We start from the raw sequence: 144,179 nt of genomic DNA, 5'->3' as shown, positions 1-144,179 counted from the left end.
TCATCAGTGTCTTATAGTTTTCTGCATACAGGTCTTTTGTCTCCCTAGGTAGGTTTATTCCTAGGTATTTTATTCTTTTTGTTGCAATGGTAAATGGGAGTGTTTCCATAATTTCTCTTTCAGATTTTTCATCATTAGTGTATAGGAATGCAAGAGATTTCTGTGCATTAATTTTGTAACCTGCAACTTTACCATATTCATTAATCAGCTCTAGCAGTTTTCTGGTGGCAGTTTTAGGATTCTCTATGTATAGTATCATGTCATCCGCAAACAGTGACAGTTTTACTTCTTCTTTTCCAATTTGTATTCCTTTTATTTCTTTTTCTTCTCTGATTGCCGTGGCTAGGACTTCCAGAACTATGTTGAATAATAGTGGTGAGAGTGGACATCCTTGTCTCGTTCCTGATCTTAGAGGAAATGCTTTCAGTTTTTCACCATTGAGAATGATGTTTGCTGTGGGTTTGTCATATATGGCCTTTATTATGTTGAGGTAGGTTCCCTCTATGCCCACTTTCTGGAGAGTTTTTATCAGAAATGGGTGTTGAATTTTGTCAAAAGCTTTTTCTGCATCTATTGAGATGATCATATGGTTTTTCTTCTTCAATTTGTTAATATGGTGTATCACATTGATTGATTTGCGTATATTGAAGAATCCTTGCATCCCTGGGATAAATCCCACTTGATCGTGGTGTATGATCCTTTTAATGTGTTGTTGGATTCTGTTTGCTAGTATTTTGTTGAGGATTTTTGCATCTATATTCATCAGTGATATTGGTCTGTAATTTTCTTTTTTTGTAGTGTCTTTGTCTGGTTTTGGTATCAGGGTGATGGTGGCCTCATAGAATGAGTTTGGGAGAGTTCCTTCCTCTGCAATTTTTTGGAAGAGTTTGAGAAGGATGGGTGTTAGCTCTTCTCTAAATGTTTGATAGAATTCACCTGTGAAGCCATCTGGTCCTGGACTTTTGTTTGTTGGAAGATTTTTAATCACAGTTTCAATTTCATTACTTGTGATTGGTCTGTTGATATTTTCTGTTTCTTCCTGATTCAGTCTTGGAAGGTTATACCTTTCTAAGAATTTGTCCATTTCTTCCAGGTTGTCCAATTTATTGGCATAAAGTTGCTTGTAGTAGTCTCTTAGGATGTTTTGTATTTCTGCGGTGTCTGTTGTAACTTCTCCTTTTTCATTTCTGATTTTATTGATTTGAGTCCTCTCCCTCTTTTTCTTGATGAGTCTGGCTAATGGCTTATCAATTTTGTTTATCTTCTCAAAGAACCAACTTTTAGTTTTATTGATCTTTGCTATTGTTTTCTTTGTTTCTATTTCATTTATTTCTGCTCTGATCTTTATGATTTCTTTCCTTCTGCTAACTTTGGATTTTGTTTGTTCTTCTTTCTCTAGTTTCTTTAGGTGTAATGTTAGATTGTTTACTTGAGATTTTTCTTGTTTCTTTAGGTAGGCTTGTATAGCTATAAACTTCCCTCTTAGAACCGCTTTTGCTGCATCCCATAGGTTTTGGGTCGTCGTGTTTTCATTGTCATTTGTCTCTAGGTATTTTTTTATTTCCTGCTTGATTTCTTCAGTGATCTCTTGGTTATTTAATAACGTATTGTTTAGCCTCCATGTGTTTGTCTTTTTTACGTTTTTTTCCCTGTAATTCATTTCTAATCTCATAGCGTTGTGGTCAGAAAAGATGCTTGATATGATTTCAATTTTCTTAAAATTACTGAGGCTTGATTTGTGACCCAAGATGTGATCTATCCTGGAGAATGTTCCGTGCGCACTTGAGAAGAACGTGTAATCTGCCGTTTTTGGATGGAATGTCCTATATATATCAATTAAATCTATCTGGTCTATTGTGTCATTTAAAGCTTCTGTTTCCTTATTTATTTTCATTTTGGATGATCTGTCCATTGGTGTAAGTGAGGTGTTAAAGTCCCCCACTATTATTGTGTTACTGTCGATTTCCTCTTTTATAGCTGTTAGCAGTTGCCTTATGTATTGAGGTGCTCCTATGTTGGGTGCATAAATATTTATAATTGTTATATCTTCTTCTTGGATTGATCCCTGGATCATTATGTAGTGTCCTTCCTTGTCTCTTGTAACATTCTTTATTTTAAAGTCTATTTTATCTGATATGAGTATAGCTACTCCAGCTTTCTTTTGATTTCCATTTGCATGGAATATCTTTTTCCATCCCCTCACTTTCAGTCTGTATGTGTCCCTAGGTCTGAAGTGGGTCTCTTGTAGACAGCATATATATGGGTCTTGTTTTTGTATCCATTCAGCCAGTCTATGTCTTTTGGTTGGGGCATTTAATCCATTCACGTTTAAGGTAATTATCGATATGTATGTTCCTATGACCATTTTCTTAATTGTCTTGGGTTTGTTTTTGTAGGTCCTTTTCTTCTCTTGTGTTTCCCACTTAGAGAAGTTCCTTTAGCATTTGTTGTAGAGCTGGTTTGGTGGTGCTGAATTCTCTTAGCTTTTGCTTGTCTGTAAAGCTTTTGATTTCTCCATCAAATCTAAATGAGATCCTTGCTGGGTAAAGTAATCTTGGTTGTAGGTTCTTCCCTTTCATCACTTTAAGTATTTCATGCCACTCCCTTCTGGCTTGCAGAGTTTCTGCTGAGAAATCAGCTGTTAACCTTATGGGAGTTCCCTTGTATGTTATTTGTCGTTTTTCCCTTGCTGCTTTCAGTAATTTTTCTTTGTCTTTAATTTTTGCCACTTTGATTACTATGTGTCTCGGCGTGTTTCTCCTTGGGTTTATTCTGTATGGGACTCTCTGTGCTTACTGGACTTGGGTGGCTATTTCCTTTCCCATGTTAGGGAAGTTTTCGACTATAATCTCTTCAAATATTTTCTCTGGTCCTTTCTCTCTCTCTTCTCCTTCTGGGACCCCTATAATGCGAATGTTGTTGCGTTTAATGTTGTCCCAGAGGTCTCTTATGCTGTCTTCATTTCTTTTCATTCTTTTTTCTTTAGTCTGTTCTGCAGCAGTGAATTCCACCATTCTGTCTTCCAGGTCACTTATCCGTTCTTCTGCCTCAGTTATTCTGCTATTGATTCCTTCTAGTGTAGTTTTCATTTCAGTTATTGTATTGGTCATCTCTGTTTGTTCTTTAATTCTTCTAGGTCTTTGTTAATCATTTCTTGCATCTTCTCAATCTTTGCCTCCATTCTTATTCCGAGGTCCTGGATCATCTTCACTATCATTATTCTGAATTCTTTTTCTGGAAGGTTGCCTATCTCCACTTCATTTAGTTGTTTTTCTGGGGTTTTTTCTTGTTCCTTCATCTGGTACATAGCCCTCTGCCTTTTCATCTTCTCTTTCTTTCTGTAACTGTGGTTTTTGGTCCACTGGCTGCAGGATTGTAGTTTTTCTTGCTTCTGTTGTCTGCCCTCTGGTGGTTGAGGCTATCTAAGAGGCTTGATGGGAGGCTCTGGTGGTGGGTAGAGCTGACTGTTGCTGTGGCGGTCAGAGCTCAGTAAAACCTTAATCCACTTGACTGTTGATGGGTGGGGCTGGGTTCCCTCCCTGTTGCTGTGGCGATCAGAGCTCAGTAAAACCTTAATCCACTTGACTGTTGATGGGTGGGGCTGGGTTCCCTCCCTGTTGGTTGTTTTGCCTGAGGCAACCCAACACTGGAGCCTACCGGTGCTCTTTGGTGGGGTTAATGGCAGACTCTGGGAGGGCTCACGCCAAGGAGAACTTCCCAGGACCTCTGCTGCCAGTGTCCTTATCCCCACGGTGAAACAGAGCCACCACTCGCCTCTGCAGGAGACCCCCCAACACCAGCAAGTACGTCTGGTTCAGTCTCCCCCAGGGTCACTGCTCCTTCCCCTGGGTCCCGATGCACACATTACTTTGTGTGTGCCCTCCAAGAGTGGGGTCTCTGTTTCCCCCAGTCCTGTCACAGTCCTGCAATCAATTCCCACTAGACTTCAAAGTCTGATTCTCTAGGAATTCCTCCTCCCGTTGCCGGACCCCCAGGTGGGGAAGCCTGACGTAGGGCTCAGAACCTTCACTCCAGTGGGTGGACTTCTGTGGTATAAGTGTTCGCCAGTCTGTGAGTCACCCACCCAGCAGTTATGGGATTTGATTTTACTCTGATTGCGCCCCTCCTACCGTCTCACTGTGGCTTCTCCTCTGTCCTTGGACGTGGGGTATCCTCCTTGGTGAAGTCCAGGGTCTTCCTGTCAATGATTGTCCAGCAGCCAGTTGTGATTCTGGTGCTCTCGCAAGAGGGAGTGAGAGCACGTCCTTCTACTCCGCCATCTTGGTTAATCTCCTATGTGGTGATTATTAAAAGCCCTGTGGGACCAACTGCTCCAGTCTTTACTGTTTAGTGGCTGAATCAGCAGTTGCTGCAGTTTAGCGGTGCAGGAACAGTTCTTTAAACAAATGGAGCAACTGATTTATGGGAAAATCCAGCGTGAGTATTGATTCCAGGGGAGATAGTACAATAAAGCAATGGACACGGAGCTCCTAGGCTCGGGAGGCAAGCTCTCTCTTTATTCACATTCCCCCATTCATGGCAGTCAAATTTTCTGTGATTAGCAACTTCTTCACTGCTGAGGGAGAAAATGGTTGCCCCTCTTGCTGAGATATGGAAGATCTGTCTAAGATATTCAATATTTGACTAATAATAGTAAAAGAAGTGAAGAAAATGGAGGAGAAATGAGCAAGGAAGATAAGTACAAGTAAAATTTTCTGATATGAATAAAGACTTGATAGGGATGGAGGGAAATTAAAACAGGAAAAGAAACACTCATAGGAACATGTTTATGAAACCTCTGAGCAAAAGTAAAAAGAAAATCCTGTGAGTTAAGTGAGAGAAAAAGTTGCTTACAATAAGCAAGAATCAGACTAATAGCAGAATGCTCAGTTGCCACACAGGATGCTAAAAAATAACAAGACAGTGTGTACAAAGTTCTGGAGGAAAATGGTTTTGAACTGAGATGCTCCGTATCTGCCAGCTATCATTCAAGTACTAAGGCAAAAAGTAAGCCTTCATAGTTTATCACTCATGTCTTTCTTTTCTCCTCCCTCCCTCCCTTCCTTCCTTCTTTCCTGATTTTCTTCCTTTCTCCTTTGTTCCTTTCTTTCAACAGTCCTTGCTCTCTTCTTTCTCTCCCTCCCTCTTTCTTTCCCATCCATTCTTCCATCCATCCATCCCAAAGAAAATATCAAAAATGTGAAGCATTTTTCTCTGGATAGAAACATTACAGAATATTTAAATTTTTCTTTTACTTTTCTGTATTTTCTTTTTTCTCTCCCTCTTTTTTTCTAACAACTCATTACTATCACTGCTACTTATTTTACTAGCATAATCACCAATTATTAAATATATTTTATTTGCCAGGCTCTGGTCTACACTGTTGATGTAGATCTCAAATGATCCTTACAATGACCCTATAATGAAAATGAAACCCAAATATATTATTTGTAACATTAAAATAGTAATAATATATAATTTAACCTCCAACTCAACCCAAAGATCCTTTCTCCAATACTCTCCTTGCCGCCTCAGTCTCTTAAGGATGGGGAACACAGGGCTTCATCAGGCAACTCACTCCTTTGATGGGATTTTTAGGATACTCTGTCATACTGTGCTGTAGTTTGCAGTGCATTCTGTACACTGTCCTTCAGTAAATCACAAACCATCTCAACTCCTTGTTAACATGTTCTGTTTGAAGACGATAACAACCATGTTGATATTGATTTTCGGAGCTCAGGACGGTAAGTCATGACTAACTTTTTCATTGATTAAGTCCTAGAGGAACGTCACTGAATATTAAAAAATAAAGTTTAATTTGCTCATTGTCTTTAAAATTTTTTTTAACTATATATATCATAAGTATGTGTCCCCTGAAATAAAAAAGTTAGCTGAAATGAACTTATATATATATGGTCTGGAAAAAATCACAATGGCATATAATATTCTTTGGCATATATACTTTTAATTGGATTTTTATTTGCAAATAAGTGTTATGGTGTGAAGATGGATTGTAAGGGGCTAAGGAATCTGGCACAGGGAGAATCTCAAGGGATGTGAAGCTTTGGTTCAAAGCCAGGAGAAGTCTCTTGATTCTACTATCTGACTTTTTTGGACTGACTTTTCAGTCCAAAACAGCATTGCTTTTTTTGGACTGACTTTTCAGGACTGGGCAGTCCAAAAGTCAGGATTCCAAGAGTTTAAGAGGTTCTGGTCCAGGGAACCCCATGGTCAGATGCAGACTTGGTTTTCTCCCCTTAGCAGTGTTAGCTCGAGTTAGCAAAGAGAGCGTCAGACTCCATCACTTGGTGAGAATTTGGGAAGGCTTTTTTCTAGGGAAAGTCAATGAGATGTTGCTTTAAAAAGACAGTTTCCAGAGTTATTTGCAAAATACTTTTGCTTAATTTCTAATTTTTTATTTAAAAATACACATATAGGAAGTAACTAAATAGCAGTGGATTCTCTGTAAAGGTCATTATTTATCCTTCTTACCAAACTTTACTGGTTATACTCCTATTGATTTTTCAGGTCTCATGGTATTTGTCTCTTCTTCTAGGAAGCACTTCCTGTTTCTTCCACCTCTGGATTAATGCCCTTCCTCTGGGCTTCCATAATATCTTGTACTTCCCACATCAGAGCATATGCACTACAGCTGTCCTTTCCTGAGCTCTGTTCCCCAAGGGTGGATGTGAGTGGCTATGAGGGCAGGATGGAGTTGGCTTTGCTTCTTGCTGGATTCTTAGTGCTTTCCACACTAGCCAACAGAGCTGGTCATTCAAAACATGTAAGTAGAATATGTTAATGAATGAATGTCTTCCTAACTAGCTTAGCTCATCCAGACAATAGTTAGGAATGAGGAAAAGAGATCCTAAAATACTGGGCAACGAAACATTTAAAATTCTAAAGGTGATATTTAAAAAAAAAGAAATCCCTCTCTCTGTAACTAGAACTAGAGCAGTATTTATCCTTCCATCTCCTGGTCCCCAACACTCAGAACCAACCCCAAGAGGAATTTATTTTAAAAAGAAAATTTTGATATGTAAGCTACTGCGGTTTATCTTATTAGAAAGAAAATGGAATTAAAGTTATTTGTTTTGGTGTTCCTTAGTTATCACCACTGCCCACCGCTGATAAGCGATACATATCAGATACTGTTGAGAGCTTGATTTCACCTACAGATACCCTTTTCTGAGGGCATTTAAGTCATTCTCTTCTTTTCCCCTTTTAGCTTTGTGCTCTTAGTTTCCAGTGACTTAATTCCACTCTTATGCAAAAGCGGAAAAAAAGAGCAAGAATTCAAAGCAATGTGTCCCTGTGTGCGATTGATTCTAAGCGGTTTGTTATTAAATCTTTAAATAATTAAATAAAAGAGAAAACATTAAAGCAACATTAAAAAGCCAACCACATGTTGAAAATATAAATGGAGAGGAGGGGTGTGGAGACGGCCATAGAATTAAACTGCTCCTCATTAACCTTGCTCCATGGTGCCTGTGCTGGTCATTTCTATGCATGGCCCGCATGTAGGATCCTCTGCTGGGTGCGCTGAGTTGAAGGAGAAGGGGAGTGCTTTGTCCGGAGCAGTTTGCCAAGAAGAAAGGTCAGTGAGTAAGGAGACATGAGCAAAGACAATAGGAGGGTAGGAATGATGAGTGAGTCATCAAAGGGTCCTTCAAACAATTTGTTCTGTTTGTTCTTTATAATCTGGAGGGTTCCCAAGATAGCAAACTTCCTTCTGTTCAGAGCACAAGGCCTGAGTTGTAAGGTGGCAAGCCAGCGGTGGAAAGAATCCAGAGCATACCGAGTGCTGCTGCAGGTGACTCATGGGTGTGGGCTTATTAGACACTAGTTAGGAAACTGAACTGTATAAAATAAGGAAAAGGAAGGCAAGAGGAAGCCGACGTCCTGGATAAGGAGAGAGCGAAGGATGGCATGCAGCACCACTGTGTTATGGGTTTAATTGTGTTCCCCAGAATTCATATGTTGAAGTCCTAACCCTCCAGTATCTCAGAGTGTGTGCCCTTATTTGGAAATAGGGTCACTTCCCTATGTAATTAGTTAAGATGAGGTCATACTTGAGCAAGGACCCTTACTCCAGTATGACTGGTGTCCTTATAAAGATGGGCAATTTGGACACAGACACGTACAGGGAGAACACCATGTGAAGATGAAGACAGAGATTGGGGTGATGCTCACGAGGCAAAGAATGCCACCGATGGCCTGGAAACCACCCGAAATGAGGAGAGAGGCCTGGAACAGATGCTTCTTCACCACCCTCAGAAGGAATCAACCCTGCTGACAGTTTGGTCTTGAACGTCTAGTCTCCAGAGCTGAGACAATACATTTCTGTTGTTTAAGCCCCTCAGTTTGTGGTACTCTGTTGTGGAAGCCCTTCCAAACGAATAAACTGAGGAAGAGCAAAGTTGTGAGGTCCACGTAGTTTGTTAATTACCTGTACAATTTAGGGAGCATTCTCCCCCCTACCGCATGGCGGCGGGTCAGCACACACTCCCATATTGCCCTGCTGCATGCCAATTAGCAAATATTTTCATACAGCTTTGCTGCGTGTCAAACAGTAAACACATCTTCCTCTCCTCCTAGCACTCAGCACAGTGCCAGGCACTCCGGGAAAGTGAAGAGCATAAAAATGATTCTTGCCATTTGTGGCATAGACTGGCCATCTCTTTGAAAAGAATACACGGAATAGTAGGCACTCAAATGAGTGAGGCTGACTTGCAGATCATGTGGGAGGCCTTGCAGAGGAAGTAACAATGGTGGCAGCACCAACTAGTTATTGAGAGCTACGTGTCATATATAATATCATATCACATCATCATCTTCAATGACAGCCCTGTAAGCTGGCCAGTATTATCATTCAGAGTGTACAGAAGAGGGAACTAGGTTAGGAGCATGTAAGGAACTTGCCCAAGGTCACACTGCTATTAAATGATGGAACCATTGTTAGAACCCAGATCTATCAAACTAAATTGGATTAGGACCAGTAAATATTTGTATTATATTGTTGTGGCTACTGTGGCTAATTGGCTCCAAATTGCACAATTTACAGCAGCATTGAGATTTCAGTCTTGGCCTCAATGAGCCAGCCAGTAATAATTTCATTGGATGAGGCACTGCTTCATTTTTTTTCATTAAAAATAGTCACATATTTGGGACTTTCCCGGTGGCGCAGTGGTTAAGAATCCTCCTGCCAATGCAGGGGACACAGGTTCAAGCCCTGGTCCGGGAAGATCACACATGCTGCGGAGCAACTAAGCCCGTGCGCCGCAACTACTGAGCCTGCGTGCCACAACTACTGAAGCCCGTGCGCCTAGAGCCCGTGCTCCGCAACAAGAGAAACCACCGCAGTGAGAAGCCTGCGCACCGCAGCGAAGAGTAGCCCCCGCTCGCCGCAACTAGAGAAAGCCCGCGTGCAGCAACGAAGACCCAACGCAGCCAAAAATAAGTAAATAAAATAAGTAAATTTATTTTTAAAAATTCACATATTTTAAAACCTATGAGATTTGTAATTAATTCTCTGTTAAATATTGTTGTTTAACTTTTCCTATTCCTCATTTGGATCTTGCTTACCCAAATGGTTGTGAGTTCCTTTGAGGTCAGAAATCATGTCATATGTATTAGGAACTCAATAAATCATTTTTTAGGAAAATTAATGTTAAGTTTGATCTCTTTGATTGCTCCCCTCCCAACTCCCTATCCTCAGAAAGAAAACGTGCTTTTAAAGTGGAATCATTTCTTACTCATTTTATTTACATCTCACATCCAATACATCAGAAATCCTGTTGGCTCTATCTTAAAAATATATCCAGAATCACTATTTTCACCTAATTTTCGACTCCCTAATCCAAATCCTCATAAATTCTTGCTGCGTTACTGGAAAATGCTTCTAACTGGACTCTGTCTCCATCCCTGCTCTCACGATCGACCCTCCAGTCTGAGAGTTCCCCTTAAAAAGAAAGACAGGTGTTGTTTCTTTTCTCTCCAAAGCTTTCCAATACCTTTCATCAGACCCACGACAATAGCGAGTCATACCTTAACTGTGCTTCCTGGCACCTTGCCACCAGACCATTTCTGCGACCACTCTGATCCTGGCCCACTGGGCTCCGCCAATGTCCTTCCTGTTCTTGAGAGCATTGAGCATGCTTCCTTCTCAAGGCCTTTGCACTTTCTGTCCTTTCTGTGTGGAATACTGCTTCTCCAGGTATTCTCGTGGCTTTGTCCCTTGTTTCCTTCAGGGGTCTGCCCAAATGTCGTTGTATCAGAGGAGACTTTCCAGCCCACCCTATATGTAATGTCATATTCTCCTGCAAAAATCAGTTCTCCTCACAACACTGCTTCGTTTTGCCCCCCAGCACTTATCGTTTGTCTATCTCCACTAGCATGTAAGCTTCATGAGGGCAAAGGTTTTGCTTTGTTTACTTCTATATCCCCAACACCTAGAACACTGCCTGGCACATAGGCATTCAATACATATGTGTTGATGGATTGAATGAATCAATGAATGAAGAAAGAGTTCCAGTAGTTACAGGATGGTTGCCTCATCTCTGTACATATCAGAGTATAGACATTTCCTTACATGTGGGTAACATTTCACAGTATTTTTCTGCACATTAACTTCACCAAATCCTTAGAAGGTCTATGAGGGTTTGTAGGACACATGTTCACCCTGAAGAAAGAGAGTTATACACAGGTGAAGTGACTTGCCTTAGGTCATATAGTTAACAAGTGACTTGTCAGGTCTGAAAACAAGGACTGCTCTTTCCTTTAATCCAAGAGTCTTTTCACAAAGCCACGCTACCCTTGTCAGTCCTGACAAATCTGGTGAGTTACTTCACGCTCTTGATGCATGATGCTTGTAATATATCCTCTGGCTGGTGTCAGAGGTGAGGGACTGGGTGTGGGTTGAGGAAATAGCTCACTTTGAGGATGTGGCTTGGGACACCAGTTCCAAGTAGAGTGTCCTTCAGGCTTGATTGAAGGGTTTATATTCTTGCTGACAATTCCGGTAGAATGTACCTGGGACTGTTCTTATAGAGACACCTGTTCTCAGAAATGTTAATGCAACTTTGAATGCTTCTGAGTGCGCCAGCTCTGAAGGAATCATTTGAATCTCTTCAGATTTAGACTTCTCTTTGACAGGGACATGAGATCTTTGGGGGAAAAAAAAGAAAAATAAAAGCTTTCCCTGATAGATAGTCCAAAGAGTATAGGAGGGTAATAAAGTGGCGAAAGGTGGCCTCCTTTCAAGAAACTTCGATAGAGCCAGCCAAAAAGATAGACTCACCATGCAGGAAGGGGATCCAGCAGGTGGAAGAAAAGGTCAGCTTACTGTGAGGAGCGAGGGAAAGGATACTGATATGTATTTAGTTTGTATTTTTCATTAGACGCAGTTCCTGCACCCCAGCAGTGACGAAGTAGAAGAGAAGCTGGGACAGACAGGAGAGAATAGAAACTGTAGGAGCAGCTGTGTCTCAAAGCCCCACTGGGGACCCAAGTCATATTCTCTCTTGGGGCCTGTGGGTTTGGCATGTGTGCTGACACCAAAGGACCCTCTTGCCTGTTTGCTTCCCATTCTTAATTAGCTAATAAACATGCATCAAGCACGCTCTGAAGTTTGTGGGACCTATGGAGGATACACAAGATATATGAGTTGTATGCCCTGCACTTGAGAAACTTATCATTGTTAGCATAATAGGATATTTCTAAACAGATTGGAGAAGGGAAGTTGGCAATCTATGTTGAATTATGTTTCTCTGGACTTTTTCTGAAGCTCTGTCACTTGGATACCCCCATGGATAAGTTCCATAGGTTTATCAAGTGTTCTTTCAGCATCTGACCCAGCCTCTGTACATGCCAGTAGTGAGAAGCTAGAATTCATTCAACATTCGCCTGTGAGCAGATATGTATTGAGTGTCTACTGCTTGCCCTACACAATGCTGGTTACAGACGCGCAGTGTAGCCAGATCCGTTTTCTGAACAGAGACATTTCCCCAGGTTTTCCTCGCCCTTCACTGCCTGCTTGTCCCTGGGAACTCTGTTTTTTAGCCTTTTAGTAAACAGAGGAGACTCATCACCGGATACCCACAGAACAATGTTTCATGTTCCTCAGGGGTAGAACCACTTGACCACCAGCCCAGGAGCAGGGAAACAGACCTGTCCAGCAGCCCACACACAGCAGAGAAATTTATTACTATTTCCTATTTCCTCCACAGGAAAAAAAAGAGCTCTAGCCTGTATTTTGACATTTTAAGAAGACTTACAGGAGTTATGCCACGTTAAATGAGCTGACGTTATGACATGCTGACACTAATGTTCAACAAAGCACATTTATTGCAGAATTTAGAGGCTGGTCACATACCTCCAAGGCTTTTTTATTACTATTGTTTCTCCCTGGGCCTGCCTATCTTGAGGTTTTCAAGAAAGGAAACTCTTCAATTTTATTCCTGAGAATTAAGCTGACATGGGCACCTTGTGCATATTCTCTTATCTCAGTTCAACAATGAGGCTGATAAATCATACATGGGCTTATAATTATTTCAGTACTTTCCTCTGAAGGGTAATTCAAAGTATTCTAGCTTCAGATACTAATATTAAGGGCATTTTGAGGAAAACACATTTACCTTTAGAAACTGAGCAGTATTTTGCCTGATTTGCTGCTTTGGTATCCATAAACATATATTCTATTGCAGACAACAATCCCCAGTAGTTGAAGGGTCCCGTGTCAATCAGTGTTGAACATCTACTTTGTGCTCATCCTTGTGGAGGAATTCAGTTCAGTCCAATAGCACTTTGATGAGCACCAGCCATGTGTGCAAGCTCACGGCAGATGCTGCAGGGCACAATAGATGGATTTACAGTTTAAGAGAGGACATAGGGCAGCACACAAATAACTTAGACAAGGTCAGTGTCAGGAGAAAGGCATAAACCAGGTGGTGTAAGGGTTCAAAGGCATAACTCTACTAGACTGTAAGCTCCGTGAAGGCTCTGTTTCATGAGGCCCTGTGTCACCAGTGTTTTCCTCACTACCAGGCACATTGTTGCTTCTCAGTAAATATCTGCTGACTGAATGAAGATTCCATATGGGGGTGAAGGTGGTGGAGGAAGGTTACGCAAGGCTCTGATGTAGAGTTTGAGTTGACTCTTAAAAGATGGAGAGGGTTTTCAGTAGCTGATGGAGGTAGGAGGAGGACAAGGCATTTGTTAAGTCCTGGAGGATGGAATGCTTATGGCAGAATTTGGCTAGAGAAAATGATATGTACATGGGAGCAATGGAAAGAAGAGTAGATAACTGTTGGAGCCAAATTATGGTGATCTTATATATCAGGATAGGGATTTTGAATTTAATTTGTAGGCACTGGAGAAACATTAAGGTATTTTGAGCAGGAACTTGGCACCATCTGAACCATGATTTAAGAAAACTGATGTGGTAGTGATATGTGATATGTAAAAAGTAGCTCCTAAATTTAGATGTACTTCAGGATGAACTGGGAAGCTTTTTAATCAAACAGACCTATATACCAAGACCAAATGAATTGGGAAATCCATTATCTGTATTTATACCAATTTCTCCAGGTAATAGCCAACCAAGTAGTTCATAGAATTCCAGATTACATGTGTCTGGGGTCAATTCTTCTGGGAGCAGGGCATGGGAAGAGGCATGTGAAGAGAGATGGGGGACAAGATGGCAGACTTCCTGAGCCAACCTGCAGGAAAAGCTCGAAAGAAGGAGCGTCCTGAGATCATGGGAGAATAGAGCCCTGCAGCAGAAGGATGGAGGCCACGCTTGAGTCAGGAGTCAAGGAAATAATTCTTGAGAGGAGGATCAGAACTTAAGAGGATCTGCAGATGGGAGTCTAGCAACATGAGCAGGAGTCAGGACCAGCAAGCAGAGGCATGAGGCATGGCTGCCAGGGACACAGACACATCATCTTTCTCACCTCCACCTGCCAGGCAAGCCCCAGGGAAGAGATTCCCAGCAAGCAATCTAGTGTATCAATCATTATTTCCCCATATCAGAACTTTCATTAGTATCTGGCACCTGAGTCGAGTTTTTGTGTGATAACTCATGTGTACTCAGATATAATATCAATAAGAGGTGGTGGTAAGGGTCCTTAAATGCACTGATTTTTTTCTAACTTGAGAATCCTGCAATAATGGCAATGCGAAGGCTTGGCCTCATTTCAAGGACAATTCAGGACTGCAGAATGAACAGCAGCACTATTCTAAAGTCATAGCATGATTTTTCTACATGTAGTGAAATAAACTTGAAACACAACTAGAAAAAATAAAAGGCTTAAAGATTTTTTAAATCTTTGGAATGGTATTCTAAGCAGTGTGTTTAAAAATCTATTGTAGGGGAAGTTATAAAAATTGGGGAGGATTATATATAAAATTTTTTATTTATTGCATTTTGTTCCCTTTAAAAGAACAAAGATTTATTTAGGCACTGACAGCCAAATAGTTTAGTTTTGAAAAGAGGGACCTAAGTAATATAAAATAATGGAAAGAATAATGCACAGGGAATCAAAAGAACTGAATGCTATTATAAATAATAACAATAATAGCAACAAGGTTACACTTAATTTAGTGATCTCTATGTAACAGCTACTGCGATAAGTGCTTTACATGCATCATCTCATGTAATACTCATAATTACATAAGTTGGTATGAAACATCTTCATTTCACAGAGGGGAACTTGTGGTTCAGAGGTGGAAGGTAGTGGTGAGTGGTAGCACAGCTTGAATTTAAATGCATACCTAACACTTGCTGTCTCTAACAGTCCCCAGCTTTCTTATCTTACTCTACATGAATTGCTCACTGAATCAAAGAAACCCTAGGAGTCAAGAGCTATTATTATATTATCCCCATTTTATAGATTAGATCATTGAGGCACAGGAAACTTGATTAATTTCCCCAAAAGTCATGCAGTTAATAAGTAGAGAAGCTGCAGTTGGAACAAGAAACTGCCATTCAGAGTCTGCCTCTCAGTCTAGTGACATACAAGAGGAGGAGGAAGAAGAAGAAGGAGATGAAGAAGAAGAAGAAGGAGAAGGAGAAGGAGAAGGAGAAGAAGGAGGAGAAGGAGGAGAAGAAGAAGAAGGAGGAGAAGAAAGAGGAGGAGGAAGAAGAAGAGGAGGAGGAAGAAGAAGAGGAGTAGGAGGAATTGGAGGGGGAAGAAGAGGGGGAGGGGAAAGGGAAAAGGAAGAGAAAGAAGAAGCAGAAGAAGAGGAAGAAGAAAGAGAGAAAGAAAGAAAGGAAGGAGGGAAGAGAGAAAGGAAGGAAGAAAGAAAGAAAGAAAGAAAAAGAAAGAAAGAAAGGAAGGAAGGAAGGAAGGAAGAAAGAAAAGAAAGGAAGGAAGGAAGAAAGAAAGAAAAGAAAGGAAGAAAGAAAGGAAGGAAGGAAGAAAGAAAGAAAAGAAAGAAAGAAAAAGAAAGAAAAGAAAGCAAAAAGTTATTTTCTAGTAGTATACCACCAGTCTCTCTTCTCATTCCTGGCCTGTTCAATATTTTATTTACAATATTTTATTTATTTTACTAATGTTGTGTTAAAATGTTGAGGTCACAATTCTGTAGAATTGTAGCAATTGCATTGGATGATAGATTTGGGATTCAGGTGAAATTTAAGAGGCAGGACAGATTGACTAATGAAAAGATATGCGAGTGAGATAAATATCAGATTTGACTCATGGATCAAGAAGCACGGTGACCTGGTGAGATGGTGCCAAGAAAGAGAAGGGGATCCTTTTGTAGGTGTTAATAGGGGAGTTTTAGGTGACAACAAGCACCATAAAGATGAGTCAATAGAGGTTAATAGCGCCTTGCTCCCGACTTCTCAGCAACAACACAAACAAACCTGATACCAACTTAGGGCGGTAATAGGACCCCTCTGTCTGTGGCTGATCAGAAGAAATCGGGAGTGCTGCATTTTGTCCTAGGCACTGAAACTCAGTATGCTAGAAGGATGAAGAGGCTAAAACCATGTTATATGGGAGTGGTTGAAAAACTGGGAATATTTAGTCAAGAGGAGAAAAGACATGGGGGAGAGGTAATAGCTGCTTTCATGTATCTGAAGGACTTGCAAGGAGAAAATGTTCTTTGATTGTTCTGTCTACTCCTCAGGGCCAAAAAGAAAAATATGAGTAGAAATTAAATTTGACTTAATAAAAGGAAGATCTTTCTAGAAGCTGAAGCTTTGGAAAGATGAAACTTTCCAAAAGCTGGTTGACTAATGACATTTTCACATAACGCAGATGTGCAGTAAAATCACCTATGGGGCTTTCTTAATACTGCAGACTCCCAGGCCCAGCTCCAAGGAAGTGTGAGGAGGGAAAGCTGTATTTTTTTTGAAGGTTATGTAGGTGATGCTGATGTTTAGCCGGGACTGAGAAACAGTCATTCAATGGATAATGAGAATAATGACTATTATGGGTGCGAAATATGTACTGGGGATCCATCTACATGCTTTACGGAAGCAATCTCATTTACTATCTTATTTCATCCTTTTCAAAAATTTAATGTTGTTATTATATATAAGCTCATTTTATTGTTGGGTAAACTGAGTCAAATGTAAGGTTTCCTAGGGCAGTAGATGTAACAGGGTTGGTGCCTCCACTGGGTTACCAGGCTAGTGGAAGTTCTTGGTAGGTGGAGCTCCAGGCTCAAACCCAGGTTAGATGAGCAGGCCAGAGAGTCAGTCACCTCCATGCTGCTTTGTGGTTGCAATGATAAGTTGGAGTCAGTGAAATTTAAGAGGGATTCCAAAATGGAAATTTTGTGATTCTGTCACCAACTGAGGGTCCTAACATACAACAGATCTTCAGGTTAGAGTTTAGGAAGATAATGGAGTTTATAAAGATATTTCTAAGGCACCAGAAAGAAGCAGATCTTGGTAAGATTAAGGAGAACCAGGCCAGATTATGACAAGAATAGATGTAGGGAAAGGCAAATATTCCAGACGAATAAAATGAATATCACTGTGGAAAGAATCCCAGGAAAGGACAATCAAGATTTGAGAGATAAAGTTGAGGGGAAAAGTCCAGAAAAAAGTAGAGAAATCTCTGGAGTTTTCATTACTCAGGTAAAAGTGATCCTCTGAAGTGAAGTTCTAAGAAGACCTGCCGAAAAGAAGGAGAGCAGAGATGGTCTCTTTTCTGATATGATGGCTCAAGGAACAAATAATTACAGCTCTCTCTTTCCTCTACCTCTTATCTCTGTGGTGAGCTTCAATTTCTCTTATAGTATTTAATTTAAGGATTTGCCATATGGCATGAAACACGGTAGCGTGAAACATGGCTGCCAGCAACATCAGATTCACACACCTCTGGTGTTACTTGAAAGGCTAGAGAGACTTTCCACTGTAAGCACCAGTTGAAAAATTCTGGGGAAGGTTTTTTAATTGGCGGGGCTTGAGTTATGTGCTCATCTTTAAACGAATCACTGTGTCCAAGGGGAATGGATACTATGATTGACTCAGAGGGGACCACATTCCCAAAAACTTAGTTGGGGCCAGAGCCTTAATACCAAAAGGCTGGGAGAATATGGAAGGGCTGCTGGGCAGACAAAGACAATGGTCTTTTCAAACAGCAAACATCATACTTAACAGTAAGCCATTAGGGGCTGTCCAGTTAGAGTTGAGAAAAAGGCACGGATGTTCCCTGGCAGCACTATTAATTTAACATTATTATGGAAGTTCTATCTAATTGGCTAATAAGATGAACAAATAACACCAAAGGGAAATACAAGGTGTAAGTATTGGAAGGCTAAAAACAAATATATTTTTTAAAAGATTAATAAAGGAGGATATACCTTTAAAATATCAAATAATGACACCAAGGTACACTATTTAAAACAGTTCAGTAGTAGCATATGAATAGGGTCTAGAACAGGTTCCTTCATGTGATAAAAGTGATGTTTCAAGTTGGTGGAAAGATAGTGGTTTATTCAGTAAATGGTTTGGGACCAATTCTGTAAATTTTTTCCCTATTGTGGGGAGAAAAATATAATTTATTTCACTTCGTACACACAAAAAATTAAAATCTAGAATTTTCATTGAATAAAATACAGAATTTTTTTAAAAGAAATTTAGAGATGAGGATAAATTAAATAAGAAAATCTCAAACCTAAAAGCCATAAAGAGAAAAAAAAGACTGAAAACTCAAAACTTCTTTACAGTGAAAGATACTATAAGCAAAACATCAAGAAGAAACTGGGATAAAATATATATAAGTTAAATTCCTCCAAATAATATTCTTAACACATCACAAATCACTTTGAAAAACAAAAATGACCAGATTTTTAAAATGTATAATACAAAAAGGACAGGCTACTCATAGAGATAACACAAATGCCAATCATAGGGAAAAAAAACTCAAAAGATTAATATAATTTTGTGATGACAAGGGGTAAAGAGAAATCTCTCATTGTTGGGGGAAGTGGACTTTGGTATAATTCTTTGGGAATAATTTAGTGATATCTCATAACGTTTAAAATGCGCTTACCCTTTGATCCAGCAATACCATTTTAAGAATCTAAACTTGTATGTGTAGGTGTAAAAAGATGTTTGGAGCATTATTTGTTAGAGCAAACATCTAGAGATAATGTGAATATCCATTAACAGGGAATAGAGAAAAACAATTATGGTGCTTCTGAAACCAAGCAGGATCCTTCGGGGTCCTTCTGGGTACAAAATCCTCTCCATGTCTCCTGTTTCTTGTTTGTAGAAAAAAGGCTTCTGTCTCCTAGGCCTTCCCTGAGTTCCAAAGAGGAGGCTCAAGCAGTTAATAGGATAATCAAGTCACAGGACTCCTAGCTCCTCCAGAAGGGATACAGGTAACAATCTGATGCACATCTTTGAGTTGTTGTACACAAACAAAGATCCCTCACAGGGTGGAGGATGGTGACTACATGCTGATCACAAGCAGACTGGTTGGAACCAAAAGTTGAAATTCTGGAAATATCACCCTGTTACCTCACCACCAATCAATCAGAAAAGAGTCACACACCATGAAGCCCTCACCCCAAATTTTGCCTTTAAATCTCTTCCCCCAAAATCACTGGGGAGTTTGGGTCTTTTGAGCATGAGCTGCCCATTCTCCTTGCTTGGAGCCCTGCAATAAACTTTTCTCTGCTCTAAACTCTGATGTTTGGGTTTGTTTGGCCTCACTGCACATTGGGTACATGAACTTGGATTTGGCAACACTTCCACATTATGCACTACTATGAAGATTTTAAAAGGAATAAAGTGGATCTTATGGACTGGTATGGAAAGTTGTTGAGGATATATTGTTCAGTGATAAAACAATTTGTAAAGTATGTATAGTATGATCCAGTATTTGTTTAGAAATAGAAAACCTATAAATATCCATATATTTGTATACATGCGTTATAAAGTCTTGTTAAATGCACAGGAAACTTTAGTGGTGTTTCTTGCTGGGAAATGAGAGTGGGGTATGATTTCATTTTATTTTTGCAATGTGCATGTAAATATTTTAAAAACAAATTTTTCTCAAATTAAGAGGGTCACAAATACAATTAATTTCAAGTTTTATCTGGCTGTTTTCTTTGATATTTATAACAATAAATGCTTCAAATTGATTACTGAGAACTTTACCTGTAGATGTAGCATCTTCACATATATTAACAAATAGTGATATCAAGATATGTCCTTTGAGGATATAGCTGAAAGGAAAGATTTGAGGCACAGAATTTTATCAGAATGTAGAATTACTTCTTCTTCTTCTTCTTTTTAAATCTCAGTGAAGCTGGTAGAAATTTTAGCTCCAGGGGCAGAAAAGAGTTCATGGAATCATTATATTCTAACCTGCTCTATCCACTAGAGACTGTCATGTAAATGTCTGACAGAACTCCAAGTATGAGAAGTTACACAACATCAGTATTCATTAAGATGGGTCATTCAGTACAAAGTGAGCTCATTTTACCAATATAAATTTGTAGGGATTGAATGAAGGGAAATCAAAGATGAAGGCAAATCCAAAGTGTGACCTTGAGCCATTGCCTGTGGGTATTGTCTTGTTTCATCAATGTCAAGGAAAGCAGGGGTAACTTTTAAGTTATCTTGGAGCATCAGAGCATGCAAATTACCTTACAGTTCTCTCCCGTGATGAGAAATCAAACTAATACATACCTGCCTATTTCATACAGAAGCATAATTTCTCACCTCACAGTAATGACAGGGGGTCCCAATGTGGGTTAGAAAATTTTGAGCTTAGAAAGCATGCAAAAGAAAATGACAAGCAAGAATCAACCACAACACATGACAGGATTGTGCTAATCGACTTGGACAGAATTTCTTTAGAATATGTTACTTACAGACACTAAAGTGTCACAGAGGTATCCAGAGGGAGAATAGCGGGTAGAATCTGAATAAAGTGTAGTGATTTGCTCTCATCCCTGCCCCATCTAAGTACTTTGGCATCCCTGGATGTTAAGGTTAATAGGTTTAATAATGAAGTTTCCCCAAGTGGCAGGCAAGGCAGGTAAGGAAAATTAAAATAGGTATCAGATTATATATCTGGCATTTTCTTAGGTTCTTCTCAAGTGAGCCTGTATCAGTGCTCCATTTAGATCTTCTACATTCCTTCCCTTTTTACTGTTACTTTCTTTTCCCCTCTCTCTTTCCTCCCTTTATTCTTTTCTTCTCCTCCTCTTTTCCTTGCCTCCCTCCTTCCCTCCTCTTCTCCCTCTTCCTCTCCCTCCATTCCTTTTGCTTTTTGCTTTTCTCTCTCTTTTAAATACTCCTTCTTTTCCAATAGCCAGTGCCTTTTTTTTTTTTTTTTTTTTTTTGTAGCCTGCCCTCAGGCTACCACAGGATGCTTTTTCTGCATACTCTGAGAGACAAAATGTCTGGAAAGTTCCACATATCTACAGGTGGTCAAATTCTGTGGCTATTGGGGTATGAAAACCTGCCTTCCTTGTTTTTGTTCGGACAATTTTAGAGACATAGTTCATGCTCCATAGTTCTCCTGCAGAAACTCCGGTTGAGGTACCCTGAGATGACACATTCCTGCCTTCTTCCCTTCATTTTCATTTTCTATTCCCTTCCATGGTTTTCCTGGGCACTTCCTTAATAAGTCACTTGAGCACAAATTTTTATCTTGGGGCTGCTTCTCTCAGAACACAATTTCTTCTGTTACAAAAGTTAAATTGGCAAAGAGCTAATGAAATGAGACTTCAAAAATCTTTAAAAATTTTTTCATTGAAATTCATTTTTCAATCTTCAGAAATTCCTTTGCCAAATGATTTATCTAGGTTTTCAGTTGAGAAACATAGAGCCATCATAGCTACAGATAACACCTAAAAGAATTGCCGTGACAGATAATATAATTTGAATATAATGAAGATGGAGCTTAATGAAGGAAATGCCTATTTCACCCAATCCCCCACATTAAATTAGCAGAAATCCAATTTTCCATATTATATTTCCCCCCCATTCACTTGGTTTTTACACACACACACAAGAGGATTTTATTAGTGATTTCCTCATGAACTCTGTTTTGTTGTTACTGACCATTAATCCCAATCGCCTTTGCTGTATAGATTTTTGGTACTGTCCAGTAGTGAGCAAAATTACTAACGTGAGGTAAGATCTCTACCTATTAAAAAAGGTTTAGGAATATTTAGTATACTTCATTTCAAAAAAGAGGAAGTAAACTTAAACTTTCCAACTAAAAGTGATGAAACAAAGAACTTTCTACATGGAAAATCCAAGCATTTCTGCTTAACCAATTTATCTATTTATATAGAAGTGCATGCATCTTTACAAAAAGGGTTAATATCTAGTCCTGACATCTGTAGTATATGTTCTTCCAGAGGGCCAGATTTTATAATTCTGTGTCAACTAACATTAGATTTCTCAATTCATTTTTTCTATGCCCTCCGAATAAAGGTATTCTATCACAACAGGGTGAATGACTCAGTGGGGCATTTAATTACTCTTCTAGTTGGAGGATTAACATCTAGTTCCCTTGCAGGGCCCTTTCCAAACAGGGACTTGTGCGACCACGTTTCCATTCAAGTATGAACAGAGAAAGCCTTGGTGCTCAGAAGAATGTGGTTACTGGGAAATAAAGCATCTGGGCCAAGAGATGAAATATCAGTGGAAACGCATCCATTTTGAAAACTTCCATGCCATTTTATGACTTCCTAGTCTCTTTTGGTCTGGAATGATCTCTTTTTCACCTAGAAAACTATTAAGCATCCAATCCTGTAAGTCCCAGTCCCAATGTCTTTTCCTCTGCGATGCTTTCTTTGACTCCTCTTGACAGAGCTAGGTTTTCTAACCTCTGGTTCTCTTGTTATATTATATATAATACCCTTATTGTAAAGCAATTACTATTATGCAATTTAATATTCCCAGATTTTAGTACAGTGACTGACATATTGAATGTACTTAGGACACGTTTATTTATTTTTTTTATTTTTTAAATTAATTAATTAATTTATTTTTGGCTGTGTTGTGTCTTCGTTTCTGTGAGAGGGTTTTCTCTAGTTGTGGCGAGCGGGGGCCACTCTTCATCGCGGTGCGCGGGCCTCTCACTATCGCGGCCTCTCTTGTTGCGAAGCACAGGCTCCAGACGCGCAGGCTCAGCAATTGTGGCTCACGGGCCTAGTTGCTCCGCGGCATGTGGGATCTTCCCAGACCAGGGCTCGAACCCGTGTCCCCTGCATTGGCAGGCGAATTCTCAACCACTGCACCACCAGGGAAGCCCGGACACGTTTATTAAAGGATGAATGGACGAAAGAGTAGGTGAATAACTGTACAAATGAGCAGATAATTAAGTCATTAATGGTCATGGAAAATAAAAGATAATAAAAACAAGTGCACGGGTAGAAGATATGTACTCTAAGAGATTAGATGTCTTTTAGTCTGCGGTGATTAGAGACATCTCTGTGGAGATTAGATTTAAATTGGGCCTTAAAGGATGAGTGAGATTTTGCTAGTCTAGTGAGCAATACTATCATTCATAAAAATGCTTTCAGAAACATAGAAAGTGCCATAAGCTGCAAATACTGCAGTCATACTTATTATAGAACATTGAGTGTACTGAACTACTTGTAATTGATACTCCAGAGAATATTTATAATTTAAAAAAAAAAGAAAAAGAAAACCTTAAAACGCAGTAGAAGTAAATTAAAAATTTAGGTAGATGACAAATCTACCTAAAGCATCTTTTTAATATTAATAAACTTACATACTAATGAATATTTTCAGGAGTAAAAAAGAAGTCCTAACAGTTTTTCAATTTTAGTTTTTGACAAGGTAATTATTTGATTTTGCAAATTTTTTTTGTCTATAATAATATCTGCACTGTGGTCCACTCAGGACTGAAATTAATTTTAAGAGATATGGTTGGAATCTAAAAAACGTGACACCCTGAACCAGTTACTGAGCTTTTAAAGGCAAGTCTGTTGGAAACTCTTACCTCCAGTGGCGTGGAAAGTGTTCTTACCATTTTGAACACTTGAAGAGAAGCAAATAGAAAAGAGGTGCTGTTGTGCCTTTTTTTTTTTTTTTTAATTTTTATTTATTATTTATTTATTATGTTTATTTTTGGCTGTGTTGGGTCTTCGTTTCTGTGTGAGGGCTTTCTCTAGTTGCGGCGAGTGGGGGCCACTCTTCATCGCGGTGCGCGGGCCTCTCACTATCGCGGCCTCTCCCGTTGCGGAGCACAGGCTCCAGACGCTCAGGCTCAGCAGTTGTGGCTCACGGGCCCAGTTGCACTGCGGCATGTGGGATCCTCCCAGACCAGGGCTCGAACCCGTGTCCCCTGCATTGGCAGGCAGATTCTCAACCACTGCGCCACCAGGGAAGCCCCTGTTGTGCCTTTTTAAATGGGGGAAAGCCATGGTTTTCCCCAGTGTTTTATCCAGAATACTCTGATTTCAGATAACTTGGCACTTCATTGTTTATTGTACTTAAGTAATATTGTTAATTTTGCTTGTTAAAAACATTTGTTAAAATCACACGTACGTTCAGAAAAAAAGCCTTGCAAACCAAGATAAGTAAATAATTAAAAATGTGGCACCTTCAAATGCCGTGTGGTCCTCTTCCATCATCTCTTTGAGTTTCTTTATTTGCAAAATACCTTCATAATTCTTCATTTCTAAAACTCAGAATTATGCAATAGGTTCTGGAGAGGAAAGAAAGATACATCACTTGCATTAGCGCCTATGTATTCTAATTGTTATTTCTAAGCACATACTTAGAAAAAAGCCAGAAACAGACATAGAGTTAGACATAAAGGCTAGGTTCAGATTAGAGCAATTGTCCAGTTAATACCATATTTATTTGGAAGACTGGCTCCCAAATCTCAAAGCTGTCAGATTTAACTAACAGCCGTTTTATTAACATTTTCAAGAACATTCATCTGCATATGTGATGGAGCTGCTGTGTGTCTGGTTTTGGAATAAGATGACCCGAGCAAGTGACGCTGGTGTGGTGTAAATGGCCGTCTTCCTCCCCGGTCCGTCTTTAAATGTAATGCCTAAGTTTGCGGAACACCTGGCTTCAGCTGGGTAATTCATTCTTATGGTTTCCGTGACTGAAGCAAGTAGCCTGGAAGGACAGCTTCCAACATATTTAAATAATTTTACTACTGAGAATTTTGCAGTGAACCTTAGGCTGGAACTGACTACCCCATTAAGTGGGCAGAAACTGGATTGGCTTATCCAATCTCTAAGTTGGGGTTTCATGTTTGAAATGCCATTCAGAAAAGACACCGTGCATTTTACTATATCGTCTAAAATTAACTAGACATGTCAAGGGGAAAATGAGGGACATTTGAAAAACTGGAACTTTTACCATTGTATGTACTCTACCATAGATGTGAGTTTATTACTCAAAGCAAAGCAGCCAAAGCAGTCAATCCTTTTTATTGTTTTTGGCCGCTGCCCCGTGAGTGTACTGAACTACTTGTAATTACTACTGTAAGTAATTACTGTAATACTTGCAGAATCCTAGTTCCCCAATTAGGGATGGAACCCGCACCCTCGGCAGTGAAAGCACGGAGCCATAACCACTGGACCGCCAGGGAACTCCCAGCAGTCAATCATTTTGGCCTCAGTATGGTAGAAAGGGACAATACAGATATTGTTTTTGAACAGTGCCAATCAACTATTTGAGTCATGGTGTTTTTTGTTTTTTTTTTTTAAGATACTAATTGTTGCACATTAACTGTGTTCTAAGTGCTGTATCAAGTGCTTTACATAAATTATATCTCATTTAATCCTCTCTATAACCTTATGAGGCAGGTCCGAATAGAATCTCCATTTTATAGATGAGTAAACTCAGGCTTAAGTAACCTGTCCAAGGCCACACAGCTGGTAAGTGGGGATATTGAGATATGAGCCCAGGCAATTTGGTTCTAGAATTTGCATTCACTTGTACCTTGTATTTATTTACCCTGTAGGGACATTATCAAAGTTAACCACTATAATGATGTAGTTTAACTGCTAGATATATGGCTTAGTAGAAAGTTTGGTTGGGTGAGTTTTTCGGCACTTACCACATCGGGACACCTGGCATTCAAAGATCCATTCCTATCTATATAGGCTTAGCAACTGACTCATATCAACTCAAGAGAGCTGAGTTTATCAACCAGAAGTACCATTTAATAGTTTCCAGTGGGTGATTATTTCTTTCTGGTGGCAAGAATGATCAGAGGTTTATAGTGTGGGCATTAGGGTCAGTCAGTCTTGGATTTAAATTAAGGTCCACCACTTACTAGCTGTGTAACCTTGCATAATTCTATAAGCCTTGGTTTTCCCACCTATAAAATGAAGATAATAGTCCTGTTTCATGAAATTGTCATGACAATTCATACAAAGTGCTTTTTATGGGACTAGAGTCAGTCAATAAGCAGCAGTTATTATTAATGAAGATCATGTGAACATGATCTATTTCTGTTATCCTAATATCTGGAAAATCATATGACTAATCAGTAGGTAGTTTGATGAACACCAAATATTATAAAATGAAGTTGCTATTTATTTTTGCTTTTTCTATTAGTATAGAATATTTTATTCAAGCTTAGAAAAGTATTTGTCCATTGCTGTGTTTACTATGTCAGTTACTGTAACACTCATGTCTGCCAGAATCAGTTTCTCTTCTTTAAACAGTACTGGGTAAACACAAATACATTCCTAAGCTTTAACTCTACTTTTACAAAATTTCTGTTGAAACAAACTGCCTCATGAAAGGAATACTATATTTCTTCAATTCTTAGATGTCATGTGTAGTAAAATGTCACCATGGATTAAAGAATAGTTTTAAGAGAAAAAAAGGAATGATTTATTAAGTGCACACTATTTAAAAAAAACAAACAGAAACTAGCTTACATTAATCTATACTATTACATACTAATTTCTTCCTAAATCTCATAAAGTATGAATCTTGACCTTCACATTCATTCTAAAATTTCTTCTAAATCAATTTTGGCCATCAGCAGTTAGGCATAATCTTATGGCGACACACTGTTTTTGTTTTTTTATAACACTTGTTCATGATCTCTACCTTGTTAGCACTTCTGGGATTTACAGTATAAATTCAAGCCATATTTAAAGCATACAGGGGTTCATGCTACATTTTCCATTTGGTTTAACTCATGGTTCGCTTTTTTTTTCTTTATTTGAATTAACTGTCCCTAAAGTTAAATAGCTTCTGTTGAAAGTCAGCCAAAAGCTTTTGCCCAAAAGGTATTTGATCCTTTAAGTTGCATAAATTTGTTGCACAAAACTCTCCTAGATTTGGAAATCCTATGATCCAGTCCAGGGGTTGGCAAACTACAATTCACAGGTCAGACCTGACCCAACAAATGTTCTTATAAATAAAATTTTATTGGAACACAATCATGTCCATTGGTTTCTATATTGCCTTGGCTGCTTTCACACTACAATAGCAGAGTTGAGTAGTTAACACAGAGTCTACGTGGCCTGCAAAGCCAGATATTTACTATCTGGCTCTTTGTAGGAATGTTTGTGGACCCCTGACGTAGTCCGGGAGATTCAGTAACTTCTGAATGCCTCACACATACTCATTACCTCCTCCTCTTCATCATTATCATCATGAACAAAATAGCTAAGAGGTATTACTGTGCATCCATCACTATACTGAGCTCCCAACATGAATTGTTTTGTTTAATGCTCACTGAACACCCTTTATTTTCTAGATGAGGAAATTAAGGCTTAGGAGGTAAATTATCCAAGTACACATAGCTAGTAAGAGGTGAAACCAGAATATACAGCATTATAAACATGATGGGACAGAAGTAAATTAGCGAGGAAATATACAGTGACTTAAAGGACCTGGAACATGTGGCTGAACAAGGGTAGGAGTGGGTGGTCTAAGAAAATACTAAGCAACGTTTCAAGCAAAGTCAAGCTTACTAGAGTAACAAGAGAACATAAACCTGAAAATAAACTATTTTCCATTCGGGAAAGTCCCTAGTTTCTTTACACTCTCTGGTTACGTTGTTATACACCTCTATTAAAATGTAAGCTCCATGAGAACTGGGACTTTCTTTTTCCACTGTTTTATCCTCTGTGTCTGGAATAGTAGAACACTCAATAAACAATTGCTGAATAAATGAATGAGTATGTCATTGACTTTGGAAACTGTGAGAAAAGGGACAAGGAAAAGACATCATCTCTGACAGAACTCCCTTTGACTATTTGCATATATTGACAACTGAAATTTACCAAATAAATTGCAGAGTGAAGAGTTGAGGAAGTAACAATTTGAGGTTTCCACAGGGTCACCTTTTTATTGTAACCTTTGGTTTAAAAGCAAGTGCTTGTATTATTCAAGGACACTTGATTACAAATGAAAAGAGAAAACAAAGTGCAAAGAGGAATTTGGTAGTAGCATTTGGACAAGGATTCTCACTTCTGTTTCTTTGTGAATGTTGGTGTCATTACCTTCTACCATAGACTGGCCTCTTCTTAGTTTAGAGGACAAAGTTGTCAGCAGCCCCAGATTCACATCCTAATCCTCCATAGCGAGAGAATAAAAGCTTCTCTCAATTTCATCACAAGAGACTTTCATCTAATCCAGTCTCTCCTCATTGCCACTGGAACTGCCATTTCCTTTACTTCAGGCTTTATCATTCCCCATGTGGATTCTACCTACCGCCTTCCTCAGCCATTCTCTGCTCCCCCTTTAATTCATTTCCCCATTTCACTCTTTTGCTTAAAATTTGCAGGGACTCCTAATTCTCTTCATACCAACACCCAAACTATTTTCATAGCATATGCAACCCTATTTGATTTCATCCTACTTGATTTTCCAAGTTCATTCTTCAACATCTCCACCCCATTGCCCCCATTAAACTCTGAGCTCTAGCCATACTGAATTACTTACTTGAAATTCCACACTGATGGCTCTATCTGGAATGGCTTTCCCACCTTTATTTGATTCACTCTCCTAACCATCCTTAAAGATCAGCTCAGACATCACTCCTCCTAGGAAGTCTTCTTTTCCTTTCCAGTCTGCGAGGTATCTTTCTTATCTGTTCCCACAGAATTACGTTTTATTCTGTCATATCAATTAGAGTATTTTTATTATCTGGAATTGATTGTCTCACGACTGAGAGTGTAAACTTGAGGGCAAGAACAAAGTTTTCTATTTTTTATTACCAGTAACTAGCATATATTCTTACCAAATATTTACTGGGTGGGCAAATAATTGAGTTACATCAATTAATGAAAGAAACTTTTCCTTTATCTCATAGACTATAAGTATCAGAGTTTTTCATGATTAGACAGAATGTGGAAAGATATATTCATGTATCTTAGAAGTTCCATTTAAAAAAAAGTCTGAGAAACAGTTGGATGTAATGGTAAACCATATGGGCATTAAAACCTGACCACCTAGGTTAAGAACTCACCACTTCTGCTTACAACTTGCATGATTTGGGGCAAATTACTTACCTCTCTGTGTCTTAGTTTCTTCATCTATTTAAAATTTGTTAATAATACTTCCTAGTTTATAGAGTTGTGTGTGAATTAAACCAGAGAGATTGTGCAAAGAACTTAAAATGTTGCCTGGTACATAGTAAGTGCTGAATAAATGTGAACTTTAATAAATTTGTTTGTTGTTGTCTAACTAAATATTGTGCCATGACCAGAGTCTGTGTTAATGAGAAACTATCTTTTATAGATATAGACATGTTCAGGTCTGAATTTTAAAGTCAAACAGACAAACAAACAAACCTCACAGAGCTACCACCTCAAAGTTATGTAACATATATGCAGATGTGGCAGAAGAAAATTTCTTCTGAGATTGGCACAAAAGTAAATTAACCTAGCTGTCCTAGTTAATATGCTGATGGTCTCTAATTGGCAAAATATATTAATGCAGCAAATTTGAGTGGGGTTATTGCTATTTAATGATAGTTTTAAAATTAGTTTAAAATGTATCAAAATTTATATCAAAAGTTTGCAGAATATTGCAGAATCTTTGAATAAGTTGGATTTTAAAGATCACGGTTGAAACTATTGGTCTAGATGAGCATAATCTTTCAATCAAGTGCCTTTGTTTAACTTTAGCCCTTTAGTAGTGTGTGTGTATGTGTTGCATGTGTATTTTGTCATATTTATTCCTGGGTAACACTCTCTGGCTTTTAGTGCTCCTAGTGGCACCATATTCAAATTGCAGGGGCAGGTATTGAGGAAAAAACATTACCTTTAATGTACTGAAGACAGAATTAAAAAGTTTTGAGATTAGTGATTTAATCCATAGGTCTAGTGACAGTCCTTGCATTCCTGGTGATGGAGTTGGCAGTAGTAGGTGGCATTGGGATGGTACATCTTTTCTGCAGATTTATTTATTTGACATGCATCAAAGATAAAAGAATCCTATTAAGAATTTTGATTAGGTGGCCCAGGATCTCAACTAATTGTCTTGGTACTCAACAATCTTTGCAAGTTAAAGTGTAGAATAATCTTTGCCTAAAATCAAAATAGGGCTTTCCCTATTAATGAAACTGAATTTATAAAAATCAGTTAAAAATCTTGCCTATAAATTCATATTGTAAAGTCCCCTAACCCAAAGCTATTTGTTAAGAAAAGTGTAGATATTTGCTTCTGGGTGAGTTATTAGGAATCTACTTAATGCATTGTCAATAAAGAGTTAAATTTGAAGCTGTTTTGTTTTAAATGAATGAAGCGATTATTAAACTCAGAGCTTTGTCTTCATTTTGCAGTGCAGCACGTGCATTAGAAAACAAACATAACTCTAGGTGGTTAAGGCTATAGGTATTTCTATTTTCAAAGGAAAAGAAAATGGTTTTTACAATCAGATATACACACTCTCACATTGTATAAATAAAATGCTTACTATGTATGAAAAGATGGAGCACTTATTTAATAAGTCTGAAAATGTACAATGGGTGATATAAAATGCATATAAAATTAAACCAAGCAGGTACATTAATCACTGCCACCAGGACAAATGGATTCAAGCAACAAACATTTATTTAAATGACTTACGGCAGGATGGAGGAAAATGGCAGAAGATAAAAAGCACTGGGAAAAGTTTATAGGTTTTTCACTCACCAAATATCTCAGGAGTTAGGGGAGAAACAGTGGGAAATGAGCAGACCTATTTGGCCTTCTGTCTGACAGAGATGGAGAAAAGGGGTTAGAAGGGTGGCCATCTTCTTAATGACCTAATTGTAAATCCATTTGTTTTAGATGGCTAATCTGTTTTTATTGTGTCAGTATAGATGGCTTGTATAATTGCTGGCCCTGTGCCTCTGGAGTGATCAGATGGCACGTTATAAATTGGAAGGTAGCCAGGTCTTGCCCAGTATAGAGTTGGTTAAAACCCTTGATGACATAAGTGCCTGATAAATAAAATATACCTCGTCAGTTAAAGCTTAGCTTGATAATTAGATTGGAGAACAGGTTGTTTCACGTTTGAAATCCTCCAAGCTCTGAGATACTCAGAGTGGTATCAAACTCAAGAACAAATTCTAGTAAGTTTGGGGAAAGTCTGGTTTTTTCACTTTCAAAGAATTACCTTTTAAAGTGGCTTAATAAAGAGGCCCGTCGTCTGTCTGTTATCTGAGAATTATCTGAAAAATGTGGCTTTGATAAATTAAGTGTAAATGAGTCATAAACGCATCATAAATTGTGGGATTAGTTTTCTCATGAAAGATTGTCAGACTCCAGAACTGAAGATGAAAAAAATTTTTGGCAATTACTGCCCTTGCCTTGGGGTTTCTAAAATAGTTTTATGATAGTCTGTCTCCCACTTGCCCTTTCTTCTCATGGGACTTGTGTACCTAAGAAGTGTTAGGGGCCTCTAGTAGGGCTGTAAAATGACAGAGACCCTATTTAAATCAGCATTACCGCTTTCACCTTCTTTAAAATAGTATATAAAATTCTCATAAGTTAATCCCCCTCCCCACCCTAAAGCTCTTTACCCTGTCCCTGAATGGGGTGGTTAAGAGAGAAAAAAAAAAAAAAATCCTAAAAGTAAAATGCAAATTATGTTACTATGGATGGTGTCCTTCACAGCCAGAAGCATATAACCTCAGCAACCAATCATGTCTGTAGGGATTTCACCTCCATGCAGTTATCTTCAAGTCCCCTCCCCCCACCCTGAGTCACTACTTGACATCACAGGACCCTCACATAGTTGCTTCACCATTGTGTTTATTGGTGTCTGGGTGAAGCTGGAAACAGCAGTATGTACATTTCTGAAAATCGCTGTTCACCAATGCCCCTCATTTGTGTTACACTGATTCCACACCAAGGACTGTTTTTCCCACCAGGACCTCAGAAAGGAGACAAAAGAATCTCTAACAGATCCCTGCTCTGCCCTGCCAGTTGGTCCTCAGCGCTGCATAAAGATCACTTGTGCCCTACCAAATGCTCCACACCACTGTTACCCATCAAAAGTGCCACTTTGCTGATGTCTTAATCCACTTCCACAAACTTCATTCTCAACAGATGAATTCACTCCCTGTTCACTTATTCCTATCTTCTCACTTTGCCCTTTGCTTCCCTCATCTTCTTTCCCCCATCTCTCACATCATTTGCTCCGTCACTGTTATGCTCCATCCCTCCGTTTTTAGTGACACATATAACCTATTGATGGGAGGAGCTTTATGAATACGACTTAGGGAAGAGGTTTTTGGAGAAAAAGACCAAGTATATCTTCTTACCAAACTTGAAGGTTTCCCTTTACATTTCCCGTGTCCTTTCACTGGTCAGAAGGAGCCAAATGGGCACCTGTAGCTCTCTTATTGGGTCCTCAGGTCTCAGGAGATCCCATCAACCCAACCAAGTCTATCTCTTCTCTCAGGTGAAGGATTTTAGAAGTAAAATCTCTGTATTACCATGGAAACAGAGAGATTTGCTCCCCTGTACAAGAGTGACAGAATGAGGAGCAATAATGCCATGGAAACAAGAATTGATTGTCATTGGCAAGAAAATAAGTAGCAACAGAAGTGGTTTTAAGGGAGGACATAGTTGGACAAATCCAAGGGAGAAGCCCTGAGACATAGAAGGCCAGGTAAGGGGTCTGACATAAATTCAATTGCAGAAGCGATGACTGACTTCCATAACCCTGTTATATTTATCCTACTCATTAAGACAAAACCCTGAGGGAACTGCTCTGCAGTCCTGTTTACATGGTGGTTTCATGTTTAGGTGGATTTCTTGGATCCTGGTGTTTATTGTCTATCAACAGAGATTCCCAAACCGATAGGGGCTTCCTACAGGGAGAGAGCAAGATTGGTGGTCAATCTCGACTCCCCTTCTGATCTCTTCTACCTCCCATCAGTCAACAGATCTTTTAAATTCTAATTCTGCCAGCCCATCCTGCTCAGCCTAATGCAACATCCTTCTGCCTGGTCCCTATGACTCGAGTCCCTCCACTCTGTTGAATGCGCACCACTCCCAGATTGGCTTTCTTTAATTTGTGGGCCATAACTGTCTGCTATGTGCCTGACATTGGAGTCCTCAGGCAACTTGGTCTCATTTTATATTTTCTGCCTTGATTTCTACTTCTCCAGTATTTAGACACTCTGCTATGAAAAATTATAATTTTTCTATCTTTGAATGACCTTATATAACATGAGACTGTGGGATACTTGAAAGCACGAAATATATTTTACCCATTTTTTCAGCATTATCTTTACATCTCTTAACAGTAGTTCTTAGCAAATGCATTGTAATATTTATTTTTGATATATAGGAAACCTCTGTTTATTTGGTGAAGGAATTAGAGTTGTGGGAAATGGATTATCCCACTCTTCCCTAACCCACATAAACCAGTGGAATAAAGCATTCTTAATACCAGGCACTTAAATAAAGAGAAGAGGATGGGCAAAGGAGAAAAGAATGAACCTCCCAGGTAGTGGATATCTCCCACCTCTAGTCGCCAAACTAGATGCTTTCAAGATTAAGGTATTTAACTTTGGGAGTAAAATGGTTGGCATGGAAAAAAATTAATGACTCCTCCAGATAATGACTTGAATTCAACTGGGTCTAGTTCATTTGAAGAAGAAATTCAGAAGGACTACATTCAGTCTCAGGGCATTTACTGAAAAAATAAGACATATACCACAGCAATTCCATTTCTTGTCTTGAAACTGAGCAGGACCCTGTGGGGGTCTTCCTCGGGGCAGACCTCCCCATGTCCCCTGCCTCTTGTTTGCAAAAAAGCTTTAGCCTCCTGGGTCTTCCCCAAGTTCCAAAGAGAAAATTTAATCAGAGAAGTGAGAAAATGCAGAAACAAAGGAAAGCAGTCAAGAAAGACAAAATAATAATAGTTTAGTCATAAAACAAAGTCAGAGCCCTTTAGTTCCTCCTCAAGGACTATAAATAGTATCCTGAGCATATCCTTGAGTTGTTTTGCAGATACTAAAACCCTTACCAGGTGGAGGAAGTTAACTGCATGCTGACCACCAGCATGTAGACCCCAGACTAGTTGGAACCAGAACGTTGATGATTGAGATTCCTGAAACATCATGCTGTTACCACACCATCAACCAATCAGAGAATTGAGCACGAGCTGGTCATGCACCTCACAGCCCTCTCCCTTACACTGTCTTAAAAAACCCTTTCCTGAAAGCCATTGGAGAATTTGGGTCTTTTGAGCATGAGCTGCCTGTTCTCCTTGCTTGGACTTGCAATAAACACTGTACTTTGCTTCACCACAACCTGGTGTCAGTAGATTAGCTTTACTGTGCGTCAGGTGAGTGGACCTGAGTTTGGTTTGGTAACAGGATGGGAATTTGCCCTGTTGTTACTTTTTCTTCCTCACCCCTGCTTCTGACTAAACTACAGATCTCACTATTAGAACCTGGAGCTTAAGTCTCACTGACTTAGTTATAATCCAACTGACTGTTTTATCTGCTTACTACCATAGAGTATATAAATATTTGGTGCCCCTCCAGGCAATAGGATGATACATCCCATTCTGTTGAGCTTGGACAGCCATGTGACTTGTTTTGGCCTGTGAAAAGTGAGCAGCAGTGACATGTGTCACTTCCAGGTAGAAGCTTCGAGAGCCAGCATGTTTGTCCATTATATTCTCTTTTTCCTGTTCCTTCAATCAGGGAAGCCTGTGTCAAGATGAAGCCTTCATCACATCAGTCCCAATCCCTGAGTGACTACCATGAAGGGTCTTTTTGGTCAAATATGATTCATATAAAGCATGAACAAAAATAAACTTGTTGGTTTTAGACCACGGAGGTTTTGGGGTTGTTTGTTACTGCAGAATAACAGCCTATTCTGCTTGATATAATTATGCAGCAAAGATTAGTAATAATAAAAGCTGAAATATTTGTGTTCTAGTCTCAATGATAGGTATGGAATTTCACCTAATCTGATACATTTGAAATATAAAAACATATTCCATATGATACTTACTTCTACTAAGGTAAAATATTCATAAACCATAATCTTTAGGAGATTCCCACAAATAAGCTTCCTTCTATTCTTTCCTTTTTTGAAGTGAGACACTTCTAAGCCAAGCTCTAAGAAAACACCACAATGTTCCTTCATTGGTTTTCCTTGATGAATGAGTCCATATCATATTACACTGCTGTTCTCCCAGTGCAACCCCTGACACAAAATATAAAATTAATAAATGTACCTTCAGTTAATTAGTTATTCTAGCAATAACACAATATTTGTCCATTGCAGGTGCTCAATAAATATTTGTTGAATTTAGTTGAACTGCATTGGAATATAATTCTAACATATTTTGGAAATGTAAGCATTTTGTATTTTTGTGATCCATCCAACACATATCAGATTACACTTTTCTTCTTCATCAAAATGTATAAATGCATTATTCAATGTTTACACAAATTTGTATGTTATTTATTGAAATGTAACTGTAATTCCATAATTATTTAAACCTAACTCATTTCTAGGTAGTGTGGCAAAGGTTTTCAAATGTTAGATACTGTATGTCTCACCTAACAGGCTTTCTATAACTGCATATTCCTGGGTTTGATACTCAGAAATTATGGTTTTATAGGTCTTAGCTGGACCTGCATTTTTAACTAGTGCCCCCTGGTGATCCAATGCAGGTCATCTGTGGACTCCTTTGAAAAATATTCTACCAGATCAGTGCTTCAAAAACTTTACCGTGCATACAGATGACCCAGGGGCCGTGTTAAAAATGCAGATTCTGATTCAGTAGTTCCAGCACTAGGCCTGAGAATCTGCATTTTAAACAAGCTTCTAGTTGCTGGTGCAGTTGGTTCTCAGGCCACACTTGGAGCAGCAAGGAGGTAAAGAAAAATACACTTCATGTTTTCCTAAGTTTGTGGATAGAGATTTGTACCTGTTCCATAATTATTTTGATTTTTAAAATCAGTTTGTGCTTGTCAGTCAACTCTTTAACTAGATTCAACACTGCCTGAGGCCAGGAAAACAGACTAATTATACTTTTTCTCTCTTCCCCTCATAGCTCCCATCTCAGTGCTGAGCACTTCCCTAGCAGGCACTCAATGAGTGTGGCTGATTATTGATGAAAGTACCAGAGAATAGCTGTAGAGCAACATGAAGTACATAATTATATGCAGTAAAATACCATTTTTACAGAATGGATTTGGATCGATGTCAAAATGGATTTTCAGGGAAAATGAAAATTGACAACATACAGCAAAATTTTTGGAAAACATATTTGATTTGGATATTGTGTCAAACATGCCAATAAATCTCTGTTTTCCTGCTTTATGAATGAAATGGATTACACAGAAACTCAATTAAAAGTTATAATTAAAAGTACAGTAAGACTTTAATGTCACTTGAGGTTGGTATTTTTGTTACAATAGCATCACATAAAAACTAGAAACCCATTATTGTGTAAACAGTATATACTTGTTGAGGAGATGTAGTATTAGAAAGTGATCTTTGCTATAGATCCCAGCTTTAGACATAATTTAGTCAAGATGAAAAATAATCTTGGAGGAATGAAACAGAAGGGGGTTAATATTCTTGTAGCTACAAGATGCACTTAACAGTTCTGGGGTACACTCCTTGACTATACACTCCTTCATTTATTCCCTCACACATATTTATTGTGCACTTGCTGTGCTGGTGCTGTGTCAGTGACATATGCTGCCATCCTCAACCTAACAGCCTAGTGCAAAATACAAGAGGACAGGCAATTATAATACTGCCCTGTAATGGCTAAGATAAGAGAAATTCAAGTTAATGACCTGAAGACATCAGGGAAGTTTCCGGGAGGATGTGACTGTAAACTGAAGCATTGGGTGGGAGGCAGGAAGTAGGCAAAGGGGGAGGAGCTGGGGGAGGGGAAGGAGGGGACATTGGGGGAAATGCTTTTCCCGCCAAGGGAGCTGTATGTGTTAAGGAGGTGATGGAGAGCTCAGTGGGTTTGGCAAACTGGAACTGAATAGTAAGGGTGACCTGACTGCTGGGTGTGAGGTGAGAGAAGGTCAAGATGGTGCTAGGTGCTAATCAGGAGCCAGATTATGAAGTTCACTTAAACCATATTAAGGTTGTACATTAGCCTGAAGACCATGGTTTAGAAGGGAAGAACATGATTATGTTTTTATTTTAGGAAGTTCACTCTTGGAGGGCCTTTGTGTCTAGGTGATAACACTCATGCAGCCCTCGCAGTCTCGTTGTCTACGTGTGGGTCCAGCTCCCTAACTAGACTGTGACTTTCCATAAAGCACTGCTGTATCTTTGTCAACTTGGTGTCAATCTTAGGGCACGACACATACTAGTAACAAACTGAACAGAGAAGTTTGTTTAACAAAGTGAAGGTTTTCAGTCCCTCATTACATGTATTCAGTATGTGGGTACTTAATAAATTCTCGCTGACTATAAAATGGAGGATGGAGTCAAATAAAATCTGGGATTAGGAAAAAGTAATAGATCTTTTCCATAGTCACAGGATGGAAGAATGTCATTTAATTTAAAATCCTTCTTGTCTTCAAGGGAAAAATCACACTTGCAAGTTGCTGTAAACAATCTGAAGTCATCATGGTACAGGTGACTCAAAATAGTCATACCCATCCTACAGATCCAATTCGATTTCTCCTTTTGTCTGCCCTAGCAAGGAAATTAACCAGACAAGCCACTGGGGTTTGTTATAATAATACTTCTTAGCATTTATATGGTTCTTTCTGGTTTCAATGAACTTGACGCACATTAATTACTTAATCACAAAGGCCACTGTGAGGTGGAGGAGCTAATATAGTTATCCCCATTTTGCAGATAAGGAAATTGAAAATGCAAAGGGGTAGCTAGCTGCAGATTGGTCTGTCAGTCAGCAGTAAACGCCAGATTCACTCCCAGAAGGCCAGTACACAGTTCATTAGCCCAAGATGTCTCAAGCCGAAAACTATTCCTAGAGTCCAGGAAGAGAAAGGGCTCTGCATTACCTTAAGGGAAAACGAATTATAGTAGCCAGAATTGTTCCCTTGTTTCTCCTTTTCTCCTCTGAGCACAGAAACAATGTCATGGAGACTTGAGACAGCATATTAACCTTGGGCCCTGACCCTGTGCCTGAGTAACCTGTTCCCCAGATATAAATGAACTTCTTTTTGCAGATGCCTTCATTTCCTGAGGATACCAGAGTACAACTTAGCAGATTCTTGCTTCTGAGCACTAAATGGTACCCCTGTGGCTTGGAAACTTGGCCATTGATAGGATCTTGCCCCAGGGATCATTCCTCTAACCCAGCAGGACTCCTGGCATTAAAAATAAGAAGTCACCCACTCTCTCCTTTTATGTCATCTGTGGATTGAGAATAGTCTGCTGCATGATGTGGTAGTGTCTATTTCATAGTGGGCTTTGGGAGAAAAGCTCATCTGGGGCTTATTTGGAAAGCTTGGAGCAACTAGTTGGATAAATTGGTATATGTCACATATACAGCTACAGATTCCAAGCGTCTGGAAAATGAGCAGGAATTAAAAAGCAGTCCTAAGTGTTGCCTTGCAGTGTGCAGTCTACATACATGATAGGCAAGATGGGAATGTTAGCTGCATATTAGCTGCTTTAAACCCTGGATCGAGGTCTAATGAAGTGTAGAGAACCCTCAGAGTTGTAGCAGGCACTTCCCTGGGCATCCTTGGGCAATGCTAATTGAATACTTAACGTTTTCTATCCTGTGGGTGATTGCAAGTTACCAAGAAATCCCCAGAAATTCGTTTGACCTCTTTAATTAGTCTGAGTAGTCAACTATTAAAAGATTTCTCTTAGTATTTTCTTTCTTGTGATTTATTATGAGATTTCTCTTCATTTTGAACACCTTCTCAGACTCTCCCCTCCCAATGTCTCCATAGCTCTGCTACTTCCTTTTTTCAAGCCTCTCCTGCCTCTGATTTGCACTTTTAGTTTGGAGAGCACGACCAGCAAGGAGGTGAGCCCAAGTCCTGAAGGAAATAGCCTAGAAGAGTTTTGGGCAAAGGAATGAAAATATTCCTGCTTCCTTGGAAAAAATGAGACCATTAAGAGCTACCATCTACCGAGTATCAGGAATTTTTAGGTCTTCACACACATCTCACTTAACAATTACACCAATCATTCAAGAAGATAAACTATAAAATTTTGCATTTTTCAAAATAAATTTGTCTTCTCTAAAATAAAAATGTGCAACTTTCTATCTAGAACACATTGAATGTTAGTATTAGAAAAGACCTCAAAATCATCCACTCTAAGCCCCATCATTACAGGGATGGGGAAACTGAGGCCCAGAAATGTTGGTGGAAAGCTAAGACCGCGTTTTCTGACTCTCAGTTCAGGTCGTGGAGCAGAGAGAACAGACATGGATGTAGAACCTGAGGACCAGTTCTGCTGAGGGCTGTCACTCAGGGAAATTTTTCAACCTTGCAAGGCTGCTTCTGTGCACCAAGGAATTCAACTATGTGCTTTCCGAGGTCACTTGCAGCTCTGAAAATTTTGTCGTCTTTCTACTAGACTACCCTGCCTCTTATAAAAGCAATACTTATGTTTAAAAATATGCTTACCACTAGAAAAGCATTGGATTATGCACTTACCTGCACAAAGTTTTACTCTCTCCTCCCCCACCAATGCTTTCGGATTCTTATTAGAAATGAAAAGACTAAGAAAAAATCCTGCACAAAACATATTACCCCGGAAGCTGAAACTGCAGGATCGCATAAAATGAAAGCTACCTGTTCATGTACCTTTGATGTACAGCTCATGTAAAATAAAAAGTTTTAGAGTATGGGAGACTTCTGATTTTTTGGCTTTAAAAATAAATACCAGGAATTCCTGCTGAAACAGGAAACTCTGGTTTTGAAGTGTACAGAGCCTGAAACTGTAGTCCAAAGCAGTACAATCAGGTCTTTTTGAGAAACTCCCAGGGCTGTTTTGGAAAGAGGAGGGTCAGCAGGGGAAGCTTGGGCACAGACCAGCAAGGCTTGCTTGTTGCCGTCCCAGGCTGACTGCAGTTCCCTCCCTGTGTCTGTGCAGTTGCGGTGTAGCTGTAGGATGTCAGTCGGTCTGAAGACAGTGACGAAGCCTGAGCTTCAACAAACCGCTTGGCACTGCAGACAACAACATCTACAGAATTTTAGTAAATATACCTAGGTTGTTTGTCTTCATTGCTTCTTACATTTTTATACACCAATAAAGTATGCCTCTTCTATTTTGTTGCTAGTAATTGTTAACATCCAGTCTATGTAGTTGACACTACATTACATGAATGATTTACACACAAATGCCACACTGAATAGACCACATGATTAGTGGTTAAATTTCCCTGACATAAAAATTGCAGAATTTTTTTCAAAAGGTGTATTTGGTATTAAGAGACATGAGATAAATATTACCCCATCAGAGAAGATGGTTCATTGGTGAACATATATATATGCTTATTATCTTGGGAATGTTGTGCTCTTTGTTAATTTTCACTGTGAAGTATTTCAGGTGGTTTAAATGGTGGCACTAAGAATAAAGCAGTGGGCACTGAACAGATGGATTGAATTAAGAACCGGTTTAATGCCAAGTTCACTCACGTCTGAATGGTGAAAGGAGGTATTCATTTAAAAGTCTTGTTATTACCTTCTCTTGAAAAAAACCCTGTGATTTTTTTTTTCTCCTTCTTCTTTCCTTTTTGATACCAAAAATCCATTTCAATAACTGTGATATACATATTCTAAATGATTTGGAGAAAACGTAAAATAAAATCACTATCTGAATAGCACATAAAGAGTTGGAAAAGATTTTAAACGGAGAATAAGTTTGCCTTAGTAAAAATGAGCAATGTCTATTAAGTTTGGAATCTAATAAAATATTATGAAAACTAGTTTTGAGGCACACATAGTGATTTTTTAGGGGTAATTTATTTAATCTTAATGAACTATGATTTCTACTTTTAGGAGAAACTATTTTGAAGCCACAATGAAGTAACTAAGCATCAAATGACTATTGAAAAATAAAAGGTTAATTGTAAATAAATCAGAAACATATGTTCTAATTCTTCCTTAAAATGTATATACAGCTTTGTAAATTAAAGTAAAATGTTCTTCATAAATATGATTTATATCAAGCCAAACCTCAAATATGTGAAAAGTAGTTCAAGCTATTTGACAAACTTTGAATTGAACTGGACAAACTGAAAATTAAGTGTATATTAGAAAGAAAAGAATTGGCATATCTGTTTGCACAGGAAGAATGAGTGTAGTCTGTGCATTGCTCTTGGGTCAGAAGATTTTGGTTCTGATATTAATTGTCTAAGCAAGTTAGTCTCATGTCTGTTCATCTATACACTCGGTGGAGGAGGTGATCTCTGGGTCTCTTTCAGATGGAAATTTCTGAAATACTGGGGAACAAATGAGATAACATACATGGAAAGAATCCACAAAACATAAAGCATAAGACTACTGCTTAAAAGTATATATTGTGTGTTTCTTAGCAACATTTTAATTTCCTTAAGCACAGAAGTCATTTAGTTATGTACCTAGCAGTATTTAGGATAGGGAAATCAACAAATACCTAATTAATGAATGATTACTTAATGAATAAATATGTTCCCTTCAAAATAAAAATAATTGTATAACTATACAGTCATATATAAGTATTACATATATACACATATATATTAGCAGCTTTTGTATCTGAAATGACTTCTGAGGGTATTATTTATGTAGGTGTAGATGAAAAAGTTGAAACCAAGAAGGACCATGTAGGGCCCTTCCTGGAGACAGGCCCCTCTGTGTCCCTGGTTATTGTTGATTGAAAAAAGAGGTTATGGAAATACACTGTGCCCTCCTAAGCCCTCCATGTGGAACAAAGAACAGGGCCTAGCAGTTAATGTTTGGGGAAGTAAAGAATACAGAAACAAAGGGCAGTCAGGTAGGAGATTAGCCATAACTTAAACAATGAATCAGTCACAAGGACCCCCAGTTCTGTTTCAAAGGTAAAGCTAAGTCTGACATACATTCCTAAGTTGTTTTGTAGAGCCTAAAACCCCCAAAAGGTGGAGGAAGTTAACTGCATGCTCACTACCAGCATGGAGCCCCCAGATTGATTGAAACCAGAAAGTTGATAATGTTGACACCTGAAATACCACACTGTTACTTCACCACCACTCAGTTAGAATGATGTCCATAAGTTGATCACACACCCCGTGACCCCCTCCCCATCACATTGCCTTTAAAAACCCTTCTGCATCTTGGTGGTACCTCTCTGGCTGCCCAGAGTGAGTGTTGCCTTTATAATGGCCGTGTGGCAAAACAAATGCTGAATGCTATTTTTATTTTTCATCTTTTTTGTAAAAGTGAAAATCCTCTCCAGATTTCTTTCAGTTAGTGAAAACAGATACTAATGTAGGTCTTTCATAAAGGCAAAGTGACGTGAAATGAACTTTTGAAAAGCGGGGGATACCTATATAAGGTGATGTATATTGTTATGGACTGAATGTTTGTGTCCCCCCAAAATTCATATGTTGAAGTCCCAACACCCAATACAATGGTATTTGGAGGAAGGGTCTTTGGGAGATTATTAGGTTTAATGAAGTCATGAGGGTGGGACCCCCACAATGGGATTAGTGTCCTTATAAGAAGAGGAAGAGAGACCAGAGCCGGCTCTCTCTGCCATATGGGGACACAGTGAGAAGGCAGTCATCTTCAAGTCAGAAAGAGGGGGCTCACCAGGAACCAAATCAGCCAGCACCTTGATCTTGAACTTCACAGCCAACCAGAATTGTAAGAAATAAATATCTGTTGTTTAAGCCAAAAAAACCAAAAAACAAAAAGCCCCCAAAACAAAAAAAAAAACACCCTTCTCCCAAAACAACTGGGGAGCTCAGGTCTTTTGAGTACAAGCTTCCCATTCTCCTTGCTGGGCCCTACAGTAAATGCTGTACTTTCCTTCACCACAACCTGGTGTCAGTAGATTGGCTTTGCTGTGCCTCTAGTGAGCGGACCCAAGTTTGGTTTGGTAACAAAGCCAATGGATCGAGGACCACCAACATCCTAAAAAATAAATGTGCCTTCTTAATTTTCTTCCTTTTGTTGGACAGAATACCAAGCGTTGAGTCTGTGCTGCCCTGGAAATAACACTATGATTTGATCTTGATTCATTCATTCCCTGCTTCAGAATGGAAGTGAAGTTAATTTTCTTAAAGTTTCTCCTCATATCATCACACTAGACTCTCTCACCCCAGAGGGCACCATGTGCTCATAAGCCTAGAAAATCTCCTTAAAAACTTTACCAGACCAACAAACACTATTGCTAAGCATAATTAGTTGTTTAAAAAACTGCTCATCCACAAACTATTAGTGTCAGAGATGTTCTACTCTTCCTCTGCATCTTCATGCCATCAAAAACAGGACCCTTTACTAACCTATAATTCTGAGCTCAGATCTCTCCACTGTTTGAGAGTATGACATGCCTTTGGCAGGAAAAAGAGAAAGACTTCCCACTTTGAATGAAATTTGCCATATAATAAGCTACTTTCTTCCTTGCTGGTATCCTTCCCTGACATCAATTCCCATGAACTAGATTTCAATTCTTGTTGTCTTAGGCCTTTTTAAAATATTTATTTTATTATTAATTTATTTATTTAATTTATTTTTGGCTGCGTCGGGTCTTAGTTGTGGCCAGTGGGATCTTTATTGAGGCATGTGGGATCTTTCATTGCTGGGCGCTGGGCTCTTGGTTGCGGCACATGGGTTTCTCTCTAGTTGTGGCGTGTGGGATTTTTTTCTCTTTTCTGGTTGTGGTGCGCGGGTTCCAGAGCACGTGGGCTCTGTAGTTTGTGGCATGCAGGCTCTCTAGTTGAGGCCTGCAACCTCAGTAGCTGTGGTGTGTGGGCTTAGTTGCCCGGCGGCATGTGGGATCTTAGTTCCCCAACCAGGGATGGAACCCATGTTCCTTGCATTGTAAGGCGGATTCTTCACCACCGGACCACCAGGGAAGTCCCTGTCTTAGGCTTTTGATCCCTGATGCCTGACTTATTCTCCCATCCCATCTGTTTAGCCAGGACACTTTTGAGAACCAGTGCAAACTAACTCCAGCTTTTTCTTGGTCCCAAGTTCAAACCCTGCCTCAATTTGACTGACAATACTCCACATATACTCTCCAATTGTTACACTCTCTGCCAATAGATGCATCACTGAATAAAATATAGCAACATTTAAATCAAGAAACTAGCTCATACAGATATGATCTTTTCCAAATTTTGCAGAAATATGAATTCTTAGAACTAGAAAGGTTCTTAAGTACAGTCTGGTGCCCTAGTTTTCAATCTTCATTCCACAAAACCATAACGTTGCAGAGCTAGTTCAAGGACGCTAATTGTTTGATTCAAAACAAGTTTTTCGAACTATATGAATTTGTAAATTATTAAAAATAAAGCTCTCCCCAAATATGTCAGATACTTAAGTTTTAAACATATTGGGGACCACCAGTTTTCAATTTTCTCATGACGGACTTCACAATAAGTGTCAAAAGTTTGAATGTACTAAATCATATTTATGCTAATAAAATGCTGCTCTTATTTATACAGCGTTCACATAAGTTTGCAGGAAAGTTTCCATCTGAAAAACAAAAACCTCGAAAAAGTCTAAGCTAATCTATTTCCCATCCGAAATAAGAATCCCTTCTAAAATATCTGGGACAGATATCTTTCCAGCCTCTGTTTGAATCCTAGGAATGTGAACTCCTTACTCTACAGCTCTGCCTAGTCCATTGTTTCAAGTTTACACGTTGAGTGAACATCTGTTTCCCCATCATTTCTCACCATTGGTTCATGTTCTGTCCTAGAGAAAACATAGAACCATTATAAATCCTCTTCTATGTGGCAGCTCTTTGAATATTTCCTGTCATTTCTATATTGGGACATCAGTAAAGTTTCAGATAAAAAGGAAAACTAGATGCTTGGTGAGTAGGTGGGTACATGGTTAATTTAAAATGGAGGCAAGGGCAGAAGAATGCTGGGAAATGTTAAAAGTGGACCCAATTTCAAGGGCCATGCCTCTTCTTAATGTTTATTACAGCATTGCTTCTAGTAGCAAAACAGTTGGCCGTAACATAAATGTGTGAGGTTAAGTAAATTACAGTAGGGTTGTACTGGAATATCATGTACCATTAAAAATGAAACAGTGGAAAGATAATGTCATGGGAAGATGATAGTCATGTGTTGGTGAGGAAAAATAAAGCAGGTTGCGTATTTTTATACTTTATACTTTGTATGATATGTATTTTAAATTAATCATATACACATATATTAAAAAGAGACTAGAAGGATATTAACCAAACTACTTACAGCGTTTATCTGAGATGGTGAGGATGGCAGGTGGTTTTTATATCTTTCTTTTTACATTTTTGCATTTTTACTTTTTAACAAAAGTGTATCTCTTTGATAATAATAAAATGGAATAAAGGAACATTTTCTCTTCTCTTTTTCTGAGGGCGATAAGAAAGGCTTAATTCCCTTCATTGTCAGAAAATACTGGTTTTCACAGTTCTGCCATACTTGTTCAACTGCCAGTCAAATAAAGAAATATTTGGCTCAATACATAACTGTGAAAGTCTTGAGTTGGGTGCTAATTGAGGATACAAGCTTCATAGTGAGCTACTTTTGAGTGACACACAAGCTTCTGCTAGACGGATACAAATGAGCACTAAAATACCATACCATATAATCTATCCAATTCCTTAACAATCCCCTGCCTCCCAAACCCTGAGACACAAACAGGGCAAATGTGTCCAACCGACTGTGATGTCCAAGTCATTTAGTAAGCTGAAAGAAAACACAATGCAGCATCTCACAAGATGAATATAATATTACTATAAAAGCTCTGAAAGGGAAAATAATTATGAAAATTGCTGCAGCACAGAGTAGCTAAACCAGATATGCAGGGACCATAAATATTGCAGCGTGAACATTTTAACATTTAAATATGACTTAAATCTTGATGGGTCTGAAAAGGGTTATATGTGGCAAAGTATATTTGAGTGTGCCTTAGTTAAAAATCATTATATAAAAGTCAGGAACCCTAGAATCTTCAATCATTAAACCTTTAAGCCTATTGAATTAACAGGTTTTTGTTGTTGTTTTTTAAATCACTCAGTGGTTACCTATCAGAATTCCCAAACACTTTGGCTCACTGTGAAGTCTTTACAACAATTAATTTTGATCAAGGTGTAAAATATACTTTGGCTACAAGTGAGTATACACATCGCCACAGTGATGTTGTTGGTTGAATGTGGGATTGAGAGGTTTACGTATTCATCTGTAGAGGAGGGTACATATCAGTGGGGTTGAAAGTAGGAGGATCAGCATGGGGGCTCGCCAGGGCCAAATCTAGAGGACTTATTTATTGGAACACGCAAGAAGAGAACTCAGCCTCTCAAGTACATAAGGGTGAGGTCAAGGCAAGAAAGAGTTCTATTCATACAGGACCTCAGTGCAGTGCTGAAGGTCTACCAAGTGAGTGATGGGATGACTCACGGGTGCTTTCATAGACAATATGAGTCACTGTTAGACAATAGTAATTGTCCTGTCATTGTTGATAAATTTTTAAAGCCTGTCTTGAGTTTTTTTAACCTTTTTGAATGTTTCCAGAAATTCTGGCTTTGTAAGTGTGCTACAAAGCCCAACAAGACTGGAGCGAGTAGAAGTTGGGCAATGAAGTTTACCTGCCATGACCCCTGGGCTTAATGAGCGGGTTGTCCTTCAATCTTGGGCACTGCCATGCCCTTCAGGGGCTACTGGAGTGGTAGGTGCACTGCTTAAACACAGTTCTTCTACCCAGATAAAGATATGAGCAAGCCCTTCCTACTATTTGTCACCTCTTCTTTGCAAAATCCCCTCTACACACACATTCCAAACTAAGGAATCTCTATATCCTCTTTTGAAAAAAGTGTTATAAATCCAGTTGTAAGAAACCATGTACTGGACTCCATAAATTACGAAAACAAAAGACTAGTTTTTGAATCTGATTTCTCCCTTCTTCATTTTAAATGGGTTTGAACAGAAGTGATAAAACTCTTGAAACAGCACCTGAGAAATATAATCTTCAATATGTCACTGATCAAAGGGGCCCACGAACATGTCCTCAAAGACTTCTTTACAATATTTAGGGCCAAATACCTGTGCTTAGTATAGTCATTCTTTACTCAGGAATGGAATTTGAGGAATATCTCTCATAAACCAAAATTTAATAATTTTAATCCTGTTCTCTTGAAATAGGATTAAAAATAAAGACCTCTCATAATGTATAAAGCATAGTTTGAAATTTTTATTTTATGCTATTGAAATTAAAACATCTACACTTTCATATTATTTTCAATTCCCAAATCATCATGTCATTTTTCCCCCCTTGTTCACACAAACAGCCTTTAATCTTTGTTTCCAAATTTAGTCCTTGGATGTCTTTTTTTTTTCTTCCCCCTTTTATTGAAGCTATTGCTTTGAAAACATTGAATAAATCTGACATTTAAACTCCTCCAATATACTGTCATATATATTTCCTCTGCCAGAAGCCAAGAGGCTTATGCTAAAATATAGCTTGAGGTGTAGAAATTATTGCTAAGAAAAGTAAGTCATTTCTTTTTCTTTGCAAGACACAGTTGGCCTAGATCTAAAAGGACTATGCAAGCTCTTTTTATTTTCTTCTCTACAATTTTTGAACCTGTTTGATATGAAGGAACCTCAGAAAGGATGACCCATTAACCCCTCTTTCTAAGACAAAGGTCATTGTTTCAGTAGCCCAGAGAGTTGAGGATCGCAGGCTGAATTCTGCTTGAATGGACTCCATTTGGGCAAGTTTTAAGTGTCCCTTAATAGTCAGTTCGGGGTTATATGGCATCGTAAAAATCCTACAGCTATAGGGGCTTTAGAGATTATCTAGTGTGCCTGATTTTACAGGTGAGAAAAGGAAAATAGGGAGAAGTTAAAGGGATAGCTTAAGGTCATGAAGCCATTTGGGGTAGAGCCAGGGCTAAAATCTAGGCAATTCTACTCTCAGTTTGGAGTTTATTCCATTATGTAATGTTTTGCAAGGGACACAAACAGAAGTCCTTAGTATCCTCATCCAGAGATCTGAATGTGGACGTGGTATGTGGGCAATTAAGTAGCAGATCCGTCGCCAGCAGTAGGCAGCCTGGTAGAGGGAAGCTAGCCGTGCGGGCACTGTGGGACTCCCGGAAACTGCTTGGGGAGAAGAAAGTCGGATTTCCTTCCCCATCCAGCTTGGCTACAGTATCCACAAGTGACTATTTATTTATTTATTTTCATTATAAAGAAAACTTTACTAAAGAACAGCAAAGAAAACCAGAAAAAATAGAGAGACACGCCGTTATTATTGTAGCAGGCTCAATACTCTAAAAAGTCAATGCTTCTAGCAAATGAATCTCTGAACCGAAAGCTTCCCAAAAGCCTCCATATTTTGACAAGTGGTGTCTAGCTCATTAACGAACACAAGCGACTTTAGCTCCTAGGAGACGCTGCCCCTAAAAAAGGGCTGGAGATGGAAAGCTTCATGGGAGGCCCGAGTTTCTGCTGTTGTGTGGAAGGACAGCAGGGTCAGCCTGATTGGGGATCCATCCTGGCAGCAAACAGAGGGACGGCTAGTCCCTGAGATTCTTGTTTTAGTACAACAGAGATGAAGGCGGAGAGTGGCCAAAACAGCAACAGTAGAGCAGAAATGGGAGCGGTCGCCACAGGGACGACCTGGGCACAGAGGCGTTCAGCAGGTTCGCCAAGTTTACAGAGCAGATGAAATCTGAGCCTCAGCAGTCTGGGTCTGAAGTCTGCACCCTGCCCCTCCGGCTAACTGTCCAGAACAAAATGTCAGGACAACGGGGCACTGGAGAAACAAAAATGGAGCAGAATTTTCAGACTGCTGAAAAGGAAGAAGCAAGAGTTGCCGAATTCCTCTGCAGACTGCGCAGGTCATGGGTTGGCTAACTTTTGTCAGTTGCCAGGTAGAAGACACTTTTGGCTCTGTGGGCTGTCTGTTCTCTATCACAGCTACTTTTATCATGCAAAAGCAGCCGTAGACAGTACAGAAATGAATGGCTGTGGCTCTTTTCCAATAACTTTATTTATAGAAACAGGCAACAAATAGGAATCTGTCAACCCCAGAAATAGATCCTTGTGGCTTCAGTGGTGAGAAATGGAGAAAAGGAATCAAGAGACTTCAAAAGAAATCAAGTTGTGTTTATCTTGCAGGGCTGTTCTGAGATTTAAAGGAGTTCCTACATGGAAAATGCTCAGAAATGTCCCTGGTATCTAATAAGTGCTAAATAAAATGACCGCTGTTTGTTTTGTTGCTATTGTTGATCATATATATATATTGGGATGGTAGTAGCTGCACTCACGTAAGTGCCTACAGGACAATCTGATATTTTCCAGGATAAAGTAGGAAAGGTCAGAAGCTACCACAGCCCATATTTACTCTCTCCTTAGACCCATTACTAGAAGTATTTCACATTCAAAATTATCAAACCCCCTACCCAATTCTATTTAAGTTTGACATCAAGAAAAATTTTCCTGTTGGCAGAAGTAATAAATAGAGGGTTTCTGAGAGGAAGTAGGAACTAGTCAGTACACAGACCCAACTGACAATTTTGATAATTTGCTGTGTGTCTGAAATAGCTCCAAAGTTGACACGTTAGATGCTAAATTGAAATGCATTTGTTCAGAAGAGTTCATTCTGTCAGCAGACAGTTATTCTCTCTATTGCTAAGTTATTCAATATAAGAAATAGATTAATTACCTAACTGACTAGCTCTCCTTAGAGGAAAGCATAGCTTGAACGTTCATTCAACAAACATAATGGATGTCATCTATATGCCTGCTGTTGTTCTAGATGCTGGGAGAAAACAGTGAACAAAGTAAAGAAATAAACCTCTGACCTGACATATTTTACATTCTGACCATATCAAAAATAATGATATGCTCCATAAAATACCTTAGTGAGTATCTATTCAACGGAAAAAGATTAACGGAAGGAAAAGAATAAAGGTAAATGAGCAGCTCTTGCCTTTTAAATGTCTCTTTTATTCCGCCTTTTTTCTTTTCTCTTTTCGTCCTTACTTCCTGACCCTACCCATCTCCTTCATCTCCTTTTCCTCCTCTTCCCTTTCCTTATTCCCCCTCTTCATTTTTTTGTTCCTCTTTTCTTTCTTTTTTCTTGAACTGTTAATGTTTCTTTCAGAGTCAGCAGTTGCAGTAGCTTGAACGTCGTTTTTTAAGTTAACATTTTCCAATTCCTTATTGAGGAAATGATTTTTATTTTTATCAGAAGAGCTTCAAAACAGTTCCTGCCCTTTTTTACTCTGTTTTAAAGGCAAAATAGCAAGTTTACTCCAAGAACTTCTATCTTATTTTCTAATAGACTTTTCTTCCAAAAACGTCCTTTCTGAGTGAAATTGCTCAGATCGAAGTTCACTGTGTCTTTTAGCTCAGCTGAGTCCTCTTTCATTGTATGCGTGACCCTGCTTAAAACTGTCAGTCTCAGACTTTAAATTCCAAGTGTTACATTTTTTTTGGAGGGGGGGGCGCCTAAATGCAAATATAGCAGGAATTATCTAATGATTTCAGCCTCCTTAATGAGGAATGAGTAGTTTGATTAAGTGATCTTTAAATTAAGGCCACTGCAGGATAAAATACTTTATTAGTGGAATTTGTGACATCTGCTTTTTTTAGAGGACTGTCTACCGAGTCACACAACCTGGGTTCAAATCTCAGGTCTACCTTTTACAAGGTATATGTGTGTGACTTTGAGCAATTCATTACAATTCTTGGAATCTCAATTTCCTCATCTGTAAACAGTCATGACAATATCTATCCCATGGATTAGCTGGGAAATAGTGCATGTATGACACTTTGTTCTGTATAGGGTAGAAGTGCTCAACAAATGAAAACTTGTGATAACAGTGGTATTTATAGTTTGTTCCATTCACAATGCCTAAAACCATCTCACCATGTAAGTGACTCATAAGACCCAAACGGATATGCTCTAATGAACTGGTTCAAGAATACCAGCACTGTCTTTATGTCTTTTTCTTCTTTTTTCTGGTTTTTCTTTTGCAGTCTAATTAAAAAATCATTCCAGAGGTACTCTTCCATAGGACTAGGAGTAAGATGCCAACAAGAAAGTATATTTGCAAGAAGCAGGAGTTAAAAATCTCTTATTAGGTTCAACCTGGAGGCATTATCTGTTTATTTTGGTATTTATCTCAGAGACCAATTCCCAAATAAAAGGGTATATGGTAATCCAAATAGTAAGTAGTTGCATATTTTTACCAGAAACATCATGTCTCCCAAAACATACTTTGGTTGAATAGTCAAATTTCCAATTCACAATGACTTCTTCATCCAATCTTATTGTAAAGAACTTGCAGGATAGACATTGAGGATGAATTAAATTTTACAGTCTACCACATGGAAGAAATGTTTGAGCTGCCTCAGAATTTATATAAACACACCCCAGTAAACCTGAAAGGCTTTCCAGGTATTTCTGTAGATTTCTAAGACCTTAGTAACAATGGACTGATTTCATAGACAACTGAGAACTGAGTGACAATCTGGAAGAAAGACCAAGTAGTTCTACTTTCCTCCTCTCCTTTTCCAGATGCATAAGCTAAAATGCATAAGCCCAGTTTTAAGCAGGACTAAAGAAATCACACATATTTTAACAAAAGCAAAATACATTGTGGCCAAAAGGAATCTCCCTCTGGAAGTTTAATTACCATGTCTATATTGGCTGAGAAGAAAATGTTTGGGAAACTGGGTTAATATGGCAGCAGAAGCTGGTTAACCATGCCTCAAAATATTTCAACATCTACTATAATGTTGCTGTAATTACCAACACTGACCTAAACCACAGTTCAGTTTGAAAATCCCTATGACTATTTTGTATTTGGGGTGATGAGAGACAATTTAGAAATATTTTTATATCTGGCACAGAGTAGTATTGATCTGAAAGATAAAATAAATATAGGTTCCAAGTCCTATGCAACCCTCATTGACACATATTTTGTTTGGCATAGTGTCTCGGACCAACGCCTTTACTTATAGATGGGAACTGAAGCCAGAGAGGGAATGCAGACTGTCAGAGGTCATTATTTATAGTTAGTGACTCCAGGATGGAATTCTGAGCACTTCTTATTAACTATTTTATTTTTCAAAAAGCTTCTTTCGTAAGAAAAACTCAAAACAGATATATAACATTTTGATATTTTCTTCTCGGAAAAACATCTTCAATGCTCACCTTTTTAAAAAAAAATTGTGGTAAGAACACTTAACATGAGATCTAGCCTCTATACAAATTTTTGTGTACAGTACAGTATTGTCAATTGTAGGCATTTATGTTGTACAACAGATCTCTACAATGTATTCATCTTTCGTAACTGAGACTTCATACCCAGTGAACCACAACTTCCCATTTTCCCTGCCCCGAAGCCCCTGATAACCACCATTCTATTCTCTGCTCTTATGAGTCTGACTATTTGAGATTCTTCATGTAAGTAGCATCATGTAGTATTTGTCCTTCTGTGACTGGCCTGTTTCACTTAGCATAAAGTTCTCCAGGTTCATCCATGTTGTCACAGATGACAAGATTTCCTTTTTGTAAGGCTGGATAATATTTCTGTATACACACACACACACACACACACACACACACATCACATCACATCTTATTCATCCATTTATAGAAATGTAGGTTGTTTCCATATCTTAGCTGTTGTGACTAATGCATGGAGGTGCAGATATCTCTTCAAGTTACTGATTTCATTTTCTTCTGAAATACACATAGAAGTGAGATTGCTGGATCATATAGTAGTTCTATTTTTAATTTTTTGAGAAACCTCCATACTATTTTCTATAGCATCATTTTATAGTCCCACCACCAGTGCATTTCTCCCTTTTGTACACATCCTTGCCAATGCTTGTTACTTTTTTAAAAAAAATAATAGTCATCCTGACAGATGTGAGGTAATATCTCATGGTTTTGATTTGCACTTACCTGATGATTAGTCACGTTGAGCATCTTTTCATGTACCTGTTTGCCACTGGTATGTTTTCTTTGGAAAAATGTCTATTTAAGTCCTTTGCCCATTTAAAAACATCTAGTTATTTGTTGTTGTTGGTTTTAATTTTTGTTTTTTGCTATTGAATTGTATGAGTTACTCATATATTTTGGAAATTAACCTTATCAGATACAGGGGTTGCAAATATTTTCTCCCATTCTATAGATTGCCTTTTCATGTAGTTGATTGTTTCCTTTGCTGTCCGAAAACGTTTCCCTACTCAGTGGAGAATCCAATGAATAAAAAAGGAAATAGGGAAAAAGTCCTAAATTAGAATTTGCATAAAGCAATATGTTTCATTTTCTTTCTCTCTCTTTTTTTTTTTTTGTAAACTAGAATTACATTGAAAATAAAAGATGAAAAGCCTGAGATGCTCCTGCCAGGTGGTCAGTGCATGCTTTCCCTGGATGGCAAACCCACATGGGAAGATGACCCATTACCAAGAGGTTGTTTGGTAAACATGGATTCAGAGCAAGGAAGGTAAGCTGGGAGGCCTAAGGGCTGGTAGGTAAACAATGATAACCTGAAAAATCTCTTTGGATGGGCTATATATTAGCATTTTCCCTTCTGAACAACACAAGAGGAACCCCTGCAAGTAAGATAGCTTGTTTTAACCAAACCAACGGTTATCAAGTGCTCGTTCCTTTATTGGATATTACTACCATTGTTCACTATCGGTTGCAACAACTGCTGCTACTACTACACTTTTACTAGGTATCAGTTATTATAAGCAGATAATGCAGAAGACACTGCAATCTGGTACTACATCTGATCAGTACAATTGTGGGGAAGGGTATTATCTTCCTGGGGTTAAGTAAAATCATGGAAATTTGGAGGAATAGAATAGCATAGTCCTGGATTTACCATTGGGAGAGGAGACCAAATTGATTCAATTACAAAAAACACAAGGCTATTTTAACTCAAGAATCATGCACACAGTTTGCGTGCAAGGATTGAGGGAGGTGAAAAGCATAAAAACAATTACCTTGAAGCTGATTTTTAACAGTTTCATATTATCATTAGCAGTAAAGGAGCAATTATCACAGTTAATAAAATCACATTAAAACATATGACAGTTAAAGAAAGCACAATGGTGGAAGCTTAATGGACTATATTTGCTGCCAGATTTTATATTGGGTGTTAGATTATTTATAGGACATATGTTCTAGGAAAACAACTGTTTCAACTGGAAATGAGCAAAGCTGAAGACATTTTCCCCTTTGAAGCAATGTGGTCGTACATTATTCTGGTAATTTTTATGCCCTAGAAACTATGCTAAGTTTCTCTTATTAAAGCATATATGGCTTTCTAAATATATTTTTATACAGCATTATTTTATTTTGTAAATAGAAATTTCCATTTGAATTTAAAACAAACCAGTTTCATAATATTAGTGGTAAGTGTTAATCCACACAAGGCACCCTCTGTCTGCCCACCTCAGCCCCACTCTCTCGCCTTGTTTACTTTACCTCCCTCTTGCCACCAGTCCTCACTCTGGCCATGTCCCCTCCCCCTCTGGCCATGTCCCCTCCCCACGACACTCTGTTATCTGCTCCCCCATACCACTTTAGCTGTTGCTTTTGCTATTTTTCTGCTGTCATTGATTCACCTTTCCCCAACCCTTCGCTCCTACCATTCCATTCTTATACATTGTAGTGGGGAATCCAAGTGGTGCAGTGATTCAAAGTGAGTTTTGAAGTTGAGTTTAGCCAAATGAAAAACCCAGCTTGGAAACCCTGCTCGATTACTAATCAGGTATATGACATTGAGCAGTTAACTTCTCTAGACCTCGGTTCCTCATATATAAAATGAGGATAATAATAGCTGTTGTGCAGGACTATTGTGAGGATACACTTAGAGGAAGTCTGCAGTGTTCTCAGTGTCATGCCTCATACACAGCAGGTGCTCCGCAAAAGGCAAGTAATAAAACTGCTGAAGGAGAAGCCCTTCTATCTGGAAGGCAGGGAAGGTCCTGCCTCTCACCAGAAGCCCCTGGTGCTCCACACGTGTCTAGCTGGCAGCTTGCTCTGTACTCCTTCCTGGGTTATTCTTTGTCTGCATCACAAGTCTACAGCCCAGTGTTTCTCCAGCTTAACTGTGCATACCTCACCTGGGGAGCATGATGAGAAATATAGAATTCTGGGCCCTCCAAGCAGGGTTTCTGATTCCATTTGGTTCTGTGGTGGGGTCCAGAAGGCTGCATTTTTACCACAGCTATTTCTGGTTCCAAGGCAGGATTCAGGTCCACTGTGTTAGAGCACTGCCATGAGCACAGAGTCGCGGACTTTTCTGGTGACATGGTCCGGTCTTGCTGACTAACGTAGCACCACACTGGTCCTTCACACTGGTCTTGAGGTGAGAACACGTCTAGCCTTAAGACTGGTTTCTCTCCAGTCTGTCTTTTCTCTCTTGCTTCTGGACTTAGCACCCTCGAAGGGGTTGTATATATTGACATTTTTGTTCGGGACAGGAGGAAAGAGTTTCTGGGTAGGATGCCTCCTGTGGGCTTTTCCCTGGTAACAAAAATCCCTCTTTCTCTAGGATGGTAATTCTCAAAGTGTGGTCCTAACCAGCAGTACTGGCATCACCTGGGAAATTTTCAGAAATGCAGATTATCAGGCATTACCCTATACTTACTGAATCAAAAACTCTGCAATCTGCATTTTTTACACTTTTTATTTGGAGATAACTGTAGTTTCACATGTCCTTGTAAGAAACAATAAAGAGAGATCCCTTGTACCTTTTATTCAGTTTTCACCAATGGTAACATCTTGCAAAACTATAGTCCAATAATATCACAACCAGAACCTTGATAGTGATACAGACCATTTCTATCCCCACAAGGATCCTTCATGTTGCCCTTTTATTGCCACATTCACTTCCTTTCAGCCTTCACCCCCTCCTTAACCCCTGGCAACCACTAATCTGTCCTCCATTTCTATAATTTGTAATTTCAAGAATGTAATATAAATGGAATCATACAGTGTGTAACCTTTTGTGATTTTTTTTTTTTTCCACTCAGCATAATTCTCAGAAGATTCATCCAGGTTGTTGCATCGATAGTTCATTTCTTTTTATTGCTGAGTAAGAGTCTGGGTACAGATGGATCACAGTTTATTTAACCATTCACCCATTAAAGACATCTGGGTTTTCTTTTTTGACTATTACAAATATAGCTATTATAAACATTTGTGGACAGGTTTCTGTGTGAACATAAGTCTGCATTTCTCTGAGATAAATACCTAGGGGGACAATTACTGCCTTGCATAGTAGTTGCATATTACAGTTCTAAAGGAATTTCCAAACTATTTTCCAGAGTGACTGTATCATTTTATATTCCTATTATATATACATAACTTATCAAAGTTTATCGGCATCATTTTCACAGTTTAAGTGAAATATAGAAAAATTACCTCTCTTTATGTCCTTTTATCTTCCTTATTTATAATATAATTGCCTTAAGTACTTCTTCTACATGCATTTAGAATCACATCTATAACATAGTCTTATAAGTTTTGCTTCAATCATAAAACATAATTTAGAAAATTCCAGATGAGAAGAAAAACCTGTTGTGTTTGTCTATAATTTTGTTTCCTGTGTTCTTTCTCCCTTCCTGATGTTCCAAGGTTTCTTCTTTTATCAGTGTCTTTCTTTTTTAGGGAACTTTCTTCAGCCATTCTTTGTATGTCTACTGAAAACAAATTGTCTTAGTTTTCCTTCATCTGAAAATGTCTTGATTTCCCTTTCATTCCCGAAGAATATTTTCTCTGGACGTAGGATTTCTAGTTGAATTTCTTTCATTTTTTGTCAGCACCTGAAAAATATTGTGCTACTTTCTTCTGGCCCCCACGGTTTCTGGTGAGAAATCTGCAGTCATTTGGATTGGTTTACCGCCATAGGTATTGGTTTTCTCTAGCTGCTATAAAGATATCTTTGTCTTTTGTTTTCAGAAGTTGAATTATATGACTCAGCATGTATTTCTTTGGGTTTGTCTTGTTTGGGGTTCTTACCAAATTTGGGAATTTTTCAGCTATTATTTATTTGAGTGTTTTTTTTTTTTTTACATTCTTAATTTTATTTTTAATCAACTTTATAAAGGTATAATTTACATTCAATAAAATGCACCCATTTTAAGGGTACAGTTTAATGAGTTTGGACACATGTATACACTCATGTAACCAACACCACAATAAAGACAATAAACACTTCCATCATCCCCAAAAGTTCCCTTGCTCCCAAATATTTGCCCTTGCCTCAAAAATATTTTAGTTTTTTGTTTTTTTTTTAGCTCTTTCCTGTTTCTCCTCTCTTCTGGATCTCCAATGACAGAAGAGTTAGATCTTTTTTAATAGTTCTATGGTTGCTGAGACTCTATTTTTTGTTTTGTTTTGGGTTTTTTTTTTTAAGTTTCTTTCTGTTGTTCAGATTGAGTGATTTCCACCTCCCTATCTTCCAGTTCACTGATTCTTTCCTCTGTCTTCTCCGTTCCATTATTAATTCTATCCATTGAACTTCTAAATTTCAGTTATTATATTTTCCACTTCCAAAATTTCCATTTGGTTCTTCTTTATGTCTTCTATTATTTTGCTAAGACTTTCTATTTCTTTACTGAGGCTTTTGATTTTTTCATTTGTTGTCGTCTCAAGCACATTCTTTATTGCTCATTGAAGCATTATAATGGTTGCTCTAAAATCGTTGTCCAATAATTGTAACATGTCCATCATCTTGATGTTGGCATCTATTGATTGTCTTTTTTCATTCAGTTGGAGATGTTCCTGATTCTGGGTCTGCCGAGTAACTTTCAATTGAAATTTGAACTTTTTGTGTGTTAGGAGATTCTGGATCTTATTTAAACCTTTTGGTTTAGCTGGCTTCATCTGACACTGCTCTGGCAGGGGAACGAGGGGCGGTGTGTCACCTTGTTACTGCCAGGTGGGAGCAGATGTCCAGGTTCCCTGCTCAGCCTGCACTGACATTCAAGGAGGGAGCACCATAGTGCTGAGTTGGGGAGGGGGTTCGAGCTCCCCAGATAGGGTCCACTGACTTTCTGCTGAGGTTGGCCTCATCATTGCTGGATAATAGGTGGAAGTCTGGATACTCTACTCGGCCTTCTCTGATATCAGAGGCTAGGACACCTCATTACTGCAAGTGGCGATGGAGGTCCAGGAGCCTCAAGTGATCTCCACTGACACGGGGGGAGCTCATTACTGGCTGGAGGGGAAGAAAATCCTGGTTCCTTGCTTGGCTTCTTTAATAGCACCCAGAAGGGGGCTTGGGGCATTTCATTTCAACCTCACCAGGATGAAAGTCTAGGCCTTTGCTGGCCTTGGTGAAGGTGTGCTGTTTTTTTCTGTGCTGTTTTGCTGGAATGGAGCTGTTATTTTCAAAAAGTTTCTGTCTTGGTAGGCTGCCCCTTTCTGAGTCCTTTTGTTGAGACGTGTTTTGTCTGAGACCATTGGCATTTCCTGGTTAGTGGTTTCTTCTGCTCCAAGTCTGGGATACTTGAGGCAAAAAGAAAACTCAGGGAACTCACCACAGTGTCCTTCCTTGGTTCTCAAGGTCCTAGTCAGTCTGCCTTCTTCTCTCCACCTTTCAGAGCCTTCTTATGTTTGTTATACGTATAAAATGTTTAGTGGTTTTAGTTGTATTTAGTGGGAGGAGTAGGGGAAAATATGTCTCTCCCTCTTCTCGGAAGAAGAAGTCACCCAGTCTGCATTTTAAGAAGCCCTCGAGGTGATGGTGATGCATGCTAAGGTTCTCAAGAATCTGTGCCTATTTGTTTTCTTACCCCCTTTCCTTCTACCACAGCTGTGGGGCAAAGCACTGAGCATCTGTGTTTAACATGAGAAGTTTGGGGGTCACTGTTACTCTCTTCACAGAAAAGCCCTTCCCTCATCTGTAACTCCTTTTACAGTTTCCTGCCATGTGTGCACCTTACATCACTTTAAAGGGTTTGGGGTAGTTTCAGAAGGTGAGTAGAGGGACCAGGGTGGGCTTCAGGACCCCAGGTTAGACAGAGAACATGGTCCAGAGTGGTCTTTGAGTGCAGCGCCTTAGGCCAGAGTTTGTGGTTCATACTGAATACAAGAAAACAGACAGAAAATGTGGTTCTGATTTGGAAATTATTCAGAAATGTGGCTGAAACTTTTCAAAAACAAAGTGGGGATGAGCCACTCATTCCCATCATGGGCATGTTTGCTCCATGCTCCTTTCCTTTCCAGGGAGGGCAGATTGGGAATTAGTAGCAGCTGGGAGTCCCCTGGTGAAGCTGTCTAGTCGGAACAACATTACAGAAGATAAAAATGCATCTTTAAATTGGCCTTAATCATCCAGTCATTTCAAGAAGTTACTTACTGATATCATTAGATCAATAAGATTGCCCTAACAGCAACACTTGTTTTGCAAGCTACAATGCAATAGTTATTATTGGAATTTTCCAAAGTAATGCTGTGTATGAATATAATAGCTTTACTGTTTTTTTTAAAAAACGTCAAGATTAATCATCAAGGTATTCCTTTGCTGTTGACATACTGTCATCGTATCCCCCTTAACAGATGAAGAAACTGAGGAAGTGGGATAGAGATTTAGTACTCAACAATTGTTTGTTAAAGTTTATTAAAAATAATAGACAGCATCAATTAAACACTGTGCACAGAGTGATGGTCACAGGACTTTATATACATGTGCATGTTGGCTCTTTTTAATCCTTGTGGCAACCTATTATTACTGTCATTCTGAGTTTTCACCATTGTCTCATTTGTACCCAAGGGATTTTAATTCATGGAGGTGACTGAGGGATGACAATGCCATTGAAAGGAGAATTTATTACTTACATTTCCCAAGAGAAGGGGGAAGCCACTCCACATAGGCCACAGGGAAGCACCAGATTTGGTAGGAAGCAGAAGCAGAAGTGAGAGGAAAGCTTAGGACAGCGACTTTATTGGGGTTTCCATGGGAAAGGTAAGGCAGGGCAGAGTATACAGTTTAGGATTGACTAGTATGAGTAACTTAAGTGGACTTTGGGCTATAGAGGTGATCTCTAGTTGTCTGGCACCTGGCCCTGAGGCGCTTTAGGGTGGGGGAAATATTAGGTTGTGTGAGAAGTAGATAAAGAGGGCGGTTGGGGGTATAGACCCAGTATTGGCTGGTTTGCATATGAAAGGCATGCTCCCAAGTAGGGCATTTACTACCGTTAGGAACTAACTAGCTCTGGGAGAAGCAGTCTGTAAGGTCCCCCAAGATGTCAAAGCATAAGATCTAGAAAAGTTAAAAAAATGATTAATACAAATGTGGACACTGAGGCATAGAGAGTTGAAAGGACTAGCCTAAGGTCACACAGCTGGGAAGTGGCAGAGCCTGGACGTGAATGAGCTCCAGCTGCCTCTGAAGATCCCACAGAACTTCAGCTTGGGACCGTTCCCCAGTTCTTGTCACTATGCCACCCTGCCCTTAATGATCTTGAACACAAATGGCTGATGGAATATGAAAACAGAAGTGCCTTTCAAGAGTGCAAAGAAAAGAACAAAACCCTTGAAACTAGACATTGGGAGATAAAGCTAATAGAACTGGGATCATTGAGCCCAGTGAAGAGAAAGGTGAGGCGCCATCTTGGTTTGTGAAGGGCAACGGTAAACTAGACTATGAAGAGCTGGGTTTTATCCCCACCTCCACATGAAGGACTCAGAACAGAAATGCAAGGGTTCCTAGGAACACTGACTGTAAAACAGCGGTGGATTTCTGGTTGAGGACATGAATCTACCTCTCAGGAAACAATTCATCCCAACCTTTGTGCTTATCTAGTATTCATATTTCTCATAATTATTATAATAATTAAAATGCAGGGTGATCTGGAATCATAACCCTTCAAAACCCTTTCGTTTATATTATTCTACCTTAAATAATTATTTGTCTTCCCACATTTGTGAACGGTTTGAATTTTATTCTACTGTACTCCGATGCGAGAAATATCACACTATCATTCCAAATTATTTTTAAACAGATTCCAAATCTCCAATCATCGGGATGGTGAGAAACTCATTTCCAGTCATAAGGGTGTGGGATTAGGGGGGAGTGGTCCTGGTCCTGCACTTTCAAGGTCACACAGGAGAATCGGGGTCTAGACAGATTACGAAAGATTAGAGTTCTTTGTCTTCCATATGATGATTACAAAGATATTTATTAAGTTTTCATGATCATTACAAAAGCAAAAGACTCTGATTCTCTATGGTCTCTTTAAATCCGATAGCTCTGCTACACCAGCGCCAAGCCTAGGGGCAGAAGTGGTGGTCTTGGCGCCCCTTGCACAGCCTCTCATGGTGAACCACCCTATTGGTAAAGGAGTCAGGGTGGATCCTGCTACTCCATCAAGTACTACTTTCCTCTTTCCAGGCTTGCAGAAGGTCCCTTACCAAAGATATGGAAGCTGTTCTTCTCAACCCCAAAGATCTTCTTTCCCCTCTTCCCCCTCTCATTCATTTCCTTAGTCAATTCAGGCTTTCAAAAACAAGACAATAAGAAGGGTTTTCTTTGAGTGACTTCTGCCTTTAGTCTTGAACCTCAACTACAGTGAATCCCAAAGCCTTCCCCATTTTAATGAGGCAAGAAAAAATACAGTGAGAACAACAATGTAAATTAGTATCTCAATAAACCACCCTACCATCATTCTACAGACCAGGGAAAGATTGTATATCCCATGTCAACAAGGTGCTGCAAATCTATTCGGAGTGAGACTTGAACCTAAAATTGCCATCTGCCATCAGCCTTCCTGCCTCCAATAAAGGACTTTGTAACTGCTTAGACCAGCTAGTCATTTCTCTCATTATTCAGTGCAAATATGTTATACAAAGAGAGTATAACATGAAATAACATTTCAAAATATCATACCACATTAGAGAAAAATCCTAAATACCAACAGAATGCATTTTTTGGCTGTGGGACTAAAAACAGCTTGTTGGAACTCATTTTGTTTGTTAGAACTAAAAGCCACTCTGGAATGATTTCTTCTTTTCCAATGTGTAATGGTTCATTTCATGCATGGAACAACTGTAATGAAAACAGCTCTTTACTAAGTCTTTGCCTTTTGGCTTTAAATCACAATTAAAATAACATTACTCAGATCTCAGTTGTCCCCATCTTTACCTCTGGTGCTTAGGTTGTGGTACGTATCGAAAATTCTTTGCCTCAAACATAAATAGGTGAGAAGCTGAGAAAAATCAATTTTAATGAAAGCATGGATGGGAGAGAAACAGATAGTATTCCCAAAACTCAGAGATTGCAAAAAGCTTTTAAACGGAAGCAATAACCATCATGAAATGCATCAATAAAGGAATTAAAGACTTGGGAGGCAGCCAAAATATATAGTTGCAGGCAAGGGTCTAAAAGGTGTTAATAAATTTACATCTCATTATGAAGGACAGTCAAGTTTAGGCGTCATGACCAAACAGGAGATGTTTGAAAATGAAATAGACAACTGCCACACTGTAGAAAGTGGGGGGTAATGGGCAGTTCTGTTTTGTGGACTCTGGGATCACACAGGAATATTCAAGAGAAGGCAACAGCTAACTCTCCACTCCTCAAATCCACCTCCATCTGGGATTTTCTTCTCTGTCTTCATGAAAGCCAAACCACCAAAGCCATGACTTTTCAAAGTATTCAGAAATTCCAATCAGCAGCAGCAGGGCACAGAAGTGCACCTGTCCTGTGCCACAATTCTGATCAACCCCAGCTCCCACGTCTATTCTTTCCCATTTTCTTCTTCCCCCATGACCACTACCCTTATCTAGGTCACTGTTATCTCTCAACTCTATCGCTGTAACAGCTCTCATCTCCTCTCCTTAACTTCGATTTATTCCCACTAGTGCAAGAATCATCTGTAGATAGATAATGCACATGCTATTAATCAGTAGCTCTAACACATCCATCCCTTTTTTGACCCCTGGTTGCCTGCAGAATAAAATCAACGTTCTTTAGAATGTATTTTGGTTTATCCTCTCTTTTTTAGTCTCACTTATTTTGTATTTACATCTGATCCTCTATTTTAGAATAGAGGAAGCCCACCAGTGTGTGTTATGGGTGGAATGAAATACATTGTCTCTCTCTGATAGTTTTCCAGAAACTCTTTTCTTTTTATGTGACCCAGGGTCCATTTATACTGCTCATCAGCACAACTCTGATCTCTGGGACAGCAAGTCCCTTCTGGTCTGTTAATTGCTTTTTCTTGTCTTATTCCTTGTCATCCCCAACTCTCTCTCTTTCTCTGTGTAATCCTGTCCTCCCAATCAACTCGGAGCCACTGAATGCCTTATGCTCTCTCTCCTCCATTTGTACCTGCTATTCTGTCCTCCTGAACACTCTTCCCTGGATGTATTTTTATATATCCTTCAGCTTAGATGTCAGCCCCTTTGGGAAGCTTTTGCTGTGACTCAAACAATGTGATATCTTTTCTTATAGGATTGTATCTTTACTCCTCTAGTGACACACACAAATCTCCTGCTCACCTTGTTTGAGTTTCTGCTGACTGTAAGTTCCATTAGGATATGAACTTTTCACTTAAAAATATATATTCTTAATTAATTAACATTTTCACTATAATTTCTCCAGCACCAAGCTCCTCAAGGTGGAACATAGGAAAACCAGTCATTATCCCTCAACAAGTAAGTTGCCAAATTTTGTTGTAGGTGATCTAAAAGAGCATCACGACTGTAGGTAGTCTTCTGGGAATTTTTTTTTTTTGGCACTTGATACTGTAAGATTACTCCATATAGTTACACATAGTTCCAGCTAATTATTTTTTATTGCACAGATGTGCTCTCACATATGTGCGTGTGTGTGCACTCGTGTGTGTGTATGTATAATATAAAGCAAATTACTTATCAATTCTTCTGATTTAGGCATCTGAGTTGTTTCCAGTTTTTTGCTTCTACAACTACACTGCTGTTGTTGAGCAAACACAGGTGACTAACCTGAGAACAAGCCCAACAGGCTTTCCTAAGCAACACTGGGGAAACTTGTAGTGACAGGAACAGTAGTAATGTAAGGACCCACAAAGCTATCACTTCGTGTTGCTACTACCTATGACCATTAATATGAAGGAAATAGGAGCTTGTCACAATACGTAGCTCCTATATTAAGGAGGTCAACATAGTGAATACTTGGCTACCCTCAAAAAGAAAGAAAATGGATATGGCATTTTATTTCACAATCTTCACTATAAAAGTTAATTATTCAAAAGAAATAATAAGTTCTATATTCATTTGATTTTGGAGATAGTTTCTCTCCCGACAAAGAATGAAGAATGCTATTAATCAGTAGCTCTTACACTTGGCTGCGTATTAGAATCACTTGGGGGAGGTTTTAAAAATTCTGAGGCCCAGGTCATTCTATAAACCAATTAAATCAGCCTGTCTGGGGAGTGGACCCCAGGCATCAATATTATTTTTAATGCTCCCTGTGGATTCCAATACACAGCCAAGACTGACAACCACTGCTCTAAGCCACATGATCTAACCTGTGTGTTCATCCCTCTTACTTAAACTGAGCATATGTTTGCTGACTACTTTGAACTTTGGAGAAAGAAAAAGTTTTCAGAAAATAATAGCTAACAAACATAAAAAAGAAGCATAAAGCAAAAATTTTAAATCCACAAGCATTTAAAAAACAGAAGTCCACTAAAGAGAATTGTTTACCTGATACAAAAAAAAACCCCAAACCACCTTGATGCTCCAGAGTTACGAGTAACTGCTTCTACTGGAAATTTTTCTTGTGCTTCTCTTTCTTTTCTGTTTCTTTCTTTCTCTCTCTCTCTGTCTCTTCAAAGTACATTTTGAAGTTTTCTTTCTCACTCTACCCACCCCAACCTCGGCTGGCAAACTCTGGAAAGAATTAGAAAATGAATGACATCTCAAGTTAGGATTTTGCATATAAATCTGTTTTCTTATCTTCTCAGTTGCTTTCCTGCTGTTCCTCCATGCCCTTTTCACAAAATGTCACTCAGTTTCATCGCATCGAGAACTTTGTTGGGAAGGAAGGCAGAATGCTTGCCCTTCCTTCAAGAAAGTTTCAATTACAGCATTCTACTATTCAGTGTTTATTTAGTAAGCATTCGTTGAGCAGGTGCTATGTGCTATGTACTGGTCTAGGTAATGAGATGGGAAATGAACGAGGCATAGTCCATAATCTGGAGAGAAAACATATTTCTAAACAAATAATTTCTTCAAAAATTAATTGCATTTTGGAAATAGTGATACACTTACATATTTTTAAAATCAAAAAGTATTAAAGTAAAAACCTCCCTTCCACCACTGTCCAGTTCACAATAGGTAGGCAGTGTTATTAAGTTCCTGTGTATCCTTCCATAGATTTTAGCATATATGCAAATACAAAGATCTATATTTATTTATAACTCCCCCTTTTTTTCACAAATAGTAGATGATTGTTTTATATGTTAATGTTTTCCATTTTACAACATATCTTGGAGAACTCTCTGTATCAGTACATAAAGATCGTATTTATTATTTTATGTAGGTGCATAGTTTTCATTGCATGATATTCCATAATTCATTTTACCAACCTCATAGAGACAAAATTTAATTTTTTCCCAATCTTTTTCTATAAGAAATACAAATAATTTCATCATCTCATACATGTAAACTCTGAGATAAATTCCTAACAGTGGGATTGTTTAGTCAATGAACTTTTACTTTTGACAGATATATTGACCGATTGTCATGTACTGAACTTATGCAAGTTTCCATGCTCACCAGCAATATATGGAGGTGTCTGTGTCCTCACATCATTGTCTACACACAATATGTTCAATGGAATTTGAATTTTTGCTGATTTAATGGATGGAAAATGGTGTCATGTCAACTTGTATAACCTTTATTATGAATGAAATTAAATATCTTTTTATAGCATAAGTGTTACGTAAGAGGAGAGTAAAGGATGCACTTTAACTAAATATGATAGAGGACCCATGTGCCACCTGTCCACTGATCAGAGTGACCATCATTAAAAAGTCTACAAATAATAAATTCTGGGGAGAATGTGGAGAAAAGGAAACCCTCCTACACTGTTGGTGGGAATATAAATTGGTGCAACCACTATGGAAAACACTATGGAGTTTCCATAAAAAAACTAAAAATAGAATTACCATATGATCCAGCAATCACACTCCTGGGCATATATCCAGAAAAGACAAAAACTCTAATTCCAAAAGATATATGTACCACAATGTTCATAGCAGCACTATTTACAATAGCCAAGACATGGAAGCAACCTAAATGTCCATTGACAGATGAATGGATAGAGAAGATACAATGGAATAGTACTCAGCCATAAAAAAGAATGAAATAATGCTATTTGCAGCAACATGAATGGACCTAGAGAATATTATGCTTAGTGAAGTAAGTCAGACAGATAAAGACAAATATCATATGATATCACTTATATGTGGAACCTAAAAAGTGATATAAATGAATGTGTATGCAAAACAGAAACAGAATCACAGACATAGAAAACAAGCTTATGGTTACCAAAAGGGAGAGGGATGGGGAGAGGACAAACTAGGAATATGGGATTAGCAGACACAAACTACTATACATAAAATAGATAAGCAACAAGGATTTACTGTATAGAATAGGAAATTATACCCAATATCTCATAATAACCTTTAGAGGAGTATAATCTGCAAAACAAAAACAAAAACAAACCCGAATCACTATGCTGTACTCCTGAAACAAACAATATTTTGTCAACTATACTTCAATGAAAAAACCCATACTTATATATAAAAAGAAAAAAAAAACAATAGAAAAAGCAGGGAGGGAGAAATTTGTCATCTCTACATCTGAAAATAAAAGCACAATTTAAGCTCAGTCCTCAGCAGTTTGCATTGGATTCTTTCTCAAAATGCCTTTCAACTGAGTCATGGCGAAAGCATGGAGAAAAACATGATTTCCCATTTTTTTTCTTTTCTGTTCCATCTATTCTACTGGATCTTTTAAATGTAGCTTTTGAATTGCTACCAACATTTTCAATAAGTTTGGTTTTCATTCAGCTTACTTGAGTTCCTGTTTGTCCCCCATTCAGGTATTTTGGTGATATGTTTACCACTGCCTTTTTTCATGTGATTTTTTAAAGTTCTAACACAATATTACATGTTTTTTTTTGATATTTATCTACTTTTATTCTCAGCTTATATTCTATGTGTATCAATATGGATAAACAACATTGAACAAAAAGTATGCATGTAGAAAATATTACAAGTTTAAGTCTTGCAAATACAACTACAGAAATTTCTAATGTGCAGCACTTTAGAGTTTACAAAGTGCCTTAAGGTGTATTATCTCATTTAAGGCGCTCAACAGCTCTGTAATTTACTCTTGAGAAATTGCCTCCATTGTAAATAACACAGAGAAATTAAGTTACTTGCTGTCAGTCTCACAGCTAACCCAGGGCATATTGGAATCTATACCCAAGAATTCGAACTCCAAGTCCAGTACATTTTCTAACTAAACTCGAAGTAGTTGGCTGTGACAAAATATCTTTGGTTTTCCTTTGTCTCTGTCTGTGTGTCTGTCTCCTGCACCCAGAGAGAGGTCATTGGCAGCCTGGAGAGCAAAAGAAGTGCCCGCTCCCACCCACCTGACTTCTCTCCCCAGACCTCACTTGCATTGACTTTTCTCTGGGTCTTGCTGTCAGCACACACACTCTAGTCAGAGTGACTTAAGGCAGGGGTCCCCAACCCCCGGACCATGGATTAGTAGCGGTCCGTGTTCTGTTGGGGACGGGGCTGCACAGCAGGAGGTGAGTGGCAGGCGAGGGAAAGAAGCTTCATCAGCCGCTCCCCATCGCTCACATTACCACCTGAGCTCTGCTCCTGTCAGATCCGTGGCGGCGTTAGATTCTCATAGGAGTAGACTGGACATAAGCAACTCACTTCGGGTGTCACTGTCTCCCATCACCCCCAGATGGGACCATCTAGTTGCAGAAAAACAAGCTCAGGACTCCCACTGATTCTGCATTATGGTGAGTTGTATAAGTATTTCATTATGCATTACAATGTAATAATAATAGAAATAAAGAGCACAATAAATGTAATGTGCTTGAATCATCCCCAAACCATCCCCCGCCCCTGGTCCGTGGAAAAATTGTCTTCCACGAAACCGGTCCCTGGTGCCAAAAAGGTTTGGGACCCGCTGACTTAAGGGATTTACTTCATAGGCAGGTTGGTGTGCAATTGATTAGGAATTTCTTCTAGCCTCCTCCTGACCTGGTCTTTCTCTAAAGTTTGTCACTACAATCAGGCGGACTGAATCACTTACCTTGTCAATTGGGATATTTGTTCTCTGGTCTAAAATAAATTAACACAGCCCTGAAAGAAACCTTTCATCCCTTTGGTAACTCTCATCACCACCCTTTGAAGTGTTTTTGAAAGGAGCGTTGAATCAGAACCTTTCATGCAATTGTCAGTCCGATTCCTTGGAGGTCCAGACTTAAGGAGCATATTCGGAAGAGCCTGCACACATTATCCTCCTCTGCTTCTGAGCCTTTCATCTGCAGCACAGAAAGCTGTGTGTGGGTTCCTCCTTTGTACAAGGACACTATTTTATTTTGGTCTGAGCCTCCCCACCATCAACTGATAATTTCATAAAAGGTTCTGATTCAATTGAATGAAGAGATGTTGAACTACATCAGGTGCATGGGTTGTGACTTGCACATTATTATTATTATTATTATTATTATTATTATTATTATTATTATTGACTTTGTAACTGTTCCTATCTGGTAATATGGGTGATTTGCTAATGCCATTTGCAGCAACATGATGGACCTAGAGATTATCGTACTAAGTGAAGCAAGTCAGAAAGAGAGACAAATACCACGTGATATCACTTATATGTGGAATCTAAAATATGGCACAAATGAACCTATCTATGAAACAGAAACAGACTCCCAGACATAGAGAACAGACATGTGGTTGCCAAGGGGGAAGAAGGTGGGGAAGGGTATATTGGGAATTTGGGGTTAGCAGATGCAAACTATTATATATAGGATGGATAAACAACAAGGTCTTACTGTATAGCACAGGGAAACTATATTTAATATCCTGTGATTAAACCATAATGGAAAAGAATATATATATATATATTATAACTGAATCACTTTGCTGTACAGCAGAAATTAATACAACATTGTAGATCAACTATATTTCAATAAAATAAATTTTTAAAAATATTGGTGATTTGCAATGAGCTCTCTTGACCACATCTCCGCAGATGTTTAAGAAAAAAATCCTGCTGAGTGAAAAGTCCTGCCTTGTCATAAGTGAGGTGTTTTGTGTAAAGCTAGGAAGAGAACCCCTTGGGTTGATTAACTCCTTTACAGCTAACAAGCTAACCTCAGATTCAATAGACATGGAAGGTGATAAAGACATGATTTTGGAGGGAGCTTACAAAACACAATGAAGAAGATTAAGCTGGAAAATGCTATTAAATTCAATGCCTCCCAAGAGTTAACACTCTTTCATTTAATAACAAATTCCATTCTTACCGTGTTCACCTTCAGTTCTCTGTTTTTTACATTTTCCTCCACAAAACTTACTTTTTTTCCCACCTCTATCTCCTCTCACTTTTGTATCTCCAGACCTGAGGAAACATTCAATAAGTATTTGTTGAGTTAATGATTCAATGGATCTGAGGCCAAGGAATCATTATCTGGCTCTGGTTCCTCTCCTACCTCTTTGAGGTGAGTATCTTCTCTGTCCTATACTTTGCACATTTCTGTTTCTGCTGTTTTGGTTCTTCCCTTTTCAACATTTAAAATTATTCATGTCTCTCTCATGTTGAACAAAAAAAAGTAGGAAGAGGTTTTGTTAATCAAATGCCCCACCCCCAGCTATCATTCCATCAATTTACTTCCTTTACAGTCAAACTTTATGAACCATCTATCTGTACTCACTGGCTTCTTTTCCTCACATCTGCATTTTCCAGTTCATTGACATCTTGCTTCTGCCCCTTACAATGTCCCAATGAACCCAACGGACCACTTCCCAATACTTATTGAACTTGTTTCTTTAGTAGCATTTAACACATTTCTCTCTTGAAACACTCCTTTACGTTGGCTTTACAACCCAGTGTTTTCCCACTTGTTTTTTCTCTTGTCTGTTTCCTTTGAAAGCTTTGCTCCTTTACCTGTTTGCTGGACATTGGTGCCCTCAAATATTGATGTCCCTCATGGGCTCTCTCCATACTCTCTCCAGGTAGTTTCTTTTACTTTCCTGGCTTCCATGATCTCTCTCCTGGAGAGCTCCCCAGACCTACTTAGAGAACTAAATAAAGTAGGGCCTATTATCTTCACCCAGATGCTTTGCAGCACTTCACTCTCAAAATGCTCAAAACTTATGTCATCTCTTCCAGAACTAGCTTTCCCTTCCTTATTTCTCAGTTTCAGTGAATGGCCCTCTCATCCTTCCGGTTGTCCAATCCAAACCAGAAACACAAGTACCATCCATAACTTCTTCCTTGTCCTCACCCCTCTATCGAATCACAAGATTCTTTCATTTAAACAGTGAAAATATTTCTTCTTCCAGACCCCACTAGCTCTGCCCTAGTACACGCCACCATCATCCTTCGCCTTTGTTACAAAGACTTTCTCCCAAGTGTCCTGGCCAACCTTCACTCTCGTGGGCTTTCAGTCCATTTCCACATACAACCAGATTGATGATCTTTCTGTAATGCAAATTCCATCACGTTACTCTCTATCTAAAGTCCTTGCTTTTTCCTTCTCATTAAGCTAAAGCACCTTAGCATGTCAGGTAAAACCCTACGGAACTCTCAGGTGTTGTTGCTATACCACTTGCACCCTATGCCTCAGATATACTCATCTTCAGGTCCCTTAGCTGTTACTTCCTCCAGAAGGTCTTTCCTGACTACAAGAGGCTGAATTAAGTGTCCTTATTGTTATTTTCCATAGCACACTAATATCACATTTGCAGTGCATTGCAGTTGGTTTTTAATTCATAAATTCTTTGAAGTATAAGTTCCTTGAGGGCAGAGGTTGATCTTTCTTATCATTATGTCCCCAGGATGTTTCCTGGCATACACTATATACTCATTTAATACTTATAAGACAAAAAGATAAGTCTGCCTAAATTACTTGAAATAGGTCTAACTATTCACTAAAAGGTTCATATACAATAGTATATATAAAATGATCAAGGTGGTCTACCAATAAATATTATTTCTTTTCCCTTTCTTATTTGGTTCCTAGGAAATCTTTACTTAGAGCTGTGGCGTGGTTAACAGTCTTATAGTGATTCCAATTTTTATACTAAAACCTATTGCTATTTAGTGCCAACAGAAGTATAGAACTTTACGGCTGCAATTGTCTTACCTATAGTTCAATGCCCCGTGAAAGTACTGGAATCATATTTCTGGAATAAACTAGTCTATTGAGAATGAACAGAATGTACTAGTCATAGGGTAGCTGTTCCATAGAGTGACACTCAGATTGGTTCTCAAATTTCTCAGTTGGAAATTCAGTCAATTATCAGATGATTTCATAAAAGAAAATAATAAGGATTATTATTAGCAATGATAAAAATATCTCATGTATGGATGCATCTATGCTATTTACTAAACACATGAATGCACATGTAGATTCAATTCAATTAGTATTTACTGAGAACCAGAGACCCAGTGTCAGATAATATAGCTATATAAACTGTAGCAAAGCATATAGAAAGATGCTGTTCTAAATAATACTTTTGTTTTTTTCCTTACTTTAACATTTTTAAATTGATGATAAAAATGATGCATGTCTCACTGAAAAAGGATAACATTTATATAAACCTTTTTTGGTTGTCTCATTTGATTCTCACAACACAACTTGAACCATGAAAGGACTGAGCAGATATTATCATTTTCACTTTAGATATGAGGAAACTGAGGCAAAGTCTATTTGTCTGTCTGTTTATCCTAGATACCTTGACAGACACTGAGAGATGTGAAAACAAAAAAAGATTATTGCCTGCTCGATCACTCCCACTTCTAAGATGATTTACCTTCTTCTCTCACCCTCATGTATCTTCATCCCCCAGTCATTTAGTTTATGTTATAGAGATCTGTGTAAGCAGGGGTGGGGGGAGAGAGAAAGGGAGAGAGAGGGAGAGGGAGAGAGAAGAAGGGAAGAGCAAGAATGGGGATAAAAAGACACAGCTCTTCGGAAACAGTGAGTAATCCAAGGTCAGTCACTGATTTTCCCTTTCCAGTTCTCATCTGAATATGTCCAGCTACATCTTCATTTCCTGTCCTTAAATGCCACATAGTTCTGAATTGCCTTATAAACCACCCTCCTCCACACTCTTCTGCTCTTACCTCTTTTGATGTGTCTTTCTGAATTCATTTCAGAGGCTGGAAAAGCCAAATTCTGTATTTCTAGACTTTTGCAGCTAGTTCTGGATACCAGCTAGATATACTCATGCAAGATTTGGAAGCTGGTAGTGAGGGGAATGCTTTCACCTCGCTGCTGTTTCTGCTGGCAGTGTTGAGATGCAGTGTGGTCCTGGAAGTGGATGCCAGGCTCTGAGTTCCTGTCCGGTCACTGGCTTCATGGGTGCCAGGAGGCAGCTGAGATATTAGTGGGGTGTTTCTGATCCCTGGAACAAAGCTATGGCTTACAATTCTGGCACTCAATGGTTCCATTGTCAATCTCCTCATTACAGCTCCTCTAACCCTTCTAATGATTTTAGAGGCATTTAATTCCTGTACTAAATCCCTTTCTGTTTAAAATACCTATAGAGGTTTCTATTTTCTCTATAGAACTGTGAAAAATATGCAAAATTTTGCATAAATTAATACAAAGAATTTCTGTTTTTCCAACAAAATCTGCCCTGACTGAGACAGCGAAGGTATCAAGAAAATATCTTTGGAACAGAGAAAGTCCTTAAAGAACATGTGTTCTATTAACTTGCATGGGCTCATGCAGCTTGTAATAATGAAGCTTGGGTTTGAATCCAGATCTTCTGACTCTGGATCCCAGAGTCCTTTATTTATGTCACACTATCATTTTTTTTCAAAGCAGTTAGGATATTACTTCAGTACCTGGCAAAAAGTAGAAATCAGCATATAGTTTTCCAATTGAATTGAATTTTCAACATCTCACAGGATATATTTTAAATATAAACACTGGGATCACTATGTAAAAAAAATTTTGTTCTTTTTGGAAACAAGTGAAGAAAATTCTTTATATTTGGAAGAGCAGAGTAGAAGTGAGAAAAGTGTAGAAATGTAAGATTTTTAAGTATTAGAAAGTAGTGGGAATTTATCCTATTAGAGTAAAAGATAACTTTTGATTGTGAAATAAAATAATTCAATTTTCAAAAATTTAAAATTCATGGACATGTCATTCATGAAAATTACTTCTGACTCTTTGTTTCTATTTAAATTGCTTTTCATACCAGAGTTGATTGAATGGCTCAACAAAACTTCCTTTTTTCAGAGCAATATAGCTTCACAGCTAAAATGTGCCTAGTGGACGTTGCCTGAGGTCACAGGAATGACCAATAACCTGATAAAATTATGTAAAATTGCTTCAGCTACCATTAAACTTACAGAATTTCAACTATACTTCGTTGATATTTTATGCAGTCTGAGAGCCCTAAATATAAGATCTATGATAAATTTTATACAACACTTGTATGCAGCATATTATGGATAATTTAAGTAAGTTACTGTCAAAGGTAATAAGTGACAGAGGTACTGATGTGGGTAAAGATCATAAAAGTTACTGTACTTCTAAACCTTTATATTCCATCTTATTGAACTATTAGAGGAAATAAACTGGGAAGATATTTACTTAAAGTAACAGAGTTATTTTTGTCCTTCCATTTATAAGATGTGTGTGTGTGTGTGTGTGCATTTATTGTAATTCTATTATATTGATTTTAATATCATTGACATCAATATGAAAATGCATCTTAGAATATCTAAATACACCAAATATTATTGTTTACCCATTACAGAGGTGAATATTATTTGAATTCATTGTTTGATTAGAGTTTCATAATAAAGCATGTGCCACAAAATCTTTAAACTCTATAGCTTTGTGATACTTACCATCACTTAATAGATTTATGTTTGCAACTTTAGCTGGGAAAAAATGTTTTTTCTTTCAGGTATAGTATAACTGCAATTTGAATAACCAGGTAGGATGATATCCAGTGAGTGAGTGTTATGTCTGCCTTTGATTGCACTAGGTAGACTGTTATCAATAATCTAGCTAGGTGTAACCAAAAGCATATATCAAGCCATCTGTAGGGTGAGATGCTGGATTGACAATGGGGATAAAAGGGAAGCTAGCATATTGAACAGTGTGATCAGCCCCAGCTACATTCCTTATGAGAATGTTGGCAACCAGGCTTATATTCGCACCTCCACTCCCAAGCTCTGGCAAGAGATATGTGTATCCTTCTCTGAGAAACTTAAGTATCCCAAAGAAAAATACTGCACATTCTTAAATCTAGGGTTCTCTAATGAAAATTCAGTTGATCATTTGATCAGCCTAGAGTGAAACCTACCAGTTAGTAACCTATATTCATGTAGACATATTTCTTAGTTAGCTTTTCAGAATGTCAGCATTAAAAATGAATGGGCAGGGTCTTCCCTAGTGGTCCAATGGTTAAGACTCTGTGCTTCCACTGCAGGGGGTAGGGGTTTGATCCCTGGTCAGGGAACTAAGATCCCACATGCTGCACAGCACAACCAAAAATAAAAATAAATAAAATTACTTTTTTAAATTTTTATTTATTTATTTATTTTATTTATGGCTGTGTTGGGTCTTCATTTCTGTGCGAGGGCTTTCTCTAGTTGTGGCAAGCGGGGGCCACTCTTCACCGCAGTGCGCGGGACTCTCACTATCGCGGCCTCTCGTTGTGGAGCACAGGCTCCAGACGCGCAGGCTCAGTAATTGCGGCTCACGGGCCCAGCTGCTCTGCAGCATGTGGGATCTTCCCAGACCAGGCCTCGAACCCGTGTCCCCTGCATTGGCAGGCAGATTCTCAACCACTGCGCCACCACAGAAGCCCCAAAAATAAATAAATTAAATAAAATAAAAAAATTTTTTAAATGAATGGGCAGTCAAAGATCACCTAATATTTGAGGAAAGACTGATATTTAAAAAGATACACTAAAACAAGTAAAAATGAACTCAGAAAAAACATTTTAAAATTAGAGAACATAAAAAAATTAAAAGAAACTAAAATCAATACACTCAAAGAAATGCGAGAAGGTATTGTAATAATTACACAACAAAGTAATTATAAATCTACAGTCCACTAGTCATTAAGGTCCTAAACCTGTTTTTTTCAAAGAAAATAAACATCACATACAAAGGATCAAGAATAAGAATAACAGGAGACTTCTCACACATCAAAAGCTACAAAACAATGGGACAATAGTTTCAATTATGAGTGAAAATTATTGTCAATCTAGAATTTTGTCTCCAGTCAAAATATCAACCTAGTGTGGAGATAGGATAAAGATATTTTTAGACAAACACCATTTCAAAAAATTGTCCTTTATGCACTTTTCTGAGAAATCTTCTGAAAGATGTGCTCCACCTAAATAAGGGAGCAAAGAAAAAAAAAAAAAAGAAGAAGATACAGGATACAAGAGAAAAAAAAGGCAAAAGGGAATTCTCAGGGTGAAAACTGTTCATTAGGCTTAGAGAGCAAGTAGTAAAGGTTAGAACAGAAGAGGGGTGTTCCAGTGTGGATTCTTCCAGGACAAAAAATGAACCAATATATTATCTAATAGGTTTCACTCTGGAAATATCATGTTCAGAGACATTTACAATGTTATTGTATGGTGTGGAAAAACTTAGTTGTAAAGTCAAAGAAAACTAAGAAAATGAAAATAGCTTTTGAGTCAACGGCCATTACTTACTTCTTTTTTCAGTAGAGATTTTATGTGTGTTGCTGTCGCTGTTTAATAGACACTTCCTTTTTTTTTATGAATGTCTCTAACCTTTTTGCCAGTAAGAAGGTTCAGCTAGTCTTCATGCTCCAAAGCTCTGCAGCCCTCCTCACTCTCAAGAGTGTCCTGGCTTGGACGATGAATTTTAGAGTCACTCTATAAACAACATCCACTTTTTTTTCTTTTGCTACTTGAACCTGTTCCAAACTGCTCCAGCTCCTTAGACATTTCAGAGCCGAATTGGAAAGAAGCTCTTAATCATCAGTTATTGGAGAAGCTCACAGGTTATTGGAAAGAAGGCAGCTCCTTTGTACTTTCAACTCAGTATGTCAACTCAAACTGATTATTTTGGAGGTAGAGGGAGTGGGTGGAGATTTCTGTGAGCAAAAGTCATATTTCATATTTGATCTTCCTAGGCTAGCAGAAAAATAAAATGGTTATAAGGATATAAACGTTATTTTTAATATCTTTGCTGATTGCTTCCTGATTAGAGTCCTTTTCCAGAATTAGCAGAGATCCTAGGAAACCAAGTTATTACTTCGCATTGATTCCTTCTCAACTGACTTGTGAGGCCTGAATTACAGCAAACCATCTGCATAAAGATGACTATTCATTCAATATCATAGCAAGTCCTGACTCCTTTCAATTTTCTTATAGAGATTCCTCCTTTTTCTTTCTGAGCTATTTAAAGAGATAGGACAGTTGCTTTTATTTCCCTCAAAGATATTAAATGATTACATTTAATAGGAATACGTATGAAAGGTCTTCTGAAACTTGGGAAGTTATAAAGAAATATGTTATTATTTTATTATCTGTTCTCAAACACATATAATAGTGCAGAGAGGAAAGGTTGTTTCTTCATCATGTACTCTCCATGACCTACACAAAAGGTGTAGAGATTTCAGGGCAATCTGTGTACTGGGAAATTTGTTAAAGATTAGATAATCTTTTAATCATTCCCTACTACTAATTTTGTATTACTCATTTTGATTCTATATGTTTGCCATGTTTAAAAAATCTGTAGAAAAAGAATGGGGAAAGAGAAAATATGTAAGTTAGAGAAGACATCATAAATTAATGAGTGAAATCAGTGGAAATTTAGCAAATAGCAGGATTTTTAGCAAAATCTTTATGATCAAATACTAACAAAGAATGGCAATAAATGGATGGAATGTCTTTAGTTGAATGTCTCTCTCTTGTTATCAGGGACATTTTTCATTACCTTTACATATGTGATTGCTGTTTAACAGTCACTTAAGAAGTTGAGCTGTAAGTTGGGTTTTAGCCTTCTTCTGGGACATTGTCACTAGTAGCTGCACAGTATTCTGTTATGTAAATGTATCCCAGGGCTTATTTCACCAGTTTCTTGTTTACCTTGTTTCCTATTTTTCACTGTTACAAACAGTAAACAACTTTGTAATAAGCAAAAAAAAAAAAAAAAAAAGTTGAGCTATAATTGTCTTTCAAACCAAATGTAAATTTTATTTTTGTAAATTTTATTGTGCTGGCAATCTGATTTGTATTTTTAAAGTTCAGAAAATGTTCTTGTTTTATTTGAAAGGCATTTACAGAACTTCTCAGCTTGTCTGAAAATGTATCCCTGTTCCTGTCACTTGGCTTAATGCTCCACACATGTTTTCTCACTTAAACTTTGCCTCATTTGGCTGTGGTTTTTTTATGTAGCCTTTGAAACCATCTCTAATGGAAACATGCAGCTGTGAGCAAGATTTCCTAAAAATGTACATGGAATTAATTTTCCAGGCATTTCATGCAAGGGCCCTGATGTATCTAAAGGAGAGATCTTTGCCAAAAGGAGTTTTAATGTAACCAAATGAAAGAGGGAAACAGCCAGAAAAGAGATTAAAGGAAGCGTGCAAAGCCCTAACGCCCAAAACAAAGAAGAAAAGGAAAGGGGGAAAAGAGTAGAGAAGGAAAAGAGAAAAGAATGTGAATCGTGGAGCAAGAAAGGAAGAAGCAAACACATTCTGTGGGAGGCAAGAGGAAAAAGGAAGAAGAGTGGAAGGAAAGTGAGAATTGGAGGAGTGGGGGGATCTTGTTGAGAGAAGGAAAATGTTATCTACTACATTCTGTTAAAGCATTTGCTTAAACTGATCAGTATCTCAACTCTGTCAGCAAAAGAACTATTTTACATCAGATCAATATATTTTACAGTCTCTGAATTAAAATAAACTGATTTCAGCTAAACGGGCACAAAATTTAAAAATAACATTTGAAGTACCACTGTTGAGAATTTTTTTTCATAAACAACCTCTCCTGGCCACGTGTTGTGTTTTTATTGACACTCTAAGGTTAAAACTTGAAACTATGATGTTTGAATTTACTAATGAACAGCTGGTGAGCTTTTCATGCCCAGGGGATTGTAAAAATATAGAATTGTGTGGCTGAATTCAACTACATAAACAACAAGCATAAAGACTTTACTTTGTTGATTCTTTCTATCTCAGTTTTTCACCTCTTATTTACTTGAAGCTCTTAAGACAGGTGACAAAAATCCAAAAATCACAGAAGAAACAAAATGTATTTTTAATATGCATGAGAGGGTTCAGTGATGTATTCTCCAGGATTGCTCCCAGGGAGAACGTAAACTTCAAATGCATATGTAACACATTTTCCATAGTATAAAATATTTAACATATTAATATAATACAAAGAAATTAATCATTTGTAACCATGTGGGACTATAGAATTCATTTTTACAAGTTTATAATTATTTTACATATACTCTGCTGACATTGGTTTTACAAATGATCAGTTAGCACAATTTCTTGGGTGCAGTATAAATAAAGAAGTTATGTGAATGAATACTACATAATAGCTCCATAAAGGATTATTTCAGTTTTGAAGGATTTATCATATGGAACTGAGAATAAAGAGGATAGTGTGACATGGCCTATTTAATGTTATACAAACACAAAATATTAGAGTTCCCAAATATTCCGTCATTAAAAGAAAGCATCATAAAAGCTTGAAAAAAATGAGAAAAAACTTTAAAATGTAACTAAAATACAATAGTATATTAATGTCAAATGTAAAACTGTGATTCTATTACATATGCATAGCAGCTGACATATATCTTTAATAACCTAATTAAATTGTCATAAAATGTAATAATCTGTCACTTTATACAGTTTGAAAAAAATTTAGAGATTCTGAGATTAGTTTGATGATTTCATATAAAATAATCAGGTTGAAAACATAGTATTTTCTCTTCTTTCTCTCTTCTTGTCTGTTACCATGTTTTTTCTGAAACTTGTCTGTGCAGTTATTTCGCTAGGGGGTGTGTGTGTGTGTTTTGTTCTTGTTTGAATGTTTGACTAGTGTCTTGTTTTATTTAGTTGTTTGCTTAGAAAACTAGTTTTTCTATGACAAAGTGGTATGTATAATCTTATCAAAATGTGTGAAACATCCATGGGCATGACCGAACTTCACGAAGAATAGCGTCTGATGCTACAGGAAGAATTTGTACTGTAACCTTAGAACACATCAATGTACTAGACATTATGTAGAGTCCCTTTTAATTTTTACTCTTTACTTGGTAGAGAGAGTCAGAATAAGAGGAGTCTCTTGGGGCCACTGTTGTGTTTCTTTCTTCCAGTTTTATTGAGTTATAATTGACATATAACACTGTATTAAAGTGGCCACTGTCATTTATGTCCCTTGAAATCATAGAACTAATTTGCCAGACATTGTGGATATCTTGAGACAATGTGAGGAAACAGATGGAACTCTTGATTCAAAGACAGGACACAGGGCTTTTATGCTACTTTTGCCATGCTGGTTAATTAGTTATTTTAGGAAAAGTGAGAATAGGAGGATTTTTTCCCCTTAAAAAATAGTGCACGTGTTAAGAAAAGAGAAAACAGAAAGAGCGGTGCTCTTATTAGAACTGTATTTAATTTTCACTAGCCAGCAGCAAGACTGATGATAATAAAATGCACTTTTTCATTGCAAAAAGAAAATATCTAATGTTAAAACAATTTTTGAATTCCTACAACAGTGGGCTCCCCTCTGAGCACCCTCTGAATTTCTTTGCTTAGTACTTACCACATGGCATGGTAGCAACTTCATTCATGAACTCATTTAATCATTCATTCATTCTCTCATTTAACTTCAAGTCCTTACCATGGCCTGCAAGGTCACACATGGTCTGTCCCTTCCTTAGCTCTCTGACCTCCTTTTCTCCAGCCCACAAGGGCACTTGTTATTATTCCAGTGTGCCAGCCACACTCCTGACTTACTCCCTTTGTTCTAGCTCTTCTCCCTTCCTGGGATTCTCCTCCCTCAAATATTTACTAGGTTCACTTTCTCACCTCCTTCAAGTCTTTGCTCAGATGTCACCTTCTCAAGGGTGCCTCTCTTGGCACCTTGATGAATACAGCCAACTGCCTTCTCTTATTGTGTTTATTGTTGTCTCCCCTCCCTCTTCCTGTATATAAACTGCATGAAAATGGGGATTTTTGTCTAGAACTGTGTCTGGCTCATTGAAGGCACTCAAATATTTGTGGAATGCTTGAAGTTAGCAAATAGGTATTGAGTCTCTACTCTGTCTCAGAATTGGTGCTTAGCACTGGGAATAAAATGAAGAACAGGACCCAGTCTCTAAGCCACAAAAGTTTGTGTGGTGTAATTCCCAGGACATCCAGCATGGATGCTAATTCAGTAGATCTTGGGTGGAGCCTAGACATTTGCAACTCGGCCAGATGCCCCAGCGGTTTCAGATGAACCCTGTTCTCACTGTGTCCTCCTGACAGCTGTGAAGCTGTCTTGCCATTGGCTCTTCTTCACTTCATATGATACCTAAAACATACTGGGTGTTGAATAACTCTCCTTCAGTGATGAAAAGAACACTATGATAAATAAGATGTCCTTTTCTGCCTTCCAGAAACTCATAACAGGGATGAAATTCCTACCCAGAAATTGCTTATTTTTTTTTTCCAAGAGCACTTCTAATTCGATGAGAAATGAATGCTCTACACACAGAATAGCTACATGATAAAAAAGTGAGTGAATATGGAAATTCAGAGGACGGAACACACCTCAGAAACATTCCACTAATATTTCCACTGCTCTGAACTTGAAAGCCATATTTTAAAGTTGATAAAAATCTTATCTTTAGCTATTATTCCCGAAGTCAATAGATTTAGTTCTTAGTACATGTGGAAAAAAATGATGATTTTTAAAATTAGAGTATAATTGCCTTACAATGTTGTGTTAGTTTCTACTGTACAATGAAGTGAATCAGCTATATGTATACCTATATCCCCTCCCTCTTGGACCTCCCTCCCACCCAACCCCTACCCCACCCATCTAGGTCATCACAGAGCACGGAGCTGAGCTCCGTGTGCTACACCGCAGGTTCCCACTAGCCATCTATTTTACACATGGTAGTGTATTTAAGTCAAACCTAATCTCCCAATTCAAAATGATGATTTTTTAAATAGCATTTTACATTTATAAGGGCAGTGGGGCAGTGTTTGTGACACTGCAGATACAAGTGGGCAATGGACAGGCTATTACTATCAGATTCACAAAATACACATATATTCATGACCAGATTCACATCTCTCTGAGAAAAATGTGCAGATGAGACTCATCTTGATTGACTGACAACAAATGTTTGAATTGCCATCAACAGAGAACTCAAATTTCCCCTCTTATCATTTGATACCTTGGCCAGGAATTGCATTGATTTTTCTCCATAAATTTGGAAAGGGAAAGTTTTCATGCATTATAATAAAGTTTTACTATAACACAACTTGTCATAGTATATAATTCAGAAGAAAGCTTGTGTTTATTATTGGTAGTAATGGAAAAACCTTATTACATAGCACAGATTCATTTATAATATGGTTGGTGAACATAATATGCTACTCAAAACCAAGGTCCCACAAGAATAGCCTTAGAAGCTAGTCCCTGAGATGTATAACTATTGTCAGACAAAAAGTTAAAATAGATAAAGCTTATTTTAGGTGGACTCAGTTCTACTCTTTTTACGTATATTCTCCTCTACCCACTCTTTTCCTTCTTCAGACATCCAGTACTCTCATCTCTCTCCCTTTCTTCTAATAAACCACTTTTTTTTCTGGAAAGAGAAAAATTAATAAATTATGCCTCAGTGTGAATTTGTCAGTGGGTTGCTTATTCCAAGCATAACTTACCACACATGTATTGCCTTGTAGCATGTATCTCTACCTGTGGATTCAGAGTGTGTCCCCCAAACTGAATGAATTTCTGTATCAGGGGTTGGGAACAATGCAGGTTTTATAAGAGTACTGAGGAGTTGATTATGTGTCAGGCTCTGTGCTAGACATTTGGCATTTTTATTCAATTTAATCATCATGAAGAATCCTACAAGGTAGGTGATACTATGCCCTTCTTACAGATGAGAAAACTGAGCCCTAGCAAGTTTAATTTACTTGCCAAAGTCCATGGGATTCAACCCAAGTCTTTCTGACTTCAGAAACTCACAAGTTCCTGCCTTCCCAAATCCTACACAGCCATAGAGACATAGAGATGTGGGTGGCATATACTGATGGGAACTGGGAAGAAAAGCAAGAATTAAAGAGGAATGGGGAAATAGCAAAATACATTACTTGACTGTGTACATCATTAACTAAATTTATGAGACCAAAGTTATTAGCTCATTTGGAAGTACTACTCAGCAATACAAAGGCATATGTAACTGGTACTACAGATGAATCTCTAATGAATTATGCTTTGTGACAGAAGTTGGACCCAAAAGGCTACATATTGTATAATTGCATGTATATTTCATTCTTTAAAAAAGGTGAAACTATGGTGGTTGCTAGGGGTTCAGGGAGGGAAAAGGGACATACTACAAAGGGTAGCATGAAGGAACTTTTGGGTTGATGGGTCAAAACTCATTGAAATATACACCCCAAAGGGTGAAATTTACTGTATATAAGTTAAAAGATAAATACAAATTTTAAAAAAGCACAATCTATCATTTTTTTTTTTTTTGGATAATTCTTTTTCATACTCACTTTCCAGACAATATAAGTGGGATAGAAAATATCTTGAACTCTTTTGTGTTTTAAGAAACAGTCTCATGGTTTTGCCACAAAGTCACACCTGAACTATTTTCATTGGATTTATTTTAAAGGTTTAATAAGCGCTAGAGTCTGAAGAAAAACGTTTCCAGCTTTATTATTTTTTACGTTGTGCCAAAACTTACTTCCACATGTGTGTGCATGTGTGTGCGTGTGTGTGCACGTGTGTGCGTGTGTGCGTGTGTGTGCACGTGTGTTTTAAGACCCCTTGTTTTCTTAACAAGTACCTTTTGAAGAGAAAAACTTTCAGTTCCGTTAATGGATTCTCCCCTTCCCTCAGCTTGTTAAATTTGATGGAGAGGAGTGAGTTCAAATGCGGGTGGCCACACACACACACAAAAGACTACATCTCGAGGTCAGTCCCCACCAGGGGTTGGCTGCCCCTTTATTTAAAATTACAGGCGGAAAATGCTAAGGTGATCTCATGCTCATAAAGGTGGGCCAGTGTTGTCTAACACAGGTATTAAAAAAGAATTCAGGCGATCAGGGAGCTGTGGAAACCACATCTGTCCCCTGCAGTGTGCACAGCTGTCTGAATATATATTGAAACTCTCAGGACTGTTTTGCAGTGACTTGCTTGAAATGATGGATGAACAAACCACATTTTGAGTTAGTGAAACGGCCAAACTTAGTGAAATGGCCATTCAAATCCAGGAAATGGGTCCCTCCCTCAACTTTACAGCCCCCAGTCCCTTGCATAGTCCTTGATAATTATTGGGTGTCTGGTAAATAATTGAAGAGTGAATAAAATAAAACTTTCTAGGCCTACTAACTATCTGACTTTTCACAGATTCATCACTTTTTTGAATATCTTCTGTAGTATGGAAATAATGCCTTACGGATATCTCATCACAAGACACTGAGAATCAAAAATAAATTAATTACTAATATAAAAATGTGCTGGAATAATACAGAGGTTTTAAATATAATAGTGAATCTGTGGTGAAAATTCTAACATTATAACTGACTCAATTCTGGATTGTCTCATTCTCTGAGTCCTTCATTTTATTTAAATGCATTTTCATAAATTTTCATAAAGATGTCTTTACTTTGGATCTCAAAGCATCCAACAGGCAACTCTTACAGGATCTATTTACAGAGCCATAACATGTTTCAAAGAAAATGAACTAAGGCACCGTCAGATCTTGGGCTCTTTATTCCTCAGCATTCAAATTTTGCTTGGTAATAGAATCCTTGTTTCAACTTGAGTGGGAGGTAGAGAGAGGGAGTAAAAAGGGGCAGACTAAGAATAATAACTTAATTATTTATAAATGTCTAAGTCTAAGCATTTCTGCTTGTGGTGAATATTTCTCTACATCCTGATCCACCCACTGTCTATCCACTATTTGATTTTTTTTCTTTTGAGGATACGCTAGCTGATTGCTTGAAATATTCCCAGTGCTACAGGCTTAAAAATAAAAATAAAAGAACAACCACAGTGTACCTTGGGGTGAATCCACTTCAGAGCGGGATGGTTGCCATGACCACAGACATTGCTTATAATGGTCCTTGTCCTGGGCTAATATAGTTTGGAGGAGGAGGGAGATGCATATTATTTACAGTCTTCAGGTTGTTGGTAAATGCTACTGCTTCTCCCTTGCTTGCATGATCTTACCTGGAAAACTAGAAAATCATTCATTTCGATTTGTAGATTAATCTGGGAGTAATTGGGAGTGGCATTTAGAACATCTTCCTTCGTGATGGAAGGTGATGGAGATGATGATAGAAATAGTAATAATTATAATAGCTTCCCTTTCTTGAGTATGTGTTGTAAACTTATTATAAGTATTATTATTTGCTAGCACAATATATGCATTATATAATTTATATCCCAAAGTTGCAAGAGTTGGGTGTTGGAATGAGTGTCCGCAAACTCTGTGACGCTGGCTTTAGGGCCACACCATGGTCATTATCACCAGAACAGCTACAGGCACTTTTCTCTCCTGCCTGACGGCAGTCACCCAATACAGGTAAGCTTGGTGTGGCAAGGGAACTACGGCCTCAAAAGCTGAAGCAAACTGGCAGAGCAGCCTTCCTTGGGGAGCATGTCATGCTGTGGTGACCCCTGAAGCATCCCGGTGGTACTTAGACACTACAGTTACCCAAAGTATTTAGAAAGCCTTGCCAAGTGAATCACGGGAACTCAACTACTCTTCAGCCTTACTGATGCCTCCTGCTCCCTCCTCACAGGCAGGGGAAGTTCTCAGAACGTAGCTAAGTGGAGCCCACAGTTTTGTCATTAAAGGTCTGTGTTGGGTTGTGCCTCCTCCAAGTCCTTACTAGGGACACAGCCGCGTAGGGGGAGGGGGGCTTCCTATGACAGAGGCTCTGACCCTCCCGTCAGATCTCTCTGGCCCTTCAGCAGGTTTTGTTTTCAATTCCTGTTTGCAGCACGAGGCCTAAAGAGACTAAAATAATACTCAAAAGAACAGGAGGAGAGTAGGAAGTCTAGGAGAGAAAAAGGGGGTAATTTCCATGGTCATTATATTCCTTTAAAAGGAAAAAAACCCATTATATTCCTTTAAAATTTGGAATCCTATACATTTGAAACTCTCACCCTTTTTTATTTGCAATGCCCAGTGAACAGTAGGGCCCTCAACACATATTTATTGAGTGAATTGTGCCAGATCTGAATTACCCAATAGGCAATTTTGAAGATTGTGGGTTTTCTAGATATTTTTTTCTCTTAGTTGCCCATTTATAGATATTATTCTACCACTTAGTGCTTTCATTGAGCTAAAAGAAACAAAAGATGAATATAAATCCAATTTGTTTGGGAAACTAATAAAAAATGTAGTTCTTCCATGTTGTCAAATTTTTGGGGGGGGGGGGAGAGGGGAGTGATACATAGATAATTCAGAATTTTTGCTTCAAGTTTTAATTTTCAGAAATATTACCATAAGTCTGGCTCAAAAAACATTTTTTGAGGCAGTGCTTAATATCATGGTCTGGTATACAAAGATGAATAAGGCATGGTCTCACTCTGATGAGGTGAATAAGCTGATATTTGTTGGGCACAAGAGTTTGATGGCCATTTCTGCCCAACTGCCATATTTATAAATCTCTTTTCTAGATTTCTCTTCCCTTAATGAGATGTAAGTTGTGATTATTAACTGGACTTTTCAGTGTTAATTTTTAGGTCAGAATGATTTTTTTATATGATTGTATTCCTTTTTAGTTAACAACTTCCAAGTCATCCCTAAAGTCCTTCAAACCCCCAGGCTTTCAGCGTAAACTCTAGAATAGATATGTTCCAGCCTCTTAAGGAGCCTCTATGTTGTCATCAACCAAAATTTATTATTTATTTGTCTACCTTTCCAGATATTATCTTGTTAAAGGAAGGAATCACATCTTTTACCTTGGTATTTTCAGCACCTTACTAGCATTTAGAAGGTACTTTATAAATGTTTGTTGAATAAAAAATGGAATGAATGAAAAAAAAAACATAATACGTTGTGGATTCTGAAAAGTCAGCCAAAGTAGAATATTGTTGATGGGAGCAAGCAATATTGGTACAGATAAGTGGTAATAGATGAGGCAGAAGTACTTTTGCTTTGACAAACTGTTTGGAAAATACTTGCTAAGGGTGTAGGATACTTTCAGAAGACTGTCTTACATACTGAGTTGAAATATCAGTCAGTGGGGAATAGAGTAATAGTCTGTGGTTAGACTGAGTGTATTCATAGCCCATTAGAAATACATTGTAAGGCACATGGTCCATTTATTTTCCCATAAAATATATTCTAGCAATTTTGATGGCAGGAGTATTACTGGCAACGCCTAAGTAAGCTATCTCAGATATTTAGGGGTATTGGACAATAGTGTAGCTACATTTAATTGTCATAAGAACATACATGCACCAAAATAATGTCTACTGTTATGGAGACTTCTCAACGGTATTTGGGCAGTTTTAGTTCATACAAAATAAACATAACTTTGAAATATAACATGTTTTAAATTTTTGTTTTAATGCTAAAGAACAAAGAAAAATAGTATGTTACATAAAGAGTATGACTTAATTGTTACTTAAATTGTACTTTTTGCAAGTGTTTGATTTTATTAAAATTCACTAACTTGTTACTGGATGACTATTTACACTATCATTATATTTGTGTCATTAAAAGATCAAAGTGCAAATTCTTAGAAGGATACACATAACATTGAACAAACTTTTTTTTTGTCTTTCAGAAACTTGGGGAAAACTTGTAGTTGTTTGCAAGATAGTTGTGAAACCAGCAGCTGGTTCTTACTTATTCTGGATTTTTAAAAGACATTTGGAGTAAGGTACTTTTACCAACAAGAAACGAGATTAACTTACTGAAGCTCACAAGACAAAACAAAACAAAAAAACAAATGGAAAGAGTAATATTTGAATGTTTCAATTCAAGTATCACTAAGAATCAGACACTTATTCTAAAGCAATGGATGGAATAATTTCAAAGTTTGCTATCTTTCAGCCATTTTGTTTGATTTTTCCAGAAGATAAACTTCAGAGTATTTAATCAAACATAATAGAAATTTATGATGAGTTCTCTGGTGAAGATATTTAGTAGAAAATTTTAACCTCTGGAGACATTTGAAAGCTGTTAGAAGAAACAAAGACAGTATTGAAATTTCTAGATTTACAGTGAATTGGGACTTTTATGAATCTCTGCCAAATTTATTATCTTGTATCCATCGCTATCCATTGTTTCACAGTCTTGTTAGTTCAGCAACAATCTTTCCAGAAATGGGAAAGAAGCCCAAGAAAGACTCCTTCATTTAAATTTTATCATCTTCAATGTGGACATTTCCTTTTACTTTGCACATTTGTTCAGTGTGTGAAACACTGAGAGTGCTATTTGGAGGAAGGAGTTACAGAAAGAATTACAGAAGGAAGGAATTGCTGACCCAGCCTGAGATCACTCACTCCCTTAATAAGAAGGAAGCAGGTCTCTAGGGGCAAGAAAAGAAGACAGGCCTACACTCATTGTCAAATGGACCTGCAGGTATCAATAAACGAATGATAGCTGCTAGGAGGAAGAGGTCTGATCTGCAGGATGGCTCTGGCTAAAGGATTACTTATAATAAATAAACCCATAATCTCTGAGGCATGACTCCCTAGAGAATTTCCCCTAAGCTATATACCACATTCTGATGTATTACATGAAAATATTTCTTAAGCTAAATGTTCTGTGCAATGTGAAGAATCCCCCCGGCCCCCGCCAAAATCATGGAGACCTTGTCTGTTGTTCTTGTATCCAGCATGTAAAGATGGACCGTTGGAGACACTTGAGAGGCTCCAGACCTCTTGGCTCTGAGTCTCTTGATTGTCTTTATTCTTAAAGCTGTGTAAAGATTATTGGGAGTGGGATTGACAATTCATCCTTTGCATTAGTTCAGTTATCCAAAATAATTCCAACTTTTAAAAAATATCCACTATTTTTTAATGTGATTTTCCAGAAGATGATCTTCCGAGACAAATATGAAATTATTCTCCCTTCAGAAGGAATAATATGTTTAATTTTAATAAGATGTCCTTTAAAATTGGGTTGCAATTTGAGAGTAATTCTAATAACTCCAAAAGCTTCCTTTGTTTGTAAATGACATCCTCTTTACGACCACAGAAGGGAAGGTGTTGTGTAGCTAAAAAATTACATGTCAAAAAGATGATGTAAAATGTCTCCCCATTTCCCCTCTCTTTATATTTCCATGTGATAGGTTTTAGCAACAATTTTTTTGAGTCTCAGTAACATTGCTGATGTCTTCCATTTCTCTAAGCTGCAGAAATGTCCATATGTCTCAAGTTCAGGGCTTTGAGGTGTGAATTTCCACTTCGTTTTAAAGCTAGTTATAAAGCTGGATGTTCCAACTTTTGTCTCAATATCTGCAAACAGTCTGCAGTGAAAAAGAAAACAAATTTGTGATTTTAAGTAAATCAAGGTCTCAACTTTTTTTGCCATTTGATAAAGATTTATAAAACCGTGAAGTTGTTATGTGTCAACCACCTCCTCTGCTCCTTTTTTCCTTCTCATTGAACTGGAAAGGTTCATCCTTAATCTGAAGAGGTTCACTTCCTTTCTTAAACAATTAACTTTCAAATCATCTGGAACCAGTACTAGCCAAGCAGCAATATCAGAATAAATTAAAATATCATTAATTGTCTCTTCTGTATCAAATGGTGGTCTTGGTCTTCACTAGTCTATCTCTGTCTCTCTGTCTCTGTCTCTGTCTCTCTATGTATATATATATATATATATATGATTTTGATTTTTACAAACATTTTCTTTCTCTCCCTCATTGTTAGTGCTTATATAGATGATTGGTTGTTGTCTTTTAGTCCTGTCCTATCTGAATCTCGTGTTCTTTTTAGTAGAGTTACTTTAGATACATAAATTTGCACATGTACAGAATTTCTGTTAACTACATACAATGTTGAAGGAGTTAATAATGTTGCAGCCACGACTAGTATTCTCACTGGTGTTCAGAGAAATACTAAATAATTAATCCCAAGTTCTTATTTGACCTCACGAATAATCATTCTCGGAATCTTTGCAGATTCTGGTGAAACTGTTTCTTCAGGTGTGTCATTTTTTGGAGCTTTGAGGAAAAATTATTTATTCTTTTTAGTCTCACCTCATTACTGGAAAGTGCTGCAAATGAAGGTGTAAGAGTGGAAAGACTTTCCCAGACAAGCTGGGAAGTTCATTATGAAGGTGTGCAGGTAGTACAGACACATTTTGAAAAGTTAATCCCAACTTTTGAAGTACTGCATGATCTAATAGGAAATATGGATCCAAGAAGATAAGCTTATATTTTGCTCTCTGATGAAAGAAATTTTTCTTTTCTGAATGGTTTTTTTCTTGTTTGAAGTTTTAGATGAAGTTAATCAAACACAAACATATTCGCAGACATCTGGAATCAGACATGAGCAATGTACAGTGAAATACCAAGCTTTAGGGTAGTTCCTTGAAGATCGGCACCCAGACATTAAGAAGTCATCTATGCAACAATGTGTAAGAGAATGGGTATTTATATAGGAAAATAAATCAAATTTGAAGAATAATGTCAGGAGAAATGACAAAAGATGATGCTCTTTCACTGTCAGGAGAAATTTTAAAAGCAGCAATTGAATGCCTCAAGGCTTTTCACTAAAAACTGGAAACTCATTCTATAATAAATCAATGGGTCAAGTAAGTGGAGGTTCATACCTTTCAGCCATTTTCTCTGATTTTTGCAGAAAGAATGGTCCAGAAGATTTTACTATTATATAAATTTTTGATGAAAGTTGTCATGAAGATAGTGGGAATTTTTCAAGTGTGGAGATATTTGAAAGCTGATAGAAGAAACAAAAAAAATGACTAAAATCAAAATTTCTGAAATGTATAATGAATAGAATTTCTTATGAATCGATACCAAATATCTCATTATAGCTAGGTAATAGAGGGGATGTAGAAGAATTATATAGGAGCTGGACTCAACAGGTCTTGGATGTGGGGAGCAAGGGAAGGATGTAATATGACTCTTACTTTATGACTTGGATGACTGAACCTTAGAATCATTGTCTAAGAGAGTGCTGAGCACACAGCAAGTCAAAGGCATAAAGGAGGTAATGGCTCATGTTGAAGTGTGAGGCTTTACAGTGGAAAAGTGCATTAGGCAGATGGGCCTAAGATCCTGGAGTTTAGAAGCGAGGACTAGGTTTGGATGTTGGATCATCGTGGAAAAGTGGGAGTTGGATCCACAGAAGTGCATGAGATCATTGAACAGGGAAAAGAGGGACACATGTGGGCAATATTTATGGCGTGGGAGGAGCAAGCCATGCAAATAAAGATGATGTTCAATCAGAAGCCAAAGGAAGAAGTGGCCAAAACTGATCAAGTGCCAGAGAGGATGGAGGAGTGCCACTGAGAAGGTTACTGCAGAACTGAATTGGACATGAGGAGGTGGGGACATCTTTCAAGAACTTGGTTTCATATGTGCATAGCTGATTCACTTTGTTATAAATCAGAAACTAACACACCACTGTAAAGCAATTATCTTCCAATAAAGATGTTAAAAAAAAAGAACTTGGCTTCAAAGGGAAGGAGATAATTATTAGAGTCAAAAACAGTTTTGATCAGGGATAAGTTTGTTTCTTTAATTGAAGTATAGGTGCTGTAAAATATGTTACAGGTGCACAATATAGTGATTCACAATTTTTAAAGATTATACTCCATTTTAGTATTATAAAATATTGGGTATATTCCCTGTTGTACAATTTAGCCTTGTACCTCTTACTCCTCTGCCCCTATATTGCCCTCCCCACTGGTAACCACTAGTTTGTTACTTACTAGGGGTAAGGTTTTTTTAATGGAAAGCTTCATCCTATTTATTCTTTGATTATGAAAGGAGTACATGTTCCTCATAAGTAATCCAAAAAGGTCTACATTAAAATGTGAAAATCATTGGTCAATCCAACTCCTTGTAATAGTGCTATAATTACTGGAAACCATACCTTTCCCTTTAGTTTTTGGTAGCTCTTTGAATTTCTAGGGTAACTTAACAAAAGAGGCAGAAAGAGGTTTATTCAAGAGGTTTTAAGATGGCATCTCTTACGTCAGATTTCAGCCAAGCCTGACTCAAGAGAGGAGAACCTTTACAAAGTTTTCAAAAGCACAAATGATACAGTGCTTTATCCACCACCTCTCAGTAACTGACACCTTCTATCACCCTAAAATCAATAACAAGAGGGCCAGTAGAAAACATCGTCCAGTGGTTTTGTTTCAGCCTTTGGATATTCAAGACTTAAGTCTGGATTTGAATTGCTCCTACCTTAGAGATATTAAGGATAATAGGAATACCAAAAACACTTTCATAGGGCAAAAGGCACACGAAGTCAACAAGCAGAAACAAAAGGAACCTCCAGTACAACACAACCTGAATTTAATTATGAAGGGACATCAAACCCAGATTGAGAAACATTCTACAAAATGATGGAACAGTATTCTTCCAAATGTCAGTGTCATGAAAGACAAGGAAAGACTGGAACTGTTCTAGGTAAAGGAGGTACATATACATGACCTCTGACTAATAATATCATCCAAGATCTTTGGCTTGAGGAACATTATTGGGGCAAATGAAGAGATCTGAAAAGGGTTAGTAGGTTAGATAATCAAGGCATATCAATGTTAATTTCCTGATTTTGATGATTATACTGTGATTATGTAAGAGATTATATTTAGGGTTTGCTGTGATCATTCTGCACGTGTAGGGTGGTCCCTCATCCAGAATTTGGTTTCAACATTGAGATCTATGATGTCATACCCACTTAAAGAGGGTATGAGAAGATTTATTGCTTACATGATTGATGTATCTTGGGAGAACAGGGCAAGCCTCCCAAGCAGATCCGAGAGAGGAAGGATTGGAGGCTGGCTCAGGGTTTCGTCGTGGTGGGACGTGGGACAAGACTGAGGGTTTCCACACTCAGGCAGGGGTTTCATGGTCTGAATATCCCCATGGCACTGAAGGAAAGAACATCGGGCTTTCATCACGTTGTTCAGAGAAGAAGTGGAGGGAGTGAGGTCTAAAGCTAGCAGCAAACATCAGAAAATGGAGTCAGACTTTTATCACAGGGTTAAAGGGATATTATTTCTGTAGCCTACTGTCAAACAGATTTTAAAAAACTATATGTACTATATATCTATATACATCTATATATAGAGAGAGAGAGAGCGAGAGAGAGAAAGAGAGAGAGAAAGCAAATGTAAAATGCTTATATTTGGGGAATCTGGATAGAGGCTACATGTATTTCTTTGTACTATTTTTGCAACTTTTCTATGTCTGAAATTATGGCAAAATAGAAGGCTTTTTTTTTGAAGTAAGGGAACACTAGGCCTTTTAAAACTTTCTTCTTCAGAAGAAAATGTCAGATTCCTAGTAGAAGAGAAGCCACAAGGCGGTAAAGGAAGCATTCTAGGAAGTTTTCTCTCCTCTGGGTAAATTTCCAATTCTATTTTGATGATAGACCTCCTCATGAATATAAATATACCAAGTAGTAGCCATTGACTACCTTTTGGTATATACTCTTCTAGATATTTTTCTATGCCCCTACATATACGTGTCCAATACATAAAACTTGTATAATATTTGACTCAAGAATCCCACTATAGAAAGTTACCACAAGTAAATATGATAAGTATACAAACATATATTGCCAGTATGTTTATCACAGCTTTGCTTATAGTAGCAAAGGGAAAAAAGTATAAGAATAATCCAAATATCCTTACAAGAGAAATATGATGAGTCCCTATTCTGCATGTGAGCTAATAGAAGTAAGGGTTGCAATTAAAAGACATATGCATTTTCAGAAGACAGCATGAACTGGCATGCTCAGTACTTACTTAAAGAAAGTGAATGTAGTGGTCATCAGTTGTTTTAATTTATCCGGCATCAATGCTCCACTCTTCGGTTAACAGCAATCTCAATTTGGCTTTGAGAAACTGCCTGTCCACCAATAGATATGGTCTTGGAGGAGAGCGTTTCTATGCAGGTGCTGCCCACCCCTGACGAAGACGTGGGCGTCTCTCTCTCTCTCAATCTCACACACACACACACACACACACGATATTTGGAGCACATTTATCCAATACAATGGTACCTTAAAGAGAATAGACTATCCATCTGTTTTCTTTCCTAAGTCATTGGAGAGCCTCTGGTTTTGACTCAAGAAAAAGGACTAAATCATCATCTTTCATTTGATTTTTTAAAATAAATTTATTTATTTATTTATTTATGGCTGCATTGGGTCTTCGTTGCCGTGTGTGGGCTTTCTCTAGTTGTGGCGAGTTGGGGCTACTCTTCATTGCAGTGCATGGACTTCTTATTGCGGTGGCTTCTCTTGTTGCAGAGCACAGGCTCTAGGCATGCGGGCTTCAGTAGTTGTGGCACGTGGGCTCAGTACTTGTGTCTCACAGGCTCTAGAGTGTAGGCTCAGTAGTTGTGGTGCACGGGCTTAGTTGCTCCACGGAATGTGGGATCTTCCCAGACCAGGGCTCGAACCCGTGTCCCCTGTATTGGCAGGCGGATTCTTAACCACTGCACCACCAGGAAAGCCCTTTCCTTTGATTTTTGTGAGCTATTCCATGTCTATGCAATAAATCACTCATTCATTCATTTTTGCTTTGTTCGTTGTGGTCTGTTTCTGCAGACTGCAACCAAAGAAAGCTAACGGATACAGAGAATGAATGAGTGAATGAATAAATGAACTAACAGAGACCAAAGAAGGACACATCAGGGATAACTAAAAAGTATGTGATATATTACAATGTGGTTATAGAGGCAAGTTGAAAGAAGGAGAACAAATTAATTTAGAAATAATAAGATCTAACTAACATCTTCCCCCAATCTTTTCATTTGACGAAGCTGCTTTTAAAGGCCTTTGGTTTTCATGGAGTTAGAATGAGATTTTCTGGCAGAGGCTCATTTGCCAATTTAATCAGTAATTAGTAATCCCAAAGGTTAATGTGAAGTTGCAATTAATTTTATTCTAAGCTTGATTTTCTTATGCAAAGGACAGAACCAATGTTCTGTATTCAAATAGTAATTATTACCTTAAAAATTCCTGCCAAGTGAAATATCAAATAGCTATAGCATTTTAAAACTTGAAATAATATTTGGATTCTCACATTTATTTTATTCTATCCATATTTCATTTCCTGAGAGAAATGTGAAGAAATGCTCATTTTTAAAGATGCTTAAACTTCCTTCAGTCACTAGATTTCCACTGTGTAATTAGAGCACAATATTTGGTGTTTAGAGGAAGAATTGCAGAAATTAACCAATTCCATTTGAATTCCACTCCTATCAATGGTATCCTATTTGCACAATACAGGTGGCACTTCATCTTAAGTTTTTTGGATGATTTTAGGGTAGATGACCTTCACTGAAAGGTTTACCAGTATATCTAGGTTTACCTTAGAATCGTAATTTTAGAGAATGCCAGAGCAAAGAGTTTCGAGATAAAAATGTGTGGGCCAAAACACATTTGTGGTGAACAAATTACTAGTTGGGCAAAATTACTGTGTCTAAAATGTAACGTATCCTCTAATTATCACACAATTCCTAGTTGAGAGTGTATGGGAAAGTGGATCCAGGTTCAACTGAAGAGACTTGTCCTGAACTGCAGTGAGTAAAGGAGAGAACAGGTTGGAGCACTGCCTTGTAGACACCTTCTGAGACAGGGGTTAGGGAAAATGAATAGTGACTGTCCACCCTGGGACTTGTCCCTGTCTCCTGTTAGGGCCCTGTGGCAGAGGGGTCTCATTTGCATGGTCACTTTTATTTCCCCTCTACTGGTTGTGTTGCAACAGGTCCTAGAGAGAAAAATCAAGGCATCTCTGGCCAGCCTTTGCTCTGGGCTTCCACTGAGAATTCTCCTAAGAACTTAACCATTTGGAAGATCAAAATATGTTTAAATTATTACACTCTGCTACCTAAAATATTTCTGTTATGCAAGCTGTGACTGAAAAAGGAGATACATATTTTCTTATTGCTTTGGAATAAGTCAACTTACTCTCTCAGTCTTGAATCTTCCTGGACTGCCATATTTACATTGTAGGATTATGAGGTAGATTTTGAAAAAGGAATTATCCCCTGTGATGTGGAAAAAGGATTTCTATGTTCAATTTTAAAAGGTTTCTCTCTTTATTTGACATGGGGAATTCTAGTCATAACTTAATGCCTGTAAGCCACGGTAAGTGTCTGTCACTTATCAGATGATTGTGTGTGTGGTGCATGTGTGAAAAGCCATAAGTGTAATACAAAATCAAGGAATTGTCAGACTTTCATTAAAAATAGCTTATGACTATCATTTATTGAACTCTTGCTGTGAATATATTATCTAATTGGATACTCATTTGATATTTACTTTCATCCTGCCCTCTGAAATTTGAGACTCCATGCATCCGTTCTATGGTTAGAAAGCTCCAAGACTCACTCCAAATATGCTGCAGTGGCTCTATAGATTCCAGACCACCCCTCATAGTGGGTGTTTCTTTGAATGTAACAGTAAGGGATAAAGGGAAAAACCTTAACTTTGTACCCACCCTTTAAAATTAACCTGGCTCGGAATTTCAAAGTCCTGCTCATATTTTCCCTTATTCCAAGAAATCAAAAGAAAACTATGAGCCCAATAAACTTGTGTTTATATATCAAAGATATAAAAAGTTAGCACTGTCTCATACTAACTGATCTATAGAGTTTTTAACTGGATCACCCATATTTGCCAATACAATCTTTACCTTTTCCTAAGTTTATTCACTATTCACTCCCATGTCATACCTTTTATTCATGCATTCAACAAATATTTATTGAGTGCCTACTCTGTTCCCAGCACCGTTCTAGATGCAAGGGATTCATCAGTGAAAAGTAAACATACAAAAATTACTGCTTTCATATAGCTTACACATCTTACCTGCCACTTAGCTGAAAAATGTTTTGGAAAATGAATTTTACTTAAGATCATTCTTTAAAATGTAGATGGTCTTCAAATGACAAGGAAGTTACAAAGTATTATAAAAGTTTATCTTTAGATGATAATCAGAATTAACTTCACATAAATGACATGTGAATACACACACACACATATATACATATATACACAATGTAAAATAATAAAACATCCTATTACAATATAATCTATTAAAATGGAAAAGTTAATAAAATTGTATAATGAGAAGTGTTTGAATATATATGTGGATTGGATGAAGGTGTTCACAAAGTTAAGTTGAAAGGAAAAGGAGATGGATGGAAATATTTTCTTTTATTTTTTAATTAAAGTATAGTTGATTTAAAATGTATTAGTTTCTGATGTACAGCAAAGTGATTCTGTTTTATATATATATATATTCTTTTTCATATTCTTTTCTATTATGGTTTATTACAAGATATTGAATAGAGTTCCCTGTGCTATACAGTAGGTCCTTGTTTATCTATTTTATATACAGTAGTTTGTGCTTGCTAATCCCAAACTCCTAAATTATCCCTCCCCCCTTCCCCTTTGTTAACCATAAGTTTGTTTTCTATGTCTGTGAGTCTGTTTCTGTTTCATAAATGAGATCATTTGTATCATATTTTAGATTCCACATGTAAGTGATATCATATGATACTTGTCTTTCTCTGATTTACTTCATTTAGTACGATAATCTTTAGGTCCATCTGTGTTGCTACAAATGGAATTATTTCATTCTTTTTTATGGCTGAGTAGTATTCCATTGTGTGTGTGTATAAATATATATATAGTGTATCTTCTTTATGATGGATGGAAATATTTCAAATAATTTTAAAGACATGAAAAGGACTTGGACATCTACAAGCTTAGAGGCTAAGGAAATTTGTTTTTTTTGTTTGTTTGTTCAAGTTCAGTTTAAAAACTATGGTTCTCTTTTCTTTGATACTTAAATTGCTTGACTAAGTCATGTTTTTCGTACTTCTGAAAAGAGAGTAAGACAAATGAAGGTGAGAAGGAATAAACTATGATAGGTAAAAGAACAATTGGCAGAGTGGAAGAAGAAACACATGCATAATGGCAAGGAGCAAAGGGAGGGAATTGAAAAGAGGTGATTCACTAAATTATGTTCAACACCAGTCAAAGTCATAATCATTAGCCAAAAACCTGGGTGGGGTGGGTGGTGATCATAGTGGGGCTGGATAAACAGCCTAGAACAATATCTGGAACATAGTGGGTCCTCAATAAATATTTGTTGAATAAGCAAATGAATGAATGAATCAAAAACTTTCACTTATTTATTGAATTAATGTTTATTGAACACCTATTGTATGCCAAGAAGTGTTCTAAACAAACAGATAAAAATTCCTGACCTCATGGGGCTTACATAAAGGAAATAAACAAAAGGGAGTAAAAGGAAGTAGACAACAAAATTAAAAATATAAGTTAATTATAAAGCATGTAAGATAGTTATACATTAAGGAGCAAAATGAAACAGGGAAATTTTGTGGCAAGAATTTGTAATTTTAAGTAGAGAGGTCAGGATGGGTTTTTAGAAGAATTTCAAGCAGTCAGTGTGGCCAAAGCAGAGCAAGAAACAGTAGGAGCAGAGGCTGTAGGGTGTGAGGTCAGAGAGGGACCAGGTCATGGGGACTTTAAGTCATTAAACTGACTCTTGCTTTTACTCATGAAACGGGACACCGTTGGAGGGTTCTAAGCGGAGACCAATATGATCTAACTTCTGTTTAATAGGATCACTCTGGCTGCTGCATTGGGAATAAAGGGGCTGGAAAAAGCAGGAGCAGGAAAACCACTGATAAGGAGGCTTGTCAGGGTGATTCAGTGGAGGCAGTAAGACATTTTCCAATCTTGGATATATTTTCAAAGTAGAGATGATAGTATTTGCTGACATATTGGATATGGGATGTGAGAGAAAGAATAGCTCCAGGATTTTGGTCTATAACTGCAGTATGCAGTTGCCATTGCCTGAGCAGATTTTGGTGGGCTGGAAATCAGGAGTTTCATTTTGGACATGTTAGGTTTAAGATGCCATTAGACATCTAAGTACAAATGTGAGGTAAGCAGTTGGGGTTCTGGGAAAAGGTCTGGGCTGAAGTTACACATTTGTGAGTCATTAGTGGTATTTAAAGCCATAGCGACTGAATAATATCTTCAAAGATTTGAGTATTAATAGAAGAGAGGAGATAAGGACCACGTCTTGGGACATACCAACCTTACGAGACATGGATGATGACGAGGAATGAGCAAAGGAGACGGAGAAAGAACAGACAATGAGGTAGAAGAAAATCCCAAGAGACTGCAGTGCCCTGAAAGCCAAGTGAAATAAATGTTTTTCATTAGTCCATTTGGGATTTGTAGGAGTTGTGAACTTGGAGTTTATTCATTCTTCCAGTAGGCAATTATGAGTAGCTATTTTGGCCAGGCACTGTGCAAGCCACCACAGATACAGAGTTGATCCCCAGTCCCCCGTTGATCCCCAGTCCTCCGTCAATGAGGAACAAACAGCTACGGTGCAATGGAAAGAGTCCTGTGATAATATACCTATAGACTACTGTAGGTGGTCAGGAGAGGGGCACCTGAATCACATGGATGGACTTTAGGTCTTGAATCAAGAGAAGATACTGGCTAAATGAGGAAAGTAGAAACAGGGATTCCTATGATTAGTTTTCTCTCTCCCCCTCTCTCTTATTTATTCCTTTTGTATGAATATTGGTTACTTTACTGGGATTATTTCCCTTGTTATATTGAGTTGATGACTGTCTTCTTCTCTGTTTTAATGTTTGAATTTTACCTTAATTATTTGATTCCATTCAAACAGCTTACACAACTGTCCTTTAGATTATTTTATAACTATGACATGTTCTTTATTTTGACCACTTTTATAGCTAAAAATGATCTTCACATTTTTTCTAAACTTGCTTTTGTAAAATACTTCTCCCTCAGAAACTTCCCTCTAGTCTAGTCCATGGCTACAGTACAAACAAAAGACAGTTCTAAGTCTAAAACTTTTAGGTAGTCCCAAGAAACATGGTGATTTCTATGAATATGTTAAGGGACCAAACTCCAAAAGTTTGAAAATGGAAACAATACCAGTGGAGAAAATATCAAATATCAGTCTTCTCCTGTCATATTCATTTCCTCAAAATCAACCATAAGTCACCTGCCATATCTGTAGTTCAGACAAATGTATGATCTCAATATTTGGTGAATATATCTCATACAATTCTAACTTATCCTGTGATTTTGTTTGTTGTTTTTGCGTTTTAATACACTTTGCAGAAACCTCCCACCAATAGGTGGCGTTTGGACTCTAGAAAAATATCAAACATATCTTGACCCAGGAAACAGTCCACTTTGAGTCAGTTTCCTCATTTTAACAGAAGTTTCCAAGACATTATCTAATATGTGGCTAGTGGCATCACCGTTTTTCATATCTGTGTGGTAAGCATTAATATATCCTGCAACAGGAATAAAATGATGGGGTGAATATTCTTGTATCAGCTTCTTACATTAATAACTAACCTATTCACAACGTTCTTCCAAACAACTTCATTTTCTACAGGGAGATAAAAAAAAGATGATCTAACATGTGAAATTAAAAATATACAGACAAGTGCTTGAATATGATTTTATGTGCAGCAATTGAGATTGAAGAGACCTGCTGGTCAACCTATAGAAAAGAATCTAATACTCTAAAAAGCCTAAAGTTGCTGTACAATTAACTTGGCTTATATATTGAAATTCTCTTCGAAGATAAATAACAAATAACTTGTTTGTGAAGTTGTCTGTGTTCTTTCAAGATTAAAGAAAAATAATGGTATTATGGAGAGCTACAACAATGGTATTTAGAAAAGACAGGATGACTAAAGAAGAAGATAAATGCAGCTGCAAGTGGCAGTTCATGTGGATAAGAATTAGGTTAGTAAATCAAAGCTATTGCATGAGTGTTCTTTACTCAATGTGACCATAAAAATATAATTTTACTCATTATAACATTTTACAGAGAACAACAAAATTGTGATGCTTAACCAATCGACCTGTTGTTTAACAGAAAATATTTTACTGCATAGAGAAAGCAGCTGATTTATTGTAAAATCAGTGAATAAATCGAAGAGTCGATTTTAAACCACCTTCCATACACCAACATGTTGCTCTGAGATAATTTACCAGTCTCCATATAAACTAGGAGTTTGGAGATACTTTTGAGGTAGGATATCACCTCTGGCCTTTGACAGAAGTGATTACAATTAATTTTGCTTTTCCAGCAGGGAAAGCTGGTTATAAGAAGACTTAGCTATATTATATTCTTCAAGCATTATTGTCATTACTGTATGTCATAGACTATTTTAAAGTTTACTGACTGTTATAAAACATTAATAACTGGAAATAGAATTCACTTATAAAACAAGCAACCTAGACATAGGTTTAGATCAGTTCTTGTCCCTGAAAGGTATAATAGCTCTCTGTGTTGTCCATTGACTTCAAAGATGGACTATTTTCTTATTTATATATTGACAGTTTTCTGATGGTGTTAGTCTTGTTCCAAAAAAATGAATATATTATGATAATTTTATGACTAATGGGAGTAAAGTGTGTTATTCTAAGACATATTATATATCATGTAATTATATATATACATATAATGTTATACCACACTAACATATGAAAGAGGAAAAAGTTTGATAACTGAAAGACCTTGTTGATCTGATCATATCTAAAATATGCTTTGGCACTAAATAAGATGCTGCTTTTACAGCTAATATATTTAGTGGTCAGTAAGTATCTAATTTTTTAAAATCCCTATTAATATTAGTACATGGCTAAATTTGACAGTATATTTTTGTTAATTTTATATGCCATTTATTTACTGTACCAGATGATATTACTGAGTTCTTGATTTAAATGTACAAATATTTTCATTGTAATATGAATCAGTGTGCAATAAGCAATATCCATGTGCCATTAATAACCTCTAAGGTAAGTACCTCATGGATTTAAATTAAAGATCACCATATAATGAGCCACAAAATCAGTGATAGTTATTGATTATTTATTGTTACAAAAAAATTCACCTGTACAAAAATTAACTCCTAAGAAAATTTAGCAACTTATTACATAAATATATTTGTAATTGTTTTAAATGATAAAATGCTAAGCTATTATTAGAAATTCAAAAAGGTTTTATTAAAAAATGGTGTTCATCAAAAAAGCAGAAAGCTATTGTAAAAGAAAACAAACTATTATAGTCATTGAATAAAATTTTGGAGAAAATAGATGAAAAGGTAGAAAAAGATGAAAATTTCTTCAGAGTTCCTAATGTGAGCAGAATGTGGCCAGTTAGGGTATAGATGAAACATGGGTAAATTTAGGGTATATCCGCATGGAAGCTATTATTATAGAATTTCAAGAAAAAACAGGAATAGAAAATCACAAAGAACTTATTACACTAAGCATACTGTCTGCTGATCCAGGTACATTGCCTAAATAAGTAGGACATTTTAGTTTTCCAAAAGATAGTACTAACATGACATTTTCAGAAATTTATTAGACACAAATTCTTCAAAATGGTGAAAAACCCATTGCACCCTGTTTAGTTTATTATCTTTGATGATTATGTAATTTTCTTTTTTATATTTCAAACTCTTCAGTTGATGGAAAAGTCAACTGAAGACTGAAACTGATTGTACAATTATTGGCAGCACTTAAAGCATTTTCATAAACAAAGTAAAATACTCATCAGTCATAGTATTTTTAAATTGAAATCATTTTTATGGATATAATTATCACAATGATATGATGAAGACATTATACACTAATGATGAAAATATAGGTGTGCTGTTTTTGAATGCACAATACATGATTCAGTTTTTGGCAAGGTGATGCTCAACATCCAGAAAATCATCCAAGAAACTTCGTGTGCATGATAATGGGAATTTTCATTCAGCAGAAACCAAAGCCAAATTTGAAAGCATTATGGCAGAACTTTTATGCAGAATACAAACATTGACAAGTAATATTGCAGATTATTTAGGGAGTGAACTATAAAACCAGATCCTGGCAAATATTATATATATTGGTAAAAGAACAAACAAATAAATACATAAATTTGATAGACTACATAAAAAAGAATAAATTTAAGCCAAAAATATTTTAGAAGCCTGGGATTCTAAAGCATCTCAATTTAGAAACATAGAAATTATAATGATTTGCTGCAAAAGATACTTGAAAAAAAATCTAAGGCATTCTAAATTTTTTGTGCTGTAACAAACAATGAAGAAAACAAAATTCTTTTACTATCACTTAGGGTTTTTTTTTTTCCTTTTTAAACATTATCCAAGGGCTATATAATTACTATTTTTTGGCTTCAATGAAACATTGAAATGTTTTGAAAACACATTTAATGAACACAAATTTGAAACCATTGTGGAATCTACAATGAGAAATTTAAGTTATTGTTATTAGGTCATTAAAACTCAATTAGATGCAGCGTGTGCTCTTATAGAAACTGTTGGTGACATTAGCAAAGCCAAAAGTATTTCAAAACTATCTTTTTTGAAATTTATTTGCTAAGAACTAATTTGGCTCAATGTTTTAAGTGAAATGATGCATAAACCAAAATTTAATATACGTAATGTCCCTGAAAGCATTAAAGTGATTCAGAATTTTCTTACAGTGAGAAGTGATAGTAGTTACAAAGTCAGTATCATTGACGCCAAACAAATTGTGAGCATCTTTCCATTGACACCAATTTATCCAACATAGAAAAAGGGAAAGTTACTTTGACCTCAAACTCCATTATCAGTTCGGGATTCAAAACTAAATTTCAAGAGCAATTTTTTAAAAAATTTGTACCCAACAATATAATTTTGAAAAAATAGATTTGTGATCTTAAAATTTTTTATGGCCTTTTTAGTACTCTTATGACATTTAATTTGAAGAATTATGATGACACTAATCAAGGAAAAATAACTTTAAGACAGAGTGAGGGCTCTGCTGTTGTTTCTGCCTGAAAAGACAATGAATATCTCACCAAACACAGAAGAATCAGGTCTATAGGAAGAGGTCTTTGGATTAACCATCAAAGAATAACTCTGAGGCAATTAGTTTAAAGCATTGAGGATTTACTCATGTAGAAGGAAACACAAAAACTAGGTAGAATCTGTAAAAGCAAGAGCCACAAAGTTTCAGTAGGAAAAGTGGTTCTTTGGTTTAAGTGTAAACTTTGGCACATTATTTCAGAATTGGTTGGTTTCAGTGGATCTTAGTGTAGGCCAATTGCTGAACCTCAAATCCCATTGTATATTTTTTAAAAACAATGCCACAAGACAGGCTATTAAATCTAGTAGCCATCAAGGGCGAATTCTATCAAACATTTAGAGAAGAGAAGAGCTAACACAAATCCTTCTCAAACTCTTCCAAAAAATTGCAGAGGGAGGAACACTCCCAAATTCATTCTATGATGTCACCCTCACCCTGATACCGAAATCAGAAAAAGATATCACAGAAAAAGAAAATTATAGACCAATATCACTGATGAACATAGATGCAAAAATCCTGAACAAAATACTAGCAAACAAAATCCAACAACATATTAAAAGGATCATACACAATGACCAAGTGGGATTTATCCCAAGGCTGCAAGGATTCTTCAATATACACAAATCAATGTGATACACCATATCAACAAATTAAGGAATAAAAACCATATGACAAAAACTCTCAAGAAAATGGGCATAGAGGGAACCTACCTCAACATAATAAAGGCCATATATGACAAACCCACAGCAAACATCATACTCAATGGTGAAAAACTGAAAGCATTTCCATTAAAATTAGGAACAAGACAAGGATGTCCAATCTTGCCACTCTTATTCAACATAGTTTTGGAAGTCCTAGCCATGGCAATCAGAGAAGAAAAAGAAATAAAAGGAATACAAATTGGAAAACAAGAAGTAAAACTGTCATTGTTTGCAGATGACATGATCCCATACTTAGAAAATCCTAAAGATGCCACCAGAAAACTACTAGAGCTAATCAATGAATTTGGTAAGGTTGCAGGTTACAAAATTAATGCACAGAAATCTCTGGCATTCTTATACACTAACAACAAAAACTCAGAAAGAGAAATTAAGGAAACAATCCAATTTACCACTGCAACAAAAAGAATAAAACGCCTAGGAATAAACTACTTAAGGAGGTGAAAGACTTGTACTCAGAAAACTATAAAACATTGATGAAAGAAATCAAAGATGACATAAACAGATGGAGAAATATACCATGTTCTTGGATTGGAAGAATCAATATTGTGAAAATGACTATACTACCCAAAACAATCTACAGATTCAATGCAATCCCTATCAAACTACCAATGGCATTTTTCACAGAACTAGAACAAAAAATTTCACAATTTGTATGGAAACACAAAAGACCCCGAATAGCCAAAGCAATCTTGAGAAAGAAAAACGGAGCTGGAGGAATAAGACTCCCTGACTTCAGACTATACTACAAAGCTACAGTAGTGAAGGCAGTATGGTACTGGCACAAAAACAGAAATATAGATCAATGGAACAGGATAGAAATCCCAGAGATAAACCCACGCACATATGGTCACCTTATTTTTGATAAAGGAGGCAAGAGTATACAATGGAGAAAAGACAGCGTCTTCAATAAGTGGTGCTGGGAAAACTGGACAGCTATATGTAAAAGAATGAAATTAGAACACTACCTAGCACCAAACACAAAAATAAACTCTAAATGGATTAAAGACCTAAATGTAAGACTAGACACTATAAAACTCTTAGAGGGAAACATAGGAAAAACACTCTTTGACATAAACCACATCAAGATCTTTTTTGACCCACCTCCTAGAGTAATGGAAATAAAAACAAAAATAAACAAATGGGACCTAATGAAAGGAAAGCATAGGAAAGTACAGCAAAGGAAACCATAAACAAGATGAAAAGACAACCCTCAGAATGGGAGAAAATATTTGCAAATGAAACAATGGACAAAGGATTAATCTCCAAAATATACAAATAGCTCATGGAGCTCAATATCAAAAAAACAAACAATTCAATTTAAAAATAGGGGAAAGACCTAAATAGACATTTTACAAAAGAAGACATACAGATGGCCAAGAGGCACATGAAAAGATGCTCAACATCACTAATTATTAGAGAAATGCAAATCAAAACTACAATGAGTTATCACCTCCCACCAGTTAGAAAGGCCATCATCAAAAAATCTAGAAACAGTAAATTCTGGAAAGGGTGTGGTAAAAAAAAAATCCTCCTGCACTGTTGGTGGGAATGTAAATGATACAGCCACTATGGAGAACAGTACGGAGGTTCCTTAAAAATCTAAAAATAGAACTACCATATGACCCAGCAATCCCACTACTGGGCATATACCCTGAGAAAACCATAATTCAAAAAGAGTCATGTACCAAAATGTTCATTGCAACATTATTTACAGTAGCCAGGACATGGAAGCAACCTAAATGTTCACTGACAGATGAATGAATAAAGAAGATGTGGCACATATATACAATGGAATATTACTCAGCCATAAAAAGAAACGAAATTGAGTTATTTGCAGTGAGGTGGATGGACCTAGAGTCTGTCATACAGAGTGAAGTAAGCAAGTAAATCAGAAAGACAAAAACAAATACCGTATGCTAACACATATATATGGAATCTAAAAAAAAAAAAAAAAAAAAAAGTTACTGATGATCCTAGTGGCAGGGTAGGAATAAAGACGTAGACATAGAGAATGGACTTGAGGACACGTTGTGGGGAGGGGGAAGCTGGGGCGAAGTGAGAGTAGCATCGACTTATATACACTACCGAATGTAAAATAGTTAGCTAGTGGGAAGCAGCCACATAGCACAGGGAGATCAGCTTGGTGCTTTGCGATGACCTAGAGGGGTGGGATAGGGAGGGTGGGAGGGAGGCTTAAGAGGGAGGGAATATGGGGATATATGTATGCATATGGCTGATTCACTTTGTTGTACAACAGAAACTAACACAGTATTGTGAAGCAATTATACTCCAATAAAGATCTATTACAAAAAATTCTAGTAGCCATTTTTGTGCAGAAATAAAACAAGTGAGCATTGAAGCAGTCATAAAGGGTTTTGTTTCCTATGAAAGTAAGATGTATAATTATTTTATAATAAATTATATTTTATTGTAACTCTGAGTTCCTAATTACTGTGATTAAAGTTTCAATTTTCTATAATTTTATATTTACTACTTCAATTTGTATAATTTAAAAAAGTCATTTTACATTTGTTTTACTTGTTATAGATATGTTAAAATATACCAACTTTAAAAATACTTAAGTTCAAGGGAGCCCTTTTCTAATTCACAGTTAAAGCGCTATTTGGTCTATAGTGGTCTTGCTCATATGTCCTCTGTAGAAAATAGACCTCAGAAAAATTTCAAGAATTTTCAACTTCCTTCTAAAACTGTGCTGCATTGTGTCACTCACCTTAGCCTCCAAGATCATCTGCAATATGATATCAAATTACTTTTCTAAATATGAACTTTCAGTTCACTGCCCTAAATATACCTTAAACTATTTGGCATTTATATACTGCCTTGGGTTTTGCCTCATTTAAAATACCTTTGCCACTTGCTGCTTGTCCAAATCCTAACAGTCCCTTGGGGCTCAACTCAAATCCCACCTTTTCCATGAAGCTTTCCCTGACCACTTCACTCACAGTGAGCTGTCTCTCTTCTGATTCCTAAAGTACTAATTACTACCACCAGTCACCTGACACTTGTGCTGCTGTACAATATAGCAATAGAACTTGGACTGTTGGCTCTTAACCTGAGCTATTCCAAGTAACTGTGGACAACCTCCTCGAAGGTAATTTTAAGGCTGAGTTGTCGAAGAGAAATTTCGTAGATGATGGAGATGTTCTGTGTCTATGCTGTCCAATATGGTAGCCACTGGCCATGGTTGGCCATTGAACGCTTGACATGTAATTTTTTAATTTTAATTAATTTAAGTTTAAGTAGCCACATGTGCTAGGGTCTTCCATAATGGATAGTACAGCTCTAAGGCATTTTGTAGTAATCCCACTGAATGGCTAGAGAAAAGGGTCCCCAAAACCCTAAGGAGGAGAAATTAAGACCTAATAAGAGTAAGTTTACAGGAAAACATTTTAACTCTGCTAAATTTTCTTTTACTTCACTTAAAGACTGCACATTAAACAATTAGTTATGCATTTTAAGCTTCTTAAATGAGTAAGGACGAATATTATGAAACTCCCAATTGCCTTTCACCCTGAGATGTTGCTCTTGCCTTATTACCAAGGTTCCCCTAAAGATGAAGAGAAGAGAAAGAAAGATCCAAAGGTCACAGAAGGGAGCAGCTGATCTCTTTCATATGTGTGCTCTAGTAGGCTAATTTCCTAGCCCACCCATTTGTATGTTTCTATACAATATTTCAGGTTTTCCTGAAATTATTTTCTATACCCTTTTGGATAAAGAAAAACAAAAATCAAGATATAAATGATCTTTGTTAAAGCCTCCCTGAACATCTTTCTAAGATTATAGTGAATCGTCCAGCAACTAACAATTATGTGCCAGGGACATGGGAGGTACTCAGTGAATATTTGTTGCATAAATTCAAGTTTAATTTTTCTCTTGACGAGAGATCAGTTTTTACTGTGATGTCCTTAAATTTTGAAGGTTAAACTGAAAGCATTCTGGCTTTTATGATCTGCCTTATTTCGAATTTGCAAACTTCTTGATATTTTTCAGCGTTGTAGGAAGATGCACCTTCCAAATCTTTGAGATTCTTTGAGACTGATTTGCCTTTTGTCCAAGAGATAAAACCTAGTGTCTGATAATGTCAGTTAATGCCATTGACTCCTTCAACCAAATATTGTGTAAAGTTTTTTTTTTTTTAATGTATCTATCAGAATAAAAGTTGAAAAATCGGTTATGATCTCATTCCAAACTTTCCATAAGGCATGTCAAAGGTGAGTTATTCCATTTCTTCCATTGACTTCTATTATTGTTAAAATACAAGGAATTGTACAGCTATTTCACGTTCCCTTTGATGTAAGCTGGGATTGCTTTTGCATCGGAGGCAGTAGCTCTTGGATGCTGGGAGACATTCTGGGAACAGGTGCACTAAGCACAGCGATGTGGGAATAGTTCTGGTTTCTGCTTCCTTGCTGGTCTGTGTCACCTTTGATGCGTCCTCCCGTAAACAAATTTCCTCTCTACTTGTCCCTGCAACTGCCCCACCCAGAGCCTGCTCCCCACCTCGCATCCCTGTTCTGATAGACGTGGCTGCCCCAGCTCTTTGCTGACTCAAGGCTTCCTTTAGCCCTAATCTTTCAGAATATATGGAGCTAACAGTTTCTCAATTAGGGGAGTTCTCATGCGACACAAATCTTGCTGAAACTCTTATGTCTGCCCCTCAAGGCTTTATTCTTCAAGAGCAAAATGATGAGGGAGAGAGAGGAAAAAGAAAATAAAAAGAGAGAAGAAGAAGGAGGGACAGAGGCAGATAACCTTCTCTCTTTTCCAGCTAATGCAGAGCAACGGCATAAGCCCCGTGCAGCCCCAGAGAAAAACGGCAGGGCGACTCAAATCTCAGTGCATTAAATTTTGTGTAAGAGGAATTCACCATGGGGGAAGGATTACTGTAGGTCTTTGTAATTGTGATTCATCTAACACAATGATTCGCACATAACAATTGTCACATATTTGGGGATTAACCAGAAGGCAGGTATAGCATGTCCCCTCCCAATCAGCGTTCATAGGAATTCATAGTTCCATTTTTATCTCTCAGACTGAATAGACATTTCAATAGAGTATTGTCCTAATAGCTGATTTTATAGTACGGTTTAGAAGTAATTTTAATCTTTCTGATTCAGTGAACTAAAATGCATACCCAGATAGTAGTGTTGGTAAATGTGGGAGATGAAATAGTTTGTATGGAATGAGAAGAAGGGAGGGTTGGGTACACCTGGAAATTAGCATCAGGTCTCATTGCAGTAGATGCCTAATTCTAGCTGAAAACGGTATGTTCATGTTCACTCATCACCAATTTCAAAAGCATAAGAAAATTAAGTCTCTCTAAATGAGCGATTTAAAGGAGCACTTTGAAAGGAGGCTGCAACATTTTTGATAATTTTTTTTTAATCAAATGAAAGTTTGTTTCCTGTGTAAATGCTCAGAAGCAGGTGGTAGTTTGTCAAAACTCCAAGAGTTAATTTATATTGTCCCGGGTGTTCTGCTTTACCATTTCTCTCTCTAAAGGAAGGGACAGTGATTTAATTTGTGCTTCTAACTCATCAGAGTTTGCAGAAGCTCTATAAGGTACATCTAACCCTTTTACTTCTTGCCTACACAAACAAGTACACATGCACCTTGAACACACACATACCCTCAGCAGAATTTGACAGAAGCAGTCATGATATCTAGAAACTGTTCTGAGGCCCAATGCATTCCAGCTAACACACCTTCACGCACACACACACCAGGAAGTCTAGATAAAGATCTGCGTTTGCGTCATATGAAAAGTGTTTAAAGTGTTTGGTAGGACAATAGAACAACGAAGCTCTTTCTGCATCTCTCTAGTAATCAGTGAATTCTTAAAGTTTCCTTGATTATCTAGGGAAACTATCCCACCGTAGAGTTCTCTTCTATACCCACTCATTCATTCATCCATTTATTCATTCACTGCCTTTGTCTCTTCCTCTGAGTTTCATCCAGAAAGCAGAGCCTGAGACAAGAATTTATGTGCAGATAGTTTATTTGGGGAAGTCATCCCAGGGAACAGAACAGGGAGATGAGGAACAGAGGCAAAGCCTCTCCATGAGTGTGTCCTCAAATGGTCCACCATTGCTGGCAACTGGAAGTCAATCCCACAAGGTCTTCACAATGAGCCGTGCAGGGCGTGCCTCAGAATTGCCCACTGGACAAAGAGAGCATTTATTTACTAGCTTCCATCTGTCTTTGGTCTGGGGCTGCCCCTTGGGGTATTAATTCTCTTGTTCCACCTATTGTTCATGAATGAATGGGAGACAGGTGTCCACAGATGTCCCAGGTCACAGTGTTAGAGAAGGTCAGGGGCTGATGCCAAGTGGCACATGATACAGCAGAAGTGGGTTGCTGTTGGGTTATAGCCGTGCAAAACTGGCTGCCACCAAAATGGGGAGTAAACTGCAGGCTGAGAGGTCTCTGATACATTCACTTAGTATCTATTGAGAGTGACACTACAAAGAGGTTATAGGGCCATTACAATAATAGGTAGAGTGTTGGGGGCGAAATGGAGATAAGAGAGGAAACAACTCACCTCAGCATAAGGTTGTGTCTGTTACATGTGCTCTTGGACTCTTGGCTGTAATAAAACGGAGTAGTGGTGGGATGGAGATCAGAGAGGAGCGCAAACTAGCGGGGAAGATGTTCACTGACAGCAAGAGAGCTCCAGTGGATGAGACTGGAATAGATTTATAAAGAGGGAGAGCACTGCAGCAGGGCTGGGTTTGAACTGGTGATGGGAGTCAGGGGAGGGAATCGGGGGCGGCTGATGTTCATATAGGGGTCAGGGGAGGGAATCGGGGGCCGCTAATGTTTATATGAGATACTAAGGAGGAAAGAAACGGGGAAAGAGGATTTTAAGAGATTGTGCTATCTATGAATTGTAAGCTCATTGGGCATTTTCAAGAAACTTTGGTAGAGATATCATCTGTTCTACTCAATTTTAGTTGCCCAGCTCTTGTTTTATTTTTTTCCCCATTGCAACCTTGTACAGGGAAGAGTCCTAAACTGAGGGCAGGAAGAATGGGAGTGAAATAATTAGACTAGACCATAAGTCACCATCTCACTCTTCTGTACCTGACTCCTTTCAAGGTATCAGTGGCTGTGGTGGGCGCCGTGCTGTGTTGTCCGGATACTCTTCTGGGAATGGAGGCCTTATTCCCCCAGGTGCTGGGATTGCTGCTGGAAGATGGTCCTCCCCGTCCGCTCCTTACAGGGATCACCTCCATTTAGAGAGCTTCCGTATCCAGTCGCACTACATTCCTGTAATGACCCAGCTCAAGGACGGATCCCTGTGGGGTATAAAGGCCCAGTCCCATTACCCAACTGAGGACACCTGTAAAGGGTCATCCAGTTTCAAAGCTCTCTTTAGGGTTGGCTGAGTCCTCAGGTGAGATGACATCCCAGCTCAACCTCTTCCACTGGTCATGGCGCCATAATCTGGTATTAATACGTGGAATATACGCATTTTTCTTAAACATAATTTTTTTCTTCCATTGTTCTACCCTGATGTGCAGTAATAGTTAATTTCGCAGTAAAAGAAATTGAAGTTTCTTCTTGCTCTTTGTCTTCTCTATTTAGAATCAACTTGCAGCTGAATAGTCTCCATCTGCTCCCAAAAGGAGCCCTTACTCTGCGCCGTCCTCCCTCCCAGAGGTGCGGTGCTCACTGCTTCCATGCATGCTCACACAGTTCTCTTTCCCGTAGTGCCTTTCCCTCGACCCACATTTCTTCCTCCGTGTATTGAAATTCTGCTTATTGTTTATGGCCCGATTCACATTCTGCCTTCTCTGTGATTCCTTCTCTGACTTCTATTTTCTTCGATCTTTCTTTGCCCTGAAATTAGATAATAACCATTCCCTATGCTGTGCAAGAGCACTCCTCATTGTGTTTTTGGATTTTATTTACTTATGTGTACATCTTATTTATTCAAACTAGATGGCAAAGTGTTGAAGGCAGAGCCCAAGTGTGGTTCCTTGTATTCACTATGGTATGTTGCTGTGCTACTGGGTATTAATTATCATCTATTATGCACTTAGCCTTTGCTGAGTACGGTGTTTAGCACTTTCCATATACTAACTCACTTAATTTTTTACAAGTACCTAGTGAGGTATATGGTATTGACCTCATTACTTGTTTTGCATTTGAGGAAACTGAGTCTTAGAAAGACTGAGGGACTGCTCAAGATCACAGAGCTGGAAACGACAGAGCTTGATCTGTTTCAATCCCAAGTCTTGGTTCTGAGCTACTCAATCCTATGCTTCCTATACATTCAAGAAAGTGTAAGAGATTGACTGATGTAGATCTAAGCTCCAAAGTATGGGATTTGTTTGTGGGGGCCTGGAGGACAAGATGCAACTTCACTTCCCTAGGATACATCATTTATTTTTTCAATGAAACATTTAGTAGCACCAATGAGAAAACAGCTGTGAGCAATAACAGCTAATGCATGACTTCCCGCAATCTCATCTTTGTGTTGAGTTTGGCATTGTCATGCATTTACTCCCCAAATATGATTTGGCATCACTACATGCATTTTAGTCATCATGAGGGACGTCAAAATATTAGTCATGTCCCTCAAGGAGCTGACATGATAAATAAAGGCAATATGGAGCTTGCAGACATCTGTACTCTGTGGAGCTAATGTTTCCTAGAAGAGATGGGATGCTGGAATCATGACTCATGCATATAGAAATCACAGATGCAATGAAATTCATCAGCGCTCTTTCACATTTGCTGTTGCTAAGTAGCAAACAGAGCTTTCCAGAGAAGAAAATGCAACAATCGGAAGAGAGTATTCAGAAACACATCATGCTCAAATTATCATACATCTGTGGACCACTTGTTATTGTGGGATTTCTGTCACCTCAGCTTATAAAACAGATCTTGTCCAGTTCTAAATAATAGCTCAAAGCAGTCAAGGCCAGAAAGAAAAAGTTTTTGAGATCTCCATTTTACCTTAAAAATTCATATGAATTTAGTTTTCCATGTGTGTTCTCATTTTTAAAAAATTTTAAATGACCACGAAAAATCAAACAAATAGACCCCAAATGAAAGTCATGCTCAAATTATTGTCCACTGGGTAATGTGCTGTGTACTACATTGTGATCTATTTTGGAAAAATAAAACCCTAAAGAATCAAAAGCAATTCGCACCTCATATCATTTATATCTATGCAAATACTCTACTATGGTGTCACAATATTTTTAGATAAATATGGATCTTAAGTAGCAACATTCAAAAAAGATTTCATTCTTGTTAGCCATGCCTGTTATCATTGAGGAGGGAGTTCCAGAGTGTCACAAACAGGTAGTAAGTTTCAATATTTAAGGATACTCTGGGTGGAAATTTTGATAATTGCATCTCTTTGCTATCAAGTCACATATCTTAACCTATATCAAGAATTGAAGGAGGGGGATCAAGATGGTGAAGTAGGAAGATCCTGAGCTCACCTCCCCCCATGAACACATCAAAACTACAACTGCATGTAGAGCAGCTCTCGCTGAGAACCTCCTGAAGACTAGCAGAATGGCTCTTCTAAAACCAGGGCAATGAAGAAAGAACCACACAGAGTCAGGTGGGAGGGGAGGAGAAGTGATCTACTCAGAAACCACATCTCTAGTGGGTAACCCAGAAGAGAAGGGGTATATCACAGGCCTGGGGTCCTTCTTAAGAATAAGGGATTTGAGTCCCATATTAGGCACCCCAGCCCTGGGTCTGGCACCAGGAAGATGGGCCCCCTTGGCTGATCTGAAAACCAGTGAGGCTGTAAGAAACAGACTGCTGTTGAAGGGACCACACACAGACTTGCTTGCTCTCAGTCCCAGTGCAGCGGCAGCAGACTGAAAACTTACTGGTGCTCTGGCTGGGCTGCCAGGACCACGCCAGCACACGCCCACCCCAAGCATGCCCGTGGCCAGAGTCAAAGCCCAAGGCAGCGCCTACCTCTAGCTTAAACATGTCTGAGCCTGCCCCAATTATACAAAGGGCAGAGTCCTGCCAACACACACTGATCATGAGGGCAATCTCGTCTGGGGAAGAATGAGTACTCTGCCTCAGCTCATGGCTGACACAAAAACGATTTTTTTTAAGAAGCAAAATAAAAACATCTTCCATAGAAGCTCGGATTCCATTCCACCTCCCTTCTTACTCCAGGCAAGGTGGTATTATAGCAAATTTAAACTTTCCTTCATTCCTTTTACCTAAAAATCTGTAGAGCACAATCTTTGACACGGTCCTCAACGTTGCCAAAAGGTCAATTCTGTTTTTCTCTTATTTTGACCTCTTAGCAGCATTTGATATTCGTTGACATTTCCCTCATTCTTAACACGCTGTTCCTTGTCTTTAGGGCCCCGCAGACTCCTGCTTTTCTTCCTTCTTTATCATCCCAGCCTCCTTTGTTGTTCTTCTTCCTCTTCCTGAGCTCTAATTGCTGCTTTTCCCCAGGACTCAGTCCTCTCTACCGCCTCTCCATTCCAAGGTAATTTCACATAATCTCAGAGCTTTAAATACCATCTATACGGTGCTGAATCCCACACCTCTACTTCCAGTCCTGTCACTCCTTTGAGCTCCAGACTCATGTCTAAACTGTCTGCTCAACACCTCTGCTGGATGTCTAATCCATATATCACACTTAGCATATGTGGAAAATTGAACCACTGATCAACCTCTCCTCAGTCCCGCCACGCACTCAGTCCTCCTCAGACTTTCTGACCTAACTAAAAGTTACCTCCATTCACACAGATGTTCAAGTTCATACCCTAAGCCTCATGCGTAAATCCTTTGTTTCCCTAATATCTCACATCCAATCCATATAAAAGTCCTTTGGCTTTATTTTCAAAATATATCCTGAATTTGACCCCTTCTCCCCATCATCATAATCCAAGTCACATCGACTCTTGCTTGGGTTACACCCGACAATTATCCTTCTATTTTTACTCATCCTAGTCGCATCTAATTTTCACAAAGTAGCCAGCGTAATTTTGGCAAATGTAAATTAGATCATGTAAAAACCTAACAATGACTTCCCATTGCACTTAGAATACATTGGAAAGCCATTTTCATAGCCAAATTGTCCTGCATGATCGGCTCCTGTCTACTGCTCCTATTTCATGTACCCATCCCCCCCCCCACACACTCTTCTTTTCATTCTTTTCCAACCCTACTGTCCTTCTTGTGGTCCCTGAAGACACATCCTTTTCCCATCCTAAGGTCTATGTATTTGCCACTTTCTTTTTTTGGGATAATTTTTCCCTACACCTTCAGGTAGATAACTCCCCTCACTTCAGGTTGCTATTCAAATGTCACCTTTTCAGAGAAGCTTTCCCTATATTCTCTATGGATTATCCACCCTTTATTAGACTTTATATTTCTTCACAGAACTTAACTGCATGTAAAATTATATATTTGTTTATTTACTCCTTTATTAGAATGTATGCTCTATAGGAGCTGGGACTTTTACTTTGTGTATTTTATTTAAAGTTGTGTCCTCAGCACCCAGAAGAGTGCCATGTGTGTAGTTGTTGCTCTGTGAATGTTTGTTGTATGAATAAAGGAATGAGATAATCTATCACAGCTTCCAGACACTGTCTAGGCTCCCTTTTATAGAAATGAACAAATGGAAGTTGATAGACATATGTCAGTGATGTTTGGGAAAAGGAACCCAATCTGAAGAAACAAAACAAAATGTTTCTATGAGATAATTATTAAGAAAAAAAGAAAAATGTATAGGTAATGTATTTAATTCATGTAGTTATCAAGATATAAGAGAATGTTGAAGAGTGAGAAATCATAAGAAGAAAAAATATGATTTAGGAAAAGTACACTTTAGCTATTAGGGGTCTTTTGTGGTTCCCATGAATTTTACAATTATTTTTTCTATTTCTGTAGAAAATGTCATTGGATCTTTGACAGAGATGGCATTGAATCTGTAGGTTACTTTGCGTAGTGTGGACATTTTAACAATATTAATTTTTCTAATCCATAAACATGGGATATCTTTCCATTTATTTGTGTATTCTTAAATTTTTTTCATCAGTGTTTTATAGTTTTCAGTGTATAGATCTTTCACCTCCTTGATTAAATTATTCCTAAATATTAAAAAAATGTTACTGTAAATAGAATTTTCTTAATTTTTTTTTGGATAGTTCATTGTTAGTGTATAGAAACATAACTGACTTTTGCATGATGACTATAGATAATACTGTATTTTATATTCAAAAATTGCTTACAGAATGATCTTAAATGTCCTCACCACACACACACACACACACACACAACCATGTGAAGTGACAGATACATTAATTAGCTTGACTGTGGTAGTCATTTCACAGTGTGTACATATATTTATACCAAAACATCATGTTGTACACCATAAATGTATATACTTTTTATTCGTCAATTATACCTCAATAAACCTGGTGAGAAAAAAAAAGGAAAGCACATTTAAATTTTTTTTTTACTATTTTCCTGAAGATGTGATTTTTTTTCATGAATTCTGATTTTTTTAAGGGAGCTGTGATCTGGCTCTCCACACTAGTTAGGTCCAAGGCTCTTCCCTTTTTCCCCAGGTGTGTGTGTAGAAGCTCTAAGCCAACTGGATTCTCACATGCCCTCTGGGGATACCAGCAACTTCATCACTACCTACCTCTTTCAACTTGTGCTCCTTTTTTTTGTGTGTATTTGGAGTGATTCACTAACTTGCTCGAGGGTTCATCCATTTATTTAAAAACATAATTTAAAAACATTTTGATATTTATTTGTGTGTGTGTCTGTGTGTGTAATGGAGTGAAAGTATTAGGATCTTTGCCTATTGCGGAATCAGTTATCTAGTGTTATCTCTCTAGTCAAATAAAATATAGCAGTATACTTTTAGAATAAAATAACCTAAACCTGTTTTAAATGATGAAAGTAAAATGACATCCTTGCACCCTATTTAATGTTCATCCATAACAGAATTGCCTTCACTGACAGGTATTTTGATCCTTTGAGACAGTCTTATTGCAGGAAAAGGGGATTTATTGGACTGTATGGGAGACCTACTCAGATCAAAGACAAGACAAGAATCAGACTTGAGACCAGCTCCAGAGAATCTTGGTAACAGCAACTGATAAATTGATTAAAGCTGTCTATCAGACACCAAACTGAATTAACTCTGACCATTTTTGTTTGCTTTTTCAATTTGCATATTTCACAGAGGGAGCATCTAACTGGTTTGTCTTAGGTTAACTTGCTAACCCCTTGCTGTGGCAGAGAGTGGTAACAGCCCCAGGCATTCATTTTCTCCTTCTTTCTTTCCACAACAGAACTCCTGAGATTCAGCTAGGCACAGGCTGACCAGCTAGAGACCACATTTCCTTTGCAGCCAGGTGTGACCAGGTGAGTTAGTTCTGATCAATACAATGTGAACAGAAATTATTTCACAACTTCCAGGTTCTCTTAAAGATGAAGCCATGTCCCCCAGGACTTGCTTTGTCTATTCCCACATGCAGAAACATGGACACGTGGAGCATGTTAGCTGTGGCCAGCGTTGGCAGACCAGGTGATGACAGTAGCCTAGGGGATGTTAGAACAGCAATACGGAAGGGCTGGGATCCTGGAATGATGCTCTGTAACAAAGCTGAAATGGCTACTACGAGAAAGAAAAACTCCCACCTCTTTTTTTTTTCAAAGTTTCTTTTTTACATTTGTTTATATTTTATCCTAACACGACTACACCGACCTAGGGAGGATAAGATATGAGATTAGCTGACTGTCCTTAACAGGAGATAACTATCTCTTAAAAGAATAGGGATGCTAGGAACCGCCCCCTCCCCCCCACCAAAGTGGAATCAATTCTGCACAGCCAAAGCAACACAAGTCCAACGCAGCTTTCATGAGGTAACAAATATATTGTACAGCTGTCATGCAAACAGGCTGTTTAAACCTATTACTGTGTTTGCTTTAAGAATATTTTGAGAACTTTGTCCACGACATCACTCCTTATAAGAAAGTGACCCTTAAAATACTTTATATAGAGCCAAAGGCTGAGAAAAGTTTTTGTTCCCCCGGGGGGAATGATCTGATTGTGATTTTGACAGAAAAACTATGTGCATAAAAATGTTTTCCCCTTCATTTGGTGCCAGGAAATTTAGAGTCGAATTTACAGTTCGGATAATGGGTATATTTCTCCTTATGGCCTGTACAGTGTTGTCTTTTTTTGGGGGGGGGGTTTCTGCTCTCGCTTTCTTAGTCTACTTTTTTTTTTTTTTTTTCCACACACACACACTGTATTTTATTTTTACAAGAGATAGATAGACTGACACCAAGCATTGTACATGGATGACCACAACAAAAGCAACAATGATTGCAATTACCAAACATGAAACACACTTATACTATGTCATAATATTGACATTCAGTCCAGTAATCCTCCACTGTAACAGCTCCTTTACTTTGCAGTGAAAATTGATTTGTATATTCTTTTCCTCTGAGTCCTTGTGGGATTTTTTTTTTAAAATTCAGACAGAAAGTCACAAAAATTATACTCATCCTCATCAGTTCACTCAGTCCCATGTAATTAATTTCTTTTTTTTCATCTTGATCTTTTGTTAGCACTTTTATGAGTTCATCGGTTTTTCATTAGAGTTCTGAAAATGCTTATTCATTCAGTTCAGCAGTACAGTCAGTTACCAGAAACCTGTACTTGTCAGAGTCTTTTCCATGAATTTCTTGAAGATGAAACTCTTTTATAGGAACATATTTGCAAAATCATCAGAGTACACCCAGAACTGTCTGTAAATGACAAAAGACTTAAAAATGACCATGGTTAAAGATTTGATGAAAGTTCATAATAATGCAGTTGACAAGAAAATTAGTTATTTCTGAGATATACATTTTAAAGTAATAACTAGGATTATTACTTATAACATTATACCAGAACATATAAGATTTTTAGACGTTTCCTGTAATGTCTGAAACATTTATATTAACATATTTCCATACATATTTCCATACAAATACAAATATAAGATTTTTAGAAATTTCATGTAATGTCTGAAACATTTATATTAACATATTTCCATACATATTTCCATACAAATACAAATATAAGATTTTTAGAAATTTCATGTAATGTCTGAAACATTTATATTAACATATTTCCGTACATATTTCCATACAAATACAAATATAAGATTTTTAGAAATTTCATGTAATGTCTGAAACATTTATATTAACATATTTCCGTACATATTTCCATACAAATACAAATATAAGATTTTTAGAAATTTCATGTAATGTCTGAAACATTTATATTAACATATTTCCATACATATTTCCATACAAATACAAATATAAGATTTTTAGAAATTTCATGTAATGTCTGAAACATTTATATTAACATATTTCCATACAAATAACCCAATGAAAGTTTAGTATTAGTTGTTTTGTTTGTTTTTTTATACTGCAGGTTCTTATTAGGCATCAGTTTTATACACATCAGTGTATACATGTCAATCCCAATCGCCCAATTCAGCACATCACCATCCCCACCTCATCGCAGTTTTCCCCCCTTGGTGTCCATATGTCCATTCTCTACATCTGTGTCTCAACTTCTGCCCTGCAAACTGGCTCATCTGTACCATTTTTCTACGTTCCACATACATGCATTAACATACGATATTTGTTTTTCTCTTTCTGACTTACTTCACTCTGTATGACAGTCTCTAGATCCATCCACTTCTCAACAAATGACTCAATTTCGTTCCTTTTTATGGCTGAATAATATTCCATCGTATATATGTACCACAACTTCTTTATCCATTCGTCTGTTGATGGGCATTTAGGTTGCTTCCATGACCTGGCTATTGTAAATAGTGCTGCAATGAACATTCGGGTGCACGTGTCTTTTTGAATTACGGTTTTCTCTGGGTATATGCCCAGTAGTGGGATTGCTGGGTCATATGGTAATTCTATTTTTAGTTTTTTAAGGCACCTCCATATTGTTCTCCATAGTGGCTGTATCAATTTACATTCCCACCAACAGTGCAAGAGGGTTCCCTTTTCTCCACACCCTCTCCAGCATTTGTTGTTTGTAGATTTTCTGATGATGCCCATTCTAACAGGAGTGAGGTGATACCTCATTGTAGTTTTGATTTGCATTTCTCTAATAATTAGTGATGTTGAGCATCTTTTCATGTGCTTCGTGGCCGTCTGTATGTCTTCTTTGGAGAAATGTCTATTTAGGTCTTCTGCCCATTTTTGGATTGGGGTGTTTGTTTCTTTGATATTGAGCTGAATGAGCTGTTTATATATTTTGGAGATTAATCCTTTGTCCGTTGATTCATTTGCAAATATTTTCTCCCATTCTGAGGGTTGTCTTTTCGTCTTGTTTATGGTTTCCTTTGCTGTGCAAAAGCTTTGAAGTTTCATTAGGTCCCACTTGTTTATTTTTGTTTTTATTTCCATTACTCTAGGAGGTGGATCGAAAAAGATCTTGCTGTGATTTATGTCAAAGAGTGTTCTTCCTATGTTTTCCTCTAAGAGTTTTATAGTGTCCAGTCTTATATTTAGGTCTCTAATCCATTTTGAGTTTATTTTTGTGTATGGTGTTAGGGAGTATTCTAATTTCATTCTTTTACATGTAGCTGTCCAGTTTTCCCAGCACCACTTATTGAAGAGACTGTCTTTTCTCCATTGTATATCTTTGCCTCCTTTGTCATAGATTAGTTGACCATAGGTGCGTGGGTTAATCTCTGGGCTTTCTATCTTGTTCCATTGATCTATGTTTCTGTTTTTGTGCCAGTACCATATTGTCTTGATTACTGTAGCTTTGTAGTATAGTCTGAAGTCAGGGAGTCTGATTCCTCCAGCTCCATTTTTTTGCCTCAAGACTGCTTTGGCTATTCGGGGTCTTTTGTGTCTCCATACAAATTTTAAGATGATTTGTTCTAGCTCCGTAAAAAATGCCATTGGTAATTTGATAGGGATTGCATTGAATCTGTAGATTGCTTTGGGTAGTATACTCATTTTCACAATGTTAATTCTTCCAATCCAAGAACATGGTATATCTCTCCATCTGTTGGTATCATCTTTAATTTCTTTCATCAGTGCCTTATAGTTTTCTGCATACAGGTCTTTTGTCTCCTTAGGTAGGTTTATTCCTAGGTATTTTATTCTTTTTGTTGCAATGGTAAATGGGAGTGTTTCCATAATTTCTCTTTCAGATTTTTCATCATTAGTGTATAGGAATGCAAGAGATTTCTGTGCATTAATTTTGTAACCTGCAACTTTACCATATTCATTAATTAGCTCTAGCAGTTTTCTGGTGGCAGTTTTAGGATTCTCTATGTATAGTATCATGTCATCCGCAAACAGTGACAGTTTTACTTCTTCTTTTCCAATTTGTATTCCTTTTATTTCTTTTTCTTCTCTGATTGCCGTGGCTAGGACTTCCAGAACTATGTTGAATAATAGTGGTGAGAGTGGACATCCTTGTCTCGTTCCTGATCTTAGAGGAAATGCTTTCAGTTTTTCACCATTGAGAATGATGTTTGCTGTGGGTTTGTCATATATGGCCTTTATTATGTTGAGGTAGGTTCCCTCTATGCCCACTTTCTGGAGAGTTTTTATCAGAAATGGGTGTTGAATTTTGTCAAAAGCTTTTTCTGCATCTATTGAGATGATCATATGGTTTTTATTCTTCAATTTGTTAATATGGTGTATCACATTGATTGATTTGCGTATATTGAAGAATCCTTGCATCCCTGGGATAAATCCCACTTGATCGTGGTGTATGATCCTTTTAATGTGTTGTTGGATTCTGTTTGCTAGTATTTTGTTGAGGATTTTTGCATCTATATTCATCAGTGATATTGGTCTGTAATTTTCTTTTTTTGTAGTGTCTTTGTCTGGTTTTGGTATCAGGGTGATGGTGGCCTCATAGAATGAGTTTGGGAGAGTTCCTTCCTCTGCAATTTTTTGGAAGAGTTTGAGAAGGATGGGTGTTAGCTCTTCTCTAAATGTTTGATAGAATTCACCTGTGAAGCCATCTGGTCCTGGACTTTTGTTTGTTGGAAGATTTTTAATCACAGTTTCAATTTCATTACTTGTGATTGGTCTGTTGATATTTTCTGTTTCTTCCTGATTCAGTCTTGGAAGGTTATACCTTTCTAAGAATTTGTCCATTTCTTCCAGGTTGTCCATTTTATTGGCATAGAGTTGCTTGTAGTAGTCTCTTAGGATGTTTTGTATTTCTGCGGTGTCTGTTGTAACTTCTCCTTTTTCATTTCTGATTTTATTGATTTGAGTCCTCTCCCTCTTTTTCTTGATGAGTCTGGCTAATGGCTTATCAATTTTGTTTATCTTCTCAAAGAACCAACTTTTAGTTTTATTGATCTTTGCTATTGTTTTCTTTGTTTCTATTTCATTTATTTCTGCTCTGATCTTTATGATTTCTTTCCTTCTGCTAACTTTGGGTTTTGTTTGTTCTTCTTTCTCTAGTTTCTTTAGGTGTAAAGTTAGATTGTTTACTTGAGATTTTTCTTGTTTCTTTAGGTAGGCTTGTATAGCTATAAACTTCCCTCTTAGAACCGCTTTTGCTGCATCCCATAGGTTTTGGGTCGTCGTGTTTTCATTGTCATTTGTCTCTAGGTATTTTTTTATTTCCTGTTTGATTTCTTCAGTGATCTCTTGGTTATTTAGTAACGTATTGTTTAGCCTCCATGTGTTTGTCTTTTTTACGTTTTTTTCCCTGTAATTCATTTCTAATCTCATAGCGTTGTGGTCAGAAAAGATGCTTGATATGATTTCAATTTTCTTAAATTTACTGAGGCTTGATTTGTGACCCAAGATGTGATCTATCCTGGAGAATGTTCCGTGTGCACTTGAGAAGAACGTGTAATCTGCCGTTTTTGGATGGAATGTCCTATATATATCAATTAAATCTATCTGGTCTATTGTGTCATTTAAAGCTTCTGTTTCCTTATTTATTTTCATTTTGGATGATCTGTCCATTGGTGTAAGTGAGGTGTTAAAGTCCCCCACTATTATTGTGTTACTGTCGATTTCCTCTTTTATAGCTGTTAGCAGTTGCCTTATGTATTGAGGTGCTCCTATGTTGGGTGCATATATATTTATAATTGTTATATCTTCTTCTTGGATTGATCCCTGGATCATTATGTAGTGTCCTTCCTTGTCTCTTGTAACATTCTTTATTTTAAAGTCTATTTTATCTGATATGAGTATAGCTACTCCAGCTTTCTTTTGATTTCCATTTGCATGGAATATCTTTTTCCATCCCCTCACTTTCAGTCTGTATGTGTCCCTAGGTCTGAAGTGGGTCTCTTGTAGACAGCATATATATGGGTCTTGTTTTTGTATCCATTCAGCCAGTCTATGTCTTTTGGTTGGGGCATTTAATCCATTCACGTTTAAGGTAATTATCGATATGTATGTTCCTATGACCATTTTCTTAATTGTTTTGGGTTTGTTTTTGTAGGTCCTTTTCTTCTCTTGTGTTTCCCACTTAGAGAAGTTCCTTTAGCATTTGTTGTAGAGCTGGTTTGGTGGTGCTGAATTCTCTTAGCTTTTGCTTGTCTGTAAAGCTTTTGATTTCTCCATCAAATCTAAATGAGATCCTTGCTGGGTAGAGTAATCTTGGTTGTAGGTTCTTCCCTTTCATCACTTTAAGTATTTCATGCCACTCCCTTCTGGCTTGCAGAGTTTCTGCTGAGAAATCAGCTGTTAACCTTATGGGGGTTCCCTTGTATGTTATTTGTCGTTTTTCCCTTGCTGCTTTCAATAATTTTTCTTTGTCTTTAATTTTTGCCACTTTGATTACTATGTGTCTCGGCGTGTTTCTCCTTGGGTTTATTCTGTATGGGACTCTCTGCGCTTCCTGGACTTGGGTGGCTATTTCCTTTCCCATGTTAGGGAAGTTTTCGATTATAATCTCTTCAAATATTTTCTCTGGTCCTTTCTCTCTCTCTTCTCCTTCTGGGACCCCTATAATGCGAATGTTGTTGCGTTTAACGTTGTCCCAGAGGTCTCTTAGGCTGTCTTCATTTCTTTTTATTCTTTTTTCTTTAGTCTGTTCCGCAGCAGTGAATTCCACCATTCTGTCTTCCAGGTCACTTATCCGTTCTTCTGCCTCAGTTATTCTGCTATTGATTCCTTCTAGTGTAGTTTTCATTTCAGTTATTGTATTGGTCATCTCTGTTTGTTTGTTCTTTAATTCTTCTAGGTCTTTGTTAATCATTTCTTGCATCTTCTCAATCTTTGCCTCCATTCTTATTCCGAGGTCCTGGATCATCTTCACTATCATTATTCTGAATTCTTTTTCTGGAAGGTTGCCTATCTCCACTTCATTTAGTTGTTTTTCTGGGGTTTTTTCTTGTTCCTTCATCTGGTACATAGCCCTCTGCCTTTTCATCTTCTCTGTCTTTCTGTAACTGTGGTTTTTGGTCCACAGGCTGCAGGATTGTAGTTTTTCTTGCTTCTGTTGTCTGCCCTCTGGTGGTTGAGGCTATCTAACTTAGTCTACTTTTTATTTCCTGCATTTTGACTTTTATATTTCAGTATTTTATTTTGTGTGCTTTTACTGTCACTAGACTCAACCACTGTATAAATCGGTAGACCATAAATAAATGAGAAAGTAATTCAATGAACAGAATGCTCATGATTCTGGAAGATACACGTTCAACTTTTAAAATTTTTTTGGAGAACACATCTGTCTTCCATCTATCTATCCTTGCCAAGTTCCTATTCTTCTTTCAAGGTTTCTGTATATTTTCTCCACTCTCCTTTCCCTCAGTATTCCAACCAAGCCCTTGTATCTCTAATTAAGGCCACCTAGCCTAATGTTAAGAACGCAGTGGGACCCGAGTTTTATGGCGCCTGAAGCTTACACAATATCAGGGACCCTTCTATACTAAATACACAACTAGGAATTAAATTGAATATTAACTGAGAATGAGAAATCATAACAAGACATAAATTTTTTTAAAAACCTGGCAAATATCACAAACACAATAAAATCTGGAAAAAAGCTAATATTATTCAACTGCCTGACATATCTCTATAATACTTCTTTCCTACATGTTTTGGTGGCATATTCTCCAATCACATCTTCACATACCAACAAATTTGTAGTACTGTTTTCTATAGATAGAATATAAAGGCATTTGAATTTATTTTACAGTGGGTAATTTGAAAGTTACTTGTGTCATTATAACCTATAATTCTATATTGTTATAATTCTATTATAACATTATAATTCTATAATGACATTATTAGAAATGTCATTCAAACTTTTAGGATGATTGTTAAATTGAGAAAATATCAATGATCAATAAATATCAATATATAAAACATGATTTTGGGGATATTTTTTAGTGTAGTGACATCTTAAATACTTTCAGAATCTTTGACACTTCTTAAACAGTTTGTTCTTTATACACTCTTAGTAGCGGTATATTTCAAGTATCTTTTTCAACAGTATTTGGTGTCTAATCAACATGAAATTAAACAGTATTCTAATGTGTTCATTAATTCATAACTCTTCATGAATTTTATTAACAAATAACTAGAGTCCACACTTTAATTTGAAATTTATATCTTCTTCTTAATAGAAGATTCCTTTTGACAGTAAAATTTGTTATAAATTGCTTCTTGATGTAAGGATACTTTCTACTGATTTCATTATTCATATTTATCACTTTTGTTTCACATTCTATTAATTTATGATTTTTTTATCTTGGTATTTTTAAATAGCTAAATTTAAAGACAATAAGAAAGGACTTTTTATATATGTTATAGTAATATGTAATTTCTCACTTATTTTATTACCACATTCCAAAACATCTCATCAAATTTCAGTTAGCAGTGTTTTTTGACCTTATTCAATACATCATTCCTATTTAAAAAGGGAAAAAAAATGGTGCTTTTATAATATTATATGCTGTACTGTTTAGTATATTCTTGAGACAAGAGTATATCTTTTTGACTGATAATTGATGAAAAAGAAATCTTCAGTTTACCGTGTTAAATATCTCAAGATTGCAACATTTCCCCCAGACTAGCATCTGGTTCCTTACATGTCAGACCTTATGCTTCCATCACCGCCCCATACTTCCAGGGCTGAGGAAAGTAGTTCATGTTCATATCAAGATGCCACATCTGGCCCCTCACCCTGATCCACGAAGCACTGTTAAGTCAGCACCGCAGGTACTAGGCGCATTCTCGAAGCTGTTCACTCACTGAGAGAGCTGGAAATAAGTTAAAAATGACAGCAAAGCTCATAAATGTCTTCTACAAAATCCAAGCTAAAGGTATGTCCAATGGGATTTCCCGAAGCCTGATCCCAGAAACGCTGGTGGCCACTCCAGTGCCACCTGACAAAGATGACAATGAAAGTCAGAGTGGAAAGAGACAGCAGCCTTCACTCAATGTGCTTAAAATATGTTTGAAAGTTTACAAAACATATGACCACGTGAACACCTTACCAGCATCCTTTCAGGGATGCCTTGAAGCTTAAGCCTTATTTGCTGTGTTGTAAATCATCATTAGGTTGACTGTAGTTTAAAACTTGTACAAACAGAGAAGGAAATAAGACAATCGTGAGAGGTCCTTTTTTGAAAAGCCATTCTTAGAAAATTCCTTTTAAGACTACTTTTAGCAGTAATTATTTCAATAAGTGTAAGAATATATTCTTTTTTTTTTTTTTAGAATATATTCTTGAATGGAAAAAATCAAGGTGAAATTATCTTTTAAAATAACTTACCTTTGATTTTGTAAGTAAATGATACAAAATTTTACCTTGATACAAATGAGTCAAAATTTCACCTTGAATCACATCACCTGGAGAGAATCACGACCAACATTTTAGAATATTTCCTTGAAGTATTTTTCTTTAAGTATATTTATAAAAAGTCAATATCTATAAAAATACGATACCTGTCTTTTCCCACTTAACACTCCATCATTTTTTTTCTTATGACAATTAAAATTTATTTGTAAGTAGAAATGATTTACTATTAAAATATTTCAAAATGGAATATATTTTATGGATTTAAATATGAAATTAGGGGGGCTTCCCTGGTGGCGCAGTGGTAGAGAATCTGCCTGCCAATGCAGGGGTCATGGGTTCGAGCCCTGGTCTGGGAAGATCCCACATGCCGCGGAGCAACTAGGCCCGTGAGCCACAACCACTGAGCCTGCGCGTCTGGAGCCTGTGCTCCGCAACAAGAGAGGCCGCGATAGTGAGAGGCCCGCGCACCGCGATGAAGAGTGGCCCCCGCTCGCCGCAACTAGAGAAAGCCCTCGTACAGAAACGAAGACCCAACACAGCCAAAAATAAATAAATTAATTAAAAAAAAAATGAAATTAGGCAGTAACCGTGTGGTTGTGCTGCTGATGCATTTCTTCAAGCTCGCTGGGGTGAGAGGAGGAGGCTCAGGGTTAAAAAAAATTTTTTTAACTAATAAAAATTAAAAAAATTAAAAACTCATAAAAGTTGAAAAAAACTAGAATGAATGAATCTGTGCATCAAATGTGTGATATAACCGCATGCTGAAGATAAGGAAAGTTAAAAAAATACTAAACTTGATTTAGCAGTCTAATTATTAATAGCAATATTAATTTATTATTGTAAAGCTATTTTATATATTATGGGACAATGCAAATAAAAATACATTAACATTTTAGAAACCAAGATTTCCAGGGTAAGATAAAAGAGATACAAGTATAAAATCAAGTTAATTAAAATTAACTTTGAGGAAGTTAAAGATCTTAGAATGCTAAATTTTAACTGTAAATATCCATACGGACTAACGTTTTTTCTTTTTGAAAATATGTATTTTCCAGCTCTGTCAACTGAAAAGGCCTAGAAAATAACCCAATGAAAATGAACACACCCAGCACCCAGACTCTGAAGTCTGAATTTCACATCCTACATCAAGGAACCAGGGCTCCTTGAGGAAATGTTTAATTCTAGGTCTGGGACAGAAAACATATAACATGAGTCTGGGACATCTCTTGCCTAAAAAGGAGGGAAACAAGGACCAGTGGGGTGTGTCAGTTGGTCACAGGAGCAAATGTGAAGGTGCTTCCATTGACCAAAGATGGGACAATGTGAGCAAAAACTAACAAGAAATTGACTGAAACATATCAAATATACCAAACCATCTGTGTTCATAATTATGCAGATGAAGAGATATCAAAAGTATAATTCAGGGGAGACCATTGAAAGTAACTAGAGTACCAACTTCTTACTTGGAAAATTGATAATTAAAAGGAAAGAACTGAGTGTTTACCTTACCTTGAGTACAAACCGTATTTCAAGGAAACTAAGTAGTCCTAGTTGATGAGAGAAAGCTCTTCTTCATCAAAGAATTCCAACTAATAAAATTTTTAAAGCATAAAAGAATTAGAAAATGACCATTTTCAACCCCCTAAAGAAGTAATTAATTTGGCAACTATTGTTCATGGGTATAGGCATTAGATTAAAGATTGATGCGGAGAATTACAATGGAGGAACCAGATTGTCACCACTTGAAACCACTGATCAATCCCAGCATCACTAAAAGTAGAACCACCAGATATTTCAGGCCTCTGATATGAAGCACAAGGTTTTTTACATTCTTGCCAAAACTGTGAAATCTATTTCTAATCAAGACTCGAAATAACTTCCATTTCGACTAAAAGGTAGGCACAGACAGTTCAAGACTATAACAAAATTTTGATGAAAACGTTTGATTGTTACAAATTCACACATAAGAGAGCAATACACAAAAGCTAACTTAACATTATTTTCTCAGGTTTTTCGTGTACTATTTTTCCATCTTTAAAATTTAGACATTAGAATATTTTACTTCCACTCCTCAGGAGAAAGGCAGGAATAGATTGAAAAACATGATCAAGTAAGCCAGATACAGTTAGACAACACAATAAATGCATGCCTGAGATGATCTATGTTCTGCAATGAGAGTTCTGGAGGCTTTCATGGCTGGTGTCCATTTGGCAGCAACTAAGGAACCAACAGAACCATTAAAGGCAAAGCAAGCTTGCAGGAGCTCCTTTTAAAGTCTCATGACAGATTTTGGATGTCAGTTTTGTTTTAAAACTGAATATCTTTCTTCCAATAGGCTAAATCGCTCATTTGAAGAAATGATTAAATTGCATCAAAAGGAAAAATTCATTTGAAAAGTCGAAAATTACCAAATATTTGTTTTCCATTTTGTAGTTTTTACACCTGTTTCTTTGGGTGAAAACAGAGGTGGTCTATGTATTTATTTGGTAAAGCATTCTGAGGACACACAGAGGCACATGGGGGTCTGATCAACTTCAGCTGGCTGTTCAAGTTTCCAAAAAGTTCAATTTCTTAGTCCTATAATAAATCATCTCCATGAATACTGGCATTTTCTCTACCTCCATTTTTTTGAAACTAGGGATGAGATGTTGGGCACATAGAATTTTGTTTATTTAGTATCCAAATTTTAACATATTCAACTTTAAAGAGGTAGCTTCCATCCCTTGTTCTTTTTGAAAGATAAGACAAAAATATTTCTTTTCCAAGTTGGTGGAATGTTAAACTATCAACTCTAGCTTTCTCCTTTCTTTCAGGTTATGGAAAATGTCACTCCAAACAAATTGCACAGGTCATCCATTTAAATGACATATAGATGTCTCATTTCCAGACATGAAACAAACTTCCTGCAAAGCTAAAGTATATATTATGGAAAAATACAATGCAAACCTTCGTGGCATCGAGTCCATAGAAGTACCTTGGAACTACTCCAGGCTTTTAGATTGGTATGATTATGCTGTCATGTAAACAATCTATATGGATTCCTTTTGCTCCAGCAATTGCAAAATAAATTGTTGTCAGACACTGGAAATCTTTTGATATGCCCTCTTAATATGAAAAAGAATCAGAGACCACATATTCTGAAATAGCAACATTGGACAAGGTAAAAACTACGTGAAGAAAAACAAATGGAAAAATACATTGCAAAACAATTTTCATAGAGCAAAGAAATTGCCAACTACATCTTGTTAGAAATATGCGTGGTTTCTCCCTAATAGAAGTTTCTTAAGAGTTTCCTAAGTTCAAGAAGTTAAAGTATAGGGCTTCCCTGGTGGCGCAGTGGTTGAGAATCTGCCTGCCAATGCAGGGGACACGGGTTCGAGCCCTGGTCTGGGAAGATCCCACATGCCGCGGAGCAACTAAGCCCGTGCACCACAACTACTGAGCCTGCGCTCTAGAGCCCGTGCTCCACAACAAGAGAGGCCGCGATAGTGAGAGGCCCGCACACCGCAATGAAGAGTGGCCCCCGCTTGCCGCAACTGGAGAAAGCCCTCGCACAGAAACAAAGACTCAACACAGCCAAAAATAAATAAATAAATAAATTTATTAAAAAAAAAAAAAAAAGTTAAAGTATAGAAAATGATTTTATAAACCTTTAGACGTGGTTGAATCTGCAGGCAAGATAGTGACAATTGCAAATAAACTAAAGACAATTGAAAATTTTAAACTGCTTCTTTGGTGAACCTGGCAATGATACAATAAAGAAATGTGTCAAACCTCTGGTTCGCTATTTTAGGAGGCATCTAGGGAACAATTAGAAATAAACATAAGAATGACAGCTTTGTATAGCCACGCTGAAACTTTACCTGCCTCAACGGTTTTTTGTTTTTTGTTTTTTTTTTAATTTATTTTTGGCTGCTTTGGGTCTTTGTTGCGGTGCGCGGGCTTCTCATTGCGGTGGCTTCTCTTGTTGCGGAGCACGGTCTCCAAGCGCGTGGGCTTCAGTAGTTGTGGTGGGTGGGCTTAGTTGCTCCGCGGCATGTGGGATCTTCCCAGACCAGGGCTCGAACCCGTGTGCCCTGCATTGCCAGGCGGATTCTTAACCTCTTCACCACCGGGGAAGTCCCTGCCTCAACGTCTTTAATAAAAATAAAGATATTGATGCTAAGTGCCCTTTCCCTGGTAACACCCATGTACACATTCACACACACTCTTAAAGGTGCTCTCTTTATTCCCCTCCATGCTGCCCTTCATACAAGCCAGAGTCAATTTTACTTAATGCTATGGGCTGCATTCCAGAGTAAACCTCTAAGGAATGATGGATGAAAAGGAAAACCCACCTGTTACTAGGATACCAAGGTCCTTTATCTTCTGACATTCAATAGTAAATTGGAAACAAGTCGAAGACACACTCATAATGCAAGAAAGCAGCTTGAAAGGCAAGCTGCTTCCACAGACATTTCATTACACACTGGCTTAAAGAACATTGCCCATATTAAACACATTGGTAGAATTTTCTATAAAGTGAAAGAGTCACTAAAATGTAGATTAGAAACAGCAGAGAGATTTAATTTGAAAGAGCTGCATAAAGTTTGTGTCATACCACCAAAGCAGAATACACCATGCCTGCTTTCACTCTCTGGTGCAAGGCTTTAAGCTGAGCTAAATGAGAAAAAAGTTTGAATGCGCTCCAAAGCCTGGAAATAATTTTGTGCTTTACATGTGCTCTGTTATACCTCTACAAATGCTATATGAATGTAGTTATTAAATTACCCTCCAGACTTGTCTTCCCTGTCCTAAATAATACAATTTTCTTTAATATATTCTCCCATTTCTCGACTCTTCAATTATTGTTACTACTTATCATGATTTCTCCAGTTTCTCTAGGCCACCTTGACTTGCCACAGTGGAAAACTTGGGTCAAGTGGCTTTGAAACTTCTCTATCAGTATTTAAATTTGTGAAAGTTGTGCAGGGCTGTCATGATGATTTTCATATGACATATTAACATACATATAATATTAATATTTTCTACTTATTGTAGCATTGATGTGAGGCATCTAGAGAATTTCTATATGATTAATTAGAGCAACAGTATAATTTGAGAGTCATAGGCCCTAGTTTTAAGTGGTTATCTGATCAGTGTCGTAAGGTGTTATTATAATAATGTAAGAGCAGTCAAATTTTACATTTTCTGCAATATTTCAAAGGTAGTAATCACTAGCATTGGAAATGTATCACTTAGCTTTCTCTTCTTTTCAGAGAAATAAGAAAACATGTTGTGGGTGATTTTAGCCATAAGAGTCCTTTCAGTTTTCTTTGCACAGAGTTGTCTTTCTGTTCCTAGCCTTGTGCCCTGAGCGGTATAGTACCAAGAGACTACCATTTAAAAGGACTCTTGAGACCAGGTCATTTATGTCAGCGCTGTGCTTTGTGAAATTAACACATTGTACTTGTCAAAGGGCTATTGTAATGGAAATCTATTCTTCTGCATTGACTCCAGAGACCACAAATCATTTTCCCTGCCTGAAGACATGTCTTCAAGAAAAAAGCCAAGAGATGGCTTTACGTTGTTATGGAGGTGACATTGCTGGCAAAGACAAGCTTAAATACACAAAACAGAGCCATAGTCAAGCTTACCTTATTTCTAAAAGTGACAGCTACAATCATTAAAAAGATACCGTGATAAAGACATTTTAAAATCCCCAACTTTTCCACACTCTTTATTTTAGTACTTTTGAAAGAATGAGCTGTAGGACTTTGAATCCTACAGGCAAGAGCCCTTTAGAGGTTAGTGTCCCTTCTAGAGGCTATGATGGGGTGTCATGGAAACAGCCCTTTCTTAATAATCAGGGGACCTGTGTTTGAGTCCGGCTCTGACATTAGTTGGCCCTGTAACCCTGTAAAGGCCACTTAATCATTCCTCAAGTTCTTTATTTGTAAAATGAAGGGATTGGACCAGTATTCCAATGAGACCATAAGAAATCTATTTTGTCCTATAATTTGCTAGTTTCTACTCTTTATTGTTAGAACATATTTAGATTAGTTCAAGAGAATAATTGATCACAAAGATACACATCTCACATCCTGGGAGGCAAAATAGGGGGTTGCTTGCACATGTGAGGGTTTCGCCATAGCATAGGCCTCGGTACAGGCTTTGTAAAAGCCTTCCCAAACCAACTCAAGAATGCAGCGCCTTAGACTACGATAAGCAAACAACTGTTCCTGCTTCATTCCCACAGATTTGGTTTGTAAAAACTATACAAAATAAATGCATTTTCAGCTCCTTTTTGGGGGTGGAGATAATATCTTGGCACATTTTATCACCAACCTCCTGTGAATTGGTCATTATTATAACTGTAATTTGAAAAAAAATAGACATAATTATATTTAGCATAACAGATAAAATATGGACAACATTATCAAGCAAGAGCAGTTACCACAATCCGCATTCTTATGAATTTCTCTCACTGACTGATGTTCAGATTAGTTGGACAAAACAGAACTCAATCGTGCCTCACCCCCTACACAATCCACACACAGCACTGCTTGTGATGGCCACTCTAAGACCTCACAACCAAAGTGTAGTAATAGTTAATGTTATCACGGATACACTATAGAGAGAAGTTAATCATTATTATTAACTAAAATAAAGTTAGAACCACTCAAAAGTTGTTTATGAACAGCAGAAAACTGGAAGCAGGTTATGCCAAAAGGCACCAGTAAGATCATTTTGTAGAACTACAACTTGTGTCTTGTGATTACTTTTGTGTAGGGCTTCGCTCCTTTTAGTCTCTGCCTAACCGTCATCCCAGGTTAACAAACCAGTGGGGTAATTGCCAGCTTCTTTTACCCTATTCACCTAGGCAGCTTAATCTTTTGTTTTCTTCACTTTAATATTTTATTTTTCTGATTATTAATTTATTCTTATAAAATATTTAAATAATATTTAATTTTAAATAATATTTAATTTAATGAATAAAGTATCAGTCATAAGGCTCCTATAACTGGGAGGAGAGTTAGGGATGAACTAAAACTCAAGGAGGTTTGTTGCATGTAAATGATTTATAAGTCCAACAAAAAAGTGAAGCATTTTTGGTTCAAAAAATATGAAACTATGAGTAAGAGTGTACTAGTGTGTCCCTTTTCCAAATATGGTCGTTCAAATGGCAAACAAGCATTTCTGAAATATAAAGACAGCCATGAGAAGAGAGAGCCATGGTACATCAAATATCCGGAGAACAATCCTAGTTTTCTATTTTATTTCCTAACAGAACACACACTTAAACATGTCCTTTCATGGTCAGCAAAGCAGCGTGCAGCACTGCAAAACAAGTCTGTCTAGTGGTCTGAAACCAGACTTAGTAAGAAGCAAAGTTAATAGAACATGAATCAAGAATATACGTGAGCAAAATAAAGACACACCGAATGACTGACCTTTTTTTAAACACTTTTGCATTAGAGAACTATGAATAATTTATGACTACAATGTCCTTTTTTTGTTTTTTATGAAAACACGCATAAGCAGGGAATGAGACGGTCCTTTCTTAATATAGAAAATAAGACTATTTAAACCAAAAATAAATATTATAATTAATCACGGAACACTCGAGGCGTTATTATTACAATCTATTAAATAATAAAACAAAGATTAGGCTGCCGAATTTGAAGGAAGAATGTGAACATTAAATTCACGTTAATGTTTAGCTGCTTTTATCTTCGTTCAATAGCAATCAACGTTACAAAATTATGTATTAGGCTCCGATGACGTGCCAGTAAATTGGCGAGGTATTAGGGATTTTGGTGATAAGTCAACACAGCTGCTGTATTTAGAGAGTTCTTAGTCTAGAGAAGAGGTAGAACACATATACAAGGAATTTTAGATGGTTATGACACCTGCTGTGATGATAAAGGTTAAGAACTGATTGCTAGGAGAGTATTTAAGAAGGGTGGCCTCTATACTAAGTCCTAACAAACAAGTAGAACTCAGGACAGTACATTGAAGGTGGAGTGCAGATTATAGATAAAAAGAAAGGGATGTGAAAAACAATGACATGCAAGACAGCATGGTGTGTTTAAAGAACAGCAAATATTCAGGATGGTTTTCAAGAGCATTGTCTAAACTGTCCCCAATATGTTAAGCCCCACTAACTTTGGATTTTGATATGCTTTGAAAATAACCAGAATATTATATGACTGTGTTCCCTATGGTTATGAGTTGGTATTGATTATTATGGCAAGAAAACCCTTTCTTATCATTAGTGTGACTTGATTCCTAGTCATAGCAGAGCCTTCCTAGGTACCAGTTCTTGCCTTATCCACTGCTTTCTATAATTCATTCACTCAAACATCAATGCCAAATCTCTGTGTTTATATTTAATACCTGCCCCAGAACCCTAGAGTATTTCCAGCTTTCTCAAAACCATGGGACTAGCCAGGTAGGATTGTCTTGGGAAACCTTACACAATTCGTTATTTACTGTAGGAGTGCTTGATTAGGTCATGTCTGGAAGGCTGACAGAGTTCACATCAAATCTGGAAGTCATCTTCATAAAGTTATTAATCTACTCCCACTCCCAGTTTTACATCTTCCAAACTTTTAACTATCCTCTGGAATTTTCTATGTGCTCTAATGGGATGAAACATTGTGTTCACAAATAAGTTATCACATTTCATTTCAGCAAGATATCTTTCTTTACCTTTAAAATAAGCTTCATCTCTTGTTTGCAGATAGAAGTCCATTTTGAGTGAGAGTAGTTTCTAGGGTGGCATCTATCCAGAAAGCTTGCAATCTTTGACTATTGACTTTAGAAACTAACCCCTGTCACTCAGCACCTATGTGCAAAACATATAGTCAATAAATACGTACTGAATAAATAAATGAACGTTGATGTATCTGCATTCATATTACTGACTAGATAGTCTCTGAAGGCCATTTTAGCTCTAAATTTTAAAGATTCTGTAGGAAAAGAAAAAGCAAGAAAAAGTCCATATCTTCTTGGAAATTTTCAGAAGAAGAGGAAGAAGAAGAGAGAAGAAGAAGGAGGAGGAGGAGGAGAAGGAGAGAAAATCTGTGGTTCGGAGACACATTGGAGAGAGTGGAGTTTTTTTATGATGGTCCGGAGTGTTCCACGTCATGCAGATTCAGACAACACTGTTCAAAATCATTACCATCTTCTCCCTTAGGCAGGAATTTGATCCCTAACAGGTAGGTACTGTTGAGGTCTGTTTATTCTATTTGGAGTGCACCTCCTAGGTAACACAAGGAGACCAGCTAGAGAGGTTTTGAGAACTCCAAAGCTGATTTATTTAGTTGGGCAATGTTATTTGCCTACTGTGGAAGAAGCTTGGAAAATTCATTGAAAAAGAAAGATTTCTTTTAATGAAATACAATAGCTTGACAGTTAAACAAAAACTGATATACACCTTGGGAACCTTCCCTTTCTTGGTAGGTCCTTTGTAGCACACGCGCAGAATGTTATTTTTCCAAGACACAGCATAAAGCTTAGGTCATGCCTATGTTTAACCACGGCTGCGGTTTCTACCGAGGCTTTATTCGGACTGTAGGTGAGTGACATGATAGGGTGATGGAACGGTTACAGTACTACCTGGGTAAAACCACAGGGCCTTCCTAATGGTGTTACACTGGGGGGATAAAAGTGCCCATGACCTCCAAATTGGGTGGGAGGCTTCTTTTGTCCAAAACAAATTTGGAAATGGCTTATCCCTCTGAAAACGTTGGATTATAGAACAGTGTTCCTAATATTGCAGCAGAACAGAGGCACAAGAAGCAAGAAAATCTAACTATAAAGTAACCCTTAGATGAGAGGGAGAGAAGGAAAGAGACAACAACTCTGATTGTTCATTCATTCATTCACTCATTCATTCGTACATCAAATATTTGAGTGCCTGCTACGTGCCAAGTGCTATTCTAGGCTCTTGCAATAGGGTAGTGAGTGAAACAGACAAACTATCTCTGTCCACTTGCGTTTTACGTTCTTGTAGAAGACAGTAAAGATAAATAAATAAAAATAAGCAAAACAGAGACTGTCAGAACGTGACATATGCCATAGAGAAAAATTTATCACAAAAGGAAAGATAGGGATTGGGGAATTGTGGGAAAAGGGCAGATATTATGATTTTTAATGGGCAGGTCCGGAAAGACTTCCCTGAGAGGATTAATTTAAGCAAAATCTGAATCAAGTGAGAGTGAGAGTTAAGGCTGTCTGGGGAAGAAATGCTGGCAGAGGAAGAAGCTCTTTTTTATGTAATAAGATTTGACTTCAGTATTTTATTTTATTTAACATATTGAAGAAAAGCCAATGTTCCTTAGAAATGTACATGATGAGGATTCTCAAGTGTAAACTTTGAGCAGTATCAGAAATTTTGAACAGTTGGTATGAAACATCCTACAATGAGGAAATAACTGGTTGTCAAAGACTAGTGTGAACTCAAAAGAGCAGGCAGGTTCTTAGAAAATATGTTGTGGAATGAATTCCTTTAGTTGCATCTGGCTCAGAACTTCATCAAGCTCCGCACAGGTTAATACCAAAACCACATGGTGGAGAATTAGTAGTTTATTGTGATTAACATGTATTGAATGCTCGTTATGTGTCACCCAATGTACCAAGTGCTTTCCAAGCACCATCTCATACAATCCTCACAATAATCTTAAAAGATCAGTAGGACTATTGTCTTCATTTTATAAAGAATAAAATTAAGGGCTTCCCTGGTGGCGCGGGGGCTAAGAATCCGCCTGCCAATGCAAGGGACACGGGTTCGAGCCCTGGTCCGGGAAGGTCGCACATGCCATGGAGCAACTAAGCCTGTGCACCACAACTACTGAGCCTGCGCTCTAGAGCCCGCGAGCCACAACTACTGAGCCCGTGTGCCACAACTACTGAAGCCCATGTGCCTAGAACCCGTGCTCTGCAACAAGAGAAGCCACCGCAATGAGAAGCCTGCGCACTGCAATGAAGAGTAGCCCCTGCTTGCCGCAACTAGAGAAAGTCCGCATGCAGCAACGAAGACCCAACGCAGCCAAAAATAAATAAAATAATTTAAAAAAAAAAAAAGAAGAAAATTAAAGCATGGGGAGGTTAGGTTATTTGCCCAGGAAATTAGTAAGTTGTGGAGCCAGGACTTGAACTTAGGCAGTTCAGTTTCTAAGTTACAGGTTAAGAAAGAATGTATTCATGTTCAACTGTATAGAAAAGTAACGTAACATTCTCATTCCTTCTGTTGCTTTTAATTAGATATATTAAAAAGAAACACAACAAGAATAAGAATATAGGTAACTTCAGACTTTATTATACACATATAAATAAGGTGGAAGCCCCAACTGTCAATTGCTATCAAGATAAACATCCTCCCCTGTAAGAAGCTGCCCTTCAGCACAGTGTATTCCTGGTGGGCTGTTACTCTGTACGCTTGAATGTGGACGTTTAACACTGGCTGTGGAAACTGAATCGGGAAGAGGAAACCAAGGGAAACCCCTTCCTTATTCCTGTATGCAGGAGGCCAGGATACAGGGCAACTACGTACAAAACACAAATAAGAACAGTGGTCTCTGAGGAGGGGGGCAGTAGGTTTTTGTCTACTAATCACTGTGAGCTTGCAGAAAGTAAATTGCAAACACCTGGTATTTATTCGTGCCACACCCCTTGAGCAAGCTTCAGCTAATTTTTCTTCCCACCATGATTCCCTTTTATGTATTATTTCCTGAAAATCATTTGAATAAAATCTGGGAACAATGCAAAGACTTTGGAAATAAAAACACCATTTTCTCATATCAGGTGTTTCAAACCTGATAAAAGCTCTCTCTTTTTAAAAGAGAAATGTTAGCAATCAGAGGTAATTTTTTTGTCTGAGAACTATTTTCAAGTATTAATAAAAGAGCATTAGAATATTTTCTAGGAAAATATTCACATAAGGATCCCTTTGTCATTGACAAAACAAATAACAAAATGAATGTCCTTATGTGTCTACTTGGATTTCTTCCGAAGCCATTGTACTGAACTGCTTAAGTAATCCACCTTAGGTATATCTTCTGAATTATCTAGCCAATTGCCTCTATTTTTTACCTTACTCTTGGTAAAAAATAAAGGCTTGGTACTTTAGTTACTTCAAAATGTACACATTTTGAAAGCTATTAGTTGTAAGATTTTGTTGTTTCCCTACTTTTCTTAACTAGTGAATCTTAGTGATTTTAGGTCAACAAACTGGGTAGATCCGCATAGACCTAATAACTCTGTTTATGTCTGTATATATGAATAATACCTGCCAGTTATCTCAGTGAAAATCACAGTTTCAAAATGGCTTTAACACACGCAGCATCCCTTACCATTTCCAGGAAACCTAGGCCTCTGAGTAATGGGAATATCACAAAGAAAAGGATCCATCATTTTTAGGCTAAAGCTACCTCTTTTTGGTGACAGAATGAAATCACTATATTATAGGACCTTAACTTACCCAAACTGACCCTTTCTAATGACTTAATTGACTGTCTCAATCTCAGGTTCTTCAGAGCCATCACTGACTTTGTGGAAAATAGCATGCAATGACGCATGATCGGGCTTAAAAAGTTGTCACCTCATAGAGCGATTTCTCAGTCTTCCTTCCACCTGAGAAACCACACCTACTTGCTGTTCTTTACACACTACACTTTTGGGCTTTGTTTTATGTGCCGTAATTATTTATGTAATCTAGGCTGGAGTCTCACCAGACTACAGATTATCCCTGTGATGGCCTCATTTTAAAGGTCTGAGTTTCGATGCTCTTGATGCATGCTTGAATATTGCTACTTAGGCTGTGATATTTGAGCTTCTCTCTGTTTTCATGCCCAAGACACCAAGACTCTTCAAGAATATTTGTCTTTGTATCTACTGGAATATCGAATGGTGGCCTAGAGTTCAATGTATTTCTCAGTATATCCATTTGTATAGTGATTTCCCCCTATAATATCCAGCAACTCAAATTTTCTAAATTTGCTATTGCAATTATATTGCTAATGCTCTTTTCCCTTATGATGAAAAAAGCACTTGACTGATTGACAATGGAGCTTCGTTTTTCTCAGGAGTGAGCTTTGGATTCATATTAGAAGGCTTAATATCTTGGCTCTTACAAATTGCTTGCCAGTCATCATCGTATTTAGGCTTATTTTGGGCATTGGATAAGGTATGCTTCATTACAAACTGCAGCCCCAACGTCTATCGCTTAACTTTAAGAGAATTTCAACAATATTTCCAACATTTAAGCCCAAATTTATCTTTTTGCGTTCCTTTTGTTTTAACCTTATTGTCCAGGTCAATATTTGCTCAAGTTGGTAGAAATTCCCTTCAACTCATTTTCCTTGGCCAAACCTGTCAGCAGGTCTTCATCTTGTTCTTCAATTGCTCCGCATCCTTGAAAGTCTTGGAGATAATGCAAGCTGCCAGCGCTGTCTAGTTATTGTTCCCCCACAGGCTCAGGAGTCTCTCAAACAAATGGAAGCCCAGACATTTAGCCACTCTTTACAGCTCATTCATGGATCAATATGGAAACTCTGTGTTTTACATCAAACTCCCAGAGAGCAGCTACTAGAGCTATATTTACAAATACAACACTCAAGCAGCGAGTTGATTTCTGAAGATTTGATCAACTAACCAGTTGTTTTATTCATAGCCTGTCAAAGAGTCATTGCAAATATTTACTCCAAACTGATTAGACAGTTTTTTTTTTATAATGTATAACCAGAATTTTAAATTAAACTAACTATAAAATCCTATGATAGTGCATTGGTAAAGATAGGTTAACTGATGTAACAATCCCCAAATCTCAGTAACTTAGCACAGTGAAAAGGAGAGAACCCAGGCTCCTGTCCTCTTGAGCTTTCCCTTTTTCTAGGTCCATGCACTCCTCTCTATTTACCTGGAAGATAGGGAAAGAGCACAAGAGTGATGCGTGGGAGCATTTTAAAGTCCAGTCCTGGTAATATATTACATCACTTCTGCACACATGCTCTTGTCCAGAATTTTGCCACGTGAATCTCCTAGTTGCAGGGCAGCTGAGAAATGTGGTCCCAAGAGGAAAGGAAACTATTTTGTTAAATGCTTATCACTGTCTGCCACAAATGGCACCTTGTAACTGTGGGCCTTTCTTATGTATTCTTTGTTCACACAGTTGGGATGGTAGTGGAAATAATGATAGTGGAAATGACTCTTGTCAAATAAATCTATGAAAATCTCAGGTTGGAATATGAAGAAATTGGTGCCCACCCTTCAGATTCACTCCCAATATATTTAGAGAGATGTACTAAACAAGTTTGTTTCCTTGTTTCTTATTCTCAGCCTTTAACAAAATTTAAAATTTTGCTCATTTCTCTCCTTTAAAATACAAATATTTCCAATAATATTTCATGTGTGTGTAGCACTTTGATCTTCAGATTTTCCAATATATCTCTGAAATTTGAGGGATAATTTTTATTATCCTTATTTAAAGGAACTATTCATCATTTAGATCATAGCATCTATTAAAATAGAAATACAGGTCTGTAACTTCAGCTTTCTGACATTCAGTTTAGGTCTTTTTTTCTTAAATATTCCTCCTCTGTTCAGCATTTATGCCATAAGAACAAGAGAAGTGAAAGGAAGTAAACATCAAGTTCACTAGTTCATTATGCTTCTATTTTCTAGATCTTATAGGTAAACATGAGGAATTTTTATTGGCTAAATTAAGATTGGAAACATTTGTAATTTTTTTCCTCCCTACACAGCTTAATCATGGTGACTATAGGACTATAGGTCTGTTCTGTTTCCCTCAAAACTTTCTTACTTACAACAAGGATAAATTCCAGAATTAACAACAACGAAAAAACATTTTTAATGTTTTGTTCTATTCAGTCTTAAGGACCCACAGAATCTAAATAGGTTGGACCAGCACTCAAATGTAAGATTTCACCTTACTGCTTTGAGGATTGCCCATTTATGGTTTGGAAGAGAACACACAAGTAGTATTCAAACCTAATACTGCCTAAACTGTTTTTGAAAGAATTAAAGTAAGTCTATCCACTAGATCTCTCATTGAAATGTAAAATTTTTCTCTAGATATAAAAGTATTTATTTAAAAAAAAATTTGTGGGCCAAATAATCATCTTGCAATAAAAGTCAGAAAGCAAACAGATTTTTAGTTGGGTGAATATAAAGATGCTTACCACAAATGGGGGAATAGGATTAAAAAGGATATGAGGAGAAAATATTTCCAGGCCCACCCACTGTGAGAAGAGGTTCAGCTGGATCCAATAGCAGTAGTCTAAAACCAACATGACAAGAAACAGAAAAAGGAATGAAAACTCAGACTTCATTCCTGCCCACACACATGCAACTACAGTGGAAAGAATCAACAAACTAATTGGCATCTGATAGTTTGCATATTAAGGGAATCAGCAAATGCTTTCTTGCTTATGTTTGGTTTGAAAACTGTTTTCTAAGCCCACAATATAAAATTATGAACATATTAGTCAAAAGAATTTGTGCTATTTGTATTCATGAAGAAATGCAAGGAAGTACAGAAATAAATAAAAACAGTAAATAAACATCAATAGAAAGGTTATATTTCTTTTGCCATTGTTGTAAAAATTATGTATACTATATTAGAAAATGAAAGCTATAATGCAGAAAATCTTAACCATTAAGACTTGTCATATATATTTTTTATGACTTTAAGCAAAAAAAGGCACCAGATATATTGACTTATCTGTAGTAATAAATCTCTCATGTTTAAACACTGGTAACTGATGACCATAATGATTAATAATGTAATGAAGTTTGTTGTTTTAAATCATAAATATAGTCTTATTTGCTTTGTAATTCTCCCCAAATGGGCATTTCATATAGCAAAACTCAATATATAGTTGCTATAATCAATAGTAATAATCATAAGAATAATAATGGTTACTGTGGCTCAGATCATCATTTTCTTTTTGACCTAATGGTTTTCAAGCCAATCTATCATTTGGAGACCTCTGTGTACCAAGATGTTGTATCTAAAAATTACTAAACTCATTTGAATGCCATTAACATGTCAAAAGTTTTGTTTTTTAAAAAGTTTCCAATTTCGGGACTTCCCTCGTGGTGCAGTGGATAAAACTCTGTGCTCCCAATGCAGGGGGCCTGGGTTTGATCCCTGGCCAGGGAACTAGATCCCACATGCATGCTGCAACTAAGGAGCATTCCTGCCGCAACTAAGACCTGGTGCAACCAAATAAATAAATATTAAAAAAAAAAAGTTTCCAATTTCAACAAATATTTCTTAGGAACAAAGAAGCAGATACATATACAAGTTTGCTATAAAAATATTTGGTATGTTAATATATCCACTGACTATAACTTGCTTCAGTAAAAATCTTCTAGAAAAGAAAAAGAATAATGTCATCTTAAGAACTGATGCTGAATGGCAATGGGAATAGCTAAGTAAAAACCACCAAAAACCCTCTCTTCCATAAAAGCAGTAAGTTCACTGGCAAAAAGATATCCAAATCAACTTTTTTAAAACTCTGGGGACTTCCCTGGTGGTCCAGTGGTTGAGACTTCACCTTCCAATGCAGGGGGGGCAGGTTCGATCCCTGGTCAGAAGCTAAGATCCCACTTGCCTCATGGCCAAAAAACCAAAACATAAAACAGAAGAAATATTGTAACAAATTCAATAAAGACTTTAAATAGTCCGCATCAAAAAAAAAAAAAAAATCTTAAAAAAAAGAAAAAAACTCTGGAAATTAACCAAAGGCTTGCAACAATCTGGGGGTCATTTATTTAGGAAAAATGACTAAATCTCAGTAAGAACAGCAAGCTTTGTGGCATTTACCTTGTCCCACTCCCACTCAACTTCCCCTGTTCTGTGAGTCTTAAAAACCAATAGCCCTGCAATCATGGTGAAAGCCAGCAGCCTAACAGACTCTAGAGGCCAAAGAAGGGGTTTGAGTTCCTCCAAGTCCTCCTTCCCAGATAACTGTTATTATCTGGCCTCTCTGGCATTTCCCT

The sequence above is a fragment of the Balaenoptera acutorostrata genome, chromosome 11 (assembly GCF_949987535.1).
Source record: "Balaenoptera acutorostrata chromosome 11, mBalAcu1.1, whole genome shotgun sequence".
Lineage (NCBI taxonomy): Eukaryota > Metazoa > Chordata > Mammalia > Artiodactyla > Balaenopteridae > Balaenoptera > Balaenoptera acutorostrata.
Note: the sequence above shows the minus strand (reverse complement) of the source record.